The sequence below is a fragment of the Hippopotamus amphibius genome, chromosome 1 (assembly GCF_030028045.1).
Source record: "Hippopotamus amphibius kiboko isolate mHipAmp2 chromosome 1, mHipAmp2.hap2, whole genome shotgun sequence".
NCBI classification, from domain to species: Eukaryota; Metazoa; Chordata; class Mammalia; order Artiodactyla; family Hippopotamidae; genus Hippopotamus; species Hippopotamus amphibius.
Window position 1 is genome coordinate 33,316,230 of NC_080186.1, and position 141,520 is coordinate 33,457,749.

Sequence of the window (141,520 nt, forward strand, 5' to 3'; positions counted from 1 at the left end):
CAAATGTCCCCCATGCTCACCAGGAGCAGATCTCAAAATGTTCAGTTTGCTTACATGAAGCAGAGTAATTCCAGGGATGTTTCTGAAGGCCTTCATGATACCACTGTCCTCATTATAGGCGATGCAGGATCCCCTGCGCTGGATACGGTTTTTCATCTTGCCTTTGCCAGCTCTCATTCGCTGAGAAGGGTAGAACTTTTTGATATCATTCCAGGCCTTAAGTTTCTTCAGAAGCAAAACAGTCTCCTTGGTCTTCTTGTAGCCTTCAGCTTTATCTTCAACCACCAAAGGAAGTTCAGGAACTTCCTCTAGACGATGACCTTTAGACACGATCAGCGCTGGTAAGGCCGCGGCAGCCCGTGCAGAGCAGATGGCATAACGCGTCTACGTTGTATTCACTCTGTGGTGCCAATGTCGCCAGGTCTCAGTTAGTGCAAACATGCAGCCCCCATGACATATATTTCCCAAACCACCCAGGTTGGAACTGTGAGTCCCGCCACCTCAAACCCTGGGAATTCGAGCCACAGCTCTGCCAGTACCCCAAGACTCAGCACTGGTTTGATGACCTGCTAATTCACTGACAGCATAGGGCTGTCTGTTGTTTTTCCACAAGTTGGTGTGAACAAAGTTCACAATATCTCATTGAATGGGAGACCTGAACACAGCAGGCAAAGTGGCATTTTTGCCAGGTAACTGCCCCTTTTCGGAGTACACTGATATCAGAGGGTGAGCACACGCCATGGCATGGAGAGGAGAAGGCCATGCTGCTCTCAACCCAGCAGCTCCCACAGGAAAAGATGAACATTCTAGTATACATCTTTTGATGAACATATCTAGGCATTTCTTTGGGGTATATACCCAGAAGTGGAATTGCCAGTCCATTGCTTGCTTTGATTTCATTTTTCATCTTCAGCTGTCCTGATTCTTACTGAGGATAACCAAGGAGGCTTCTGGTTCCCTTTCCTGGATGAAGTCAGTGGCCCTCAGTTTCTCTCTGTGGCTGGGCCATGCCTGCCCTGCCCAGGTGCTGTGAGGCTTTAAGACCTTCTCAGGGGAGTAGGATAAGGTTGTGGGCCCTTTGACCTCCTGGCCCAGCTCCCAGCATTCCTGAGGCCAAAGGTATTTATCCCAGAGGAATGCCAATATTGAAGACCCAGCCCTAGCTGCCCCATGGGTCAGGTGCAGGAGCCGGGCAGTGGGTGAGCCTCGGGTCAGGGCTAGGCCAAGCAGGGGAAGGCTGGAAAGGACAGGGCACAGCCCAGACTCAGAGGCTCCTGGGCAGGGAGGCAGGAAGATCCTGAACCACTCTGGGCCCACGTGAGCCGGGGTCTGGCCTCCTTAGCACCTGCTTGCTCTTCTCTGGGTCTCTGTTGCCTCAACTGGGGATCTGAGTTACTTCCTCCCCAGAGTGAGGACCGAAGGAGATTGAAGATGCTTACCTGGAGCCGGTGGGCATTGTCAACCCATTTCACAGTCAATGAAACTGAAGCTCAAAGAGGTTGAGGGGCTTTCCTGAGTCACCAAGGATTTGAACCCAAGTCTGTTTGGCTGTAAAGCCTATACTCTTTCCACTTTACGACGCTGTCTGCCTGGGGGTTGACATGGTGTGATTTGAGGGGTGTAAGGAAGCCCAACCCCCAGAGTCAAGCTGTGTCTTCTCCAGTGCTTGAATTTCCACCATTAGGACTTGACTCCTCTGTGTTAAGTAATACCCTCTTCTGAAAGACGTAGGGATGCAAGATATGCCCCATCTAATGTTTTGTGTGCAAATGATTTCCTGGCAGAATCAGAGACCCGGAGGTGTGCTGAGATCCCTTCATTCACTTCCTCAGCCCCACCAGGGCCCTGTGCCCTGAATGGGAAACTGAGGCCCAGAGAGGCACAGAGTTGCTCAGATCCCTGTCTAGGACATTCCCCGGGCAGCCTCCCTGCTCTGCCAGGACCCAGGCCAGAGGGGCTGAGCAGGAGAGGGCCAGCCAGGGGCCCTGGGGTTTTCTAGCCAAGATCTGCCTTGGGGCCTGCCAGGGCATAGGTGTCCCGGGTCCATTTCTGCAGAAGGGAGGGAGGTGCGGGTGTGGTCTTGGGCACTAAGACAAGCCCTGATCCCGGCAGCGACTACACTCACACCCACCCCCTCTCTACCCTGGTGCATCTGCAGCCCCACACCCCAACCTGACACTGTGCACAGCACTGGAGCCGCAGCCAGGCTGGCCTCCCACCTGCCAGGACTGCTCCCACGGCCCTGGACCTCTGCTGAACCACTTCCGGCCCTGCGCATGTCTCAGTGCCTCTGAGGCAGAGGCCTCTTTGCAGTGAGGTCCTCTTGGCTTGCCAGGGACTCACAGCCCCCATGGCTGCTGCCCCTTGGTCTTGGGTTGGGGCCCTTGGAGAAGACCTGAACTAGGATTCGAGGGCATGGAGTTTATTATTTTCAAGGGGATTCCAGGAAGCAATAAAGGATATGGAAGAAAGACAGGAAGGGCAGCCAACACAGGCAAGTTAATGAGTAGCAGGTGGGAAATAGGGCTCAGCCCCACTGGGGACCTCCAGGAGGAGGTGTGGAACCAGCCACAGAGTTGCCCCACCCATGGCGTGAGGGAGCTGGGGTATCTATCCACCACCTCTGTTCTTTATGACCAAGGGCTGCTCCTGAGGGCCTCTTCCAAAGCCCCTGGGACAGAGCCACAGACTCCTGCTAAGTGTCAGGGAATGTGGGTGGGGCCTGTGAAGGAGAGAAGGAACCTGGGGGGAGAGCCTGGTGAAGGTGCTAAGTCAGGAGGGCTTGAGTCGCAGCTCTGCTGCTGATTCACCTTCTCTGAGGGTCAGTTTATGCATTTATAAAATGGGAATAAAAATACTGCTTACCTCCCAGGTGTGTGATGGCGATCGAGTGCATGGGTGATGCCGGCACTGGGTGGAGACTGATAAATGATGCTTTTCCTTCCCTTCTCCAGGGCAAGGGTCAGGCTGACTCACGCAGTCTCGGGGCACCCAACGACCTGCCATCCTGCTGTGTTTACCAAACTTTGCTACTCCCAGAGCCCTTCCCCCTCCCCCACCCTTATCTTCCATTTCTAAAATCAAATAGTGACTGATATCTAAACCATGCCAGGTTGGGGTAGGCTCTGGGGACCCAGAAGGCCCTAGCCTTCCTTACCTGGGAGTTCAGAGTCCAGCTGGGATGACAAATGCATGGCTGGGTGGTGACACGGGTGTGTTTTCACAGGTGGGTAGAAGTTTGTGGGTCAGGCCTGGGGCAAGGAGGCAGTGCAGGCTGAGAGAGAAGGGGAGGAGCTGGGGTGGGGGGATAGAAATTGTTCTGGGGGCAGGAAGGAGGTGGGCAGATGTCGGAGCTTATATTTTGAGGTTCCTTGAGAAACCCCAAGCAGGTATGATTATCCCTGAGTTACTGATGACGGAAGGGAGGCTGAGAGAGCCCTGCCTTGCCCAGGTGGTGTCAGAGGGGACGGTCTGACACCCTCATTCCCCCACTCCCACTCAAGCCAGAGTTGGGGCCATCTGGGCCCAGGCCAACATCCCCTTGGGTAGGGGTGGGAATGGAGGTCAGGGCTGGGCAGCCTTGGAAATGGAGGCAGGGGTTTTCTGCTCTGGCCCCTGCCTCCCCAGCCTTCCTAGCCCTGTGCGTACTTATCCACAACTGCCATCCCAGACTGGGATGGGAAATCCTTAACTTTCATGCTTCTTGTTTGGATTCCATCTGCATTTTGTATTATGATAGATCTATGTTTGTTCTTAAACTCAGTAAGGTTTATAATGACTCACTAATTACTAAAATAATTAATCTGCCTGTAATTAAAGCAATGGCGCTGTCCCTCTGTTGGTTCCTCAGTGTGTGTAGGGGAGAGATGTCCAGGCCGGGTGGGATGGGCCCTGGAGGAGATGTCATGGTTTGCAGACCTGAGGTGGCACCTCCTGGGGTGCGAATGCGCACTCGTGTGTGTTCACATCAGGAGAGAGTTACACGGCTATAGTCCCATACACAGCTCTGCCCACAGGCACACTGAAGCACCTCTAGATCCACACACGCGGATGCACTCCATCTACACCTACAGACACTCTATGCGTGTGTTTTGACACGTGCGCAGACACAAATGCACACATTAGCGTGTATGCTTGTGTCACTTGTGTGCTCACACACCCATGATCCCTAATCATGGGTTTGCACGCACATCATGCAGGCACACCCGCACCCCATGGAGGCACACGGATGTAGGCACATGTATGCCCACACACATCTAGGCAGTTACAACCAGGTGAAGACTTACATGCTCAGGGGCGCTCAGGCACACCTGATTGTATGTGTCGACGTGCACAGGAACGTGCACACATGTGGATCGGGTGTGGACACCCATCACATGCGACACAAACCTGAATGCCTGGACACAAGCAGAAGGATCCCCAGTCGGCACACAAGAACACATTGCACATGTTGCTGTGCCTGGTGTGCGTGTGCTCACACTCGGTCTCACATTAGGCAGGCAGGACCCCAGTGCGCCAAGCTCGCCACGCGGCGAAAAAGTCATAGGGAGGCAGCCTCCCTCCCCTGTCCCCAGCCTGCCAACTCCTAGGAGAAGCCATCCTTTCACCTTGGGAGTGACTCACGCACATGGCAAGTGTGGAGTCCCCAGAGGGAGCAGATTCTGCACCTACCCTGCAAGAGGGATTTCCCCAGCCTGGCAGCTGGGAGCCTGGAGCCAAGAAGGGATCTGCCACAGCAAGGCCTGGGCAGAGGCAAGACCAGGATCCAGTCTTTTCCAAAAGGCTAGCTCGGATCGCAGGCTGAGAGGGAAGCAGGATGCCCCAGGCTCCCCCTTTTTGAAACATTTGCAGGTTCAGGTGCCCAGTGTCCCCCACCACACGTGCTTTCCCATAATGATTCTGTCTCTGGGACAGCCCTGCTCAAAGGCACATCTGTTAGGGGAGGGTGGGGTCAGCTGAGGAAGAAGACAGGCCAGCTCCTCCTCCATGCTTAGCTCCCTGTGGGGCCAAGCCACTGGCAGGGATGAGAGGATGGGGGCTCATGCCAGCCTCAGAGGGACAGGCCTGCAGCCAAATAGGATCCTGGAGAGCAGCGCTGGAAGACCCTGAAGGGTCCTCTGCACCAGGAGACAGAGTGGGACATCAGAGCGTCTCCAGGCCCCTCACTCTCCTCAATCTGGGTGGCATCCTTTGCACAACAGATTCCTTGTGAAGCAGTGGTTTTCGCTATCAGAGCAGCAAACAATAAGAGATGGATAAAACCCAGTGCTGGGAGGCTGGTGAGGAAAAGGGCACTTGCGCCCAGTGGGGACAGGAGTGCAAACTGGAACCTCATTCTTGGCAGAATATTTAAAATACGCTTGTCTTTGGTCCAGCAATGTCACATCTAAATATCTGTTCTTTGAGGACAAGGATGTATAAACAAGGTGTTTACTGCAACATGTTTATGAAAACAATAAATGGAGGCCTTCCAAAAGGCATCAGTGGGTGAATGGTCAAGTAGCAACAGTCTGTCCATGCCAGGGACCACGTGGAGCTGCTAAAACTAAGATGGGGGTGGATCTCTGTGTACTCATCTAGAAAGACGCCTTTGAAATGAGAGAAGAGGCTGCAGAACGGGGAGACTTATGTCACCATTTATTATTTCAAACACCTCTGAAGTGTTAGAAAACATATATCTGAATCCATAGAAAAAGGCTACTTAACCCACTCTCAGAGTAGTTGCCTTGGAGAGGGAGGCCAGGAGAAGACTTTATTTTAGATGCTCCTATACCATTTTCATTTCTTTCCTTTGTAATTAAAAAAAAGAGAAAGTATTAAGATTTCTTATCTCATCATTTAATAGATGGAGACCCGAGGAGGCAGAGACCCATCCACATGGCCTCAACTGCAGCTCTGAACTTGACCTCACCCAGGGATCCTGGCTCAGCTGTCCAGCGGCAGGGACACGGGGCCAGCAGAGGAGCCATGGCTTCTGGGTGGAGAGATGGGCTCTGGGGTGCAGGCCAGAGACGTGCAGCAGAGGGAGCAGCTCCCCCCAGGTGTGGAGAGATGCCCTCATACCTGGGAGAACCACCCGTGTGCTGAGAGAGCAATTCTTTATCACGGGGTGTCTTGATACCTCTGTTCTAGCTTGGGGCCCTGCCTGGCAGACCCTGGCTCTGCCATCTTCAGAAATGCTCCTGAGAAAAGCGACCCTTTGCTAAGTGACTACGGGTGCCACCTCTGGTGCAGTTGCTGCCGGTGCTGACCTATACTATCTTCCTTTGACTGAGGAGGCAGTGAATCTCAGGGGTTGAGGCCATGGTATCTGCAGCCAGACTCCTGGGGCAAAGCCCACTGCTGCCTCTCACTAGCTAAGTGACCTGGTGTGAGTTACTTAACCTCTCTGGACCTCAGTGTTCTTGTCTACATGACGATACGAGAACATCTCCCCAGAGGGTCGCTGAGGGCTAACATAACAAGCTTAAACCAAAAAAGTGGAAACAATGCAGACAAATGGATAGACAAAATGTGGTCTGTGTCTACAAGGGAATATTATTCAGTCATGGAAAGGCATGAAGTACCAACACTTGCTCCAACATAGATGAACCTTGAAAACATCATGCTAAGTGAAAGAAGCCAGACACGAAAGGCCAGTTATTATATGATTCCACTGATATAAAATGTCCAGAATAGGCAAATCCATAGCGACAGAAAGTAGATTTGTAATTTGCAGGGGCCAGGGAAGTGGGATATGGGGAGTAACTGCTAACGGGTGAGGTATTTCTCTTCGGGGTGATGGAAATGTTCTGGAATTAGATAGTGGTGATGGTTGTATAACTGAATATATTAAAAAAAACACTGAATTGTACACTTTAAAGGAGTGAATTTTATGGGGTGTGAATTATGTCTCAATAAAAAATATGCAGCAAAAAAGAATTAGGAATGAATATAAAATTTATGTATAAATGTAGCACACAGTGTTTACTGCACTGGTGGGAGATGGGACAAACTTAAATATACACCTACAGAGTAACAAATGCATATGGTACAGCCTTATGCTATATAGCCATGAATAAAACCTTGTTTTGGAAAATTTTAAAAAATTAAATAAAGTACTTCGGACAGTGCCTGACACATGAAGTACCCATAATGTGAGCTGTTACTAATGAACTTCAGGACAAGCCTATAAGGTTGGTCCTCTTATCCCCTACAGTGGACGAGAAACAGGCTCAGAGAGGGGATGGGATGTGGCTGCACTGCTGTCTTTCTGGTCTCCTATAGGGGAAGGGCAGGGTCTTGGCTTCAGGCCAGTCTGGGTGCCCATCTTGTCCTGGGTCTGTCACTTTCTAGCTGGAGGGCCCTGGTCCAGCCCATCCCTGCACCACTCTGAGCCTCCCTTGGCCATGGTGCCCCCCTCCCCACCCCCCACTCTTCCATGGAGGGCAATAAGACCGCTAGGAGGAGTCTTTGAGAACATGCCACGCAGCTGGCAGTGTCATTATGATGCCACTGGGACCAAACCGGTGGAGACCCTGTAAGACAGGATCGCTTCCTCCAGCCCCACCTGCCTGGAGTAGTCAGTCTCACGTCTCTGAAGGTGACCTGTATACAGGCCAGGAGAGGAAGAGCCCCATGAGAAACCTCGGGAGGAGGCAATTCAAGCCGAGAACAGGGGTGTGGCATTTCTCCCCTCAGGTACTTACCCCATTCAGTATCCCAGGGCCTTTTTTAATTGACTGTCCTCAGGAGAGGCATCCCACCTCCTTGGGCCTTGATTTCCCCTGCTGAGCCAGCCCAGCGTGGTGGTTATGACAGCATGATCTTGGGGCCCGGACTGCCTGGGTCCAATTCCCGGCTTCCCTGCTTGTGCTTTCTGATTACAGGATCCTGGCCAGGGAAATTCACCCGTCTGAGCCTCAGCTTCCTCATCTGCAAAATGGAGATCATAATAGTACCCACCTCACTGGCCCTTGTAATGATTAGATGAGAAGTGAGTACAACAGGCTTCGCACAGGGCCTGGCACACTCTCAGCCCTTAAGGCCTGCTGGCTATCACTGTAACTATTATTGCATTATTTACTGTGAAGGGGCTGGAGGACACGTGCGTGCCTGGAAGCAAGGGGCTGGGCCCTGGGCCCCTGTCTCCCGGCTCTCAGCCTGCTGTCCCTGCGCGTACTGAGTGATAGACAGGCTGGGCCCGTGGCGTCCTGGCAGGCCTGTCCTGGCAGCTGCTCCTACAAGGCGAGGCCCTCTGAGCTTTGGAGAATTAATTAGGCCACATTCCTCTTCCAGGGTTCCTGGCGGGCCCGCACATGGCCCCCTTCCGAGCTGCTGAGGGCTCTTGGCTCAGGTCCCTGGCAGGCAGAGGCGAGGCCCACCCTGCTCTCCCCTGCGAGGGGCTGGGAGGGCCCCTTTGAGCTGGAAGCACTGGCCGGGGAGGTGGGAAGGGCCAAGGATAAGCCAACCTCCCAAGGCCAGATCCTGTCCTGGCTCTCTCCCCTGATGAACCGCCTTCGCTGGCTGCCCATCACTCAAGTTCAAATTCCTGGCACTGACTGCTGTTCCCAGCCTGGCCCTTGCCCATCAGGCTGGCTGCCTCTGTTTGGAGCCTTCCATGCTCCGGCCCTTTCCCTCATCCTAGCAGTGCCTGCAAACCCTACTCCTTCTCCAAACCCTCCCTGCCCTCCTCCCCTCTCCCTCCCGCACCAGCTGGAAGGGCAGCCTGTAACATACCCACGTCCTCTCCCTTCACTTTGCCCTTTTCTGTCTTCCCTGCCAGCCTGTGAGACCTCAAGGGCGGCAAGTGTGGTTTGATCCAAAGGCATGTTTCAGGCATGGTGATATCCTCCAGAGAGACCGTTGTCCGGGGCTGTGGTGGAGGTGGGGGAGGGGGTGGTGTCAGCTGCTGTGGATTTCCCTGCGGGTGGCCCCTCCCCCTGCCAGGCTCTCAGGAGGGCCCTGCCCATTCCTGCCTGCCTGCCTCCAGCCTCCCTCACGCCCCCTTCTTCTTTTGCTCCCTGAGAGCAGCTGAGATAGCTCCCTTCCCCGCAGAACCTTCGCCTCTGCTGTTCCCTCCACCTGGAATATTCTTATCCACCCTCCTCCTTCACTTGAGTGATTCCCTGGAGCTTGGCCTAGATGTCACCTCCTTCAGGAAGCCTGCCGGGCTCCCCCACCCCAGGGGCTACCTGTGGATCTACTTTCTTAGAGCAGCAGGACAGCATACAAGCTAAGAGTCTGAGATTTAAATCCCAGCTCAGCCACATATTAGCCGTGAGACTTTGGGCGAGTTACTTAACTTCTCAGTTATCTCTCCTCTAAAATGGGAATAATAATGATTGAACCTGCTGCGTAAGGTTGCTGTGAGGAACCAAGGAATTCAAGTGCAATGAGCGCTTAATGAGCTCTCAATAAATGTTTGCTATCACTTCTACCTTCATATTAACAGGGCTTTCTTTCTTTTTTTTTCTTTTTTATTGGGGTATAGTTGTTTTACAATGTTGTGTGAGTTTCTACTGTACAGCGAAGTGGAGTTCCCTGTGCTGTACAGCAGGTGTCTCATTAGTGATCTATTTTATACATATTAGTGTATATATGACAGTCCCAATCTCCCAATTCATCCCACCCGCCACTTTCCCCCCTTGGTGTCCATACATGTTTGTTCTCTATATCTGTGTCTCCACTTCTGCCTCGCAAACTGGTTCAGCATTACCCAGAGAAAACCGTAATTCAAAAAGACACATGCACCCCAATGTTCATTGCAGCACTGTTTACAATAGCCAGGTCACGGAAGCAGTCTAAATGTCCATCGATAGATGAATAGATAAAGAAGATGTGGTACATATACACAATGGAATATTACTTAGCCATAAAAAAGAACGAAATTGGGTCATCTGTAGAGACATGGATGGACCTAGAGACTGTCATACAGAGTGAAGTAAGTCAGAAAGAGAAAACAAATATAGTATATTAATGCATGTATGTGGAATCTAGGAAACAGGGTTTTCTTAAAGGGCTCTCCTCTTGGCCTGTGAGGGCAAGGGCTGTGGCTTTCTTGCTCACAAGAGTCTCTGAACGGTGATTGCTCATAATCATTGAATGCGTGGATGCCACATTCCAATGATCCATTGCCCTGATAGGCAAATGACTTTTCTCAACCGAAAACCCCGAGATTCAGAGAGAGAGTGAAAAAGCAAGAGCAAAACTAATTCCTTGGGCTTCTTTGCTGAGTGAAGGGGTGGAGGGAGAGGCAGCCCAGGGCAGGAAAGGGCCAGTGCACAGCCTGGATGCGTATCAGGCCACATGGCCCTGGACATGCAGCTGCACTCCCCTCTGCTTCCATGTGTGCCTGTGACCCGAATAAATCTGGGTCACCCTGTGCCCTCTTCTGGCCGATCTCTGCCTGGTGTTCCAGTCAAAAGGAACACGGATTTGACTCAGAAAGCCTTGACAAAACCCGTGAGTGTTTATGGAAAAGGCAGGAAAATCCAGACAAACTTTCTGAACCGTCGACGCCTTTCTTGCCAGGGTTCAATTTGATCTGGCAGCTGCTCTTCAGACGTTTTCCTCTGCTTCTTCCAAACTCTGCCTCACCTTCCCCCACGCTTCTGGGGTGCTGGCTGCCTGGAATGCGGTCTAGAAGCAGGCTCAGACTTTGGATGCCCGTGACCCTTGGCCCTGCAAACTTCTCATCTCGGGAGAGAGGTATGGCTGTCTGAGGGCTAGGGCAGGACCCCCTAAAGCTCGGGGCCCCAGCCAGGGGCCCTCATCTCCTGAGAATAAGGATCCAGGGGATCATGGTATCGTCTTGCCTTTACCTGCCTCCTGGGTCTCCTCTCCTCCCTTTAATCATCTGTCACTTAATCATTTGGGTCGCTGATCTTTGAACTCTGGCCAGGGCAGTGAATGCCTAATTCCCTGGGCCTCTGACACACCCTCAGCCTGCATTGCTCTGCCTGGCCTCCATCACACCTGCCGTCCGGGGGTTGCCCCACACAGCTGCCTAGCCTGGCTGTTGGCTGTTGCTTTGGGATTTCCTAGGAGGCAGGGTCATTTTGAATGGGATGCTGGGCCACCAGGGAGTGAGGGTCACCTGGCATCAGGCTCAGTGAGATCTGGGAGGTGTGCTGGGATCCTGGGCAGTGGTAGAAAGTAAGCGACTGGGCAGCTCCATCACACCAACTCTCACCACCCAGGATGGACCCCTAAGGGCTGGTAGTGACCTTCCTTCCCTGTCTTCTGTCTCCTCATTTGCTCTCGCCCTGTGAGGCCCTCTAGTGGCATTTTTCCAAAGTCCGGTTCTGACCAGGTCCCCAGGGCCCCCGAGAAAAAGTTCAGACTCCTTACTTTGGCCTCCAGGGTATTCTGGCTTCATCTCCTTCATCTCCTGCTGCTCTTTCCTCTCTCCACCCACCCCTGCCATGCTCTGGCCACCTGGGGTCCTCAGTGGGAAACGCCATCGCGCCTCCCGCTGCCAAACTTTTACCCTTCCTGTCTCCTTCGTCTGGGGCTCCCTCCTCATTTTCTTTCTATTGATTTGAGTCTTACTCTTCTTTGAGGCTATGGGAGTAGCATCTCAGTCCTGAGTCTTTCTCTGACCACTTCTCTGCACCCCAGCCAACCCCAATCTCCCCTCCCCTCAGGCCCTGCAGCTCTGTGCCTGTCCCACTTGTTACATCGTCACCACTGATGGCCTGACAAGCAGCCCCTGCCTCTTATCAGGCCCAGGGCTGAGCCTAGGACCATAACTTATCCATTTAGGGGTCACACAAGCTCTACAGGTGGAGACTATTGTTTTCCATTTTATAGATTAAAAAACTGAGGCTCAGAAAGAGAAATCTTTTTTCAATGTCATTCTACAGTGGTGATCCATGAATTCAATCAACAAATATTTATTAAATACGTACATACATACATATGTACTATAGACTCTGGGTTCAAATCTGATGCGGCCACTTACTTGCTGTGTGACCTTAAGCAAGTCAATTGCCTTCTCTGTGCATTAGTTTCCTCATCTGTAAAATGGGGATAATACAAGTACCTATGTCACAGGATTGTTGTGAGGATGAAGTGAGTTCATCTGGGTAAAGTGCCAGTGTAGAGGAGGAGTTCAATACGTGTCAACATGTTATTCTCCCATGAGGGGGTTGGGGCTGGCTTCATGGACAAGGCAGGCTTAAAGTAGTGTGTAAAGAATTATTTTTCAATAGCTGGCCCAGGCCACTGCCTGCCATTCCCAGCAGAAGCCAGCCAGGGGAAAAGGGAGCAGCTTGCTCGCAGAGGGATTTGGCAGCCATGGAGACTGTGGGTCTAGGCAGCTGCCAGTGGGGGTGGCCCTGGCTTCTGGCCGGCCCTGGGACTCGTGTGGGCAGCTTCTTGGGCCTTGGCATGATTGGCCAACTGGGTTCTACAGCCCTGGCTTCTTTGGTCAGAGAAGGGTTGAATGCCCCCAGGAGGGTCTGTTCCAAGCCCAAGGTGAGGGACAGAGACAGGCTGTGACTCCACCACAACACCCATCACCGGCTAGGAGGGCGGCACACAGTTTGGAATCACTCCCAGCCCGGCTCTCACTGGACAGGTCTGCTCCAGGCCTCAGGAGTGGCCCCTGGTTGGACAGGGCAACTAGAGCAGAAGTGGGTCCTGGCACCCTCATAGTCTTGGCTCCTTCTAAACATGCTTTGGGGAAAGGCCTGTCCTGATGGAAATGTAGGTCCTGGAACCCTGGATGTCAAAGTTGCAAATGGCTGATTAAAAAGAATGAAATAATGCCATTTTCAGCAACATGGATGGACGTGGAGATTATCATATCAAGTGAAGTAAGTCAGACAGAGAAAGACAAATATCATATGACATCGCTTATATGTGGAATCTAAAAAAAAATGATACAAATGAACTTATTTACAAAACGGAAACAGAGTCATAGACTTAGAAAACAAACTTATGATTACCAAGGGGGTAAGGTTGGAGGGTAGGGATAGATTGGGAATTTCGGATTGACATATACACACTCCACATTTAAAATAGACAATCAGTAAGGACCTACTTACTGTAAGGCACAACGAGCTCTGCTCAATATTCTATAATAACCTAAATGGGAAAAGAATTTGAAAAGACTAGATACATGTACATGTACAACTGAATCACTTTGCTGTACACCTGAAACTAACTCAACATTGTTAGTCAACTATATCCCAACATAAAATAAAATTTTTTTTAAAAAGCTGAAAATGGCTGTCCAGGCACACAATAGACAAAAGTCCAGAGAGGTGGGTTAGCAGCCAGAGCTGCCCAGTCAGGACACAGGGGCATGGAACTCAGGGCTCCAGCCACCTGTCCAGGCTCTTTTCTTCCCCTTCCTGTGTTCTCTTTACTTCCAAGCAGCCCCTTCCTGAGAGGTGCCTCCTACCCCTGCCTCAGCCAAGACAAAATACTAGAGTACCATTTCATTGTTTATTACAAACACAAGTTCACAGGTAAATAATTGAGAGTCTAAAAAAATACATTAAAATAAATAATCGGAATTTTCAAAGTTCTTAGAGCAAATAAGTTATATACAGACAGGTGAAGCAGAGCAGGCCCTTCTCACCAGGAGTGTCCCTAGGGTATGTGGGTACAAGGACTCTGGGGAGGGAGAGCTGGAGGGGACAGACGGGGCCCAGCGGGGACTTCAGTCCTGGGTAGACCCTTCCAGCCTCCAGGGCTGGCCTAGGTGTGAGTGTCCATCAGTGCACATCGTTCCTGGTTTGCAGCCACCAGACGGGACACCTCTTGGAATGCAGCCTCCAGGTTAGTGCACTTCCCACGCTGTTTCTCTGGGCAGGGCTGTGGGGCCGGAACCAGTGTGGGAGGCCACCCTGCAGCCTGGGGACTGATGGCATTCCCGGGCAATGTGAGGGCATGGAGCTCTCTTGAGGGAGGCCCCCTCTCCAGGGCGAGGAGGCCAGAGCTTGTGCCAACTCCAGCAGGCAGGTTTCCTGGCCCAGGAAACAGGTGGAGGGTCTCCCAATCCTGGGATGCCCCTCTCCTCCTGGCTCCACACAGGTTTCCTTCCCAAAGTTCCTTCAGCTTCCAGAGCTATCTCTTCCTCCACTTGGATTGTGTGGACCTGGGCTCCCTCACTGCCTTCTGCTGTTGCCTAGCAAAGCGGATCTTGGCTGCAGAAATGTCCCTGGAATCGAGAAAGGTCAGTTGAGCATCTCAGGAGATACAGATCACTCCAGAGTTCCCTGTGAGAGGCAGCAGGTGTAGGGGATGGACCCCTTACTCACAGCCAAGGGGTCAGAGGGCAGCCACAGCTGACCCTGAAAACAAGGTCTGAACGTCAAGGAGAGGCCAGACCAGCTTAGAATCTTCTCTGCCCATAAGGAGCTTTGACAAAACTGATGTTCAACATCAAGTACCACCAGAGTGACTGGACAGCCAAGAGTAGCCCCGTGGACCTCCCCTGACTGCCTTCCCACTTCTGCACCTCTGTCCATGCTGCTCCTTCCAGGCTGTTTTCCTTTTGCTCACTCAAACTCCACCTCCTAAAATTCCCGTTCTTCAAGGTCCAGCTCAAGGTGGTCCAACCCAGATACGTATGGGTCCTCACTGCCCTTTGAACCTGGCTGAGACCCTGGTGGGGACTCTCGCATCATCCAAGTGGCCTCATCCTGGCTCAAGGCGTTCTAGACTGGGAGCTGGGAGGCTGGCTTTGGTTCCCAGCTATGGGTACTTGGGCAGGGGTCTCAACCTCTCTGAACCCCTTTCTTGGTCTGTAAAATAAAAACAGGGCTGGACTGGCGTGAGGCTGAGTACAGGTTGGCAAAGCAAGCTCTTTGCTGCTTACTAAGTGCCAAGCATTTGCAAAGTCCTATCTTGAATTTTTTCATCCTTAGACAGTGCCTTAGTATATCCTGGGTCCTGTCTCTCCCACCACCCTGCCTTTTCTCCTGTGTTTCTGCCTCCCAAAAGACATGGGAGCCCCTGAGGGGCCAGGCCACACCCCGGCACGGGCCAGTCCTGAGGAGCCCTCAGGGACAGAGGTGGGCATGGCCAGACCTCCAGAGCTCCCTCAGGCCAGGCCCTGTTTGAGGCTCTTCATGTGTATCAATGTGTCTGACCTGCAACAAGCCCATTAGGTGGACGCACTGTTGTCCCTGCCTCACAGGTAGGAACCGGAAGAACAGAGAAGTTAAGTGACAAGATCAAGGCCACAAAGCTTGTCTGTGGTATGGCTGGGGCTTAAGTCAGGAAGTTCTGGCTCAGAAGCTTCTCCTTTAGCCACCCTGCTGCATGGCTGGCTGTGGGGTTTCTGTCCTCAAGTCGTTTTGGTTGGACAAATATTCATGGGCATCTCCTGGGTGCCACGCCTAGATTGGAACCATACTGAGGCCGCCAGGGAGGCAATCCAGTCTCAGACACTGGGAGGGAGCCAGGCCGGGTAGGTGCCCCTCTGGACCCCAGCATGTGGGAGATGCTTGATTCAGACACAGCCTGAATGAACACCTGTGGACCTTCCAGAGTCACAAGCCCTCCAACCCTCTATGAAAGTCCACGTCCAGGCCTGGTGGTAACAAAGAGCACGGTGGTGAAGAGCACAGGCTCCGGAGTCAGCCAGGTGGCACAGCCTGCTGTGTGACCTCGGGCAAACACCTGCACCTCTCTGAGCTTCTGTTGGTTGCCCCATGGGGACCCAATCCTGCCTCATATGGAGAAGAAGGGAAATGTGCAAGGCATACAGAAGGCGCTCAGTCAGTGCAGGCGCCCCTCACCTCAGCCGCTGGAGGAGCTCTCCGGCTGTGGCCCGTGTCTTGCCAGCCTGGAACACAGCTGCAGCGGGCCCGCTGCCTGGGACTGCCACAGCTTCAGTCCTGAATGAACAGCATTAGGGCCCAAGTGAGGGGCTGTCCAGGGCCCCAAGGCCACCTGGTGGCAGGCCCGGCCCAGCCCCACTCCACCGACCCGCCCTCAGGAGCAGATCCATTTCCACCCTGTGCACCTGGCATCCTTCCTTTCCCAGGTGGGGTGGCGACCGAGGAAAACTGAGCTACCGGGAATGTGTTCTTAGCCTCCGAAAGAAGGCAGCTGGGTGGCCGGCCTTCCCGGAATCCAGCCACCTGCAGCTGAGCCGGGCCCTTTGCAGGGGAAACTGAGGCAGGGGTGGAGCCACAGCTGGAGTCTCAGGGGAGGAGTTTCTCGTAAACTGTCATGGGAACGGGAGGCTGGGGACCGTGAAGACAGTTTCTGTTTTCCCAAATGCTCCACGTGGAGGAGGGAAGGAATAAAGTCTCCCACCCCTTTTATAGATGGGAAAACTGAGCCCCAGAGAGTGCAGAGACTTGGCAAAGGCCCTCCCAGCAGCTCTGTGGCAACTCTGGGATGGTGCTGTGGCCTCCCAACTCCAGATGTTACTTCTCCACCGAGAAGGCTCCAAAGTTCCCTGAGCCTCAGGTCCGAACCCAAAGCCCAGTGGACAAGGCTGAAGGCCCAGCTCTCCATCTGACTAGCTGTGTGGCCTGGCAGGACAAGTCCTGTCCCCTCTCTGGGCCTGAGCGGCCTCAGCCGCCACTTAGGGAGAATCCCTCCTGCCCAGGAGTGGGGACGTAATGTTCTCAGAAGCCCCCAGAGGTGGGCAGTGATGAGGGGGTACTCAGGGGCGACTGGTTTCCCGCAGGAAGGGATGCTGCCTGACACCCCAGGGCAGCCTCTGGGCCCCTTGGCCCCTGCTCCCCCCTGCCCCCCTCTTAGCTGCTCTGCTCCTCTGCTGGCCTCCCAGACACCCTGCCCTCCAGGGCAGATCCAGGCTGGCCACCGCCCCTCGTCCCTGCAGGCTGGGTGCCCGCTTACCAGGGCCTTCGAAGGCAGAAGGTGGCACAGGTGGGGTCCCCGGTGCTGTAGCATTCACAGCGCCCTGGCAGAGAGCGGCGCCGGCGTCTTGGCGGGTTTCCCAGGCCGTAAGGAGCTGTCTGTCTGTGGGCGGGCAGCCAGCAAGGTAGCGGTGAAGGGTGCAGAGAGAGACGGGGAGGGAGGATTAGATAAACCAGGACCACTGGCAAGCCGGGACGGTCCACACTGCACACTGCGATGGCCACCCCTGCCACCAGGGTGGCAGCGAAAGCAACCAGCTCCGGACCTCAGGAAGTACCACCGCAGGCTCCTCCTTAGGTGCCAGGTAGCCCAGGGCAAGACCCTTCCCCTCTCTGGGCCCCTGCTCCCCTCCAGCTAGCTCCATCCTGCTCAGTAAGGCTCTCAGCATGGGGAGGGGGCGGTGGAAGCTGTCCTCCCTGCCCCTCCCCCCCCCAGACAGGAACTTGAGCTGATGGAGCCAAGCTGGTCCCCCTGTTCTCAAAGAAGACCCTCGGCTTGTCCGGGAGGAGGGGAGGAAATGCCATCTCACAGAAGTAAACACATAGGTTCACGGCTAAGCTGCCCCTCCCTGGTCACCACTTGCCTGGAAGGGTGACAAATGTTTCTTAGAGTTTTTTGTTTTTTTTTTGTGGCACACGGGCTTAGTTGCTCCGCGGCATGTGGGATCTTCCTGGAGCTGGGATCGAACCCGTGACCTCTGCATTGGCAGGCGGATTCTTAACCACTGCGCCACCTAGGAAGCCCTTTCTTAGAGTTTTGACTTAAAAATGGTGAGTGTGCATGGCGTGCTTGTGTGTGTGTGTGTGTACACGTGTGTGTGAGATCAGCTGAGATCGATTTCAGATTCAGTCTGGCTGAGGCGGGCCAGGGGCAGGGCAGGGCCCTCTGGCCGGTTGAACCAGCATCTTGGATGCCAGAGCTAATTTTAGACGATGTGGTTGGAGCTGTAAAGACTCCAGGTAGACCCAGCACGCAGGGACTGGCAGGGTTCCCGCCCTGAGCCAGTGTTTGGATGAGGATTAGCTCCACACACGCTTACGTGCCGGGCTTCTCTTGTCTTTTGCAATTTGGGGAAGGAAAAAAAAAAAAACACAAACACACAGGGAAACTTCAACTTGAAGTATGCAGTGGCCCGGAGGCAGTGCGGGTGCAGACAGAACAGACAGCCCTGGGCCCCCACCTCGGCTCTGCCCGGTGACACGGGGCAGCTATCTCATCTGTCATTTGGGGACAACGGCAGTACCTGCCTCATGGGGAGGATGGGGCGGGGGGCTCGTGAGATGATAGTGCACAAGCAGTGCTTGGCACGGGGCCTGGTGCAATCAAGACATGGGCGCTGTCATGAATCGTGTTATTCTTAGAAGATTACGCAGAGGCAGCATGGCAGAGCTGCTGTGAGCTCTGGCATCCGCAGACCTAGGATGGAGCCTCCACCTCCCACTTACTCCTTCCTGTGTGATCTTGGGAGAGGCACCTAACCTCTCTGAGCCTCAGTACACTGACCTGGAAAATGCAGCCAACACTTTCTTACCAGGCTATTGTGAGGATTCTCACGAGACAGCTCTCTGTATTGCTCAGGTAGTCCCCACGTGGAAGTTGAAACAATAGCTGATTGCTATTGCTATTCGCCCTACACCCCCAGGGAGAGCTGTAGTGTGCCAGAGGTACCCTGGCATGCCAGCACTCCCCACCCCTGCCCCCTGCAGCCCCACTTGGATCCCCACAGTAGCTCACCCGGGAGTGTTCACCCAGATGATGTCCAGGTGGCAAAAGTAGACGCACTCCTTGTCGAGCCAGGAGCTGCAGGAGCAACGGCGAGGCCGCAGGTGGGAGCCTCGGGCACGGGGCAAGGGCGCTGGCTGCTCTGGGGTGCGGGTGGCAGCGGCTTGGCTCTTGCCTGCATGCACAGGAGGGAGAGAGAGGTGGAGAGGTGGGTCAGGGTGCCTGGCACAGCTGGGATGGGGGACCCGCTGGGCTCCTCCTCTTGCATAATCGAGGAAGTTGGCATTCTCACTGCTCAGGAGCTACGGGCCAGCCCGGGGAAGCCCCAGCAGCTCTGAGTGGGAAGGGCCAGTGGCTGCCCTGGGACCGCGGCACCTCTGATCTCACAGCCCCCTGCAGCCACCGTGCTGCCGAACTCCTGCCCCGGTGTGCCCCCAGCTGGCTCGGAGGGCACAGCAGCCCTGGGGGAGAGAGAGACAAAGAAACCCAGGGGCTGCTGCAGCAGCCGAGGCTGGGGGCTCACCTTCGTGCAGGGCCACGAGCAGGGCTAGGGCGATGGAGCACCAGGCAGTGGGCACAGCGACCATGGTGGTGGCGGAGTGCGCAGGCTGGGCCGGAGCAGGAAGCGCGCCTGTTGCCGGCGTCCTGCAGCCAAGCTGAGCCGATAGCTCATTGCCTTGGTGCCCCGACTGCCTCTTATAACACCAGGCACGGCCCCGCCCCTGCCTGTCCAGCCCTGCCCCGCTGCACCAGGTGGGCCGGGAGCCAGGGACACCGCCTCCTCCCAGGGCGCCTGGCCCGCCCCAGCCTCCGCAGTGTGGGGGACGGGAGGGGGGAGGAAAGGGGGAAGGGAAGGCCCCTGCTCCACCCTCCGAGCCTGGAGCACCTCCCGGAGTCCTGAGGCTCCCATGCCGCCGCCACGGACCCCTCCCGGTCCCACTGGACCTCCTCAAGTCATCGCCCAAGTGCCCTGAGCCCCTCCCCCACTCCCCGTGGCTGCTCCACAGGTCTTGCCCCAGAGCTCAGAGTTTGGAGGGAGAGGTCCCATGAGCAAAACCCTCCCTTTCCTTGGAGGACACCTTGCCTTCCTGCCTGCCTCCTGCCAACCAGGTGGAGGGTGTCCCTTCTGCTGTGTGGGAGGTGAAAGACCTGCTCAAGGCTGCGTGGCCTTGGGCGAGTCAGAGCCCTCTCTGGGCCTGCTTTCCCCAGTGAAGAACACAGCTCACCCCTGACCTCTGGCCAGCCTGGAGCGGCCTCCCCACCGCCCCCGAAGCATCCTTCTTCCCTTCTTCCCCATCCCCCACCCCCACCCTAGGGCCTGGGAACAGGAATTCTGGCCCCCTCCAGAACCTGTTCAGCTGAGCAGCCACAGCCAAGGACATCTCTCCTGGGCCTCAGTTTCCTTGTTTGCAAAGCAAAGCCAAAATGCTGGGTTCTTAACCTGTTTGGCTTCCAGACTCCCTTGGTACTAAGAAGGGGCCTTCAGAACCCTCTCCAGAGAAATGGCCTGTGGGCACACACACCAAGTGCCTCTTGGAAGGCCTCCCGTCTTGGACATGACAGGATGTCTTGGCTCACCTCTGTGATTTTCTGCAAAAAGGCAACACAGTGGAGGGGCTTCCTGGGGGTCAGCATTCTGCTCCTGTCCCCCCCACCCGGCTGGTTCAGAGTCCACCCTTCTCAGGGACCCTGTCTCCAGGCACAAGAGGAAAGGCCCTCTCATTTCTCGGAGCTCCCAGAACCTGTGCTCTCATGCCTGACTCACGACATTGGGCTTATCTCCTCAACAATCTGGAGGTCCAGCACTCTGCTGAGCGCGTGCTCTCAGAGGGAGGGGGCGACGAGTGCATATAGGCCTGGATCTGAACTGCGGAAGTTCAGGAACCCAGGCTGCCCGAGTTTTAGTTGCTGTGTTCAGCTGCGCGTTTATCATTAGACATTTAGGAAGGGAGAAAGAGATGGCCAGGAAGAAACAGGCAGTTTTGTTTCTTCCCAGGGCGTATGCGTGTGTGTACACATGTATGTATGTGACCCTGGGCATACACACATGTGTACACACAGGGCAGAATGGAGCAGAGAAGGGAGACACCTGTCAGCACCCCCTTCCTTCCCCCAGGTTGGCTCAGGCCACAGTGGAAGCAGAAACAAACATTTTTAAGCACCTACTGTGTGCTCAGGGCACTACCAACCCCTCTCCTTCACAGATACAGGATGCCGCTGCTCTCATCTGGGTACCAGCTCCACTGCTGCCCAGGCGACAATGGAGACTCCCACAGGAACCTGGCCCGGCCAAGGTCACATAGCTGGTGGACGCAGAGCTGGCATCGGAACTTGCGTCTTGGTCTCTCCAGTAAACCACGGTGACTCCCCATCCAGTGCTCACGCCCTCCCCCGCGTGGTGCCTCTCTAAGAATTTAGAAGAGTATTTCTGGAATGAGGTGAGCAATTCTCTCAGTCATTTCTATGAGCCTCTGAGAGAATATAAATATGGAATTAAGCAAGGTTAGGGTTGGGGTGGGGGGGAGAGAGGATTCAAACTACTGATCCGTGAAGAGAAGACAGAGGCAAAGCAGGTCAGCGGGGAGAAGGGGGCAGTCAGGGAGGGGGAGAAAATAAACAGGGAGGCTGATAAAGACAGGTAGGGAGAGAGAGCAAGGACAAGGAAGCAGAGCGTATCGAGAAAGAAAGAACTCGGATTTGAGAGAGTAAAAGAGAAAGACCATCGGAGTGAGAGCGAAGGTTCTAACGTGTCTAATCTTTACACAAATGCAAAGTGCCTGCTCAGGACAATAGGCAACGAGAGGCTCCGAGTCTGGGAAACATAATAGAAGAATTAAACGGACCAGGAGACAGGATCGCTCTCCGGTGTGAAAGGAGGATGACGACAGGGCAGGGGCCACCGCCCGGCCTCGCAGGGTCAGCTTGGGAAGCTGTGCCCGACTCCAGTTTCCCCCCGCCCCTGCCCTCAGCTCCAGCCAGGCAAGCAGGACTCCTGTGAAATGGAGAGGCCGGACCTGGGAACCTGAGCGAGCCCAGGTCTTAGGGGGTGAGAGCATTCCGGGAACAGCGCTACCCCACTGGCGAGAGTTCGTTTCCAGGGAGAGAAAATTAAGCTGAATTAAACATAGCCAGCCCCAGCCCCCTAGGTCTCTTCGCCTGGGTCCACCTCTCCGCCTCCTGGCTCCCCTGGCTGCACGGACCCCCTACCCCCGTGCCTCAATTCCACCTGGCCCCGCTACCCGCCTGGTCTGGTAAAGGCTGCAGGTGGAGGGGCAGTGATTCACAGAAGGTCACCCTGTCAGAAGTAGGAGAGAGTTGTTTTGCACACAGCATTATTTGCTCCACTTCTGCTTGGCACCAGCCTAATCCAAGAGGGAGAGATTTGTGGGGAGGGCAGGCTGGCAGAAGAGGTGTATTTCTGGGTGAGGAAATATACCTGCTAGGAACTGCCCTCTGCAAATCCTCTCTGGTCTTCAATTCCATTTGGCAGATGAGATAACTGAGGTCCAAGAGGAGGAGCAACTTGCTCAAGACAGTGATGGGCTGGACAGGTGCTCTCAGCTACTAATCCAACCCCACCCTTTCCTGCACACTAGTGAAGCTCCCAGGGGTCCAAGCTGAGCCCAAGACCCTGGATCCCTTTGAGACGGGCTGTCAAGAAGGATCCCACTGGTAGGAAGGCGGGGGTACTGGGGTGGACCCAGTGCCCTGTGGACCCCAAAGCTCCCTCAATCACCCCTGCACTAGTAGTAAATTTGGTCCCGTTGAATAGCTGTCCAGCTGTGTGGGACGGAGGATGCACAGAAGTGAGCATTAAACGTCCTTGTGCTGATGTCCAACAGGGCAGGAAAGGGCTCGAGCAGGTGCCTGGTGTTGCAGGAGTGGCAAGCTTGGCCCCAGCTTTGCTCTTCATGCTGTGTGGCCTTGGGCAAGTCCTATCCCTTCCCTGGCTTCCCTGGACAGCTTTCCTCCCTTCCCATTGACCGCGAGGGGCACTCTCAGCTCTGACAACCTACGACAGGCAGAACAAACCTGCCCTGAGTTCCCAGCTCCCCAAATGCAAGCCCTGTAGACTCTGTGACTGCATCACTACTGCTCTTACTCCCAGCTGGGAACCCTCCGCTCTTCCACTTTTCTGGAAAACCAGTCACTTCCCTGTTGCCACCTGGCCCCATCAGGTTTCAGAAGGTTCTGTTTGCAGCTCCAATGGAAGGGACACAGAGTCTCATTTGCAGGTACATGTGATGCTTAGCAGAACGAGCAGCTGGCAGATGGGTCTGGCCAGGGGGAGATGTCTGGACCCTGCAGGGAATGGGCACCTGGGGAGGGTTTGGCCCCAGAGTCAGCCTGTGTTGGGGATAGAGGGACGGAGGGGGGTTAGAGATTCCCATCATGACTGTCCCCAAGTTATGGCCCCATGGCTGCATCAGGACTGCCCCCACTCAAGCCTGGGGCCACGCAGCCTCAGGGCCTCTTTCTGGTGGGTGGTCTGGGCCTCCTGCCATCAGCCACAGCTCACCCTGAGCCAGCTGGGCCTGCTACCACCCACGGCATTGTCCCCACGCTGCGTCTCTGCAAGGGAAGCCTTGGCCCTGAGGGGTCAGCTCCCCTGGTCTCCGTGGCTTCCCTCAGAGGACATCCCCTTCCTAATTCTACTCCTCCCTCCAGCTCAGCCCATTGGAAAGATTTATAGGTCCCACATAAAGTACTTTTAAAGGAATAATTCATGTGCCCTCTCTGTTATTAACCTAAGGGTAATCAGAACAGGGTCTGCTGGAATTTCAGCCAAAACCAGGCAGTATTAAGTCAAGGCACCCTTGTCAAGAGGCATGTGAGTTCTGCCGGACTTTTTGAAATAAGAAAACCAACCCAGGGACTCAGCATCCAGGATGGAAATCTCTGGTCTTGAAGTTTTGGAGGTACCTTCAAAAAGCTAAAGGGCCTGATTCCCCACTGAGGCACCTGTGCATTGGGGGAGCATTTAATACAGTCCAGGCTCTGTGCTAGCTGATCTACATACCTTATCTCCATTAATTGTTGTAACATACCTAAGGGGTGGGGACTACAATTGGTTCCTATTTTATAAGTGAGGAAACGGAGGCTCATGCTTTGTCCAATGGTAGACAGCTAGGAAGTGGCCGGGCCAAGGCTGGAAGGCAGCTCTGCGTAACTCCAAAGCCCTAACACTGAGGCTTGTATGCCCCGTTCGCTGAGCCTGTTCTGATCACCCTTAGATTCATAACAAACAGAATACATGAATGGTTCCTTTGAAAGTACAGTCCAGGGACTTCCCTGGTGGCACAGTGGTTAAGAATCTGCCTGCCAATGCAGGGGACACAGGTTCGATCCCTGGTCCAGGAAGATCCCACATGCTGCGGAGCAACTAAGCCCATGCGCCACAACTAGTGAGCCTGAGTTCTAGAGCCCGTGAGCCACAACTCCTGAGCCCGCATGCCACAACTACTGAAACTTGGATGCCTAGAGCCTGTGCTCTGCAACAAGAAAAGCCACCACAACGAGAAGCCCTCATACCACAACCGAGAGTAGCCCCCACAACTAGAGAAAGCCCATGCGCAGCAACAAAGACCCAACACAGCCAATAAAAAAAATAATTTAAGAAAATTAAAAAAATAAAAGTACAGTCCATGGGGAGCCCTCTGGCAGCAACTCTTCTCCAGAGGTCACCTTTCTGCTCCAGGCAGAGTCCTGTGCAGCCTAGGGAAGTGGGAAGCCCAGGAACAGACCTGCATCTATAAGGGGATGTCACTCCCACAGTTAAAACACAGCATGTTGCCTATGCCTCCGAGGCCAGTGGCTGAGGCCTGGTCACAGCTCTTAGGCAGGCGTGGGCCGTCCATACCTATTCCACCGGTACCCACAACAGACCTGGGAGGCAGGCTGGGCTCACGACTCTCACTTGACAGATGAGGTCTTTCCAGATAAGATTGTCACTTTGCACATAAAGAAGTGACTTACTCTGGGCCACACAATGAACAAGAGGCAGGGTTAGAACTTTTTCCCTTCTACTCATCTGCTATGGGACCAACAGCCTGTACCACACACTCAATGTTCCTCCCACCCGTTCACCTACTCACCCATCCATCTATCCAGGCATCCATCTGTTCAACCTCCCCTGCTCACATCCACCATCCATCCTTCTATCATCCTTCCTTCTATCGATCCACTCATTTATCCATTATCTAACCTTTTATCCATCCTTCCGTCCATACACCTACACAACCAGTCTCCCATGCATCCATCCTCTTTCGTGACAGATGTGGTGAGAGAGATTAGAAAGGTCAAAGAGATTTGAAGGGCATGTTAAGCTCATTCTGGAAACATCTGGTTACTTCCTTGGGAGAGGTGTCTCCCCACTGAGCCCATGAGCTCACTGAGACACAGTCTTCTCTGGAATCCCCACCCCAGGGCCTAGCACACAGGCTTGAGCACGTGGTCCATGCCCAGTGCTGGAGTGAACGTACAAGGTTACTTTATCTCACCAGATAAATCCTGCTCTTGCAGAGGCATCCCTTCTGATGAAGAAGATTTAGGTCCCTTTTCCTGCCTGATACCATCTTCAAAATGCTCTAAAGACGAAGACTTGACATAAGCTTTAAGAGAAAAAGAGAGGCAGCCAGAGAGGGAAAGGCCCTTGGCCTATACCTGGACGAGGAAACGGAGGTCCGGGGAGGAGGAATAGCCCACCAGAGGTCACCTGGCCCGGCCTGGATCCTGGAAACCCAGAATGCCTGGACTCTTCTCTCTGAGGCCTAGGCCCCTGCACTTGGAGGGGCTGGAGCCCCACTCTTCTCCATCCATCCCCACCAGCCAGGACATGCAGCTGATCGTTTTTTCAGAGTCACACCCACCCTGTTGCCTAGAACCCGTATTTTCCAGGGCACACCCAGCACCCCACCAGGAGGCTGTCTTCCCTCTGGGAAGGGGTGAGCCACCAGGTGGCAGGGCCACACTGAAATACAGCATTTTGTTCATCATTTAAATGTCAGCTAAATATAAGTGCCTCATGCCTCTGTCATGAGGCTGGTGAGGACCGGGGTTCCCGCTGTGATTCTCGGCCGACATTCCTGAGCAGAGGTGTGCCTGGGATACCTCCTCGCCTAAAGGCCTCCCAGCTCCTGGGAATTCTGAACCCAGGAGGGCTCTGGCTGGCAGGAGGGCAGCCAGGAGCTGAAGCTGCTGCCTGCCGCGGGCTCAGGGCGTGGGAGTGAGTCAGGGGCCAGCCCACCCCTGGAATCTCTGATGCTCGGCGGCTCTGGCTGCTGGCTTCAAAGCCCCATGACTCAGGCTCCAGCCTCCCCCTCTTCCCGCTGTGGACAAGTGCCCAGCACTGTGTCAGGCCAGACAGAGTGCGGGGCAGGGGCACCCTGTCTGTGCTCTGGTTTTGTTGCTCGCCAACCACGTGACCAAGGGCATACCACTGTTCAGTCTTCCCAGGTGTCAGAGGCCACAGCCATCAGAGGCATCTAAGAAGAAACATCCTACCTCACAGCTGCTGGGAGGCTTTGCGGCAGAGCCCATGGGAGATCAGCACATTGCCTGGCACAGGGGGTTCTGTGCGCCAGCCTCTGCCCTACCTTCCTCAGCCCGGGCTGCAGGGTGTGTGGGGGCCTCTTGGTGTGGACACACTCCTGGAAAGGAGTGGTGTGTGCATGTGTGTGTTGGGGGGTTGTTAGTAGAAATTGTACCCCAGATGCACCCGAGTGGCCATTTCACTGCCCTGAGTCACACAGTCCCTCCAAGCACCTGAGGGCAGCCTGGCTTGCTCTGCTCACCCACGTTTGCTTTGACACACCACACGATGCCACACCAGACACTAGGTGTGTTGAGATTTGGGTCAATGCTGCCTTCCTATGAAAACCAGGCTTCTGCAGCCAGGGCCTGGCCTGGCATCAGGGTGCAGCTTCTTGTTAAGTCCAAATGCCCACCTTGGTATCAGGCCTGCTTGGGATCTGACTTGGAGCTATCTTGCCTTCCTTTTCACATCATTGCTGACCTGGGTGCCCATGGCTTTGGCCTACCAGCCCACGGGGCTTGTCCCTAGATATGCTGCACACTTTCTTGCCTCCCTGCCTCTGTGAAAGGTGGGGCCTCCTTCCATTCTTACTTGATTTATTCTGCCCATCACAAATGTTGCCTCCCCCAGGAAGCCTTCCCAACTCCATCCAAGAAATGAAATCTAACTCATCTTTGAATGCCCACATTATTCTCATCTATAGCCCCCTCTGGCTAGGCCTTATCTTGTGCCTCGGAGGGCAAGCTAGTGGCTAAGGGCTCTGATTCTGGTGTCAGGCCTGCTTCTCATTGCCTGTGTCCTTTCCTCCTTCTTTGAGCCCCTATTTCCTCATCTGTAAAATGGGTATAATCACAGTACCACAGCTTTGTAAGGATTAAATGAGGAAGCGCTCCATCAGTGGTAGCCATCATCATTACTGACTACAACCAATTACAGAGCTTGTCACACTCTTGCTCTCACTTCATCCTTACAGCATAAACCTTCCAGGCATGTCAATGAGTCCATTTTCAGATGCAACTTCAGACTCTGAGAAGTTAGAGAGCTTGTAATGGTTGGGGTTCAAATCCAGATCTGCCTGACCCCGGAGTCAGTGCTATTTCTATTCCCCTGGCCCTTCACTACGTGACCTCCCCCAGCATTTGTCCCCTGCTTCAGATCACACACTCAATAGATACCCGTTGAATTGAAAATGAGGGGGTCAGAGAAGATTTTCCTGGGTCCATTCTTCCTCTACTGCCCGCAGCCCAGACTTGCCAGGTCCGCGCAGCTTGGGGAGCTGCCTCTTGAGCATAGCAGGAGCAGATAAAGACAAAGCCTTCCTGGACTGTTGGCTGCACAGCTCAGTTTCCTGCCATGCATTCCAAGGAAAACACTGATAGCAGGTGGGACTCTGTTACCAAATGAGTTTGGGAAACTGGGTTTCCGGCAGGGCCTCTGAGAGCCTCCAGTGCACAGATGAGCTCTGTGGATCTCCCAGAGTGCTCTCTGAGACTGGGACGTGAGGGCATCCCCAGTCCAGGGAGGCAGCTCCCAAGCTGGGAGGAGGGGGACGTGGAGCTGCAGGCTTGGGCTCAGCTTCTGGCTGGGTGGCTGTAGACAAGCATCAGACGAGATGATGCTTATCTGAGCATCATCTGCATCCTCCATGAAATGAGTCACTTCTTGGGTGCCCTGGAGACTGTGAAGTATGAGGTCAGCTGCAGCCAGAAAGACCTCTTCAGAGAGCCTTCTGGACCCACTGAGGGACGCTGGGTGCTCAGCCTGCAGAGGGGACTCTGGAGCTTTCGAACCTGAGGAGTCCTTCCCTGATGCTATTCCATCATCAAAGGAAGAGCCAGACTATCTCTCTCCCCATCATTCATTAAAACCATCCTGGGATGACTAAGTGCCTGGCACTTTAAGAATTCATTACAGCTACTGTTCAGCTCTGCCTGCATTCTTCAACACTCTCCTGGCATTGGGATACCATGTGGAATCTTCATGGGATGCAGCCAATTACTGTGGCCCTCCTTCTTCAGATGGGGAAAATGAGGTGTCTCGTGAGAGGTCACCCATGTAGCAAGGAAAGAGCTGGGATTTGAACCCAAGTCATTCTGAGCCCTTGGCCTGAGCTCTCAATCTCAATTCTAGGTTTTCCTGTCAGGGCCAGAGAGTCCCCAAAAGCAGGGCCTGGGGGTCGACCTCAGGGCCCGAGTCTGAGGGCAGCAGGAAAGCCTGGCATCCCTCAACCTGGCTCCTGAGCTGTAGGCAGCAGAACCCTGGGAGCGTGGGGGAGGGGAGTTTACGCAGTAAGCATTGTGCCAGGTGGTGAGGTGAGCGGGTGACTCAGGGTGGGAGGCCCTGAGCAGGTGGGCAGGCAGTGGGAGCAGCAGGCCAGGCCAGACCGTTGCTGGAGTTCCCTAGAGGAGGAGGTTTGGGGAAGGCAGGGCTGAGTCACAGCAGCGAGATCCGACAGGGAGCTGGGATGGCCCAATGACCTCACGCTTTCATCTGAGCCTGGCTAGGAGCCTCAGGCCCAGGCGGGCAGGACAGGCGCACCTCCTCTTTGGCTACCCATAGCCAGGGGTTGTCTGTGAGACCAGAGGGCCTCCCTGCAGGCTCCCTGAGGCCTGGTGTTGCTGGAACCCTGAACCCCTGCCAGACTGGGAAAGCAGCTGGTAGAGGGCACAGAGCAGAGGTATGGGAGACTGAGTCTCACTCCACGGCTGTGCTGTGTGACCTGGGCCAAGCAATTCCACCTCTCTGGGCTCTGTCTTCCTCCTCTGTCTTTTATTCATGTGAGGCTCTCATAAGCTGGTGATTGTTGTCCAAGCCCTGGCACAGAGCTGGCGTCCTAGGGTGTGGGGAGGGAGGGACGGAGGCAGCCATCACCAGCCAGGAGCCCACAAGAGAATGGAGGATCGAGGCAGATGGGCCCCGATGACCCTGGCTGCAGAGCCACACGCCAGTGTCCTGGCTATTGGCTGTGAGGCCTTGGGTGAGGGCCTTCTGATCTCTGGGCCTCAGTTTCCTCTTGTGTCTAATAAAAATGGTAACCCTAGACTCTCAGGAGGATGCTGGGAGCTCCCATCACCACCTTGGGCCAGGAACCAGGGAGGAAAAGAGCAGAAGCCTTTCCTCTGGGGCCCAGAAGCAGTGGGGGGTGGGGGGTGGGGGTGGGGGGGTCCCCCCACCACGGCTGCCTGGAAGACACGCCCGAGAGCCTCGTGAGGCCACTGCCTGCCCCCTACACGGAACTCCCCAAGGCTGGTCCAGAGAGGGAGAGGGCTGCCAAGGTCACACAGAAGTCAGCTGAATGGATCCACCATCCAAGGGGAGGGGGCCTTTATCTCCTCAGATAAAAAGGCCCTAAATGGGCCTGGAAGGCCTTGCGGCTTCAGATTTGGGTGACGCCTGGAGGTGGGAGGTGGGAGGTGAAGCCAGCGCTGGGCTGGCTCAGGCTGACCATAAAGCAACCACTTCTCCCAGTGCCTCCTCAGCCTGAGTCAGCCCGGGGCTGTGGCTGCTTCTGAGTTCATCGCCTGCCTGCCCGCCTGCCGCCCAGCCTCGGAACCCAGGCCCCAGGCACAAGGCAGGTCCGTAACAACGACTTGGTGATAATGACAGCTGTGTGGGGAGCTGTGCCCGTGTGCCAAGCATTCTCTCAGCCTTCATTCATTTGATCTTCCAAACAGGCCTGGGAAGCAGACAGGGGAGCGTCTGGGAGTGAGGTTCAGAGAAGCTGTATAAGCTGCCCAAGGTCACACAGCCAGGAGCAAAAGAGAAGGGTCTTCAGGCCCCAAGGCTGTGCCCTCTGCCATCATGCAGGAGACACGCTGAGCCTGCTGCACCAGACCTGGGCTGGGTCTATGGGTCTCTGGCCCAGCTGGGATTTGGGGAAAGGGGCCCTGAAGGCATTTCCCTGGAATAGGGACCTAGAAGCATCTGTGATGAAGGCCCTGGGCCTAAGGGCAGTGTGTGCTCTATATCTGGCTTTGCATTGGCCAAAAGGGAAGGACAGGCAAGGAGCTACAGGACCCCGGAGGGAGTGAGTCCCTGCCTCTGCCTGGAGGGTCAGGACAGCTTTCCAGCATGAGAGACATCTGAGCTAGGCTATGAAGGCAGAGAAAGCATTCCAGGCAAAGGGAATGGCATGGGGAAAGCCTAGGAGGCCTGAAAGAGCATGGCATGTCCTAGGAGCTGGAGCGAACAGTGTCAGGGACTCAGGGATGAGAGGAGCTTGGAGGCCAGCCTATAGGCCTTGCACGCCCAGCCGAAGCTGACGTCATCCTGAGTTCAAAGTGGAGTCAGCTCCCATCTGTGCTGTGGTGGCCCAGGCCTACTGGGACCCAAACCAGTCCTGGCTTGAGGGGGGACTTCTTTCTAGGGCCTTCCCGGGACTATCAGACAAGCCCCAGGCTGGGGAACACCACAGCCTGGGGAAGAGCTGCCCAGTCTATTTCGGCAGCCTGATAGCAAAGCCACCTGGTGGCCACCTCCTTCCTGCAAACTCAGGGCAGACCCCTGACCCCGACATCCCACAGCTCCCAAGCGCTCCACCTCCTCTGAAACCAGGTCACAGTGGGGATAGAGGCCAGGCTGACAGAGGGATCATGGGCAGGGACCCTCCCACTGCCTCACTTTCCCAAGGGGAACAGGGACCTCCATGCTCCCCAGCCTGCTGGGCTCCCTGAGGAGGCCCATCCCAGTATGGCCTGGCCTGGCTGATGACCCCAGGCGTAGCTCGGCTCCTCTCTGTACTTTGCTGTTGGCCCAGATGATCACAGGCACCGGTGGTTTGTTGGAAGGCCTGTTGCACCAAATCTGCGTTTTTTTCCATAGATCGCTCGGACTTCACTTGTAATTTCCTCGACAACCCATTGAGGGCGCCCTTCCGCAGGCACCCAGTTTACAGGTGAGGGAATGGCGGTTTAGCCGGGTAAAGTGAGGCATCTGGTGTCACCCAGCAAGAGGCAGGGGGCGGGGAGGACACCCGCTGCGCGCCAGCCACTGCGATCTGCGATTCAGCATGCAGGGGTATGTGCAGATTCCGGAGCCTTACAGTTCAGGTTCAAATCCTAGCTCTGCGGCTCACGAGCAGCTAACCTGAGTAAATCAGTGTCCGTGCCTCAGTTTCCCTACCTGTAACATGGTGAGGATAACAGTAGCTCCTCAGAGGGTCGGTGTAAGAATTCGGGGAGATAAGTCGTATCAGGTGCCTGCACCCGCGCCTGGCGCATCCGCGTTTGGTAAATGGGGACACTGAGGCTCAAAGACAAGCTGTGCCCTCCGGCCGGGATTCACCCCCAGCCTGACACCTGAGCCCACCCCCGCGCGGTGGCCCCGCTGCCTGACTGTTCCCGGCCCTCGCGGGGACCGGCGGGGGTCCCCGCTGCCTTTCGCGCTCCCGCTGGTTTCGGGAAATCCTCGGGCAGGGGGCCCCCGGTGAGCGCGGAGCCGGTGAGTGAGCAGGGGACCTGCAGCGGCCGCGCTCGGCCCGCCCTCGCTTCCCGACCAATTTTGGACAAAGCGGCAGCGGCGGCGCGCTGCGTGCCGCGGTGAGTCAGCGCGCAGGAATGCGCAGGACGCTTTGTTCCAGGCTCTGCCAATGAACGTGCCGGGGCCGGGGCGCGGCCTGACATCACCGAGCAGCGGGCAGCGCCGCCACGTGCCGCCTGGGGCCCGGGTCTCAGCTCCCCCGCTGAGGACCCCAGGAAACCTCAAGGAGGCTGGTCCCCTCTCCAGGTCTCAGCGGCTCCTGCTTTAAGAGGTCCTGGCAGCCCAAGTGCTTTGTGTGGGTCACAGGGCAACAATCGCTGCCCTGGAGGCGGAAGGGGGCTGCCCTGGAAGGGCCAGTGGTTGGAACCAAAGAGGTGGCTTAGCCACAACAGGACCCTAAGGCTGCCCTGGGGACACGATTTGGGGCCGGGCCGTGCTCTACATGATGTGGGAGAAGGCAGCAGGGCAGGAGGCCTCCAAGCCCAGCCACCTGCTTGCTGTGTGTTTCTCCTAAGTTACTGCCTATCTCTGGGCCTGAGTCTGTCCAGCTGACAAGTGGGATGACACGGGCTGTCTTGCTTTTGCCCAGAGTCCTGTGGTGGGTAATGAGGTCTCCAGTTTAGATGTGCTTTGGAAAGCAGTGCAGGAGCCTTGAAGAACCTTTGGAAATCACAGGTGGTTACAGTGAGGCCTTTTGTATGCCAGGCCATGCTTTGATGTTTCTAAGAGCGAAGCCATCTAATGATGAGAACACCCCTGAGTGGTAGACATTGCAGGCTGAAGAACTGGAGGCTCAGAGGAGCAAAGTACTGCAGAGCAGGTAGGAACCCAGGGCTGTGTGACTCGGCCCCCCTTCTTTCTGAGAGTGTGGACTCTTCCTGGGCTGGAGGGCAGGTCTGGTTCCCTAGGCTTGCAGGGGCTGCCGACGCAGCCAGCCCTGGCGAGTGTAGCATGAAGTCTCGAGGCTATCTGTCTGGTAGTGTCCCCAGAAGGAGCAGTGGTGATGGGAGTCAGAATCCTTCAGCCCTGTGTGGCCTTGGGCATGTCACTTGCCTCCTGGTCCTCCCATGACTTCACGGTCATTTTCCCATTTAGCTCCCCTAAGGAAGTAAACGGCCAAGTGTGTGAATAGAACCCGCAGGGGCCCAGCAGGTGGCCAAGGGGGTGTAGGAGGGTCCCCAGATGGATTTTTTCATGCACTGACTCCCTTCCTTCTTCCTTTATCCCTGAGGTCCTGGACACCAGGGCGTAGCCTGTGCCTCCCCGACAGTCCCATCCAGCAAATAGAGCTGTAGTGTGGGGGTCCTGGTTGGCCTGGGGGCCTTTCACAGGAAGCCACGAGCATCAGCTCTGGCCTCAGAGACTCAGCAATTGGTCAGGTCCTCGTTGGGGCCCTCGCTAGCCCCTCCCCCGCTCAGTCTCTTCTGGAACTCTTTGTCTTCTGTCCCTCTTAGGCCATGTTTTCTATACGGAGAAGATGGAGGATGACCTCTCGCTTCTCCAGGACTGAACTTACCAAGGCCACATCCCCACCTTGCCTGCCCTCTCTTGGAACCCTGACATGGCCCCCACCCAGCTTCAGCTGGTCCTCAGGGATGGGTGCTGGCAGAAGAGGCCAAAACCCCCAGATGGCCCCTTCCTCCCGCCCCACCTCCCCCGCCACTCCCACGTAGCTGTGACCTGGGGAAGGCTGATGCTGCAGAGGCCCAGGGAGCCCTCTCTGCCACCTGGGCCAGAGATCCTTGCATTTGGGACAGTGGCTTTCATGCTGCCAGCTGTGTTTAGGCCTCACTTGCAAACTGCTCCACCAGGGTGTGAGATGTGCCCTGAGGCAGAGGCCACACGGCACAGTGGTTAGACACTGGTGTCTGGAGTCAGCCAGCTCTGGGACCTGGGTAGGTTACGCCACCTCTGCTCCTTAGATTCCACATCTGTAAATGGGCGCAGGGCCCATTTTGTAAGCATTCAGGGAGTTGGAAGTTGCCAGTGCCTTACATAACACACAGCGGCTGCTGAGTCAGCATGAAGCCTCCCTGAAGAGTTCTAGTAACTTCCACATTGTCTCCGTCAGCTCTGACTTGTGTCAGTGAAAACACTCCTCCTCCTATCGATCTCAGTGGTCATAGATTCTTCTGGGTCCCCAGTGAGGAAGAGCCCTGGTATGGCTGCTCACAGCTCAGAGCAGTCCACTGCAGCCCAGAGACACAGTGCCCTGCCATGCAGCAAGCTGTGCAGGTAGAAACTGCTTGCTGCCTCTGGTGGAGGACGGTGGTCTGTGTGACACTTTGGCCTCCAAGTCCCATAGGCTGAGGACACGGGGTGATGAGAGAGGAGACTGGAGTGAGCCGGTGTCTGCACGTGCCTCCCCCTCCACCCTGACACACTTCCTGGCACCCTGAGGCCCCGCCTCGGCCTGGCACGCCTGGCCGGATTCCTGCCCGTGTGGTTTCCCCTGGGCCTCTCCCTCACGTCCGCTGGCATCGCGTCCCCAGCTGTCTGCATTCCTCTGGCGTGAAGACGGCCACCTCAGGGCCAGGCCCAGCTGGGATACCCCTGACTGTGGGAGCGTGCGTGCTGGTGAGATGTGCAGGGACACACCTGCGGGCACCTGTCTCTCTGGGCTCGTGCATAGCTGTGCCCTGTGCGTCCATATGTGCATGCGTGTGTGTGTGCATGGACACCTGTGTGGACATGCATGACTGCACGAGGGGCGCAGGGACCCATGGGCAGGGACCTGAGCTCGTGTCCAATGAAGGGGGTGGTGCATGTTTCCCATACCCCAGGACCCTCGCATGTGTGAGGGTCCTGCACCGAGAGGTGGCCTCTCCTGGGCCAAGCTCATAGTCACTGAAAGAAGCCAGAGGAAACAAGAGAAGGGGCTCAGGATGAGTTCAAGCGTGGAGAGTCCATTCGCCTGCCTGAGTTGCGTGTTTCCCACATGTTCCCCTATTTAACCCTCACACCAATCCCAGGAGGGATAAAAGTGGGACTTGAGGCTTGGAGAGGGCCAGTCACTTGCCCAAGGTCACGCAGCCTGGAAGTGGTGGAGCCAGTGTTCAGATCCATGTCCGCCTGACTCTTGAAGCTTTCAGGCCGGGCAGGGAGGGCAGGGAGCTTCTGCAGGGGCCACAGCACAGAAGAGGCCAGTGCTCTGTGTGGCTCAGAGCCGGACTGTTCCCTTGGAGGGTGGGAGACTTCGAGCTGTACATCCAGGCCTCTGATACCTGGTCCTCCACCTGCTCCAGCTGGGTATATCATAATAAACATGCATGGAGTAGTTGCTCTGTGCCAGGCCCTGGGTAAGTGCTTTACACTAATCTCATCTCATTTAATCCTCACCAACACTCTGGGAGGCCGGTGCTATTACTAAGCTATTCTTATTATACCGTACGTAAATAATACTGTGTATAATATTTATATCATAATATAGAATAATAATTCTTATTATTCTCATATTAGAGATGAGGAAACTGCAGCACCAATGTGTTAAGTAACTTGCCCCAAGTCTCCTAGCTGAAAATGGCAGAGCAGGGATGTAAGCCCATGCAGTCTGGCTCCAGACTCCCAGTGCCCAAGCCCTACACATGCCGCTTGGGCTCAAGTGCTTCTCCTGGTGCTTGAGACCCCAGCCTCATCCCCTTTCCCCTGGGTGGTCTCCAACTTGATCCTACATGCAAGCTCAAGGAAGTTGAGGGCTGGGGATACCAGGTCCCCATCTCACAGATGGGGAAACTGAGTCTGGGCTGCTGTAGTGCCTGGGCTTCAAAAGTTGACTCCTGATGCCAGGTGCAGACCTAGTTTCACCCACTCCCAACTTACTGTGGGGTTGAGGCAACGGCCCTACTCTCTCTGGGCCTCAGTTTCTACCCTGCTCCCACAGAGCAGGTAGGAAAGGCTGTCCCAGAATTTGCAGGTAGGGAGTCCTGGGAGCAGGTGGGGCAGGCCTGGCAGCAGGCACCGAGTGGGCAGGCAGGTGAAGGTGAGACTGGGCCAGGGCTGAAGTCGAGGCTCAGAGCCGGTTTTCCCAGGCTGCGTCTGAGTAATCCTGTGTCTATATTTATCTCCTCCTTTCTTGGGTGAGCAAACAGAACCCGATGCCAGCCTGGCCTGCCACCGCTCCCCCCGGGCCGGCACGTTTCCCTCACCTGCCGGGTGGCCCTGGGGAGTACCGCAGTCTTGGCCCTGAACTCAGCTTGGCCCACGTAGGACACACAGGATGCTTGAACCCAGTGGCTTCCGTGACAAACCTAATTGTCAGTGGTGGCCTGGGAAACTCTACAGGGGCCGCTGCACACGTGCACAGCTGTGAGCGTGGCCTGGGCAATGGCGGTGCATTGGGGGCCTGGGAAAAGCCCTACCCCCCTCAGGAGCAAAGGACTTTCTTATTTTGGACAATGACTTTCGCTCCTCCATTCACACTTTGGTCTAAATGGAAGCCCCCTGTCCCTGTCCTTCCAGGATCTGAAATTCCTAAAGGAGGAATTCCGCATGGTACGGAGGTCTAGAGTCAGACCACCCTGGGGTTGAATCCTGGCACCCTGACCTTGGGCAAGTAACCTCTCTGTGACTTGGTTTTCTTGCTTGTCAAGTAGGGCCAATAGTTTCCACTCCCCAGGGATCCTGTGAGCATAAAGTCAGAGGCGTTATGAGCTGACAAATGGGAGGGACTTTGCTGGGCAGGGGCTGCCTGTCCCCACCTGCTTCCACATCCCAGGCCCAGACCGGCAGCAGTGAGAGTAGATCAACCAAAGGCCCACAAGGGGACCTATACGTACCTGACTCTCACAACATGCACTTAGTAATGGACCCCCCAGTTCCAAGAGGTGCATGCATACTTAGACCCAGGATGGATTAGGTGAGTTGGGGCTTGGACCCTGGAAAGACCCCAGAAGAGACCAGATACTCGCTCTGCTGAGATCCTCCCTAGAGGTGAATGGGGAAGGAGAAGTGGTCAGTCAGGCCGAAGGGATGATGGGAACAGAAGGTCATCTTATCGAGAGATGGCTCAGCCTGGACCAGATCTGGGCTCCGTTGCCCCTGACCCCAGCTGGGATCCCCATGGCTGACTAGGTCTTTGCCCCAATTCTGGCCTCTGCCCTGGCAGCACTACCTTCCTGACCTTGGGGAGCCCTGGGCCTGGTGCACGTGCACCACAGCCCTGCCTGCTCCCAGGTTGGATTAGGCAGAGTCCGAGGACGTGCCGGGCTGGCAGGCTCACGGGTGGGGCGGGTGCCGGCGCTGGGGCTGCCCTGTGCTGGCTTGGGACTGGGCCGCAGCAAAGCCTTGTATGGCTCTGGCAGAGAAGCTCAGCGGCAGCGCCCATTGGCTGGGCTGGCGCTCCCAGCCAGGGCGGCCCGGGCCCCAAACCACAGTAACCAGAGCCTCCGGGAGCTGGTGGATTAGCATGGCCGCCTGCCCGCCCGCCTGCCCGCCACCAGGGCTGCTCTTTTCCTTTCCTAAAAAGGCAGAGCCGGGCAGGTGAACGCGGGCCTGGGGTAGAGGAGGGGTGGGCGGAGAGGTGCAGGTGGCTCTGCTGAGGGTGCGGGAATCCTAGCTCTGGCCTTGGGCCAAGCTCTTCCCGGCTCTGGACATCAATTTTCCCGTTTATAAAAGAGGGAGGTTCGTAGCTGTGTCTCCTTAAAGTGGCTGAGGCTATGATGGGATTGGGGCATGTGTCTGCTGGGGTCCCCCAACCCAGGTTTGAGGACGACTAGGTCGCCACACGGCCCAGATTCTCTTTCCGTAGGAAACCAACCACTTCCTGAATGTGGGGGCCCGGTTCTGTCTCCGCCCTGCCCCTTACATCCATGACCTTGCGAGCAGCATCACCCACCTGAGCCCCAATCTGAGCGCCACCTCTGCAGAGTGATGAGGTGATACGTCTGTCCCTGGCCCAGGGGCTTCTGAGCCGATGGCCGTGACGAGCCCTGTGCGGTGCAGCCCCTCCACTCCCTCCTCAGGTGCGCCCATCCTCGCCTGACTTCCTGCTTCCTGTTTCTTTCTGCTCATGCGCGTCTCAGACAGGCCTGCCTTCTGAGCCCATCCTGCCGCAATGGGTCCCCCCCTGGGAGACGCCAGCACTGAGCGTGGTCTCCAGGTCCGGAGCCCAGAGAGGGTCCGGGCCTAGGGAGAGGGCCCAACCCTGGATGGGGCACAGCAGGGCTTGGCTCAGGCCTCGGCAGCAACAGGCAGCAGCCCAAGCCTTCCTGAGGCTCTGGGTCAGGTGTAACTTGGGTCGGTGGCCCGGCCACTTGCCAGGGTATGATCGTGGGCCCTACTCTTCTTCTGTGAAGTGGGGGTATGTGTCCCAGCCTGTCTCACTCCAAAAGGGAAACTGCTTTGTGAACTCTGGAGCGGCCGTGGGAGGCCTGGTGTGAGTGAGTGGTGGGCCTTGGGCCCTGTAGCAGGCTGGAGAGTCTGGTTCTTCAGAGAATCCATGTGCCCTTTCCATGCTCTCAAGCACTGGAATCCCAGCCCTGGTGTCTGCTAGTCCATCCTTGCGCCTTCAGCCTCAGACACGGGGACCCACCTGGCTTACCAGATGGCATTGCTGAGAAGCCAGGCAGCTGCTGGGAAGAAGCCCCGGCCCGGGCCCACCTTGTCTCCCTGGTGCCTGGGCAGAAGGGCGTGAAGAGTCTGAGATCGAGGGCTCCCCTGGGGCCACAGCGCAGGGTGGAGAAAGAGGGAGGAACTTGAGGTTCCTGGAGATGCTACATTGGAGTCAGACTAGAGTCAATCCTCACATTGCCTCTAACTAGCCCTGCACGTCTGGCTGATGGGGGCCCTTTGGAACTTCTGTTTTCTTCTCTAAAAATGGGGACCATAACTCTCACCTCCCTGGGCTGTTGTGAGGACTGCAAATAGGGCTTGTAAATGCTGAACGCAGGGTCTGCTCATACTCTGCTCTTCTTCTTCTGGGCCTGTTTGGGATTCCACTTTCCACTGGTCTCAACTGAGACCCGGGCTCTCCCCAAGCACTTGCTCCCAGGCAGCTGCTCCTCGTCTTCCACATCCCATGATTCTGATGCCAGCTGCCGTCTTCGCTTCCAGGCCTCCTTCCACGCTGTTATTTTTTTCACTCCCTGTAGAAACCCAGCCAGCACCTTTGAGGCCGATGCCATCAGGCCCTGCCCCTCCCCTGGCCCATGGCTGACATCTGCTCAGCTCTTAGGCACTTCTGACACTGAAAAGTCCTAGCCTCGTGTGATTGTCATTAGTGCTGTATACATATACTCTCTTCTACAAGGTACAGCCATGTGACTTGCTTTGGCCAATGAAACATGAAAGGAGGAATGTTTGTAGAGCATTTAGTTGCCAATGCAGTGTTTCACATCTGTCTCCTTTTTTCTACTTCTGAGGCCACAGGAGCACAGGATAAAGCCTCCATCAGCCCAGGTCTCCAAGTGACAAGTATGATCCAGTTCTACTGCTGACCCACATCAGACACAAGGCAGAAGGGAAAGCCTCAGCTTTCATTGTTTTCAGCTCCAGAGTTCCTGGGTTGCTTGTTTCTGCAGCGTGACAGCCCCTATCCTGACTGATACAGATTAACTCACAGCCTGGCTCTCCAGCCCAGCCCTGCAATCATCAGAGATGACTGCACAGGCCACTTGCACGACCCACTTGGCATCCTGGATGCTCGCTTCCCAGCCTCTTCATCTCCAGTTGTGTCTTTCCTTGCAGCTCAGCACCCACACCTGTGGTCCACACAACCTTCATCCACAACTGTCCCATCTCTGGAATAATGAGCTAAGGCAACTCCCGACCTCTTCTTCTCTGTTCTCATCCAAATCCCCAGTCACTTGACCACTGGACTTTCTCTGTGGAAGCCACCCCTGTTTGCTTCCTTGTCGGCCCGTGAATTCGGGGGTCCATAACTTCACCTCTTCACTGGCCAATTCTCTTGCCTCCTGTACCCCACTCCTTTTGACCCGTGGCCAGACAAAACCCCCACCTGGAATGAATCTACCTGGCCACCTTCTCCATGCCCTCAGCATGGCCTCTGAGCACTGCTGGACAAACCACACATTGAGCAGGACAGCCTTCTCTTTCCCTGGCAGACTTTCTTCCACTCCCCTCAAAGGCCATTCACACCTTCTCAAGCATCCAGCCTTCCCCCACCTGCAGCTTCCTCCTCGTCTCTCAGCAGGTGACCTCACTCCACTGCACACAGAAAATTCCTTGGCAGGAATGCTCTCAACTTCCTGTCACTGTTATCACTTGCACCTCTTCCCTCAGGTCACACTGGGAGAGGTGTCTGCATCTCCACCTCATCAAGCAGGCTGTGGTCATCTCACCTGCTCCTTCCCGTCTCCTTCCCACACTCACATCTTTCTTCCCTGGACCCCATGCCCCCTCCAGCTGCTGTCCCAGCTGTCCCCTGCCCTCCACCCCAGGCCCCGGGGAGGGTGTCTGGATCTGTTGTGCCCACTTCCCTCATCTCCACACTCTGCAGCCACCACTTCTGCCTCCACCACTCTTTCAACACTCGGCAGTGTCTACAAAGGGCCTCCCGCTGGCCAGGCGCTGGGCTAGGCCTACTTTTCCCCGCGTCAGCAATGATCCGCCTGCTGCTGAAACAAGAAGGCCCTCTTAGGTTCTCAGTGCCAAACTTGTGGGCACCATTTTACCCTGACGACCCTTCTTGATTGTCCATCTACCTCTTCGTCTGCTCCTGCTGACGGCTCCACCCCCCCACCCCCACCCCTGCCCCAGGCCCTCAGGAGTTTTCCAGGACAGGTCTCCAGGTGACTCAGACTCACTCTGGTCTAGAGCTTTGTTCTCTCCTGTAGCAGCACTTGTGGCCACTGTGATTGAATAATTAATGATGTCATTATTTGCCTAAGGATGGCCTCTCCTGTTAGAGTGTAAGCTCTTTGAGGGCAGGACTGTCTGTTTTGCTCACTGTTGAATTCAGTGATTAGTCCCTCACTGGCGCTCAGCAAGTCATTGTTGAATACAAAAGGTGGGGACCTATGCCTGTCTTTTTCATCCTTGAAACCCCAGCACCCTGTGCAAGGCCTACTCAGAGGATATTTGTCAAAGGCTCTGTTCTGTGTTCAAGGTTCTGCTTGCCATGCTATATACACTGTCTCAGCTAATCCTCGCAACAACCCTCCACTTTACAGATTAGGAAACAGAAGCCCAGAGAGGTTGTGTGACTTGCCTAATGTCACACAGGCAGTAAATAACTATGTCATGATCCGATTCTAGGTCTTGCCTTGTAGTGAGTTTGAATGGTGACCCCTCAAAATTATGTCCATCTTAACCCTTGGAGCCTGTGAGTGTGACCTTATTTAGAAAAGGGGTTTTTGCAGATGTAATTAAGTTAAAGATCTCAAGATGAGATCATACTGAATTAGGGTGGGCCCCAAATCCAGTGATGAGTGTCCTTAGAAGAGACACACAGAGAAGGCAGCAAGACAAAGGCAGAGGCAGAGATGAGCGTGACGTGGTTATGAAACAAAGGCCAAAGATGTCCTGCAGCCACCAGAAGCTAGGAGAGAGGCATAGAACGGATGCTCCCTCAGAGCCTCCGGAAGGAATCAGCACCTTGATTTCAGACTTTTGTCCTCTGGAAATGTGAGAGAATGAATTTCTGCTGTTTTAAGCCACCTAGTTTGTTAATTTGTTACGGCAGCTCTAGGAAATGAATATAGACCCCAAACCACACGGCGATGTACCTGTACCTCCTGCCAAGCCTGGAAGGGACGGGCCCCTTGAATTCCAGGCTGTGTGACTGTGGCCTGCTCACTTGCCTTCTCTGGTCCTGATTTCTCTGCTGCAAAAGAAGCACTTGGGACACCAAGTGTCCCTCTATTCTACAACCCTAAGAAAAACCATGAGCCATGCAAGCAGGCCTCTGTTGGGATTTTCAAATTTATTCCAACGTGCTGTTTTTTTTAAAAAATATCCTCAGGCTGAACACTCAGCCAGAGCTGTAATAAAGGCAATTATTATACTTGTAAAAACTTCTCATTCACAGTACAGATGTAATTTACAACAAAGGTCACACACATCAATACTGAGCAGTTTTTTCCTTTTGTACATCGGACTCTGTGCTTTAGACCTGCAGGATTTTTTGTTGAGTTTTTTTTTCTTTTGCACTGATATATACCATACCGACATTGCAAGATGCAAGTGGAGAAACTGGAGTTTAAATAAAATTACAGGCAAAACTACCCCATCCCAGTGCAGTTGCTGTACATATCTACAGTACGGTTTTTGGAATGTATTGCCATTTAAGATCATAGAAACTCTCTACAGACAATTTCACATACAGAATACATACACCTTTTAGAAAAAAAAAGGCAAATTTTTATCTTACAGAGAGCATGTATCTTACATTTGCCTACACATTTCTTTTTTCTGTTTCTTTTCTCTTCCTTTTTTAACACTAGGTTTAGTAAAGTGATCATAAGTGCCGAAGCGGTTTTCCAATGGAAAGCGGACGGAATTTGCGACGCAGAAGCAGAATTGGTGGAACAGGTCTTTGGGAACTTTCTCCCCTTGGTCAGTGCTGCAGATCTGTCTCCAAGGATGGCTGCCCGGGCAGGACTTTTGCTTTAAAGAAGATTTGTCTGGAGAAAGGACTAGAGAGCAATTCAGCTTAGTTATCTTTCTTGTTCCTATTCAAAAGGGCTGGGTGAGGATGGAGCAGGGGCAGAGGGGTCCGGACACTAATCCTTTCAGACTTTTTTCGAGGAGGGACTGCTGGGTCTGGAAGTTGGAGGTGATGGAGATGGGAAAGTGGGCGGTTCACTGCTGTCAGCCTCCTGGAGGGTCTCAGTGGTTGGGGCCATGTGGGAGCAGGGAGTAGCCTTGTAAAGGGTGCCTCGGAGAGGAACAGGGTTACTACCCAAAATGACCCTGAGCTTGCTGAGGGTGAGGGGCATCCTGGAGAGTAGGCCTAGGGGCTGGGTGGCTTGGAATCCCCAAGGTAAGGGCTGGCTCTGAAATCTCAGCAAGTTTGTCCCCATCCTCCAACCCTGCCAACACCCGAGGACCAGAGCGGGCCTGTACCAAGGAATGGGCAGCCGCTCATTTCAGTAGAGCACATGACAGGTGTCCATGCCAACAAATGAACACTGCTTTCTCTACCATGTCCCTTAACAGGGACCATACGGTCACAGGCAAGCTGGAAATGCGCAAGTGGTTGGGAGCAGGGCAGGGAGTCCTGGGGTGGGGGTGGGGGGAGGGCGTGGATGAGGGTCTTTTCCACATTATGAGGGTGTGCATGTGGGCTTGGAGCTCTGTGCTTGGAGGAGTGGGAATAGAGTCTGGCAGAGGGGCTTAGAGCCATGCCCAGTGACACACGGCCCAGACTGGTGGCGTCCATTCCATTTCTCTGGGCACGTGTGTGGAGCAGCAGCTCTTTGGCCAGATTGCTTGCACACTGTGTCTCTGTCATTGAGAAATGGGTCTCCAGTGACTCCCGGCCCCCTCCCCCCCACCCCGTCCCCCCCTCCCCCCCACCCCGTCCCCTCTGCCTGTGCCTGGGAGCCTGAGTGGCTGTGAGGACTCTCTTCTGGGACACCAGCCATGACTAGGTCTCCAGGAAGGAAACCCTGGCGGCTGGGCTGTCTGAGTACAGGGGGAACGATGCCTAGGAGAGCTGGGGTGCAGGGCTGGGGGGAGGAGCCTGGCCACCCCCAAGATCAGGGGCTCGTCTAGCAGAGCTCCGTCTGCTGCTTTGTAGGTCTGGGGCTGGAAGATCTTGCCCAGGAAGATTTCAAGCCTGGGTGGAAGCAATGCCCTCTATTCAGCTCCCAGGCTTCAGTGTTTGAAGTCTGGGCTGGAAGGCGTGGGTGAGGAAAGCCCTGGCCTCCGGCCTAGGCCGTGACTGGGGCCCAGACTCCTTCCCACTTCCTGCCAGACCTGACCAGTGCCAGTACAGCCAAGGCTGGGCTTGTTGGCCTTCTTCCAGCGGGGCCGAGAGCCCCAGACTCTGGATCAGGCAGCCAGGAAGTGTTGGCTAACCTCACCCCCTGCACCCTGGAGCCCAGCAGACACCCAGGGAGGACTTTCCCTATTGTCCTCTTTTTGTCTTAGCCAAAGGGAAATGAACTAGGTGGTCTGGCTGGAGGCTGACCTGTGGCTGGTTTGTCCTGGCAGCAGAGGCCAAGCAGGGAAAGGTCCTGAACTGGCAGAAGAGGGAATTATGCCTGAGGGCGGGGAGCTCACAGAAGTGCCCCAGCCCCCTGCACCTTATGGTGTGCTGACTAAACAACAGCTCAGAAGCCCCCTATGGCCACAGGATTCACGCAGCCTGGCTGAGGAATGGGGACTGGCCAAGGAGGTCCCTGCTCTGCGGCATTAGCACCTAGCCTGGCTGGGCCATGACTGTGGTCCCTGTGCTTTCTCCCCCTGGTAGAAACTAAAGAAAATAATTTCTGGAGGTTGGGGAAAACCCCATCGGTCCCAGGGTTGGGTAAACATGCTAGAGTTCAAGTTCCATATTTCAACTTGGGATTTTAATTTCTAGTCATGTTAACTTTTTCATTCATTCTTTTCTTTTCTTTTCTTTTCTTTTCTTTTATATTTTATTTTTTTAAAGAAAGCAGACTTTTGCCCCAGGAAATACAGGGCAGCTTCTTGAAGGAGGAAATGGGATGAGGAAGGAGGCACTAGCTATTACTGATTGCTTTGGAGAAGAATTTAAACGACCTTGGATAATAGGAGGCTAGGGGAAATATCGAACACCATTCTCTTTCTAGATTTATATATATATATATATTTAATTTTATTTTTAAAAAGAGATTTAAGCCAACCAATAGGAGGCCTGGGCAGTTCCCACCCGTCATGGTATTGGGTACTTCCTAGGGGTTGTGGAGGCCTGACAGTGTGTGGGATGGGAATGGGGGACCAGTCCTGCTGCAAAGAGGTCCAGAAATGGGTCCTTGCAAACTTCCAGTGCCGAGCACTGGAAAAGCCCAGCCATGGAGGAAATAGGGCCCTTTGTACCCCAGGGACCAAATGTGAAATGAAGCCCAAGCCTGGCCTCAGGAATGGCAAGGCAACGCACCTTGGATCTTGACCCCCAGGGGTTGGGCCCTATCACTTCAGCCTTGTGGGTAGTTTCTAGAACAAGGACGGCAGCCAATGGCTGGGGCCCTGAGAGCAAGGCCGAGGTCAGGTGCTCAGGAACCAGGAGATGGATGGTCAAGGCTCCTTTCCCAGCGCAGAGGTCGAGAGTGGGATGCAGAGTGGAGGTGCTGGGGTGAGGGGCAGGGGGATGTGTCTACCAGTCAAATGCAACGATGGGATCACGATTCAGGCCACCTGGGAGTCTGGGAGCCCTGAGGAGCCAACCAGCTCTTACTTTCTACCTGCTCCAAATAGTCTGTGTTGAAATCCTAGGAAAGAGAAAGTGGGAGTTTCCTGGGCCTGCCCATGGAGTCTCCCTGCCTGTCCCTCTGACTCGGGCCACTAGCCCTTCTGCTGGCAGCCGGGGAGGCCACTAGCTGTGGTGGGAAAAAGCAGCAATAAATAGGAATCATAAACATCTGTACATAGGAGTGCTTGCTTTTACATTTAATTATATATTTTTTAAAGTTTCTTTTTTTTTCTCTCTACTTCAGTGCATCCCCTTTCTCTTAGCAACTGACCACCTCTTGCCAGCCTTGCGGGGAGGCTGCTGACCACAGTGGAGCAGGGCGAGGCCCCACCTAAATATTCACAGCCTCAGACTCCTCGTGGGGCTTTTTATGTGTGTGTGTGTTGTCTGTTTCTTTTCAAGCAACAGAAGGTCATAGAAAAAGGCACAGGTAACTGCATACATGGTGGGAAGATAAGACAGATGAGGGCTGAGCAGAAGCTGCTTGGACAGATCAACAGATGGGACAGGGAGCCCGTGACAGCAAGATGATCCGAGGAAGTCGGCTGGAAACGTCTGTTGCCAAAGACCGGAATCCAGATGCTGAAGCGGTCGGGGAGAGGCTAGGTGCTCCGGGGCCCTCGGTCCTCGGGCTGGTGTGGAGGTGCCCCGGGCCCCCCACTTCCCGAGGGCTCAGGGGAGCCCTGACTGGTCCTGGGTTCCCCAGAGAGGTTCCTCCTCCGGGCTGGGAAGCGAGCAGAGGCCTCGGCCAGGCAGCCCGCGGAGCTGCTGCGGTCCAGCGGCGGGGTGGCAGGGGCCGCGGGGTCGGCCAGGGCGTGCGGCGACTCCAGGCGGGGGCTGCGGGACCCTGCCCGGCGGCCCTGCGGTGGCCGGGGCGAGGCCTCGGGCGGGGCGCGGGGGCTGGGCGTGGGCGTGGGCTCTGCGGGCCCCTCGGCCACGTGGGGCTCCCGGTCAGGAGGTCGGCCCAGGCCCCCACTCGTCCGGCCCCTCTCCTCGGGGTGGTCCCTGGCCTCCAGCTCCGAGGAGAGTGTGAATTTGGAGACTTTGGCCACCGGGGACACGGAGGCCGATGAGCTCCCGGTGGGACTCCAGCGGCCTCGCTCCTGGGCCTCCCGGGCCCCCGTCAGGTCGCTGCCGCCCCCCGAGAAGCCGCTGAGCCAGGCCGCGCGGGGCCCCGGCAGCAGGGTGGGGTGGGCCCCCGGTCGGGCCTGCACCATCTGGATCCCGCCGATGGGAATCAGGGGGCACGGGGCGCGGACCGAGTGCTGGGAGTGCAGAGGCAGGTGGCTGAAGACGTTCTCCTCTGTCCGGGCTGGGGTGTGGCCGTGGAAGTCGTGGGGGGCGGAGAAGGGTCGGGAGAAGAGAGGATGAGAAGGGCCAGGTGAGCGGGAGGGACCTGGCGACTCGGCCTTCTGCTGGGGTCAGAAAATAAGACAGAGTAAGGCGTGGGTTACGTGCTGGGCACAGGGAGACCCCGAGGCCTAGCGTGAGGAGGGGACTCGCTGAGGTCCCAGAGCAAGTTCCGGCCTAGCTGGGCCAGAACCGAGTCCCAACCCCTGCCTACGGCGTTGCCCCGTGTGGGTGCCCTCTCTGGAATGGGCCGTCCCCAGCCCGACAGTGACGGTAGGCACACTCACGACCCAAGGTGCCCACGCCTCCGGCCAGCGTGTCTGTCTTTGGAGGATGGGGCTGCTCTGTTGGCCCCCGTGTGCTTGGCCTTCTGTCTTGGTTCTGCTGCTTCTCTTGTTCCTCAAATGGTACTGACCCAACTTTACCCTTGCACATGAGTTCCCACTCTAGGCTCTTGACCTTCTCCCACCACCAGGAATTTTAACATGACCTCAAAATTAAAAGTCACGTTAAGATTCCTAGATGGTGCTCCCCCTGGAGCTTGAATCTCTGAGTGATGGCGCTGATGTGGCTGGTGGTGAGCGGCGGTGTTGGGTCGTGACACTCTGGGGACAGGAAGGGTGTTGGGAGGGGAAAGGTACGTTCATGATGATAACAGTATCGGTGCTGGGGGTCATGACAGTGGTGGTGACAGGGATGGACGGTGATGGTGACATCAGTGATCAAGCGGGTGGGGTGGCGGTAACGGCGGCTGGAGTTAATGACGGCGGATGGCACGGATGACGTGACGGGGACGGTGCTGATGCTGTGACAGGGATGTTGGTGGCTGTGGTGACTCTGAGGGTGCCGGTGGCAGTGATGTTGAGATGTGATGATTTTGGTTGAGCTCTGCCATCTGTTGGGATGGGGGTGGGGTGGGGGTGGGGCGGGAGGACGTGGCACACGTATGTACACCCACACCCAAGGCCACACCGCTCACAAGTGGTAGAACCTGGATCTCATCCCGGGCAGTCCAGCTCCGGAGTCCATGCTCTGCTGCTTCTGATGCTAAACTAACTGGTTTCAGGCACCCAGCACAGGAGTGCCTGGCGTAGGAGGTGCCCGATACACGTCTGCTAAGTTACTGGTAACCGCGGAGCTGGCAGGTGCAGCTGCAGGTGTGAGCCCGCAGGGAGGTGTGAGCTTGCAGCCCCTACCCACCGGCGAGAAGTGGCCCAGCCACTCTGGGGACAGGAACTCACCCACGTGGAGGTGCAGGTCTCCGCTGGGCTTCTGCCGAGAAGCGTGTGAGGTAGAGGCGCGGGCAGGTAGAGAGCCCGTGGGGCCAGCCCTGAGCCTGGGCCGCGCTCGCCCGCCAAGGGGCTGCCCGGCCCTGCCAAGGCCCACTTCCCTGGCAGCGCTGACCGTGGCGATGACTCGGCCTGGCCTGGAGACCATCTCCTGGTGGGCGAGTGTCTGGGGGGGCCTGGTGGGTCTGCAGCGCCCTCGTGTTCGGGGAGCAGGTGCGCTCCAGGGGACAGTTCCCTTCCCAGGGGGTGGAGGGTGAGAGGAGACAGCTCGAGTCTTGGAGACCCACGGGGGAGGGGGCCCGTCTGGGAGCCGGGCGGGCTCGGGGCTGAGGCCGGTGGCTCCCGGGCCGGTGAGTGTCGCTGGGGAGACGCGTCGCTTTTGGTTAGGGAGTGTTTTTGGGCGAGCGGTGGGCGGCTGCCTGCTTCTTTGCTCGGGGACCACGGCCTTCTTGGGGACACGGCCTTGGAGCTCAGGGCCGAGCCTGTGTCCTTCTCCACGGGGCCTGGTGGGGCAGGTCCCAGCTGGGGCAGGCACAGGGTGCTTTGGCTGGACGTGGAGCAGCTGCCCGCTGCCAAGCGCTCAGCTTCTGAGGCTGAGCTGCCCCACATGGCCTGGTTGTCAGAGGTTGCATCTGGGGGCTGAGGCCCCTGAGCAGGTGAGGAGTCTGCCGGCAGCGTGGCTGGCAGGCCAGGTGGGGGTGCCTCCGAGGACGGGCCTGATGGCTCGTCCTGGCTCTCCTCCTCGTCCTCATCCTCCTCTTCGTCCAGGTCCGAGTCTGAGTCCGAGTCGTCCAGGTCTGAAAACTGGTGTTCTGCCACGGCCTCTGCGCCCTCTCGCCCTTCCGAGTCCTGGAACGGGTCATCACTGGTTCCTGAGGGGCAGACACAGGACACCCGAGGTCACAGCCGGCCCCATGCTGCTCTGCTCTCAGCCCTAGAGTCCCAGTCTGCAAACCGGGCCAGACAGCCAAGGCAATGGCACAAGATGGTTGAAAGGCTGGGAACACTTTGTAAATAATCACGGCAAAAATCGCCTTGTATCTACCATGTGCCAGGCTCAGTTCTAGGGTCTGCATATATGTTAATTCACTTAGTGCTCAAATAATCCCGCCAGGTTGGCACTATTCTTATCTTCATGTGACAGATAGGGAACCGAGGTGAGAGAGTTTAATCACTTGCCCAAGGAAGGTAAGTAGTAGGGCTGGGTTTGAAACGTAGCAAACAAGACAGGCCTTTTCTTTCTTCCCTCCCTCCCTCCCTCCCTTTCCTTCCTTCCTTCCTTCCTCCCTCCCTCCCTCCCTCCCTCCCTTCCTTCCTTCCTTCCTTCCTTCCTCCCTCCCTCCCTTCCTCCCTCTCTCCCTCCCTCCCTCCCTTCCTTTCCTTCCTTCCTCCCTCCCTCCCTTCCTCCCTCTCTCCCTCCCTCCCTCCCTTCCTTTCCTTCCTTCCTTCTTTCTTCCTTCCTTCTTTCTTTCTTTCTTTTTTTGGTTAGTATGTCAGTGCTGGCTCCACTATGAGCAAGTTAAGTCACCCCGCTGTGCCTCTATCTCTTCCTTTGTCAAATGAATGTGATAGTCTCACCTCACAGGGTTTGCTAGGAGGAAGACACACATGCCCGGCACACAGCGAGGGCTCATATACAAGGGTGACTCAAAATTTATCCACGCTCTGGCTGTAGTTTTAACAGGAGTTTTAATACAATTGGAGTGTGAGTAATTTTTGACTCACCCTCATAATTATGTCAGTGTATAGTCTTCATACATTCATGAAGAAATCTATTATTCTGAGACCCGGCAGCCATGCTGGCCGATCCAGCAGCACTGGGCATGGTCAGTTCACATGCATCTCTGTCACTGTGACCAGGCTGCTGCTGGCTGGTACAGTGGCATCCAACAGGTGGCAGGCCCTGGCCTCGGTGGGGGGTTTGGCTCAGCTCGCCACAGGCTGGCGGCAGAGCAGGGCATCATCCTAGCCACTCTTCTCCGCAGAAGGTGCTGCCCTTGCAGAGCCCCTGGTGCTCCCAGCTGGGGGTAATGGAGCTCTGAAATACCAGTCTCCTGGTCTGGCTCCCTGTGGGGCAGCACAAGCAGCTGGGTCACCTCTAATAGGATGCAGGTCTAGTTTGGGCATCTCTGAAATGACCAGGACTCCAGGGAGAGCTCTGCTAACATCCAGCCCACCTGGCAGACTCCGGAGAGTTTGGGTCTTGCTGGTCCAACACGAAGCTCACACCCGCACCCACTTGACTACTGACCAAGAGAGCTGGACACACAAGCTGACTCAGGCCACTGGTGCAACCAGGCTTCTGGACCCCACCATGCCGAGCTGCCCTGGGACTAGAAACCCCAGCATCTGTGCTTCCACACAGCTCAACACACAGCAGCAAGATGCATGCAGTGGAGGACAGATGGCATTCAAGAGGCTGCAGGTCAAAAACTATGGGGTGGAGCTGGAGCTGGCAGGTGAAGGGAAGGCCAAGGGACCAAGGGCATGGCCTCCTGGCAGCTGGGAGCAGAACAGGGAGAAAGCGGAAGGGACTGGGTACTGGGAAGGGAGTAGGGATGGTGAGGGAGGTGCAAAACACACCTTGAAGTTTTGCCCCAGGCATTTACTTTCACGCCTAAGACTTCAGTGGAGCCCACCTCAGCCCCAGGAGGTCACCTAGCCTCATTTACCTGTGGAGAAATCCAGGCCCTCAGTGGGCGAGTACTTCCCCAAGATCACCCGGAGAGTAGTGGCTGAGTCAGGACCAAGGTTTACAACCCCTGCATTTTGACACTGCCAATTTAAAAGTCTTTCTGTGCATTGAGAAGCAGGAAACGGTCTGGGTTTGAACCTCAGTTCCACCCTTTCCTTGCTGTGTAATGTTGAATAATTAACTTTTCCTCTCTGTGTTCCGTTTCCTTGTCTGTAAAATGGGGGTAAGACTAATAAAAGACACCTCATGAAGCTGTTGGGAGGATTGTGGGGGTCTGTTACCTAATAAGTACCCAATAAACATTAGCTATTCTCATCCCAAGTACCCCACAACCTCATCAGACAGGCCGCATTCAGAGCATCTCATCTTGCAGTTGAAGCACACAGGGGTAGTGCTACCAGTCAGGGAGTCAGGACCAGTGACTCCTGATATTCAGTGGGAAGAATCCTAAAGGCCCTCTTTACAGCTGAGGGAGTTGAGAGGCAGAGAGGGCTGGTGCTCTAGGCTCCCAGCAGGAGTGATGGAAGCCAAGGGTACCCTGCCCAGCACAGGGTTCGCCAGGCCCCCTACATCTGGGCTCCTTCAGGGCTCTATGGGATGCCCCAGCCGGATGGCCCATTCCCCATGCCCCTCATGGTCAAGGCTCCACAAAGCTCCGCCTCTCTGGGGCCTGGGACCAGGTGGAATGAAGCGCGCCGGGGCGCTGAGGGGATCTGGCCACACGGTGGCGCTGGTACTCAACCTCCTCACCCTCAGGGGCGGGGCTGCGGCGCCGCACAGGCCACCCGGAGGCAGTCGTCCCTAAGCTGTGCTTCCCACCGCCACTTCCAGTCTAACAGAGAAGCTCCTCCCCGAATCTTCCTCATCGCGGGCAGTGGCAACTCCATCCTTTTAGTTTCTTAGGCCATAAACCTCGGAGTCATCCTTGGCTCTTTTTTACCTTCATGTCTCCCCCATCCCCAATACGTCAGCAAACCCCATCAGCTCTATTTGCAGAATGTATGCAGAATCCGACCACATCTCCCCGCCTCCCTCAGCTCCGCCCCCCCCCCCCCCCCAGTCCAACACGTGCTCAGCCTGCATCACTGCCTCCAGCCGCGCCCCTACCGGCCAACCTCTGCATACAGTCAAGGAATGTCAGAGGGCCGGTGCTCCACCAGGCGGCCAAGTCCATCCCTTGACCTTCACAGCCCCAGCTCTCTGACTTCATCTCCCCGCACTGTGGCCCTCAGGGTCTCTGCACCTGCTGTTCCTTCTGCAGGGAGAGCCCTTGTCCAGTCCCCACCTGGCTTTCTGACCCCTCACCTCATGTTTTCTACTCCCACCACCCGAAGAGAGAGGCCACTCCCCACCCTTCTCAGCCCCTCAAGGCTGTTCTGCTTCATACTCGAGTCTTGCCCTATTCCACATTTGTTCATTGTCCGGCTGCCCCCTAGAATGCAGGCGTCCCGAGGACAGGAACTGGGTTTCATTCATTGCAGAACCTCTAGTATCCAGAACAGGGCTTGAAACAGGGCTGGTGTTCAGTAATTATTTCTAGAATGAATGCATTGATTTTATCCTCAAATAAGATCATCCTTCCAGGTCTCAATGGGAAGATGAAGCTGGGAGAGGGGCAAGGACAGCTCGGGGTCCCTCAGTGGACCCCCAGTGTGGTGCCAGTTGAAACCCCCTGCCTCCCACCCAGGGAGGGCTCCGGGCTTGGGTGCAGCTCCCCCGTCCAGCCCACCGGGCACTGGAGTGGCATGGAGCTAGTGGTTTTGTCTGACCTCAGGCAACTGCCTCTACCTGTTTGAGCTTTACTAAATGTCTTCAACTTAAAATGGGGCAACATGTTTCTACCACAGTTATGAGGACTCAATGAGACATCTGTAAATGGCCTGTTGTACTTTCTTGATAAGTATGGGAACCCCACATCCTCATTTTGGGGGGTACAGCCCCAAGTTCACTGTGTTCAGTTCAATACACGTGATGTATTTCACCTAAAAGGAAATACCTAACTCTTTTTTAAGACTGCAGATACATTCCCAAATCAAAACAAACAAGACACAGACACACACACACACACACACACACACACACACACACACACACACACCTCTCTTTGTCACACTGTAATTCTTGATTCTGACTTTAGGGAATCTGCTCCAAGGTTTGCCCAGTGCAGGAAGAACACCTCTGGCAGCTCACCTACCCGCCAAAGCCCCTCTGGCCTCCTTCCTAGATGCTGAGACTGGGCAGGACCCAGCCAGACACACTGCCTTGGACTCACCTTCCCCTCTGCCTTATCTTCTCAGAAACTGGCTCTCATATGGCTCTAATCTTGCGGACGGGGGACTGAGGTCAGAGTGCAGTGCTGGGATGCGGGATGGGATTGGGAGGTGACATGGGGCTGTCAGGTCTGTCTGAAAATCTCTAGTTCTGAAAGGCCCGGGCGTCAGGCCCATGCCAAGTGTGTGTCGGTGTTGAGTGTGAGTGTGGAGCGTATAAGAGTATGCACCTCACAGCATCACTGTGAGGATGTGCCAAGATAATCATGGCATGTGTCTAGAGCAGGCCTGACCCAGAGTGGGTGCTCAGTCAATGTGGACTCCAAGTACTCATGTATTAATGTATTCCCCATACATTCACTGAGCGCCCACGGGGCGCCGGCGGCTCCACCTGCACCGCAGAGCCTAATGCACCACAGCTACAGCTCCTAGCACGTGCTGTAAGTGTGAGGAGGAGGCGGGCAGTCGTTCTGTGCCTTTAACATTTATCTCCCTGTAGTTGAGAAAACTGGAGGAGAGGGCACGGAAGACGGAGAGGAGGGGGAGCAGAGGAGAGGAGGACAGAGAGGAAGAGGAGGGCGAGGGGGACGGAGGATGAGGGGGAGGTGGGGAGGAGGGAGAAGGGGCAGGACGGAGCTGGCCATTCATTACCTTCTTCGGCTTCCAGCTCCTCCAGCACCCCCGTCTCTTGGCACTTTTTGCTGTGGGCCTTCGACTTCATATGTTTAGTCAGATTCCCTGGAAAGGAACGAGAACAGACTCAGGTTCAGCTGGAGGGCAGAGGGCCAGGGTGGCGCCTGGCTGGCAGGTGCCGGGACATCCGTCCGCCCAGGTGCTCAGGTGGGATGTGCAGCCACAGCCACCGTGCAGGACGATACAGAGCAGCTGGCGTAGGGTGGGCGAGGGGCTGTGAGGGGACAAAGGGTATCATGAGGACGTGAGATGCTGGTTAAAAAAACAAACAAAAAAAATTAAAAGACAAGTCATGTACAACAAGTTTTTCCTGCCTTTGATTGAACTCTGGGCCCAGGAGCAGGTGACACTCATCAAACAGGATTAGTGGTCACCTCAGGACCAGGACGAGAGTGGGGCTCCCGTTCACCAGCACGCGGGTGGGTACTGAGGATGCCCTTCGGGCCGAGGACACTGCTGGGGTAGCCCACAGGGAGAATCTTGGGGTTTGGGAAGGGGAACCAGGACAGAGCTACTGTTAGAAATGGAGAGAGGGCAGAAGGTGTAGAGAAGTCTTCCAGACAGGGACCTGGGGCCACAAGGCTGGAGCCCAAGCTTTGACTTCCTTAGAGAGTCATGCCCTCTTCCTGGGCCTCCAAGGTCACTGCCACGCAGACACAGCCAGGGGTGGTGGTGCAAACCACCACCGAGCAAAGGCTCTGCCCTCCCTGTGCCTACAAAGCCCTGGGGGGGGTGGGGGGTGGGGGTGGCTGACTGTCCGCAGTGGGCTGAAGAGCAGAGGCAGCCACTCTGTGGAATCAGGGGAAAGATAGTGACACCAATTCTCCCGCACATGTGCACTGCTCTTCACAGGCCACAAAGCCCTGTGGGAAGGAGCGCTCTACATAGGAGCACCAGAGGACCCCCAGCCTGCCCCAGAAGGATGCAAGCCACATGTCTCAGGATGTTCCTTTGGGCTTAGCAACTACCTCCAAACTGTGATGTGCTCACGGTTGCTCTGCAGATTGCTGTATTTCCATACGATAGTTCATATAACAAATTATAAATTCCTTGAGTCAGGTGCTCTAATCTTTATCAGTTAGCAAGTTTGAACAGATGGATGGAAGAGAGAAGAATGGACTCTGGGAGCAGATGCATAGAGATTGGTGGATGGAGGGATGGATGGATGGATGGATGGATAACTGGGTAAGAGGAAATAGGGAGGGAGGAACAGGAAGGAGATGGACAGATGGATGGGATACTGGATGAGTAGATAAGCAGATGGATAGACAGATGGAGGATAAAAATAAATGGAAAGATAGATGGAAATGGATCAATAAACATACGAGAGGATGGAGAATGGGAGAGGAGGCGACATGGGTGAGTGGGAGAATGGCTGGTTGGATGGATGGATGGATGGATGGATGGAGCACACAGAAGTGCACGGGAGGACAAACAGACAGGAGGATAAAAGAATGGGCAGGTGGATGGAAACAAGGATTGGTGGGAGGACAAATGGGAGAAGTGGAGGAACAGAAAAGATGGGAAAATAAATGGATAGGAAGACAAACTATTCAGATGAAAGGATGGGAGAAATGGATAAACGGGAGGATAGATGGGTGACTTGGGAGAAAGAGCCCATAGATGAACCAAAGGGTGTTTTTCAATCATTCTGAGAATTTTAAGGAACCTTAGGGTTTTGCTGAGAAGATAATGGGAACCTTAAGCTGAGATTCCCTGAGGTGTGCAGGTTGAGGGCAGCAGGAATGGAGAGAACCTGTTACTTTCCTCTTTTCTCCCTTAGTCCTAGTCTGTAACTCCATCCTTCCCAACTCAAATTTTCCTCCTTTAACTAGACAGAAACTTGAATCTTCTACCCCTGGCTGAATGGGGAGCAGAACCATAACTTCCAGAGTCACCCCAGGGCCGGAGGGTCCCCAGTGTCCCCTGTCCAACATCATGGGCCTCTGCCCTCGCTGTCGTGAGCAGGCAAAGCCTGAGCAGCACGTCAAGGGGTGGTAAAGGCAACTGGGGTCTTCCATGGGCCAGAGAAACTGAATGTCCCCCGAGGTTCTGAGACCAGCCCGCCATCCCCTGACCGCTTCGGACCCCAGGGGACGATGCACACCGCTCCTCCTGGCTATGACATTATTCTCGTACACGTTCTGCCTGGAAGGTTCGGGTCTTACTCAGCCAAGTTAGATGCTGAGCACGTGATGGGTGCATAACAACTGTGAGTGGGAAAGGAACCTCACAGACCGTGGAAGTCCCCCCCACCAGGCCCAGGGTCCTCCTGCGTCTGTTTCCAACTCCCGGCCCTAGTCGATGATGCCATTAGACGAGATTAGCAGGTGTCAGGATGCTGGGGGGGGGGGGGGGGGCTCCCTTTCACCAACATGCTGAACCAACCAGTCAAAACCACACTGCTGGCTAGTGCAGAGCCGCGCATGGAACCAGGTCTCGGGACTCCAGAGACCAGAACCAGAATGTGTAGGAGCTTGATGGCCTTGGGTCGCGTCTGGGCCCTGCCACTTGCTAGTTGTGTGCTCTTTACCTTTTGAGCCCTAGTTTCTGCTACTGTAAAGTAATACCTGCCTCTCGGGGATGCTGGGAGGAGCTGGTGAGGACACACGTGTAGAGCGGCAGCAGAGCCTGCCTGTCAGAGAGCAGATGCCCACTGTATGGAATCTCCTTTTTTCCCATACTGTGTGTTCCCCTCTCCCCCCAAATCAATCACTCTTTATTGAGCACCTGGGGAGACTGCCACAGCTGCACTGGGTGTGGAGGCGAGAGATGCTGAGATGATGTTTGTGATGTAAATGGCTTTGCCAGCCGGTCTGGGCTCAGGAAGCCCCAGGAGAGGACACCAGGCAGCCCCTGGACTCCAGCTTCTCCTCTGTCCCTGCCCCCAGTGGCTTCAGGGAGGAGCTGGGAGTCTGAGCGGCTGCCGCGATAGGCCATGGGGTTACAGGAGCGGATGTGCAGCCCTGAGCGTTATCCGGCGCCTTCCTCGATTTCCCCTCCCTGGGCCTGTCTCCTCTGTGAATTGAGGGAGGTGTGCCAAATGGTCACAGGTGTCCTTTTTGGCCTGGATGCCATTTCCTCATCATGGGTCAGGGCCTCGGCCTGCCAAGCAGAGTTCACAGCTTCTCACCATCGTCCCAGCCCCCCACCAAAAACCAACAGTCCTGGAACGAAGGAGGAAAGGCAAGCGAGTGGAAAATGTTGGCCATCGGGAACAGAGGCGGACCCTCCACCGAGGGCATCAGCCGATGACCCTGTCTGCCCCATTTGGCTTTGGGCTTTGACCAACCACCCTCCCTCGGCCCCTGAGGCCTGCCCCAAACTGCCAGCTCTGTCTCCAGGCAATCGGCGCAAGGGCCTAGACCCAGCACAGCCACTCTGCTGGCCTCTGGGAAACTTCTGAGAAGAGGACCCAGGACCCAAGACCCCCGACCCCCATAGGGACATTCCAGTGGGCCTTTCCCGACCCCACCCACTGAGACAACCCCTGGCTAGCGCCCAGGGGCCGGAGCTGCCGCCACAACGTCTAACACAGAGACGGAGACACAGACAGGCAGACAGAGACGGACAGGAAGGGCTCGCCAGCGGGGTGTAGCCAGGCGGTGGTGACGGAGGGCCCTGAGGACCACCTGACCCAGCCTCATCTCTCACGCAGCCTGCCTGAGCCCGAGCCGAGGATGAGGGGAGGGAGGAGCTGGAGGCAGCTGGATGGAGGCAGGAGCCCTGAGAGGAGGGGGCCTTTGGTTTCTGGGCTGATGGCTGAAGAGTCCATGACTCCAGGGGGAAATGGGAGCTGCAGTGTTCTGCGGCTTCCCTCACTCCCCGCTTCGTGCAGAGCGAGCCCAGAGCAACCTGGCTCTGCTTCCACCCGCCGCCACCTACACTCACCCCTCTCTGAGTCTCAGAGGTTGAGATTCCACTATTTCAGATGAGCTTGCTGCTCTTTCTCTGGAAGGTGTCATCTTCCAGAAGCCTCTAGGAGCATCTGCTTAGAGCTCAGCACTCCCCATCACAGGGTGAGGGCAAACTCTCCTGGGAGGGGCCTTCAGGGCGCCACCTAAGGCCCCACCCCCAGGCTTCACCCCCAGGGTTCCACCCCCAAAGCTCCACCCTCAGGGCCCTCAGAGGGCTTGCAGACTCTTCACTCAGGTTAAACGCTCTGGACCCTCCAGGGCTCTGTGCTGGCTCAGAGGGACCCAGGAAGGGACTGCAGACAACTCGGCAGTGTGGCTTCCAATGCAGGAATCTCCCGGAAAAGGGGTGTTCCTGCCAGAGACCCAGGCCTCTCTCAGACCTGGCAGAAAAAAACCAGGCCTTTGCTGTCAATAAAGTCAGAGGGAATTGAATAGGGATTGCTCTGGGAGACTGCCCTGGCAGGGAACTCAGCCCGAAGGGTCTTTCCAGTCTCAAGTGGCAGGATGATGGCTCCCGGAGGCAGTGGGCAGCTCTGCAATGGCCCCGGGCTGGGAGGCACTCTCAGGACTGGGCTCCTCACACTGAGAACAGAGTGGGGTGGTCCCCTGGACACGCCCTGGGAATAGGGCCAGCAGTTGTGATCCACTCTGGAGGCCACCTGGTTGGCCACCTGATTTTGCCACTCCTTTCAGACAGGGGGGCAACTGCTCACAGAGAGGAAGGTGGTGGGGTGATGCCCAGGAGGCAGGGGTCCTGGCATGTAGTTACAGCTCCAGCTCTGACAGTCATTTCTGTTTTGGGGGGCCCATTTTCTTCACCTTCAAGGAGGGCTGAGACAAAAAGATTTTGGCGTTCAAAGACCGTAATTTGAACTTCTGGTGCATTATTCCCATCCTTCTCCTCCATAAAGTCCCAACTGGCCACCTAAGGTCAGAGGAAGAGGGGTGGTAGGGGTCGTGTGGGGGACAGAGCCCACGACCAGGGCTGAGGCATGCTAGGTGAGGTGCCCTGCACATGGTGGGGCTCCAGGCCCATCAGTCCTCTCCGGGCGCCCTTTGGGATGTGGTTGATGAGACACCAAGAAAGAAGAGGGTCAGGGCAAGGAAGGAGGTTGGTCATCTCTATTCAAACCCAAATCTTGGAGGGAAAGTTTGAGCTCCACTTGAGAATGATGGTGAAAGGGCAGAGGAGGGCAGGCTAACAGGGTCAGGAGATCAGAGAAGGGCACCCAGTCAGAGAGGGGGCTGTGAGCGAGGGGATGAGATAAACTGCTCTCTGACCTAGCACCGAGAGAACGGAAGGGGCCAACAAGAGGAGGAGGAAGTAAGGAAGGCTCGAAGACCCGGAGGGGCCCTCCTCAAAGCCGCTGCCTGACATCTCTTCCTAGGAGCAGCTTTACCAACAAAAGGAGGGTCAACAGGCGTCAAAATCGAACCCACTCTAGAGTTCCATCTACTGAGAAACCACGTGGCTCTGGTGGGGGCTGGCGTGGAGGCCCCCAATTGGCCCAAAGCAGAAGGCAGGACCCTCGTGCTCAAACCCTGAGCCAGGAATCTGCAAAGCACAAGAGGCTGAAGCCACCAGGGCTCCGAGAGCCCCAGGCCTTCCTCTGAGGCACTTCGGTCTGCTCAGCTACCAGAAAAGAAGAAGCGGGTTTCGATGCCTTTCCTGCCTGCCCTGCAGGAGCCGCAAGTGGAAGGAGCAGAGGAGAGCTTAGTCCGAGTCTCATGGACTCAGCCTCACTGGTCCAAACCAGGGTCCTGGGTGGCTGCAGCGGCCCCAGCCGCCCCCATCACCCATCACAGCACTCTGGATGTGCACCCTCACTGGCCAGTCTTCCTTCCTCTCACAGGTAACTGCCAGAGCCTGAGCTGAGCCTGCTGTGCACTGTGGCAGGGCAGGAATGACAGGGCTGCCGGTCGGGGGGTGGGAGAGCCCGGCCCTGTGCTAAGAGCCGTAGAGAAGCTGGACGGAGCAGCAACATGATCTGAGAGGTGAGGTGGGGTGGAGGCAGGGGCAAAGTCTGGCATGAGAAGTGACCATGCGAGTGTGTTAAGTGGCTTGGGGTGGAATGGATTTCCAAACTCAAGAGTGGCGGTGACCAGTGTGGATGCTGGAACTCATCAGGTCGGTGGATCAAGGGCTAAGGAAACATGCGAAAGGAAGGGGTGATGAGATCAAATACAAAACCAGGCACTGTGCGCGAGAGTGCCACCGCCTGGCCGTAACGGGAATTGCGTGGGTGGAGGGTGGAGGGGCCGCTGTGAGAGCCAAGAGGACGCGGTGGGGGGGCGCCACGGCCCAGTCTGGAGCGGGCTGCTCTGTCACCGGGGAGCCCAGGAATCGGGGGTGCCCAGGCCCCAGGCAGAGAGGTCCGGGCCCCGGGGCTCTGCGCTGGGGCTCCCAGAGGGGAGCTCCCTGCAGCAGGCAGGGCCAGTGCCCCGCTGACCGTCTCTTACCTTTGGTTTTAAAAGCAAAGTGACAGTGCTTGCACACATAGGGCCGGACGTCAGTGTGGGTGCGGATGTGTTTCTTCAGCATGCTGGGCTTCTTGCAGCGAATTCCACACTCCTCACAAACATATTTCCCTCGGCCGCGGCCTCGCACATATACATACTCTTCGTTTGATTTGTACCTATGAGCAACAGGCGTCATGGTAAAGGAACAAAAAAGGAGGAGACGAGGCAGGTTCCCACCTCAGGAGACGCACGCGCTTCCTGGCCGCATCCAGCCCTCAGGGGCGCTGGCGGAGGAGGACGCGGAGCAGAGAGAACCACGGGTGGGGGGATCCGCCATGGACCCCTGCACCTGCCCTGCCCTCAGACAGGGGGGCCGCCCCCTCCTCTCCCTGGGAGGCAGCGGACCCTGGCGCTCCCTGCCGGGAGGGAAGCCACAGGTGCACAGAGGGCCTCTGGTCCAGATCCAGCCTCGGCACCGGCCCCTGCTCCCAAAGAGCAGCCGCTCCGGGCCATCGCGTAACAGAGTAAAACAGATAACGGCCACAGCTCCGGCAGCCGCCACTGACCAAGTGCTCACTCTGTGCCGGGCACTTTGCCCGAATTCAATCACAATCTCCACGAAGAGCCCTTAAGAGCCTGAGGCTCCCATAGCCAGAGAGGGACAGAACAGAGGGACAGACCTGCCTCAAAGCCTGTCCATCCCCCACGAGGGGCAACAAGCACTAAACCAGTCTGCTGGGGGGCCACTCAGCTGCGCGTGGGAGGGGAGGGACAGGGGCACCATCACTTCCCTGTCCTCAGAGTCTGGAAACCAGGGGCCTTGCGCTCTCTCCCCCGTCCCATCTCCAGCCGAGCCGGAAGCTCTTAGGACCTAGATTCCAACCACCTGGCCTCTCACAAGGCCTCCAGGGATCACTTGGGGTCACGGCGGGACGTGCCAACAACTTTCAGGAGCCTCCTGGGGCGGCCGGCCCACCTGCTGGGCCTCAGGGCCACTGCGCTCTTGACCCTGAATCAGAATGCCCTGATTTCCACTTAGAAGGAACCCACGTGCCCCACAGGCTCACTTGATACCTTCCTCATCAAAATGCCATGTTGGGCTAATGCTATAGACGTGCGAGTGTCTTGACAGGGACAGGAAGGCTGCGAAGGGGCCCAGGGAGGGGATCCTGGAGTAATTCCAGGAGAAGAGCTTTCTGACTCGTGAGGCCTGAGGGTCCAATGGCCCAGGTGTCTTGGGTGCCAACTCCTGTGCCAGGGGTGATGTATGGGGTGAGTGTGAGCATGAGCAGGCCTCCTGCTGGGTGTTGGAGGCAGACTCTGCAGAAACAGAGGCCACACCCCTCCCCAGGGGGCTGGAGGGAGGGGAGGAGTTGACGGTGGCTGGGACTCAGTCCTGCTCCGCTGGGGCCATCGCCTCATCCTAGAGGATGGCACAAGGATGGGCTTGCAGGAGGGGCTTTGCAGAAGGGAGCCAGCAGGCAGAGGCACAGCGATCACCAACACACACTCACACTCACACACACTCACATACACACATGCCACTTCCACTCGGCCCTGCTCGGCAGGTCCGTGGCAGCCCCTCCCCTCCTACTTCCAACCGTGATGGCGCCTTCGGGGTCCCCCTTCCTTCACGCCCTCCCACCCAGGCCCACAGCCGCCCTGACCTCTACCACATGTGGGCTTCCTGAAGTTGCCCTTCAAGTCAGCTCAGAAGCAGGCAGAATCCATCTATCTCGCCTGTTCTCAGGCCCTTCATTCTCCCTCCATAGTGAGCTTAAAGGACTCTGCTTGAGTCTCCAAGGGCGGGGCTTTGACTTGGGGGTGGCGTGGGGAAGCAGGTACACAGCCCTGGACGCCACTTTGTCACACTCCATGGAAGGGGCACAAGCTGCTGGGGAGCACAAGGGAGGAGCCTGGGCTGGGAGGGGCTGGGGAAAATGCTGAGAGATGGAGGCAGGAAGGGAGGACTCCAGGCAGGGACCACAGAAGCAAAGGCATGGGTGCTAAGAGGCCTGGAGTGTTTGGTGGGCAGGACAGGCTGGGTCTCCATTGGCCTTGAATGCCATGCTAAGAAGCTGAGACTTGATCAAAGTTTTAGTAAAGATAAACAAAGTCTCAAGAGAAGATGCTTCCTTGGCACCAAGGGGAATGGTCTGCAGGAGGAGAGATAGAGTCTGGGTATAAGGCACGTGTTCTAGGACAGGGATTCGAGGCCTTACGGGTACAGAATCCACAGGCCTTGGTGGCCGTCTGGATGATGCAGGGGCCACCATCAAGGAGTAAGAAAGATAGAAAGATTTCAACTTGGCCAGCTCAAGTGGTACTATCTGCAGGCTTAGAGGGAAGTGATACAGGACTCTCGTCCTTAACTGATGAGTGTGAGACACTTGTGAGAGGGAGTTGAAGAAATGTGCAGTACACAGGTGGAAATCCATGGGACTCAGGGCTGGACATGTAGATTTGTGAGGAGCGAGGTGACCACTCAAGAGAGTTTGAAAATAGGAAGAGGAAGTGAGAGGGCCTGGGAGGCACCCAAATGTAAGGGTGGGTAGAAAGATGGCACCAAAAGCCACCCCCAAGCAGAGATCTCCTGGTAGGGAACCAGGAAAGTATATGATTTGGGAGCCAGAGAAAAGAGGTGAGAGGAGGAGGCAGCCAGCAGGGTCCAGGTCATGGAGATCAGGAAGAGGGTGGCCGCTTTGGGGTCCCAGGACTTGAAGAGGGCAGTCCTGGTAGGCTGGCCTGGAGCCTGTGACTTCTCTGCTTCTCAAAGGCCAGTACTGGGGTTGTACAGCTTTGTGGTTCCCAAACAGTCAAGTTCAGGGACAGGTGTGGAGTAGCTGTCCCGTGTGGGCTGCACCCTCTTCCCACTGGAGGCCACCTCCTCCTTCATGCCCAGCTCAGGGTCAGCCCCTCCATCCTGTGCAAGACCCCTCCCTATAAAGTCCCGCTACTTCCCCAGCAACTTCAGGCCTCCCCCTTCCGACACATTGTACCACCACGGACGCAAGCTCAGTTCTCTCGGTACCAACCAACCCCAAAGTCCCCCTGGACCTCAGCCCTCTCCAGCAACTGCCCTGTCTGCTTCCGTTCTCAGCCAGAGTCTGGAAAGGGCTGTCACACTGGTACTCATGCCTTCTCACTGCCTCAGCCCAGCTCTCCGGCTGTCTGTTCCTGCCAACGTCACAGGCTGTCAAATTCAAGTGACAGTGGCTTCATCCTGTCAGTCCTGTCGCCTGCCTTCCAAAGGCAACTGTTGGCTTGGTAACTGGGTCTCCTCGGCAAGCTCATTCTTTGCCCTCACCTCCCATGCTGGTCCTCCCCAGGTGCCAACCTGCACTCTTCTCCCTTCACACCTTCCCCCAGGTGAGCTCTCCTGCACATGCCTGGCCTTGCACCTGGATGTTGGTGGCTCCCCTATCTCTTTCCCCAGCTCTGACCCCTCTTCTCTACATGCAACTGCCCCCTCATCATCTCTCTGGTGGTCTTCAGGCATCTCACATCCCATGTGCCCAGAACCATGTTTCCATGTCCCCTCACCTGCACTACCACCTCCTGGGTCCCCGCATCAGTAAATGGCACACACAGCCGGTGGTGGCCAGGCCAGCATCCTTGGTGCCTCCACGTCCTTCAGTCTTCATGGTCGATCCACCACCACGCGCCGTCAGTGCCACATCCCGCATATGCTCCAAGGAGGCCCACCTCCTAGTCGCCACCAGCCCAGGCCACCATCCCCGCTGCTACCCTGCTGCATCCTTTCTTCACAAAACATCCAGAGGGGGACTTCCTAGGTTGCGCAGCAGTTAAGAATCCACCTGCCAATGCAGGGGACACGGGTTCGATCCCTGCTCCGGGAAGATCCCACATGCCATGGAGCAACTAAGCCTGTGCACCACAACTATTGAGCCCATGTGCTGCAACTACTGAAGCCCATGTGCCTAGAGCCTGAGCTCTGCAACAAGAGAAGCCACCACAACGAGGAACCCGCGCACCACAAGGAAGAGTAGTCCCCACTCACCGAGACTATAGAAAGCCCGTGCACAGCAACAGAGACCCAATGCAGCCAATAAATAAATAAATAAATAAATTTATAAAACAAAATAAAACAAAACATCCAGAGGGGGCTCTCCCCAAATACATCTGGTCCTGCCACTCCTCCCAGCCCAGGGGCCCATTCAATGCTCCTCCCATTGTTCTCAGGATAAAGCCCTGCCTCTCACTCAGCAGGAGCAGAAGGCCCAGGGTAGGCCCAGCCACCTCTCCAGCTCTTCTCTTAACTGCATTTCCTCATCAACCACACTGAAGGTCATCCAGTGCCTCTGAGTCCCTTTCCTCTGGCCTTCCGCCTCCTCCGCCACCCCCCGTCCACCACCCGTTACTGACTGACCAGCTGCTCTCTCCTTCAGGGCTTTGCCAAAAGACCCCCTCCTTCAGAGTCCTCTCCAAAACCCCTGGGCCTGGGGGGGGGTCCCGGAAGGGGGGTCCTGGGGGGGTCCCACCCACTCCTCCTTCATGGCATCGGTCAAGCTGTGTGTACTGTGCGGCCTCTCAGAATGTGGTCCCCATTAGCCCCATGGAGGGGGCACGTCTGCCTCACTCACCAGTGCATCCCCAGGGCCTAGCACAGCGCCTGATATCCAGCAAGTGCTCGGTACTCATCTCTGCACAGACAAAAGCCAAGCCAAGGCCTTCTCTCCTCGTGTCTGCTAGAGACTCTCAGCTGAGACGCTCCCACTCCACAAGTCCCTGAGCACACACACGTTCAAGCTGCCACTGTGGGCTCCCCATAGATGCGACACACAGCCAGTAGCTCCGTAACCATGGTGGACTGGCTGGCTGAACACTCCCCACTTCCTGGTAGGAACCACTCTCTTCATAGGGTAGAGGTCAGCATGAGACCTGGGTCTGGGTTCTGGCTCCTGTGTGAACTTGTTGGGTGATCTCGGGTAAGTCACTTCCCCTCCCTTGGAAATAGTCACACTTTAACCTTAGCTATACCAGTCACCGCCACATGCCTGACATCATTCAGTCCTCCCATCAGCCCTCTGCCATCGTCCCCATTTTATAGGAACATGAACTAAGGCCCAAAGAGTTCAAGTGATGTGGCTGAGATCACACCATCAGTGATCTTTCCACTTAGCCCCGTCCCTGCACAGATGCTACACGAATGCTTTTAGGTGATGCTAACCAAGTTTCCTTAGCACCTTCCTTTTCGGGGATTCTCAGGGGCCTGTAACACCACAGACAGATGAGAACGGCATCACTCTTCCCACAGCCCTTCCTGAAAGGCTGCCAGCTCTGGGTGGGACCAAGGGTGTTGACAGCTGCAGAAAAATGCCCTGCAAAGAGCCAGGGAAGGAAGCCAGAAAAGCATGGTAGGGCCCCCAGGGGCATGGTCCTGCCTCCCACGTCTGATGGCCCCTCCACCCTCCACCCAAGGCGGCCCTGTGGAGGCCTGTACCACAGGCTGCCCTTCACCCCGGGAGGAAGTGCCCATCCAGCCCCCTGCCTGTTCCGAGCCTGCAAGACAGTTCACCACCTGGGTACAGCTGACTCACGGCTCTCTGAGCCCCACCACCTGCCTGTCTTCTGCTGCTCTGACAACCCAGGGATGTCAGCCAGTCTGGAAAATGTTTGGTTTTGTTCTTAAAAAAAAAAAAGAAAAGGAAAAAAAAGAGCTGTTTCTGTGGGATTCCAGACATCTTAGTTAAAGGGACCTTGAGCTTGACCGCCTGAGGTCCAGGGCTGTGAGGGCCTGAGGTCACGCAGCATCAGGGGTCCCTTGCCTGGAAGCAGCTTTCTGTTCCACTGCCTTGGGTCAGGAGGTGAGTGAGACTGCCAGGAGGGGTGTGGAGCTGCCAGAATCTTCTGGATCTGTTTTCATTCTTATGCTGCAGCTCAAAGACTCACGGACTCAAAGGAAAAGAAAAAGACTCTTGCACAACCCCTTCATCAGGAGGCTCTTATTATTTTCATCTAACAGAGAAGGAAACAGAAACAGAGGTTGTGTGTCTTGCCCAAAGGCACAAGGCAGCTAGAAAGTGGTGAAGCAGGGACTGGAATCCAGGTCTGACCCCAGTGCTCTTACGCATGACACAGTCTGATCTCCTGCCTTCAGCAGCTGCTTCTCCATTCCTGCAACTGGAGATGCTGAGCTGGTTGACTCTGATCATTCAGTACGTGACTCCCTGGGCTGTGGCTCTAGACTCTTCGCAGGCATTTCTGAAAGCTGAAGCTTCCACCAAGCACTTGGGAACGCAGCGCACAACTCCCAAAGGAGGTGGCATATCCCTCTGCTCCAGATTCCAGAAGAGGGGATGTGGTGGAAATTAAGTGGCATTTTAGGCATGATGATGGGTGAGTTGTTGTTCTTGGACTCTGCATATAATGAAGACTCAGCAATGAAGATGCTCTGTGAGGTAGTGAGCTCCCCATCACTAGTGCTATTCACCCAGAGGCCAGGTTGGGAGGACACTGGAGCAGGAGGGAATGAGTGGTTCTGGCAGCTCAGTAATAGAGGCAGCTTTCAGTGGATTAGCTTGTTTACTCCTGTAACAATGCTGTAAAATGGATATATTTATGCTCTAAATATTCCATATTTATCCAATAAATATAAATAGATATATTCATTCCTGACCAAATGGAGGCTCAGGGAACTAGATGGGGGTTGGTTGTGAGCTGGCCACATGACTGAGAGAAACAGGAGGTATAAGGAGTGGGGAGTGGTCAGGATTGCAGTGAGCTGGAAGGCAGGGCACAGTCCCTCTAAAGGGACAGTGGCTACACCTTTTCAGACAAGTGTTGTATGAGGCTGTCAGATCTTCCAGGTTGTCAAGAAAATCACAAATCCAGATTTAAAAAAAATTAATAATATTAGCATACACTTATACAGCTCTTACTGGGTGCCAGCCACTATTTTAAATGCTTTGCATACCTTTCCTCATTTAAACCACAAGGCAGCCCTATGACACAGGGATTCTAATCATCTCCATTTACACATAAGAAAATGGAGTCACAGAGAGGTTAAGTAACCTGCTAGAGGTCACACAGCCCGTAAGTTAACAGGGTCAGAATTTGAAATCCGGTCACATGTTCAGAGTTCAGGCTCTTAATTGCTATGAAATTCTAAGACTTAAAATATCCTTTTTTAAAAAACACAGTTTAAGGCGAATAAAATAGGAGAAGCAGAAATAGCCAAGACCTAAACTTCTGGCTCAAAGTAATTTCCCCAAGGTCATGCGGCTAGTAGACGCCTGTCTGACCTTCAAACCCATGACTTCTTTTTCCACCAAGCTTCATTTTTCTCTTAAATGAGGGGATAAATTCAATGACCTCCAAGTGACCTTCCTAATCTGAGCCCCTAGGAGTCTGTTCTGCATAGTATACTACTGACATTTTCATATGTCATTAATTTTATCATAAAACTCTCACTGCTCCTCCCAATTTGGATATTTTAAAGTCTTGTCAAATTTCTGATTTTATTATGATCTTGTTGCCAAATATGCTTTCTCCCAGGGGCATACAGCGTAGGTACAGTCATGCAAAGCAAGAGGAAGGTGCAATGAGAAACGTGCACACTGTTGTCCGGAGGCTCACTTTTGCAGGCAGCCTGTGTCCCGAGGGTCGCTGGCCCCCAAGAGGTCCGGCCACAGTGAGCCCGCCAGCTTCACCGCGGTGATGCACTGCCCTCCGGGTGAAGCTCAAAAAGGAAGGGACGTCTGTGGAAGAGGATCAAGTGCCTGGTGGCCCTGAGCTGTGTATCGGCTAAAAATATTGAGTTGCCAAGAGGTCGGGAACACACCCCTTGGTGACAAATGTACCGGGGAGGCTGAGCTGTGGGTCATGGGGGAAGTTCACACAGGGTTCTGGAGCCCAAGTGGGGGAAGAAGCAAGGGCGGGAGGAAAGAGGACACAGATTCGAGAGGTCAGGGCTGCCGGACAGAGGCAGGAGGGGAGAGCAGATCAAGGAGCCTTCTTTCACACCGTCCACAATGGCTCCCACCACAGAGGCCAGCCCTTGTCCGTTTGGCAGGCTTCCATTTGTGCCATTTCCTCGCTCTTCCTGGTCTGAGTTTTCATCCTGAGGGGAACATCAGCAAACGGCAACAGCTGCCCAGGAGACAGCCGCTCAGGGGTCTGACGCCCAGCCCGGGTCTAAGGAGAGGAGCTGACTTTTATTCTAGAGAAACCGATACGATAAGTTGAGACGCTGCGCAGTGAGTGACCAAGCACAGAAGCCTAAGAACCACCAAGCAGGCACCCAGCCTGGGCTGAAGCCAGCTCAGGTCCAAAGAATGCAGCCAAGGCCCTGTTTCCGACCAGACGGCGAGATTAGGGAGGGTGGCAGGATGCCAGAAACTGGGCCTGTCATGGTCAGAGAAGTGAAACTCCCAACGGGGAGGGGGCTTCTTAAAGGCGCCCATGACACGAGGGGGTGCTCCAGCCTTCAGCAGGCCCTGACCCGCAGGGTCACGCACAATGACTCTCGCGCCGTGCTTGGGATTCCTAGAGGGGGAGGCTAAACCCCAGGGTTCTGGGCCCTCACGTCCCTCACCGCGCTGAGCTGTTTTTCAGAATAGGTATCTATGTAAACCGAACTTTGTAAAAAAAGAGTTCTGTGAATTTAAAATCAATTTGAAAATTACTGTTAAAGTATATCCATGCCCCAAAGGACCCTAAAACCTCCGACTTCCTGGGGCGGGGTGGGGGGGGGAGGTGGGGGCAGAGGCCTTGTGCATCCTCTGATGTGGTCATTCTCACGGCAGACCATCCACACCCTTCCGTCTACCTCTGGCACCTGGGGACCGACGGCGTCCCAGGCAGCACCTTCCACCTCTGGGCAGCTCTCCCCCTGTTAAGCTAAAGTTGTTGAACTTCTGTAGTCCGAGCTCTTTTTAGTGAAACCCCTCTTGCACATGACACTCCCCAAAGGCTACTGCTCTACCCCAGGTCCCTCGGCTCCAGGCCTCAAACAGGTGCACTCAAGATGGAGTCCAGATTCCTGCCCAGACTGTCCCAACCCCTCCAGGTTGTGCTTCTTAAGATGGGGAGGCCAAGAGCACCCAGAGGCCGCCCACTGCGGCTGGAGCCAGCCCGGCCTGATACGGGACTATGGTCGGCTAGTTCTCCCAGCTTCACGTCCTTGTTCCCTAGACAGGAAACAGGCTCAGAATGGGGGAAGTGACCAGATCCTGGAGATTGAATGCATGTCTTATTCTTTACTGAAAAAAAAAAAAAAAACCCACTAAAAAGAAAGTCCACCAGGGTCAGAGGTGTTTCTTTTATCATGGAAAAAGAAATAGCTAGCATTTGTGGAGTGTTGACTCTTTGGTAGGCGTGTGTTACAGGAATTATATGGTGGAAGCCTTAGCATGATTCTATATGGAGATTCTATATGGCAAGAAGCAGGAATGGAGGCTGGCTTAGAAAAACCTCAGGGTGGCCAGTGCAAAAGCCTGACCTGTGTCTTGTGAGCAGAAGGGGATGGGGAAGGTGTTCAGTTACAGGCCTGCTCTGGAAGCACCCCTCCAGGGCTGTGTGCAACAGCAGCTTGAGGAGACCCTGACTGAGGCCATCTGTAGTAGCAGGTGACGAAATACGTGCAGACACTGGGTGCCCCTTCAATGCCTGTGGGCCAATGGCTGGGAGCTGCTGTGCCACCACGCCCTGGGGAACCTCAGTGTTTCCTCAATGCTCAGAGATATATGCGCCTTGATTTGCAAATGAGATGAGAAAAGGCTGTCAACCATATTAAATTCCCACAATAAATGCAAGGCGTCATCTCTGTGCCGGGGAATGGCTGTGAGTGATGCCGGTGGCAAGCCTTTCCCGAACACCTGAAGGCACGGGGGTGGCAGCTGTGAGGCACATCAGACCCTCTCTCGGGAAGGGGCTGGCGGGCATCACTGGCTGCTTCAGCCTGCAGCACACACAAGGGGGCTGTGTGTTCACGCCCCAGCCTTACAGCCTCAACTCTTACAGAAGGCAGGGGAGGCCACGGTGGCAGGCACCTACTTGGCCCTTGCTCTGAGCAGATCTGCTCCCCACCAGCTGGGCGTAGAAGAGAAACTGGAAAATCTGCCCACAGATACCTCAGGTGCAGCCACTGGCAGCCTCCTGGGAGGAAGCTCTGTCCACAAACAGAACCAAGACAGGGAGAAAGACCTGGACTCATTTTAAAAAAGAATTTTCCAATCCCAGAGCTACAAACCTGGGGCAAAGCAAACTTGGGTGGTAGTGAGCTCCCCACCATGGACCGTGTGCAAGCACAGACTAAATGACCTCTCAGGTTTGGGGCAAAATACCAATAGATTCCTATGCTAGGAGGGAGGCTGGACTTGAGGTCCGGTGCCTCTAGGTGGAATCTAAATGGACACAGCACATACCCTGGTGGTCCAGCCACAAAGAGCCTGCAGGTGGAGAGGGTGAGAAAACAGGAAGGAAGGATGTGGTCATAGCTCAGAGGGCAAAAGGACCTGTCTGAAGTTGCGCAGCTATGGCGCGGTGAAGTTGGGACCCACCTGCTCCGTTTGGGATGCTGCAGAGTGCCGGGGTTAGGCATGGGCTTGAGGGGTTGGGGGGGTCAGACTGCCGGGGTTCAAATCCTGCCTCATCCCTACCAGCTGTGTGACCCCGAGTGTGCTCCTGCCCCACGGCAGGGGTGCTGTTGCTGACCCAGGGCAGCTCGCTGTGGCTGCAGCCACGGTATGGCTTTATTATTACACCTCTTGGCTACTATTCCAAGGCTGAGCCCCCTAGCTGTGTGACCCTGGGCAGCTTACTTAACCTCTTCATGCCTCAGTTTCTTCATCTGTAAAATGGGGATAATGTCCTATTTCTTGACCTGGGGGGTAAATGGACATAATTATAGGGGTGTATTCATTTTGTAATGGCGCATAGACTGTACTCATGACTTGGACTGTTTCTTTTGTGTATATGGTCTGCTGCAATGTAAAAATTACTGAAAAGTAATAGTATATACTCACAGGATAATTGTGAAGTTAATTTTGTTAGTCTAGGTTATGTGCTTAGAATAGTGCCTAGCATGTAGCAGGGGCTCAATCAATACTCACTCTCTAGCACTTTGCCTTGAGAGCACTCATCACAGTTAGATTTATTCTTCAACAATGTAAGGAAAGCCAAATGCCCCAGTTTTGGATAGACCAAGGAGAAGCCATGGTTTGTTGCTAAGACGCTGGTCCATCCCTGGTTTATTTGGATCAGCCGATAGAGGAAGCAGTGGGATGGGGATTCCCCCAGTCTCCTCCTCCTCCCCAGCCATGGCCAGGTTTGCAGAGGAATCCTGAACATACTGATGAGGATGCTGAAGCCCGTGGAAACCCTCTGAGACCACAGCCAAGGGGATGAGAGTGAGGACTAAATTCCAGGGATGAAGATGGAATTTCTGACTCAGAACATGAAGCATCCCAGCATGCACACGTGGATACTGAATACATGGCTGAAGGCAGCATCCCTTCTTCCTATGACATGTGATCCACAGGACAGGGAGCTTGTACCACTCATACTCCAGTGGTCCATGCGAGACAACTTTTGAAATGGAAATCAGTACAATAAAGGATCAAGGCCCAATAAAGAAAATGCAGGGGCAATGAAAGCCTCAGTGAAGTTAACCAAACTGTCAGATTTATATCAGGATGACAGACTTGCAAGATGGGGAACAGCTTTAGAAGAAATTCCAAGTTCAAGAATAAAGAGATTTGGTTATTTGCATTTGGAAAACAGGAAACAAGACTTCCCTGCAGGGCTGGTAGACTGGACCATATGAGCTTTACGTTTACAGGTAGCCTTTTGTCAACCCATCACCTTAAGTGACTGACCAAAGCTGCAGCCCAGTTAGTGTCCTCACCATTGGAATGTGGGGTTGAGGTCATAGCGCAGCCACAAGCAGGAACGGTCCTTGGACGACTTGAGCTCCTGCCAGCTGATCATATCTCATTGTCCCTTCAGTTAAAAGCTTTGAATGCTTTGGACAGTTGTTAGCATGACAGAAGGGATGGACACTTTGCAGAGAGGGAGGCAGGGTGAGAGATGTGGCTGTCGAAAGCTTCCAGAGCTCATACCTTTAGATCAGACTGTTGCCACCGCTGGCTCGGTTATCCTTCAGAAATGCCATGTCTATGAAATCTTGCCAGAGATTAAAAGATGTGCTGACCGCTCAGCAGAGAACACTTCGTCTGTCCCCAGCGCAGTGAAGCTGACCATGACCCGGCGCTGGACATGAGAAAGCAAACCCAGAGTATGAAAGTGAGGTGCTGGCTACCAGGGACATGGCCCTTTTGGAATCATCTAATGTCAAGGGCAAGTCGAAGCTTCTGAACTTCCTTGGAGACATTGTTCATGGACTGGGAGCTACCCTTCACACAGCGGGCCATCTCCTGGGTGGCCTTTGTCATGCTCTGCCCTCCTCAGGCCCCTCACAGCCTTCACCTTTGGGAGCCGGTTTCCTTGCTTCTGTTAATTCCAGTGCTCATCCTGGCGCTGCAAGTCTCAAAAGATTACAGCTTCCAACACGGCCTCAAAAGGGTCTGCCTGAGTAGGAAGCAACACCCTCGTTGGTCAGAGCTCCATGTCACCTTCGTGATCGGGTCTCCAGTCTGACAGAGCCACCAGTGATGCCTTTGCCTCTGGCTACTGGACTCAACACAACCGTTCAGCCCTTTTCTGCACTGGACACAGCAGTAATGATAATATGAACCAAACATCTCTGATTTTGCAGCACTTACTGGACTTCTTCCTAATTACAGGACCTCATTTATTCCTTACTAGAAATCAGTGAGGTGGGTAATGGCATTCCTCTTTTTCAGATGAGGAAACGGAGGCTCAGAGGTGAAGTAACTTGCCTGAGGTCACACAGCCGGCGAGCAGGAAAGGACGGGCACCAAGCCCGCAAGGCTCCTCTCTGGATTACACACCCTTCTGGCTCTCGAGCTGGAGGAGATGCTGCTGATGGGAGGAAGGATAGAGGGAGGGGGAGAGGATGCCTCCCCCCGCCAACTCCATCTTTCCCCACGGGCCCTGGGGAAGCACCACCACCATCATCATCTCTCTCCACAAGCATTCAGTGGGGTCCACTCAGGGCCTGGCCATGGGCATCTGGAAGGGCAGGAACAGGGTTCAGCTGGGGTTTGCCACGCAGATGGCTGAGTCAGAGGATGTAGAAAGCAGGGTCCCCAGTTAGTGGCAGGGGGCCATGAAGGAAAGAACACAGGATTGGAGCCACAGAGGTCTGGGTTTGAATCCCTGCTCTGTTCCTCACTACCTGAGGTCAAGTTCCTTTGCCTCTCTGAGCCTCAACCCCCTCATCTGGAGAACGGGTGTGTGTGTGTGTGTGTGTGTGTGTGTGTGTGTGTGTGTGTGTACGCATAAATACTATTAGGCAGGGGGTGATGAGGATTAGGAATTCTATTTGTGAAGTGCTTAGTGCTGAGTTCTGTACCTGGGGCACAGCAGGCCCTCAACAGACAGTGGCTGCTGTGACTACGGGCGGGGGGCGGGGGGTAGGTTGGTGGAAGGGTAGGGGGGTGGCGGGGGAGGGGCAGCAGGGCAAGGGGACCGCCAGATGGGACAGGGCTCAGTTCAGGGGGCCACGTGTTGCATCTCAATCAGTGGTCACCAGAGGTCAGTAGTTGCCTAAGGTCCCCCCTCAAATGTACACAGGCCTTGAAAGCAGAGGCAGGAGTACGACGGCCAGAGACTCCTGTCTCCAAAGCAGGGCTGGGACTGACGGGACCGAACGCCTCACGGAAAACCACTCCATCCCCACACACCTCCCCGCACCAGGCCCGGTGCCAGTAGAGAACTGAGTCAGCACACCGTGTCTCCAGAAAGCCCGAGGGCAGCTCTCCAGCAGCGCTGGCCCCGCCCGGCCAGAGCATCGCTTACAACCACTATCGACAGCATGTGAAGCGCCTTTCAGAGCAAGCGTTGGCAAGAAGGCAACCCTGTGGCTAAAATGAAGACCAGATGAGATGCAGAATCAGCTCAGAGTGGCTGAACGAGAAGAGAGCCTGCTAAGGTTTCCTGCCGATCTCCTCGGTGTTTGCTGAGAGTGGAGGCAGATACCACGTGTCCGCCAGCCTCCCGACTTCACAACAGCCTGGGAGGCAGAGACAGCTGTCCCTGCTCCACATGGAGAAACTGAGCCCAGAGACGCACAGAGACGTGCCCTCAGCCACACAGCTAGTACGTGACACCACAGCATGCCAAAGCTCGTTCTGATTGGCCCACTGTCTACATTTTAAAATTTACATGTTGAAACCATACATGCATTTTATGAAATGGACTTCCTCTAACGCTGGCCATCAGGGGAAACATCTGTCTGTCTGAACCAAACAGAAAATAATAAATGTCAAGATGAAGTGAGATAACGGGTCCAGGGGCTTCGGAAGGAGAGGCGATGTCTGGCAGGCAGCGGCAGGGTAAGGGAAGGTCTGGGAGGCTCCAGGGAATGGAGACATTTGACCTGGGCTCTAAGGACTATGGGGATTTGGAGCTGAAGAGGAGAGGTTCCTCCAGGTGGAGGGAAGAGCAAGAGCAAAGGAGCAGAGGCAGAGAAGCCTGGGATGTACGGAGGGTTGTGCTGGGGCAGAGAGAGGAGCCTAGGGAGATGCTCTGGGGCCTCATCAACCACGGGGTGCTTTGGAGAGACCTGGGGAGCCAGTAAAGGCTCTTTCTGAGCCAGGCTTTAGGGCCAACTGTCTGATGGAGTTACAGGAATAACCAGGCTTTGGGGATTTAAAAATAGCCCCAAATGCATGGAGTGTTTACAATTTATAGTTATTATTTTCATTTGTGCATTCCCATGTTATCGTCGAAAAAAATGAGATGAATGATATAGCTTCTTCCACTTGATGGAAAAGGGACAGAGGGCCTTCCCCATCCCCCACCAACACCTGTGACCCTATCCCAGGTCCCTCCCTAGCCCACCCATCTCTCTTTTCCTCTCACTACCACCCCTTCCCGCTCCAGACTCGCCAGCACCCCAATCCTCCAGCCTTGGGCCAGTTTGTCCGTCCAGGACAATCTTCCCTCCCCTGACCTCTGCCTGTGTTAACTGCCCCTCATCTTCAGGCTCAGCTCACCGCTGTGTCCTCAGAGGTGCTTCCTGAGCACCGCCCAGCCCTCCTGGTCAACGGCCGCACATGCAAAGCCGGCCAGGAGGTGCCAGAAGCGGAGCTGCGGGACTCACCAACCTGCTGTTTTGGATCGTTCAGACCTCAGAACAGCCCTTGGCTGTGTCACCAGTACTCTCCTCACTTTGCTGATGAGAAAGGGAGGCACAGAGGGGCTGAGCAACCTGCCCCGTCACACAGCCAGCAGGGATGGAGCGAGGACTCAACTCAGGGGGGCCAGCCCCAGAGGCCACGCTCCTGAGCCCCACTCATCCCTGCCTCTGCGCTGCGCTGCCAGCTTCCCTCCAGGCACGCTGGACTCCATCTCCAGACACACGCTGGTTCCAAGCTGCTGGGGCGGTACGTTCGAGGCTACCTTCTCACTTCATTCTCACCTCAATCCCGGGAGGTGGCACTCCTGTCACCCTCCAGGTGAGGAGCAGCTGCACGGGTGGGCTACCTTGCCCCAGATCACACAGCCCATCATAGCAGAGCCAGAGCAGCCCCCAGGTCTGTCAGACTCCAGGCGCAGTGATCTTCCCCTAGCCCGCAGAAGACAACCCAGGCCAGCGTGCCCAGCCTCCCTCCCGGTTACCGCCACTCCGGACCCACCGGAAGTGATCTTCCCATGAATTGCATTAAGGCCTGCAGTGATGCTCCCCGGAGCCATGTTTTGACAGCCACACTAGGGACCCATGTCTTGGGCCCTCCAGGCACCTGAGCTCAGAGACAGGCGTGGCTGAGCAGAAGCCTGAGGTTCCTGCCCCACAGAAGCCCCATCCCAAGGGCTCACAGTCACTAAATCGTAGGTTTCACATGCTGGTTACAACCTCCTCACACACATGAAAATAAAACGTGACAAATGGAATAAGGAGCATTTGTGCAAGTGCCGCCTGAAATCACCCCGACAGTTTGCAAAACAGCCTACGGGAGGCTCTCGCCCGGGTAGCTGCAAGCACGATGCTCGCGCCGTGAAGCAGGCTGAGGCGGTGGGGAGCCATGGGCCCGGGAGCCCAGGGCGGGGACGAGACACATGAGGGATTCCTGGGAGGATGGAGACAACCTTCCCAGCATGGTGTGCGTGCGAGCACCCTGATTCCTCAAGAGGAGAGGCCCAGACCCAAGCGGGGTGCTGAGAGGGTGCCCCACGGGGGACGGCCAGGCCTGTGTGCAGAGCCTGCTCCTTACTTCTTCCTGCGGGAACCCAGTGCTCGACACCCATCCAAGCGTCTCATGGTTGTCCCAGGGAGAGAGGAGAGGAGGCCGGGCCCCTGCCAGGGCCAGTCCAACGCCTGGGGAGCCCAGCTGGCTGCTTTTAGTGTGTTGTCCTCACTGGGAGGGTCCTTTCTGGCACACTGGGCAGAGGAGACTCAAGGAAGTGGGGGAAGGGTGGGGACTCTTTGGTGAGGATTTGAGCAAGCGCGACGGATGCCCTGTCCTGCTCGACCCCAGGCAAAGCCTACAGCAGCCTCTCCCTCACCTCAGGTAAGGGCTAGCTGACTAAAGCCACCCTGGCCCCTAGAAGGGGGAAGGAAGAGAGCCTGGACCAGCATGGGGACATCCGCGGGTCGCTGCTGGGCCCTTTCCTGCAGCAACAAGACCTCACGGGCACCCTGCTGGAGCCCAGGTGGGGCACGGCCCCCTACCAGGTATGAATCCACAGCACGGCTGCCTCCTTCAGCCCTAGCCCGAGCCCCTGGGTCACTGCTCAGCCTGTGGCTGGCTCCCCAGAGGACACTTTTTTCCCCTGGCCTAGACCCACCCAGGCCACCACCTCCACCCTGCTCCACGGGCTCCTCCCTCCTCACTCCTGATCGAGGAGGAGGAGGAGGAGGAGGAGGAGGCCACAAGTCCCCAGCTGCCCTCCTCATGGGAAGGGTTTACCACTTTATGGTGAAACCAGAGCTGACAGATGGCAGCCCTTAGGAGGTTACAAAGCTCAGGGAAATCATAGTTTGGAGTCTGGGCCTGAGCTCCTGAGCTAAACAGTCCCAGAAACTTCCAAGAGATGGGTTTGAGGCAGCCCGGCTGCTAGATCTGCTGACACTTTGAAAGTCTATGGAAACTGGTCTCCTCCTCTTTGCTAGGGGATGGCTTCCCTTCCTCCCGAATCAGCCAGTGCCCAACCTGCCCCTGCCCCGGGGGAACACACTTTCTTTCCTGGCCCCTAAAGGTCTGGCCCCAGCTGAACAGCACAGCCTGCAGACAAGCCTCCCTACCCTGGGGCCCCACCGGCCGCCTCCACTCCTTGCCGCCTTCCCTGGGGAGGTGCCCTGACTGCTCCAGGATCCGGTCCCCGGAAGCTGGCCTGGCCCCTGGCTGGCTGCCTCCTGGCCCTAGTCTGCCAGCCACACTTGCCAGCGGGTTACAAGGCCTCGCTCACAGCCTGGCTTCTCCCTGGCTGCCTTAGGTTCCCTTCGGCTCCTGTGTCCATCCTGTCTGCTGCCGCCATGTTCCTGGGAGCCTGCCTGCCTGGCACGCCTGCCCCCTGCTGCCCGGGCTCCAGCGCAATCTGCCTTCTACTGGACGCTGTGCTCCAGGACACACCTCCCCAAACTCTCCCGCCAGCTGGGCTGTCCTTCTTTGGTCTGCAAGCCACCCATGGAGACAGATGACGCCGTGCACAGAACAGATCCAAAATTCTGCTTCAAGTTCAGGCCCTGCTTTTTCGTTGGTCTGATGCCTTTCGTGTCCTCCCTTGGCCTTGGCTGACACCACTTGTTTAGAGATCTGCCCAGCCTCTGCCCTTTTAAACTCTTTCCTCAATTCCTGGCTTTCCTGGTCTCCTTTCTTCGGAGCCAAACTGGTTCTCTCTCTTTTTTTATTTTAAGTTTTTATTCTGAAACAATCACACACATACAGAGAGTTGAAAGTATAGTAAAAAAAAAAAATCTTTTTTCCTGAACTGTTTCAGAGCACGTTGCCAACCCCATGAACCATCACCCCTGAATTCTCCACGGTGTGTGGCTTCCATCGAAGGCTACTCAGACCTCTCTGCCTGGTTAGGCTCTAACTCCCCATGCAGGGTCCACCCCCTGAGGGGATGCCCTTCTTAACCTGCTTGGGGGACCGCCCTCCTGAACCCAAGGGATCCTCTGGAGTTGAACATCTCTTTTCATGGGAGCTGAAAGTGCTTCAGAATCCCAGCCAAATCAGGTCAGTCAGCCACAATGTCACCTCCCTGCCATCATCACAGCCACAGTGACATGGCGTAGGTCCTATACCCTCATACACATCACACAACCCCACAGCCTCCCTCCCGCCTGTTAGCATGTGTTGAGTGAAGGCCAAGAGGCTGGCTTCTATTATTCCTATGCGGTGCTATTGCCTCCCTGGGCCATGGTTTCCTCGTTGGCAAAGTGAGGAATTTGGATCAAATGATTTCTAGGGATCTTTTCATAATAATGATAACAGTGGACTTTTATTAAGTGCTTATTATTCATCAAGCACGGTAAATTCTTTACATGTAGCATCTTAGTTACGCCTCCTAGGAGCTCTTTGAGATATAATTACTGTTATCTTCTCCATCCTATAGATGAGGAAACTGAGGCACAGAACAATTACATAACTCCATAACTCACTTACGATCAGCCAGTTGCTGAGATAGAGCCAGGATTCCTGTGCGGGTGGTTTGGCTTCAGTGTTTACACTCTGCTACAATGTGCTTGCAGAAGGGGGAGACACCAGTTGACCCTTCACTTGGAGAGGCAATCACGTAAGCAAATGTTGGTCATTCACGGCAGAGTAAGAGGTCAAACACTGTGCCGGGTACGTTACACACAAACATTGTTGTTTCCTTTAAACCTCAACAACTTTGATCAACAGGCTATTATTATTCCCATTTTTCAGATGAGAAACCTGAGCCATAGAGAGGTTAAGGGGCTTTCTAATCAGTGGCAAAAGTCAGGATTTGAACCCAGGTCTGGCTGATGACCAAGCTGTGCTCTTGTCATCACATCCTGCTGAGGAACTGAGATATGAGCTCTGCTCGGAGGGCGGGAGTGAAGGATGCCACTCATCCCCTCTGATTGGCAGCTGGTGGGATGGAACGGGCCAGGCCCTGGGTGGCTCTTTCATGTGTCCGATTCTATGTAACATTCACAACAGCACCAGGAGGCACCTCCACCTCCAGAGGGGCACCGAAGAGCACGTTTGAAGGCACCCAGGTGGGCAGGTGCAGGTGGGATGTGGCCCCTGGAGGGTATCAGTGTCTCCTGGGGCTAGGCCTTCACCAGGTGGGCAGCAAGGAGCAGCTGATGCTTGCGGGGGACCAACCACAGCAGGGATCCCCCCTCCAAGAGACCAAGAGACTCCAGACCAACTCTCTCCTCACTTTTTTAAGCTCCTCATTTCTCTACCGGGTCCTAAGATTGGTATGTCTTTTGCCTCCCTTATCTCCTCACCTGTGTGTGTCCAGGCAAGTAATACCCAACACCCAACTCTGAGTTCTGAGAGGAAACTCTTCCTAACAGAAGTCTCATCTCAGGCTGGGGCGCACTGCTAAGGGTTCCTGCCCAGGAAGGGGCACCCTGTAGATGAGCTTGGCTTAGGTTCTCGGACCTTTAGAGAAGGCAGCTTCTATGAGGGAGAGACAAGGGCTTGCAACAGCCCACAGAGGTCCCTTGCCCAGACCCTTCCCTGTAAACTGTCTCTGGGCAACACCTTCCTCAAGTGCTGTGTGCAGGGCTGAAATAGCTCATCGACTGACAAGAGCAGGAAAGATCCCACACATCACATCACAAGAGCCAGAATGGCTCACGCAAGCCACGTGGCGATCATTCATGCTACAGATGAGAAATCCAGGTTCACAAAGAGCAAAGGCCTGCCCAAGGCCTCCGAGCTAGTAAAGGCCATCAGGATGCAGCACCCAGCCCTGGACTCCAAGACCCAAGCCCTTTCCCACACCCTCCAATTAGCAATGGAGAGACTGCGATCCAGAGAGGAAACATGATTTGCCCAAAGTCTCCAGCTCCAGAACTCACCCCTCTTACCTCCCTCCTTGTAGGAGCCCTCACTTCAAACAACACCCAAAGATGGAAAGGGTAAAGTTTCCTGTGATTTGCAGCTAATAAAATTCAGGTGGACCCATGTTCAACCCCAGTGTTAGACTCTCCATCTGCCCAAACCATGCATTATTTTTCTTTTTTGATCTCAGTTTTATTGTCCATAGTTCAACCTCCAACTCTCACCCTCCTGATGTGATGGCCACACACGGCCATCAGAGACACAGCCTGGCTCCCACCTTCAGCAGCTCTCTACTGCCCAGGGAGAAAGATCACCTGAGCCTGGGGAAGATCACAGTTATGCTGGTGGAGGGAAGAGGGTGGGAGGAAAGGAAGATGGAAGGAAGAAAAGAACAGGGAAGGAGGAAGGAAGCAAAGAAGCAAGTGGCCCCTTTGCTGAGCACTTCCTGTATGCCAGGCCTGGGAAAACAGCCTGTAGTATCTCACCATCCAGTTCTCACAAGGAACCTGTAAAGCAGACACCACTGTCACTACATTAGGGACTGGCCAGTAATTGCTGGAGGCGGGCCTAGAATCTGATTCTGTCTCAGTCCAATGCCCAAAGACTTTCCAGGCTTTCTAGAACACTGGCACTTTCCCCTATGCTCCTCTGAGTCCTAGAAGTTCAGGAAGGTGCCACAGGGGCCCCAGGTACCTATAGGGGAGGCCAAGAGGGTGACCTTCCCTGAAGAGTTCTTTGGAAGAATGAGTTCCGTGTTTAAAACATATTTAAAAATGACCCTATTAGTAGTCTGTTATTAAAGATGGTGGGGAAACATTCTTTATTTCCCTTTCCCTTCCCTTCCCTTCCCTTCCCTTCCCTTCCCTTCCCTTCCCTTCCCTTCCCTTCCCTTTCCTTCCCTTCCCTTCCCTTTCTCTCTCTCTCTCTCTCTCTCTCTCTCTCTCTCTCTGGCATAATAAACCGACAAAGAAGAGAAGAGCAGGAGAGGAGACTGACAATACAATTGTGGAAGCTGGAAAGATGGATGGATGAAAAAGACTTTGCAGACTCAAAACAACGGAATCGAAGTTGACAGCAGGGAATGTGAGAACCAACCCAACTTACACCACAGGACCCCTCAAGGACTCTGGAGGTGGGATGGGGGGAACCAAGGTGAGGATGACTAGAGGAAAGTCTGGTTAGAAGCAGTCAGACCCCTAACCCTTCCTCAAATCCAGCAGCCAGGAGACCACCCCTTAGAAAGCCTGGAGGTTTATTCTCTGCAAAGGGTGAGATGGAAGGCCTTTGAGGGGGACATCAAGCCAGGTGAGGGCAGGACAGGGGAATCACAAATGAAGGGATGGAGTGAATGCATCACTGGAGACGGAGACTCCTCTCCCCACCCCCTCCCACCTGTTCCATTTTTGTGGCTCCCAGACTATGGGAAATGAACCCCGTCATCTTTAGGTGGGAGACTGGAGTCTTTGCCCAAGAAGAAAGACCTAAGACTCTGCCACTGCAGCCTCCCTGGTGGAACAGCCCAGATGGACAGTCATGGGGAAGCCTCACTCTCACACCCAATGCCCAGCTGTCTGTGGTGTGAAGACACCAGAGGTTATCAGACGCCTGAGAGAAGAGACTAAACAAACACAAGGATGAAGGGAAACTGAGAGAAACAGAAACCAAGTGGAAAAGAACACTAAAAACAAAACAAAACCAATGACTATTAATAGCCTCCAAGAGAGAAGATAGTGAAATCAATCAAATAAGAATAGGATACTATTAAAAGGAATATTCCAGGGAGGGTGGGGTGGGAAGCACTCTTAAAAATTAAAAATGTGATAGCAGAAATGAAAACATGAGTGGCTGGAAGACAGAATGGAGAGAAGTACCCAGAAAGTAAAGCAAAAATATGAATAGATGGGGATCCTGACAGAGAGGTGTGAAAATTAGAGGAACAAGCCAGGAGGTCCAACACCTGAAAAATGGGAGTTCCAAAGAGAGGAGAGAGAACAACAGAGAGGAAACAATTCAAGACGATTCCCTAAAGCGGAAGTTCCTGACTCGCCGGATGGAAAGAGTCGCTGAGTGATGACAACTGCTCCACACAGAGATCCAAGCCTGTGAAGTGTCACAGCTCTAAGGAGGAAGAGAAGACCTCAGACAGCTGCAGGGAACAGAACAGGAATCAGAATGGATCTGGAACTCTTGAGAACAACCGGGAAGCTTGAGGACCAGGGAGCAATGCTTTCGAAACTCTGAAAGGAAATGACTTTCAACCCAGAATCTGACACTTCAGTCAACTGAGGAACTGAATAAAGACCTTCCCAGTATTCTCAGTCATGTGAAGCATCAAAAAAGCTCACCACTCATGGGTCCTTTCTCAAGAAGACCACGCTGAAGGACGGTCTCTGTGAAAATGTGGAAGTAAATGGGGGAAAAGGAGGATGTAAGTCTGTGAGCAGAGTCAACATAGGAGGCAAGAGACTCTCCAGGGCAAGGGTGAAGGGACCTCCCGGTGGCAGCTGTGCCCCTGGCAGAGGGAGCAGCCCGTGTGGCCTGGAGCCGGCTGGACCCCTCAGAGAGGGACTGTGTCAGCAAGATGAGTTTACAGAGGACCCACTGCATCTGCATGTCTTCAGGGGAGAGTTAGTGAGGTGAGAATTTGGGTGTTGAATTAGCAATAAGTATATAGAAAACTAATGAAGTTAACACAGATACAATCTTTATTCCTAGAGAAAATAGAAGTCACATAGGAAAGCAAAAGTAACCACAGTTCATTGCAATGACTTACTGTGAATTATAAAAGGTACAATGAGAGGATGGGGGACGAGGGGCATATGTGGACCCGGGAAAAGCTATTGAGTCACTAGCTAATACCTAAGCTGAAAAGCCCAGTAGTAGCAACGCAGGCACATTACTCAGAGCTATGGAGGTCAACCAAGAGAATGAGCTAAAAGAGATGAAAGTTATTGCTTCTAGGGGTGGGGGTGGGGGCAGGGCAGAAACTGTGGGGTAAAGAAGGGTACTGCTGTTTTCCGTAACAAAATTTACAGAAGTCTTTGGCTCTTTCAACTCTGCGCATGTGCAATTTTGATAAAAATAAACACTGAAAGAAAGAGAGAGAGTGTGTGTCACTGTTTGCCAAGAGGCTGCTTTGCCCGCAGGGGAGTACGGGAGAAGCCAGCTTCCTCCTGGGTGCCCGGCCTGACTCCCTGGGGCAGGAAGGAGACTGGGACTCAGGCCGATGTGGTCCAGGCCCCGGGGATGCCTGGTCCTCGCGGCAGCCTTCAGGGGCCACCACATGCTGGCATGGGGACTCCACTTCCCGCAACCGCTTCCTCAGGCTGAGTCCCTTGCTGCCTTAGACCCCCTACAGCAACCAGGGGAAACGTCTGCTTGAGAAATGGATTCTCCTTTAAATTTTAATAGGATGCATTTAGGTTTTCCCTGACAGTCCTCAGGGCTCCGGGGACTCTGGCCCCAGCACACTCAGACACTCAGTCTGCCCTGTGATCAATATGTCTTTTTTTTTTTTTTTTAAACTGTTGGTGACTTGAGTTTCCTAGTGACATAATCAGCTTTCTCTATGGCCTGCAGCGAGTGTTCCCTGGGAAGTCCTTTCAGTGCTCAGGAGAAATATGCTAGGCCAGTACACAGAGGTGATCTAACTAGACTATTTAATATCTAAGATATTTATTTGGAGCTTAATCTTTACAAAGGAATAACTTTTCTAAGAGTCTAAGTGGTTTCCTAGGAACAGACATTTCCTGCTTTTGTTTTCAAAGCAGCCATTCACAAATCTACTGTCGGGAATGTAGGTGGCCAGGAACAGTGAGAAGAGGTCTGCAGAGGGGCTGAGAGAACCCTCCCCTCTTGCCCCGCCCAAGCCATACGTTCTACCTGCGGCGCACCACCATGTGCCTTTTCTCCTGTTACTCCAGGAGAAGCACCCCCTCCTCACCAGCGCTCGGCCCCACCCCTCACACCTCCTCTAGGACTCTGCCTGCACTCTGCCCCTTCTCTCCCGGCATCATCACCTGTGCCTCCCCACCACACCCCGTGGCAGCCCACCCCCTGTCAATCATTCTGAACAGCACAAACACACTGAGGATCTCTCTGTGTAAACACCTGCCTGCTCACACTCACACTCACACTCGTCCAGGTCCCACCCCTCACCACCCTCTCTCATCCTCCTTCCCTCCACAGCCAGCCTTTTTGGGAAGGTTTACACGTGCTGCCTTCAAGACTCCATCTCTCCAAACAGCTCCCATCAAGGTCACCACTGACCCCCATGTGGCCACATCCCATGACACTTGCCTGGCCTCCCCGTCCTGGGTCTCTAAGCGGCCCTCAGCACAGCTGACCTTGAGCTCCCTCTGCCCTTGGTTTCCAGGACTTCTCACTCTGCTGGGTCTCCTCTACTCCTCTGGCTTTTCCTTCTCAGACTCTTGCAGCTTCCTCTCTACCTGCCCTCTGACTGCTGACATATCCCAGTCTCAGTCCCGGATGTTCTATTCTTTTCTCTCCTCTCCATCTCCCCAGTGACCCCATCCAGTCCCATCCTCCTAAACAGTATCTATGCATTGACAAACGCATATCCCAAATGTGTATTTCCTGTCCTCTGAAGCCCAGGCTCACATATCCAATTGCTACATGCCTCCCCGAACACTTGGATGTCTGACTGGCATCTCAAAGGGAACACGTCCACCAAGCTTTGCTCTCCCCTTCCCTAAACCCCTTTCTTACTCTCCAGCCCATCCCTGCCCATCTCGGTAAGTGGCAGCACCGCCCATCCAGCTGTTACTCAAGCCAGAAACATGGCAGTCATCCTTCATTCCAAGCTTCTCGTCCTCATCCTTCGTATTCAATTCACCAGAAGTCCTCTAGCTCCACACCCTCTCCAGTGCTGTCTCCCTGGTCTGAGCCACCGGATGTTGCACCTGGACTCTGCAATACCCTGCTCTCCCCTGCCCTCACAGCCACCTCCCCCCCTCCCCCCCAAAGCCCAGCTCATATTCCCTAGGAGAGATGGGACAACAGGATTTGGGGGAAACAGAAAGAGAACAAAACCCAGTGTGGGCGCATGTGATGGGGGTTGGACAATTCACTCCCAGCCCACTGGAGCCACACTCAGAGCCGCACATCTATACTTCCAGGGCGAAGCCTGAGAATTAGAGAGAGATCAAGGCACTGAGTCAGGAAGAAGACAGGGGCCTGGCAGCCTGGACTCACCCAGGAAGGACAGCAGCCTCTATCCAGATTTGAGTGCCCAAGAACACTCCTCTCCGGCCCCCAGGACACAAGGGATCTGCTCAGAGCAGGCACTGGCTTGGGAGCTGGCAGCCTGTGAATCAGCCCTTTCTGGAATCACCTTTCATTTTTACCTGTAACACTTGGAGGGCAGGTCAGCAAGCAAATGACCTTGGCTCCCAGCTCCAGGTGCTTGCCCCATAGCTGAGGCCACCTGACTTCACCTTCCCAGACCAAGCCTGACTCCAGGTTGGTGGGTTGGTCCTGGCCAGCCTGGTTCATCCCTGACCCTGTCCTCGCTCCTTCCTGAGACCCAGAGCCTCCACCCTGCTCACGGATTCTAAGAGCTGCTGAGTTCACGGAGCCAGACCCTCACCTGAGGTCTCAGGTAAAGAGAGATTCCTTCATTTAATAACATTCTCTAGCACCGCAGGGCCCCATTTTCAGCACTGGGGATACGGCAACAAAGAGAGCACAATTCCTGTCCTCTCACAGGGTATACATTCTGGTGGAGGCAACAGAAACAAACTAGTGACTGTCTGGGGAAAAATAATGCAGGGAAGGGAAGGCGGACAAGAAATGCTAGAGGAGGGGACACATTGGAGGGTGGCCTGGGAAGGCTTTAGCAAAGGGTGACTGAAGGAAGTAAGGGAGCTGTGGGACTCTGGAAAAGCGTTCAAGGCAGCGGGCGCAGCAAGTGCAAAGGCCCTGAGGCAGAAGCATGTCTGACAAAGAGAGCCTTGGCTGGAACACTGGAAACAAGGGGTAGAGGGGCAGGCAGAGGTCAGGGAGGACCTGGGGCCAGCACACGCAGGCCACTCGAGGGCTGTGGAGCGTGCAGAGTGGGAGTGACAGGGTCTGCTGATTGCCAGGCTAAGAATACACTGTAGTGGGTAAGAGTGGAAGCAGGAGATTATAGCAGGAGGTTGTGATAACCCGGATGAAACTCGGCAGTGCTTTGACCTGAGAGGTGGGAAAAATGGGCAGATTCTGGATACAGTTTCACAGGTGGAGTTGACAGCATTTGTTAATGGAGGTGAGACAGAGCCATTTTAGGCCTGAAGATCTGGAAAAATGAAGTTGCCTGTGCCAAGTCTGAACAAATGATTTTGCTTCTTTCTTTCAAAAGATAACCTTTTTTCCTTTGCCCACTCAAAAGACTCTCAAAAAGGCACTCAGCAAATGAGCGGTGATGCACACACTTTCTCTGCCTATGTTTACATTTCACAACCTTTATGTTACCAACCCTTCGGTAACACACGTTTTTTGTTCCAGTTTGGATTTTTAGAGTGGTTTATCTGAGGAGTTTATTCTTTACATCTATCTGAAAAGCTAAAACTTACCATTATTTAGTTAATTCCTAATTTAATCATTTTGTTCCCCAATAAATATACAGAGATAACAAATAACTCATCAACATCCTTAGTGTGGAGTTCACAGCAAGATAAGTCTACACAGAGTAGAGGGACTTCCCTGGTGGTCCAGTGGTTAAGACTCTGCACTCCCAATGCAGGGGGCCTGGGTTCCATCCCTGGTCAGGGAACGAGATCCCACATGCGTGCTACAACTAAGAGTTCACATGACACAACTAAGGAGGCTGCAAGCTGCAACTAAGGAGCCCACCTGCCTGCTGCAACTAAGACCCAGCACAACCAAATAAACAAATAAATATTTTAAAAAAAGAAATGTAGACAGAGTAGAAATTTAGAAATTAGGATAGAAAATATGCTTGGTTTCAGAGTCCAAGAAGAAATGGGTTTGTGAAAAATTATTAGAAAAGAAAACAAACTTTAAACTTTTAAAAATTAAAACTATTATCTCCAAGCTACATTTCATAAACACACACACACACACACACGCATGCACTTTAAATAATATAGGTACACCATAATCAATATACATCATATATACTGCATGAACTCTTAAACCTCAATAAAAATAAATTCAGCTATTTAGAAATGAAAATATGTGAGGTGGGAAAGCACACCTGTTAAAAATATAACTCCTTCAAGTGGAACGATACTGAAATAAGCAAACTTTCAAAATAATTTCTTTAACAAATATAACAAAAGCCCCATGAGTCACAGTGGTTCTTCAGCATCTGCTGTGCTGTGTTCTAAGGATGAGTTTGCTGGACGCCCAGGTGACCATCACATAGATGGCTGAGCTCTGACACGGAGCTCCGGGGAGAAGTCTAGCTGGAGATGCGAGTCTGGGAAGCATCAGCCTATAGACGGTGTATAGAGCCACCTTGGGGGTGAGTTTACACAGAGAAAAGGGGAGGCCCAGGGGCTGAGCTCTGGGGGCCCGAATGTTTAGAGATCAGTAGATGGTGAGAAATCACCAAAGATGATGAGAAAATGCTGCTGGCAAAGGAAGAGGAGGGTCAAGAAAGATGCATCCCTGGAAACCAGTGGACAAAGTGTTTCAAGGAGAGGGGAGGGGTCACCTGCGTCAAATGCTGCTGGCAGGTCAGCAAAGAATAGAAGTGAGAACTGACCACGGACTTCTGCAGGGTGGAGGTCACCACTGACCTTGCTAAGTGTAGCTTTCCAGGTGTGATTAGTCCAGAGGCCCACCGGCATGCGTCTGAGAGAGGATGGGAGGGAAGACAGGAGGTGAGCAAGGGCAGTCATCACCTTCTGGAGTTTTTCTTTTACAGGGAAGCAGAAAAATCTGGCGGTAAAAGCCCTTTAGTCAAATAAATGTTTTTAAGGTGGGAAACTTTAAGTTTGGATGTGCTCTAATGAATGTGCCAGGAGAGAGGCAGTGGCTGGAGGGATGTATTGGGCGCTACTGGGGGAGCCGGGAAGAGATGGGATTCAGTGCCTTCGACAGGAACCCAGACGATCTTCCCTCAGTTCGGCAGCTGAGTCCTGCCGTTGGTGGTGGCAGGGTCTGGCATGGACTCCTTCTATTAAAAGCCTGAAGGGCTCAGGGGGCAGCCCCAAGCCTGTGAGTCACCCTGCCCAGCCTCACTGGCCCAGCCCACAGCTAGGCTTCTGTCCCTGCCCTGCATTCCAGTTCCAAGTTGAGGCTGGGCTGCCCCTCTAAACCCAGCCTCCACCCCCCTTGCCCCCTGCCTATGGCCAGCTTTCTAAGGACCCCCTACCCCGGCTGGGCCTTGCCTCCATGGTCTCACCCTCTGATCTCATCCTCCCCTTCAGGCCTAAGCACCGACCCACTCCCCATCCCCTGACCCCCATCTGGGCCTGGATGACCACTTTTGGCACCTGGGTAGTTTCAATCAATTCCAGCCTCTTCCTCCACACCAGCCCTTTGGGCTGAGCTCTCAGCTTTCCTCGCAACAAGTGAACTTGAGTTTGGACAACAAAGGCATTACCCTCAAGGAACCATATAATTTTGTACGTATGAAAACAACATTCTCGTAACAAAGGAGCCCTTCTAAAACAACCAAGGCACATGCAGAGGTGCTGGGTGAGAAAGCCAATGCACTCCTGATGGGCATTCCCAGAGACTGCCTAGAAGATGCAGGCTGTGTTTGGGTGTAGAAGGGATGGGGAATACAGGGAGGGGGCTGTGCGCCAGAAATCAATGCAATAAATAGGAACCGATGTATGGTGTGGATAAAGCATGGCTCTAGCACCCAAGCCAAGGGGAGACTTGGGGGGAGACAGGAATGGATTTCAGCACCGGTGTTATTCCAGAAGGAATGCAGAGAACTAGGGAGTATGGAGGGATCTGAGAGGTTAGTTAGAGCAGAGGGTTGAGTACTGCCCTTGGAAGTACTAGGATTTAGCAATGGGCAGAGCCCAGCAGGCATAGAAGGCAAAGCACAACGGGGGCGGGTGAGACTGTAGGGCCAGGAAGACCAGGTTGAGTTTCAACCAGATCGTACAGGTAAGGTGGCCACAGAAGGCTCTGGAGCAGAGGTGTGACACAGGTAGAACCATGATCAAAGACACCCAACAGCACCAACATGGGGGCCTGGATCGGGGGAGCAGAGCCGTGGCACAGGGACTGCTCAGAGACTACCTCTGAGTCATGGACCACTTGGTGTGGACACCAGAATTTGGGGACTAATTGGAAGGGGGAGGGTTGGGGGAGAAGAAGGTGTCCAAGATGACACAAAGGTTTTGAGTGTGAAGGGCTGGGTGCATCATCTGGGCTCTGGATGTGGAAGGAGATGTTGTTGGTGGCAATTGGAGGGCTTGGTCCGCACATGCTGAGTTAGAGGTGCCCTAGTCTCCCAGGCAGAGGTGCCCATGGGACATCAGAAGCAATGGTCTATAATTCATGAGTGAGGTCCTAGCTGGAGACTCAGGTTTAGCATCCTTGGCACAGTGACAAGGTTTGAAGCCAAGGGGGTGGACGCCGTCAACAAGGGAGACCACTCAAGGCCAGAAGAAACCTGTCCAACTGACCAGGTGCATGAATCACCTCTACACCCAGACTGCCGACCGACCCGCCTTTCCTCTCCACCTGGCCCAGTCTCACGCACCCTCCAGGCCTAGGCCACCCCCTCCAGGAAGCCCTCTCTGGCTACTCTGGCCCTAGGGGTCCCTGCCTGCTGTGAGCATCTCAACACTGGCGGTCTACAGCTTAGCACCGGGCCTCGTGCTGCCCCTGAACCAGTCTTCTTGAGAGCAGAACCACGGTTTACCCCCTTGGCTCCAGGCATCTTCTGGCACAGAGCACCCATAAGGCACTGAATAAATAGCTCCTCCTGGATGGATTGAGTAATCGATCACCTGCTGGGTTGGAGGTCAACAGGTAGAGTAAGGAGACTAGTGATGAGAAGACTCCTGACTGTTGGACTCATCCAGCATCTACTCTTGCTGTCTGGCCTCTTGACTCATGGCCATGAGTTAGATCTATATGGATCAACCTGGCTACATCTCAGAACATCACAGAGTGAAAACAAGTTGCAGGTGTCTGGTAAACCCTCTGGAGTAGTCAGTGCTGCCTACCAAAGAGCCCTGGTCCTCCCCCGCGCACGGCAGGGCAGAGTTTCCCCACTCTCAAGGAGCTGGGTGAGGCTTGTGGTTTGCTCTGGCCGATGAGATGGGAGCAGGAGCTTCTGGGTGGAAGCCTGAAGAGCCAGTGCACAAGGCACCAGTGTCCCTTCTTCCCCTCTTGGCCTCGCTTGTCCTGGATGTCTGAGTGATGCCCAGGAACAGAACTCCATTGCAGACCCTTGTCAAACAGGTACTAGAGTGAAATATAAATACTTGCTGTGTTAAAAAAAAAAAAAAAGAAAGAAAGAAAGAAAGGAGGGAGGGAAGGCAGGAAAAAAGGAAAAAATGGGCCTAAGGCAAAGCCCTGATAACCTCAGGTAGGTTTGCCTGAAGGGTCTATTCAGTGTTTCTGGGTGGGGGCACCCTTGGCACTTTGGATGGGACAAGTGGTTCTGTGGTTGGTGATAGAATGGTCGCGTAGCCAGCCCTGTCCATGAAATGCCAGAGGTGCCCCCAGTGCTGTGACAACTCCAAACTCTCCCATTTGCAAACACTCCTGGGGGGCTGACACCAGCCCCCAGAGAACCATAAATGTCAAGGGGTCACCAGAAGCGAGGGTGCAAGGCACAGCAGGGTGTCCAGACGGGACAGCGGGGCTGAGGGAGATGATGACCTGACAGGCAGCATTGCGTAACCCCTTCCCCACCAAAGCGCTCAGATTAGATGTGACAAGTAGAGAGAGCGAGGGTGATGTTCTTCACGGCCCACAGACAGAGTGAGATTATCCTGGAGGGGATAAAAGTGATGGACACAATAGTGACAAAATGCCCCTGTGCCCATTTGTCAGTACCGTGAACTGCGGCCTCTACGTGGGGCAGCACAGGATCCCTCGACAATCCACCAAGTATGTAACCAGCCCCTTTAACAGAGCAGCACAGAGCTGGAGAGGCGAGGGACTGTCTGAGTGGCACAGGTAAGTGGGAGAGCTCCTCTGGGGCAGGGATGCCGGACCTGGAGAGAAAGGGAGATTCTGAACAGGGCAGGCAGGACTAAGTGATGACCTCGATGGAACGGTGGGGGTGGGTTAGAGTGGGGACCCCTGCCCAGGCTGTAGAAAGAGGAGAAGGGGACTCAGGTGTGGCCTTCACCTTGCAGCTGAAGGTAGACCATGTGGCAGAGACTCCGGCGGCTGGAGCCGTGAACTAACTGGGGTGGGGCAAGGCTCTTGCCAACTGCCCTTCTGGGGCTCAGGCTTTCCGGGAGGAATGAGGGCAGCAGGGAGCTGCCTCGGGGAATCAGGTCGCCAGTCTGGGGATGGTTGCCTCTTAGGGCAGAAGCAAACCCCTTCCTGCATGGTCAGTAATACTCAGCCACCCCCTGGGGCCCCACAGACGGTCCTTAAAACTGCGGGGAGAAGGCAGTGACCAAGGCGCCAATCCCAGGATGAAGTCTTAAGTGGCCTTTGGAGGACTTGATGATGTGAGAACACGGAGACACACGGGGGCGCTCTAACCAAAATAGCAGAAGAGGAAACCCGTCCGTCCCCAGATGGAAAGAGGGTTAGTGTTTCAAAAAACCTCTGGTCTAGTGTTTCTCAATGGAGCAGTTACTGGAACTCTGGGCAAGATATTTCTCCCTTAGAGGGATGTGTCCCTGCCACTGCAGGATGTTTGCCATCCCTGACACCCCCCATCACTATGACAACCCAATCTCCAAGTTCAGTTTCCAAACACTCTCTCTCCTGAGAGCCACTGCTGGTCAGTACCACGGGAGGATGTCCACTGGTGGCCTTGGGGAGTTGGGGAGCGTCTGCTCTCCCAACCCTACAAAGGAATCCGGCACCTCCCACTTTGACCTTGTAAGTTAGGCACCTGCAGGTGCTGGAGGACTGTCGGCCCCAATGACGTTCCGTGTTGGCTGGAGTTCAAGGGGACCATCCTCCTTGGGAGGCAGGTTTTTCTCTGTGCTGTTATCCCTCAGGACTGGGTAGGACGAGGGCTGCACTGGTCACACTGGACACACAGACACAGGACCCTGAGACAGACACCACGGGACCTGCGTACAGACACCCACGTCCCTGGGAGCACACACGTGGTCACACAGAACACAGCTCGCAAAACACTTCCACAAAGCAGGTCTGAAACCCGGCGGGCTGCTGGGGCCGGGAGAGCCCCACAGTTGAGAGTTCTGAGACGTTTCAGTCATTAGGTTTACAAAGACAAAGCACCAAAGGTGAAAAACCAGGGCTATTATTCTAAATGTTTACCAACCAGTGAGTCCTGGACCCTGGCCAGTCAGAACAGAGACCGCTGTACACAGCCAGTGCAAGAAGTGTGATATCAGCCCTGAAAACAGCCCTGTTGGCAGAGCTCGAGTCCCCCTGTGGGACACCAGGCCCGCTTAGGAAGCACAGAGGTGACTTTTAGGGAACATACACCAAGGTAAGGACAGGACCTGGGAGAATCACTATCAACCCCAATGCGGGCTCTAGGAGCCTGGCCAGCACCTGAGGAAAGAGGGGCCGGGGGAAGACGCAGACGGCGCCAGTCCCCAGCACCTACCCGGCGTCCCCCACCAAGGGCCCGCTGTTTTTAACAGAGGTGGCTGGCGAGTTCCACAAAGATAGCACTCCTGGAAGGTCGGAAGCCCTGGGCTCCTGTGGGCAAAGCCCTGCCCACGGAGACGCTCACCACCTCTGAACACAGACGGCACCACCCCCAGCCCGCAGGCAGGCGGCGAGCTCTTACTCCACGGGAAGCGGACAGTGCAAACCAAACGCGATTCTTACCCTCCTTCGAAGATTTTGATCCTCGCAGGCTCCCCTCTCTTGGAGGCAGGAGCATCCTCCTCCGGCTTCCCTCGCTTCTCCTCTTCCTTCTCCACTCTAGCTATCTCTTTCTGGCCTTCCGGGGAAACCAGCGAAGGGAGGTGAACCTGGCCCGCCGCAGGGACGACAAAATCACGGCTGGTTAACGGGTGGTCATGGAAGGATGCCTTCAGTGGCGTCACACGCCTACCCTTCATCGTGGTTCACTTCATCCTCCCTCCGCCCGGTGAAGAGGTGCTATCAGCCCCACTTTACAGAAGCAGGGAACCGGGTCCCCAGAGAGGTGAAGTCAGAACGGGGACTCTGACCAGGGCTTTCTCAGGGGACGACCAGGCCTTCCCACGAGAGCTGTGTTTTGCTCTCTTTTTCACACTAGTCTAGGGGCTTCTGGGGACAGGTCCTCATCATGGTCTCCTCGGTCACACCAGCCTCAGAGAAGGCCTGTGAGGAATGTTGAATTACATAAATGAAGACGCCACCTTTGGAGATTAACTGGCCCAATTCTCTTTTATAGATCAGAAAGTCAAGGTCAGGCAGCAAGTTAAGGGCATTACTGGGAGAAAATGCAGGTCTCCTGAAGGCCCTGACCAATGGAAAAACTCCCCCACCAGAGCCAGACACAGAGAGGCTGTGCCGCCCACTCATGGGCATGTGCCTGGGGCGTGTGCATCTCAGAGAACCTGTTCTCTTCAAGAGCTATGGGCCTCGGGGGCGAGAACTGGCTGGATAACATGTCCCCTAGAGCCTGTGGTGGCAGGGCTGGGTGCACCCTTTAATAGGGAGCAGCGATGCTGGGCTGGGGGCTGGGACCAGCAGTGAGATTCTTATCCTACTCCACGCCACTGTCATTAAGGTCATGAGGATCTGTACTATTTACAGCCGATAGGAGGAGCAATTGTGTCTCCCGGTGCTGGGACAATCTAAGGACAGACGTCCCCATGACAGTCAACACATCTGCCCCTACAAGGATGGGCTGGGGCTGAGCAGAAAGGTAGCTGGTTGGGAATCAGGGGATCTGAGTTCTAGAACTGTGTAGGCCACTGCATGCTGAGCCACCCTTGGGTGGATTACTTCACCTCTCTGGGCCTCAGAGTCTGAGGGGATTAGACCATCGTGGAGATTCATTCCAGGGTCAACTTCTATGACTCAGTGACCCCTGCCCCCAGCAATCTCTTTACAATTGGAGATGGGGAGTGGAAACCATGTGAGGGTATGGACTGCTGCTTTGGCAGAAGGCAGCTGATTTTATGCAAAACCTGTGGATTTCCAGAGCATGCTGTTTTCACTTCCATCTCAGCCTGCCATCTGGGCCACCCATGGAATGACCAAGAGGCCTCCTCCAGCTGAGATGTCAGGGCCAAGCTAGAGGAGGCTGGTTTTGGTGGCAGGAGCCACTGTATCAGGAAACACTGTTGGAATTGAGCAGGGGATCAGGGATGCACTTTAGCTTGTAATGATAATAATGTGAGTAACTACAGTCAATGATGATCAAGTGCCAATGTGCCAACCACTGTTCTAAACACACTTTGCATATTTTAACTCATTTAATTGTCTCTACAGTCCTATGAACTAAGTATTATCACGGTCTCTATCTTATAGATGAGGAATCCAAGGCACAGAGAGGTTAAGTAATTGGCCTGAAGTCAATTAGTAAGTGAAATTAGTAAGTGAAATTGTGGGATTCGAATTTGGGCACCGAAGCCCTTGTTCTTAATCTCTTTGCAATAGTGCATGTGGTTGTCAAAATGATCCCCAAAGAGAAAAAAGGAAGGAGAAGTCTAGGGAATGAAATGTGGCTGCAAAGTGAACTCTTGTATATGGTTTGGTTTCTCTAGGGCTTAAACATGAAAAAAAAATGATGTGACCAAACTTAAACCTGATTGGGTGGCCTAGACCTGAGCAAAGATGGTTAGGAAGAGCTTTGAAATGCTGATATAGCCCAAAGGGCCTTTTCAGAGCTACTAACAGGGAATGGAAGCTGTAGGATGACAAATGTCAGGTCAGTATAATAGGGATCTTTCTTAAAGCATGGTCCAAAGATGGGTTGGGTTGTACTAAGAGGTGGTGAGCGCCCCATCCCTGGAGATATGCAAGTAGAGACCAGAAAGAGGTGCAATTGTAGAAAGGCATCAAGCAGTGGGCCATGCAGTTACATTAACAGACCAGACTGGTAAGCTTCTGGTAGGAAACATGCCAGTGAATCAAATGGAATATTCCAGGAAAAAGCTTGCAGGGTTCAGCTCATTTTAGGAAAGCAGCATCTTAAACAAATGAGCCAAATCCAGTTGAGCCAAATTAACTCTTCATTTTTTCTTAAATCGTCTTTCAGCGTTCAGTCATTAAAACAGAGGAGCAGTTGTCAGAGGAGCAGGTGTCACCAGTCTGAAGCAATCTTGGAATTTTGATCATCCAAAGGGCTTTGGAGTGAGATCTAGTTTTGAATTCAGGCCATTTACTGTGTGTGGGGCCTTGTGCAAGTTACCTGACTTCTTTATGCTTTGGTCTCTTTATCCATCAAATAGTGATACAGAACCCTGTTAAGGTGGTTGTGAGGATAAAAGTAATGTTGAGCACAGTACCCAGCACATAGTAGGTGCACAACAAGTTCTAAGTATGAATATAATTACAACAGCATCTTGGGAGTAGCCAGAGCCAGTAAGGGACACTGGAGAGAAAATTAGTTATGATGTTTATGGTAAAAGTGGAAATCTCAAAAGGCTGTCTGTAGACTGACAAAGATATTTAGAGGATAAATTTAGGAAACAGTTTGGTGAAGAATATGCAGCTAGGCTAAGGACAAATTCAATGCACAAAAGTCACTCAATAAAAGAGGAGGATACAAATACAGGAGAAGTTATTGAATACAGTTTTGTTCATTTATCTACAATAGGAATTTAGTTTAGGGGATTTGTTTGGTCAAAGGATCTGGTCTGAAGACACGTTAATGAACATCTTTAAGTTTGCAGCCACTTTTAAGGTTTTCTTTCCTCAAATAATTGAAAGAAGAAAAATGGACTTTCTGGAGTCAGACAGATCTGGGTTCAAATTCTAGGCTTGTCAAATATTTTCCAGGTGACCTGGACCTCTCTCACCCTCTGACCCTCAGTTCTCTCATCCACAGGATGGAGATGGTACTGGTACCTCACAGGTGGAGATGAGCATCAACTGGATTCAAGGGCCCAGAACAACGCCTGGCACAGTGAGGCTGCTCAACCAATAAGACCAATTGTTATTCCACAAATATCAAGTCAGCATAGCACATCATGACCTGAATCCATATGCTGGCCTTGTCAGGGTATGGAGGTGTCACTGGTCTGAAGCAAACTTGGAACTGCCAAATGTCAATCTTCCTGAACTTGCAGGGATCTGTTCATTTTATGCCTCCTGATGCAGCCTCAAGTCAGAGGCAATGGAGGAGTAAACACGAGCCCTTAGTTGGGGCTGTGCACTACCACCAGCATAGATGAGTCAAGCTGTGACACTGCCACTGGTAAGGAGGGATATACTGCAACCAAGCTCTATTTGCTCTCCTACTCACAGAAAAGAAAGAAGGAATATTTCAGGAGTCATTTGTGTCAAATTCTAGACTCTCTGAAAATGGGAAGATTTCAATAGCACCAGAGAACAGAAATAGTAGATGTGGAGAATAAGAAAAGCAGGAAAAGACTAACCAGATAAGGGAGAAATATATGTTGGAGTGGCCTAAAATTCTCAAACTGCTGCAGGCATTCCCATCCGTAAGATTTTCCAACTCAGTCTTTTGGCTGAGATTGTGTCTTTGATTTTTCAATAGAAGCTAATGGGAAAGTGGATCAGTTTAAAGCTCACTTTATTGAAAAGTATCTAGTCCAATGATATGAGGGACACTGATAAAGACATCCAATAAATAAGGTGATCAGTCACAGCTGATAGAGAGGAAATCTGCCCACTCAGTTAGCTCTCATTTTGCAAATGACACTTGAAGAGAATGTGGCTTTAAAAGCTCAGCAAAGCCTTTTAAATTCAGTGGGGAGAAGAAAAACAAGGCTGAACTCACCTCTGTCATGCGGGGCTTGCGGGAGCTGGATGGCACAAGCCTTCCCGTCTCAGGATGCGGAGCTGTGGCCATGGTGTATGTCTCTTTGCTCACCTTCTGCTTAGACCTCAGGAGGGACAAAGCAGCTTTAGTGGAAACCCCCGGAAGGTTGGGGTTGTACAAACTTATGCACCAACCAGCGTAAACAGAGGACCTCCTATCTGCATGCTGGATGTGATTTGGCTTAATGTAGTTTAAATAGCACCAACTGACATTAGTGGTCGTGTGGAGGCTGGGGAACTGCAGTACCTTCTTTGAGTCCGTACCTTCTTGCAACTTGGCTGGTCTGGGGGACGTTTCTGACAGAGGCTGTGAGCTGGGAGGCGCCAGTGGAGGGAGGTCAGGTTGTTCCTTGGAATCTTCTTTCTTCACACTCAGTGGGAGCAACCCTCTTCGGTGAGATTTACCAGATGGCTGGGCATATTCCTTCAAAGCCTCTGAGCCCGGGGCTGTCACATGGGGCAATGAGGGCTGAGGAAGGGGAGGAATTTCCTTTGGGTCGGATGGATCTGAGGACAGGCTGGACAGTGTTTCTAGCTCCCTTCTTCCCTGGCCCTGGCTGCCCAAGTGGGACTTCTCTGGTCTCTTGCTATCCTCAGTGTTGCTGAGCACCACACTGCACGGTTTCACCAGCTCGAGTTTTTCATCTGCCTTGGAAGCCTCCTCTTCCTTCACTCTTTTTTGCTGCTGGGTTTCCATGGTAAGTTCAAGGCTGCCAGCTGGTGAAAGGACACGTTTGCTTCCTCCCACTGTTGATGAACTCCCCTCCAGGCTCAAGACACTCTCTGATGATAGGGAAGTGCCTTTTCTATCAGGTAACGTCACAGGCACTCTCAGGTATGGAGTCGGGAAACCTCTGCTCTGCTCTTCACTTACCCCGGCCGGTCTGGGCCCGAACTCGTACACATCTGCCCCACACACAGACGGCCCCTTGCATGAGGGCTCCTCAAACTTGGGAAGAGCCATAGTTGCTGAGCTGCCTTGGGACTGGGTGACCAGGATCTGGGAGAGAGTGGTGTACATGGCGCTCCCGTAGGATGGCGTGTTGGTCTGGATGCGAACGGGCACAACCAGAGACACCATGCTGTCTGGACAGGTGGGCAGGGCCAGTGGGGGGGCTGATGTGGGTGCTGAGCAGCTGGGTTGGGGAGCCATGGGGGGCAGCTGGATGTCACTGCTGTATTCTGTACTTGGGGAGAGGCCAGGGGTTCCTGTTGCCAGTGTGGCTGGACTGGTTTTGACCTGGGGTACACGGCTTTCCACATCACCAGGGAGCTGAAGGGTGAACTGGGATTGCAGAGGCAGGAAAAACCCAGAAGAAAGTGCTGAGGAGGCAGGGTAAGGCATGGGGAGAAATGAAGGGGGCTGCCGGAAGGGGATGTTGGCTGGGTGAGGCATGAGCTGCGGGAGGTGGAGTTGGCCTGGGTGCAGAACAGTAGGTTGGAGAGGAAATGGGGGGGCTTGAAATAAGGAGGGAGGAAGTGGCGGCATGGAGTATGGTGTGGAGAGCAGGCTGGACATGGCCTGGGTGGAGAAGAACTCCGAAGACTGCCCTGGCTCATGGTGTAGGAGGTGCTGGAAGGAGAAAAGGGAGACAGGAGGGGGCAGGTACGGTTTCTCCTGCAAGGGGAGCTGGGCAATGGGGTGGTGGAACACCTGCAATGCTTCTGTGTAGGGTGGAGTGGCCCCCAGCGTGGGTCTGTCCTGCGCCGGGCTCTTGCCTGCGGGGTGCCCGCTGTGCGAGGTGGCTGCAGAGGAAATGGGGGGCAATGCGCTTTTGGCTGAAGATTTACTGGATGAGGGCTTTGGTTCCTCACTCTCCTGTCTTCCCTTGGGAGTGGCCTCTGGCTCGGTGTCAGGAGGCCTGCTCAGAGAGGCCTGTCTCACCAAAAAGCATTTTCTTCTCTCTGGTGGGGCTACTGAGGCCGCTGGGGCCGCTGGAGCCACTGGGGCTGGTGCAGAAGGGCCTGTCAAGGACAAGCTGCCGTAGTCGAAGGATTTGCTACGTGTCTCGGTCATGTGGGTGGAGTGGGAAACATTGGGGCTCTGCTCTGAGGCGGACCTCCGCATCTCGCGGGCGTGCGGGTGGTGGCTGGGGACAGTCAGCATGTGGGTGCCCAAGGGCTTGGGGCGTGTGTCAGACGAGGGCCCGGCGGTTTCGGCTTTTCCATGGTCATCCCTCTCGAAGGAGGCGGAGCGGCTGGACCCGCTCAGAGAGACGCTGCTCTCCTGGCTCGGGCTGCGAGACAGAGGCACGGAGGACTCGAAGCTGGACTCCCCTGATGACTGGGCCATCTCCGCCAGGCGCAGTCTCTTCTTCTTGGGTGGCAGCTTCTCAGCTGGGAGCTGGGCAAGCGTCTGGCTGCGCTGGGGCCACTGGAACTCCTCTGTCTTCTCGGGCTCCTTAGGGGGTGGCTCCGGCTCTGTGTCTGGCTGGTCGGGCTCCTCAGTCACCAGGATCTCAGGAACCTGAATGTTGGGCTGACGGACCAACCTGGGCTGCAGGGAGTGAGCTGAGCGTCCCTGCGGGGCAGGTGGGGGTGATGAGAATGGGACCGCAGACTTGTCTTCCCCTTCCAAGCCGCTGGGCTGCTCCAGAGAGTCAGATTTCTCGAAGGAACTGGTGTGCTGGATGACAGAAATTTCTTTGGACGTGGTTCTCCTCTCCTTCCCTGATTCTGAACTGGACCCTGACTTGGGAGTCCTTGGCTGGAAGCCCTTGGATCCCTCCAGGGAGGGGACTGACTTATTCGGCTCTGCTGGTGACTTGGTGGATTCCAAGGGAAGGTTCCGAGCAGCCTCGGATGGCCCGGGGCTGCCAAATTGACTCTTTGTGGACTCAAAGGCGGGCGGCTCCTCCTCGTCCCCGAGGCTCTTCTCTTTCCTCCTCTTCCTCAGTGGAGTGAGCTCCAAGGTGGTCCCCAGTTTGTAATGCATCATCTGGGACCAGGGCTCATGCTCGGCCTGACTCTTTTCGGCTTCCGGAGACACGTGAGCACCTGTGGTGACCGGCTTTGCCATCTGAAGCTCCGAGCAGTAGTACTTTTTATGGGCTTCATAATTGTCCCTTTTCTTGTACCGAGCACCACATATGTTACATTCATAGATCACCCCTTTCATTTTCAAACCCTTCTTGGTCTTTTTGGTGAGGTCGCTTTCCCTGGGTTCCGGTTCATCTGCAAGTTTGGAGGCTGCCTCTTTGCTGCTGGGCCCCGCCTCCTCGGAACTGTACTCCCCGCCCAAGGGTAGTTCGATGGCCGGCTGGCGCTTGAGCATCCGGGGGTGGGAGGTAAACAGTTGACTGCTGCGGCTCAGGGCTTCCGAGTCGGCGACGTGGTCGTCGAAGGAGTAGCTGCCTCGGAAGGTGTGGTGGGGGGTACTGAGGGTGCAGGTGGCAGAAGGCATTGAGTGGCTTCTCAGCAGAGGCACAGGGGGAGTGGTGCTGGGCGGGTGCTGGAGGCTCAGCAGTGATTGTTCGGGCTTCGTTTTCTCACCGTGGGAGGCCAGGGGCTCCCGGTAGAGGCTGGATTTGGGCGACTCCATGCTGCTCCGCCGAGACAGCGAGCTCCTTCTGGGCTTCACGCTGTCTATCTCGCTGGTGTCCACCACGGCCTCGTTGATGGTGATGAGCTTGGTGATGTGCTCGATCACCTGCGTCCGGGGCACGGACAGAGGCACCAGGCTGGGCTTGTCTTCGGTGGAGAGGGGCAGGAGGGGCTGCGTGGAGGTGGCCGTCAGCATGGCGGTCCGCTGCCCAATGCGCCCGCACTTGCCGAAGATGATCTCGGCGTAGGACCTGGCGTTGGTGTTTGGGGGGCTGACCTGCTGCTCAGCGCTCTCGGAGCGCGAGAAATACCCAGATTCGGTGCTCCCTTTGCTGCCCGGGCTCAGGAATGCCTGCTCATCAATCACCTTCTTCCTCTCGCTCAAGCGGAGGGCCAGCTTCTGCTTTATCGTGTGGGTGTCCTCGGGTTTATGGCTCAGGGGGTGTTCGGATGAGGGTTCCACAAAGGGACCGGGGTCCTCGAGCGACGGGGCTGAGCTGGACTGGGACAGGGAACAGCGTTCATGGCTGGAACCCTGGCTCCCAGAGCTGTACAAACTGCTGGACAGAAGGGGGTGCTTGGGCCTTGGGGAAAGCTCTGTGGGGTGAGTGGACGTCGTGCCCGTTTCCTCTTCTGAATCTGTGCTCTCCCCTTCCGTGGGCTCTTCAAACTCTTCCCCAGGGATCCTCTCCATCTCCAGCCCCGGGGGGTACATTTCACCGCCCATTCCCGAGGCCAGGCCAGCTTTGATGCGGTGGGCGTGGGACTTCCTGTGCTTGTAGAGGTTACTCTTGGTCTTGAAGGAGAAGCCACAGGGGCCGCAGGGGTAGGGCCTCTCACCTGTGTGCGAGCGGATGTGTTTCTGGAGCACGCTGGGCTTGGCACAGGGGCGGCTGCAGTACTGGCATATGTACTTGCCCGGCTTCTGTGGTTTCCTTTCCTTCTTGTGTGCCTCTTCTGTGGGCTTCAAGGAGACCTGTGAGGAACGGGGCACAAAGACTTTGGGGATGCCAGGCAGGTCCTCAGGGGGAATGATGGAAGCATGGGAAGGGAGGAGTTGGCTCTGAGGATGGAGCCCAGGGGTCACGAAAGAGCCTGAGGGTCCGGGTCTCATGGGGTCGACCAGCTGCCATGTGGACCCCTCCAGGAGATGCTCGGGTTTGCCGGGCGACATGAATGCTGGTGTCAGAGGGTGTTGCGGAAGCTGGGAGATGTGGACCGAGGCTTCGATGGAGGACCTCTTGGGGGGCTTCTGCGGCTGGCCTGTCTTCTCCTGAGAGCCTTCCCTAAGAACGGACGAGGGGCCCGGGAAGGGCTGTGGGGCTAGGAGCTCTTGGAGGGGGCCCTCTTGGGTGGCGGCCGTGCTGCTGCCTGGGTACGGGGCGCTGGATGAGACACTGGTCTGAACGGCCTCTCCTTTGGTCAGCCTTTTCCGGGGACTTCCCTCAGTCTTCTTGGTGCCCTTGACACTTTGTTCAGGATCCATGACCTCCACGGGACTTCAGATGCTATTCAGGGAGGGTTGGGGCAGGCGGCATTTATGAGTAATCCAAGCGTCCCAGGGAGGCGTCTGGCTTGGGCCACATTGGTCAAAAGCTACGGAAGCCAAACCCAAGGCGGTTCTGGAGTTTTTTTGCAAGTGTCACTGGCTGCAAGTGGACTCAGAGCAGGTCATCAGGGCCCAGACTATGCACATCGGTGAGGCATGGCCCTCTACTTCGCAGACAGAAAACGCACCAGCACTTTCTGCCTGAATGTCTGTTGTGGAAACGTCATGAAGGATGTCAATGTCGCCATTGTATTGTTTCAGTTGGCAGTGGCAAGTGGCCCCCCACAAGTCCCCTGTGTGCTATGCGAACCGTTGACGGCTGGAGACGGCTGTGTGTACGGCCCAGGCATCCCCGGTCCCCGCACGAGAGAAGCTGCGTTAGATGCTGCAGGCAGCTCTGTCCTGCCTCTTCTCCCCTTTCTTCCTGCGTTGGAGATGAATGGCCGCGGAGGGGAATTCACGCTCTTCTGCGTGACAAGAGCACACACACAGAAATACACACAGAAACAGAAGAGAAGACAGAGTTACTGCGACTCATCCACAGCTCGGGCAGCTCCGACTCTGTGAGACCCAGTGAGATCCCTAAAGATTAACCAGGGAGACCCACCTGAACCCACAGCCCCGGGCTCTGTGCCTTGGAGCACTGCCAGTTCCCTCCGTCGTCTGCATTCCCAGTGGTGCTGGCGACTCTAAAAGCCCACTGTGGTTCTGAGGACTGTGGCTGTGTGGGATGTTGGCAGCAGGAGGCAGGGCCAGCTCTGGGAACCTCAGGGCACTTGGGGATGGGAGGCTTGGGCTCCATTCTCTGCTCAGAGAGTGACTCCGAGTGGGTTTCAGCTCCCTAAGCCTCAGTTGCCTCATCTATGCAATGGGATAACAGTAATTCCTGCCTCAACTGCATCTTGGGCAGCAGTGGGGTCCAACATGAGAATGGACATGGATGCCACTAGATGAATGCCGACTGGTCCCATGGCTGGTGCAAGAGTTGGGGCCGGTGGGCTATTTGGAGATAAGCTTTCTAAGAGGGAGACTGTTCTCAGGTTAGTACTTCTCGCTGGCTCTGGGTTCTGAAGGTGTCCAGGAAGGGCATCATTCATGGCTTTGCTAAACCTTGCTAACCCACCTCCCAAACCCATGTTTCATAGAAAAGCTAAAACCACTGCACCGGCCTGTGGGAGCGCACAGTCTAACACAGTGTGACCACCAGATCCAGCAAGCAATAGCCGGAGGGTCATTCTAGAAGGTTCCTCCAGCTTTTCAGCCTTTCCTTGTCCAGTCACTGCCCCAGGGATACCTTGGAAGTGGTTGAGAATGGGGGTCCTTGCCAAACTGAGGGGCAAAGCTGGTCACAGCAAAGCTCCAAGTGTGTGTGCCCTACCAGGGCTAGCTGAAAGTTGGGCAGCCTCAGCTTCCTGGCCTCCAAGGGTATTGCAGAGCCCTTCTCCCCAGGAGCATGGTCAGAATTTCAAAGCTGGAAATCACTGTGAACTTTGTCTTGCCAGCCACCTTACTTTCCAGTGGAGGAAACTAAGCACTGCAGAGGCAGGGTTGCCTGCTAAGGTCCTATGCTCCTAAGAGGCAGGGCCAGCACTTGAACCCAGGCTCCCCACGACCAGATTTTATTCCTCAGCCACCTCGCAGGTGTCTGTCCCCTGGGTGACGGTCTGGGGGAGTGACCCGTGTCTCTGCGGCCTTCCTCCTTCTCCTGTAGGTGTGCTCTGCCCCTGGCATCCTGACCTCAGTCTCCCTTCATGACCTCACCTTTATTTTCATTGGGCGTTTGCTGATGCGTCTGGAAAAGTTTCCTTTTTCTACTTTCACAGAGTGCTCAGAAAGTTAATAAGTCTGAAAGACTCAAATAATTGTTGCTAAAGTGGCACGACCTTGGACATAGTGACATGCCATGAAAGGGCAGGTAGTTCAATAATTAATTAAAAATTATATTTTATAAATTTATTCCTTTTTTGTTTCTTTTCCATCTTGGTTCTATAAAGACTTCAATGTAAGTATAACAAAATTCTATAAATATTTTTAAAAGAATGACAAGCTATAAATAAATATAAGAAAATTATAAATAAGAATAACAAATCAGAACAAAGGAAAATGTAAATAAAGCAGGAGGTCAGGATTACTGGGATGGAAAGAACACTGGTATAACAATCATAACAGCTTGCTTCTATAGTTCAGTTATATACTTATATCTGAGCTTCCTGGCAGCCAAGGAGAAAAGGGAGATGTCCATTACAGAGTCCTTATAACCAGAGAGGAAGAAATATGTAAGTTCCTTGTAGGAAGCAAAGGATTACTTGAAAAGAACTTTTTCATGTGGTACTTCAGACAGGGGCAGTGAATGATGCATGAGATCACCTGTGTCTTCAAATGACATCCCTCTAGGAAATGAAGTGATTGATTTTTGTCAATGGACAGTCACAACTCAGCAAAGGCTATTCTTTGAGCAGTCAAAGGCCTCCTTTGACTCAGGCAGAGCACCCTCCCCAAGCAGGACGAATGTGGGTAAGGCAGGGAAATCTCATTTCATCATATTACAGTCGACAGGGTGGCCATGTAATATATCATCCAAACTAAGACACTTTCAAGAGCGAAAGAGGTACAACTAGCAATTATGGAGAGCAACAGGAAGAAACCAGGGTTGTTACAGACAAATCAGAACAGATGGTTACCTCACGATCAACATTTACCTTGGGACCCAAACCAGGCACAAGTGTTGACTCTGGGGGTCTGATATAAACTTTTGATGGATGAAATGACACCATGGTCTCCTAAGGGTTCCCAGAGACTGGTTGTCTAGTCTCATCCCCTCACTTGACGGATGAGAAGACTGAGGCCTAGAAGGATGATGTAATTTTCCCTGAAAACTGCACAGTGATGGTAGCTGAGGCAGACCACCCTGTGCCTCCTGCCCCTGGCCAGGGCTCGCCCCCACCTCAGTGAATAAATGCCCCCTAGGACCTCTGTGGCATAATGGGCACCACAGTCCATGGCTCCCTGTTCTGTGGAGGGACTGGCTTGGCCCCATAGGATGCAGCTATATCCCTGTTATGGAGCATCAGGGGATGTCCAGAGGCTCAGCATCAAGGGGGCCTTTCGACTTATGTCCTAACTTTCCTGTGGCTGCTGGACAGGAGAAACGGGGAGAAGACTGAGGCTGGGGAGTCCATCCTGGTGGCATCACCCCAGGCCCTGCTTATCCAAGCTAGTGTGGGCAGAAGTGCCGAGTCATGGAAAAGTCAGACAAGGTAGCTGGCATCTGCAGTGTAGACGGAGAACTGTGCTCCAGGCTTCTCTGTGACTCCTGGGCTTGGCTGTACCTGTGGCGGGTGGGGGAAGGGGAGGCCCCTGGGTGCTGTGTATGGATAATAAAGGGTTGACTCTACTTACTATTTCTATTGACCCTTTCGTGCAAGGATCTCAAAGCACCCCCAAAATACCAGCTAGTGGTAAGCTTTGCTTCCTCTGACGGATGGAAAGGACCCTCTGCACGACTGGGTGGCGAATGAGCAGCCTGGGTGACGGTCAGTTGGCCAAGGAGAACCCTACAGTGTTGAGTCCTATGGTTCTCCCTTCACCAAGACACAGGTTCTCCAGGGCCAGGTGGGGAAGTGCCCAGAGGCTAGGGTTTGGAGCAATTCCCAGGCCAGGTAGGAGGGGTGGGGTGGATGAGGGAGACAGTCAGGTGGCTGTTGTGTCATCAGGTGACTCCCTGGGCTTGCACCACATGCCTGGGGTCAGCATCCAGGCTGCACCTGTGTGCCAGGCCTGGGGTTCTTCCCGAGAGGGCCCTCCTGCCAGCACCCTCTGGGGCAGGAGCAGCCAGGGCACATCAGAACCACTGGCGACCCGGATGGAGTGGGTCAGTGAGGCCTGAGAGCTGAAAGGCCCACACCTTCGTTCTGTACCGTGGGCACCTGAGCTGCAGGGGGCAATGACTAGCCTAGGGCACACAGGTCCTTGGACTCCTGGGCCAGTGCTCCCTGCTGCCCTGCTCCACACCTCACGACAGGTCAGAGGTCCTTAACACAAGAGGCAATGGGAGGGTGCAGTGGGACTGGGCGCAGACCTGGGGCAAACTTACCAGGACTAAGAAGGTTTCAGCCTTGAAAAGGATTACAATTCACACTGGCATCAACACTCGTTTACTTAACTCTTTAACTCCTTTAAAAGGCCCGTTTTCTATCACTGTGACCAAGTGATACTAAGGAAATGGCTCTTTTCTACCTTCTGTGCTTCTGAGGGTATGTGTAAAATATAAGCTTGAAATAACATAGGAAAAAGCTGCCTCTGCAGAGAACTGGTGAGAACACCTGTAAAAGACACCAGTGACATGAGGTCAGAGGTAGAGGGTTACCTTTACAGGGCCCAGGAGTTGGGCCAACAGGGCCCCGAGCCTCAGGCCAGAGGAAGGATGGACGTCCTCTGCTGCTGGTGGCTGAATGGCCATGGGGTCCACGTTGCCTGCCACTGAGGCCACAGCCTTCAGAGCTCTGGCTTAGAAACCAACTTAGAACCAAGAAGAGAAACTGAGTTTCAAGAGTCAGTTGGCTAACATATCAGACAGTTCAGCTCCCACTTTCGGAAGCTTCCATAGTTTTAGCTATTATGACAGGCCAACAAGAAAGAGAGCAGGGTGCTGGGGCTGGAGCCACGAAGCCCTCAGGGGAGCGGGAGGTGAGGGAGGAGCCAAAAGGGCTGAGGCGAGGGGGATGAAGCTCTGAAACCAAACTGGAAAGCAATTCTGTATCCAAGGTTCAGGGACAACATAGGCGTAGCCCAGAATGGACTCCCCAGGGGGCTCTACCAAGGGGGAGGTGGGGATGGGCTCTACCCGGTGGTCAATTCCACCAGTCCTGGCAGGAGGCCAGCTTGAATGTGCATGGGCTGAAGACTAGGGAGCTTGTGTCACCAGTCAAGTTAGAAAAGACTGAGGCAAGACAGGGACAGGGGCCTGATGTTAGGTCAATCTACCCCTGACTTGGGGCATAAAGTTCTTATAATTTAGTTACACATATGCATGCATGCATTCATCACAATATGCCAACATCTGGTCAAAATTTTACCGACCATAAATAATAAAACATACTGATGTTAAAAACACCAGGAAAGTATGCCTTCCACTTATTTTCAAAAGCTGAAACCCACCACAGAAGGCCACAGGCTGGACGGGAGGCAAACAGTGTTTTCATTTAAGGACCCAACATAAAACCAGTGCCTCTTCTGAGAATCTTTGTGTGTGACACTGTGTGTGTGTGTGTGTGTGTGTGTGTGTGTGTGTGTGTGTGTATACAAGATAGGGCAGAATTCTTTCACTGCAAAGAAAAGTAAAAGTGGCTGGGAGCTCAGATGGTGGCAAGAGAGGGTGAATGTGAAGATGTGGGTCTGAAGACTAATGGGAGAGTTTGTCAGACAGCTGCTGAAGGAAGTCTGGACAGAGAGTGGCTAAGGCCAATGGTGGGGCTCTGGCTGGGAGTGTGGAACGTGATGGAGACTGAAAATGTCTCCCACTAGTTGCTCCCCTTTCTTTTAGTAATTGAAGCCCCAGAGCATCAGCTGGGTCTGTGGTCACCCAGCTAGACTGTATCTACCAGCCTCCCTTGCAGCTAGTTTTGGCCAACAGATATAGCTCATAGATTATGGCCAAAAAGAAAGGTGTCTTCCCTCCACATCCTCATTTTCTCAGGAAGGAACATGGAAGTAGCGGTGGTGGTGAGACAACTCTGACCACACGGATGGGGACCTGACCTCAAGGGATGGTGTGAGACAAGAGAGAAGGACACCATCTAGCTCGTCTTAAGCCATAGCTACTTGGTCTCTTTTAGAGCAGTGGAACAAACACACTAACTCGCACAGGGATTGCAGTGCAATATTGGTCCTGGGGAGTCTAATAAGAGCTTGAGAGAGCCCAGGCCTGGGGACACTGGGACACAGGGAAGTGCAGCAACACGGGCTGGGGTCCAGGCCTAAAGGACATGATGGGCTCCTGCTGAGGTGCAGGCGTCCAGTCACCAAGCCCACACATGCAGCAACACAGCATGTGATTCCAAAGGCAGCTTTGCAACTCAGCTTGTGTTTGAATCCTGGCTTCTCCACCTCCTAACTGGAAATTTTGGGAAGCTCTCTAAGCCTCAGTCTCCCCATCTATAAAATGGGGATAATAAAAGTACCATGAGTGGCTTGAATTGAGTTAATTCATATGCAACGCTTAGCATGTTACCTCCTGGAATTGTAGTAAACAGTCAAGAAATAATGGCCATCACTGTGATCAGGGAAAGTCTTTCTGTTTGAGGGGCTGCCCAGGCCTTGTGGAAAGAGTGCTGGCCTGGGCGCCAATCCTGGCTCTGCTGCTTTTAGGCCACAGACTGTTGTGAGCACTCAATGTGACTATCACGTATAGAAAGTACATGCACACCTCATTTAACTGTGTTTTACTGCACTTTGCAGATGATGTATTTTTTACAAATTGGAGATTTGTGACAACACTGCATCGAGCAAGTCTACCAGCGCCATTTTCCCAGCAGCATTTGCTCACTTCCTGTCTATGTGTCAGGAAGACACAAAGACACATTTTATTATTCTTACATTTGTTATGATGATCTGTGACCAGTGATCTTTTATGTTACTACTGCAATTGTTTCGTGGCTCATTGAACCACACCCGTATAAGATGATAAATGCTGTGTGTGTTCATTCTGACTGTCTCCACAGACTGTTCCCCATCTCTCTCCCTCTCTTTGGGCCTCCTGATTCCCTGAGACATGACAATATTGAAATTAGGACAATTAATAACTCTATAGTAGCCTCTAAGTGTTAAAGTGACAGGAATAGTTACACATCTCTCACTTTAAATAAAAAGGTAGAAATGATCAAGCTTAGTGAGGAAGGCATGTGGAAAGCTAAAACATGTCAAAAGCTAGGCTTCTTGTGCCAAACAGTTAGCCAAGTTGTGACTGCAAAGGAAAAATTCTTGAAGGAAATTAAAAGAGCTGTTCCAGTGAAAACATGAATAAGAAAGTGAAACAGCCTATTGCTAATAAGAAGAAAGTCTGAGTGGTCTGGATAGAAGATAAAACCAGCGATAATGTTTCCTTAAACTAAAGCCTAATCCAGAGCAAGGCCCTAACTCTCTTCAATTCTATGAAGGCTGAGAGAGGTGACGAAGCTGCAGAAGAAAAGTCTGAAGCTAGCAGAGGTTGGTTCATGGGATCTAAGAAAAGAAGCCATCTCCATAACCTCAAAGTGCAAGGTGAAGCAGCAAGTGCTGATGTAGAAGCTGCAGCAAGTTATCCAGAAGATCTAGCTAAGATAACTCATTGTGATGGAGACACTAAACAACAGATGTTCAATGTAGATGAGACAGGCTCATTTGGAAGAAGATGCTGTCTAGGACTTTCATAGCTGAAGAGGAGAAGTCAATGTCTGGCTTCAAAGCTTCAAAGGACAGGCTGACTCTCTTTTAGGGGCTAATGCAGCTGGTGACTTCAAGTTCAAGCCATTGCTCATTCACCCATTCTGAAAAACTTAGAGTTCTTAAGGATTATCTTTGTCTGTGCTCTATAAATGGAACAACAAAGCTTAGATGACAGCACGTTTGTTTACAACACAGTTTGCTGAATATTTTAAGCCCAGTTTTGAGACCTACTTCTCAGAAAAAAAGATTCCTTCCAAACTATTATTGCTCATTGACAGTGCACCTGATCACCCAAGAGCTCTGATGGAGATGTACAAGATTTATGTTGTTTTCATGCCCACTAACACAGCATCCATTCTCCAGCCCATGGGTCAAGGAGTAATTTCAACTTTAAAGTCTTATTATTTAAGAAATACATCTCATAAGGCTATAGCTGCCATAGACAGTGATTTCACTGATAGATCTGGGCAATGTAAATTGAAAACCTTCTGGAGAGGGTTCACCATTCTAATGCCATTTAAGAACATGTGTGATTCATGGGAAGAGGTCAAAGTATCAACATTAATAGGAGTTTGGAAGAAATTGATCCCAACCCTCATGGATGACTTTGAGAGGTTTAAGACTTCAGTGGAGGAAGTACCTGCAGAAGTGGTAGAAATAGCAAGAGAACTAGAATTTAAAGTGGAGCCTGAAGATGTGACTGAATTGCTGCAACCTCATGATAAAACTTTAGCAGATGAGGAGTTGCTTCCTAGGGGTGAGTAAAGAGAGTGGTTTCTTGAGATGGAATCTACTCCTGGTGAAGATTTTGTGAAGGCTGTTGAAACAACAACAAAAGATTTAGAATGTTACATATTTAGAATATTACATTTAGTTGATAAAGCAGCAGCAGGGTTTGAGAGGATTGATTCCGATTTTCAGGCTACAGAGAAATCGTTCATGAAAGGAAGCAGTCAATTAATGCAACAAACTGCATTGTTGTCTTATTTTAATAAATTGCCACAGACACCCCCAGCCTTCATCAACCACCACCCTGCTCAGTCAGCAACCATCGACATCAAGGCAAGACCCTTCACCAGCAAAAAGATTATGACTCACTAAAGGCTCAGAAGAGGGTTAGCATTTTTTAGCAGTGAAGTATTTTTTAATTAAGGTATGTATATTGTTTTCTTTAGACATAATGCTATTTCATACTTAGTAGACTACAGTATAGTGTAAACATAACTTTTACATGCACCAGGAAACTGATACACTTGTGTGACTCACTTTACTGTGGTGGTCTGGAATCAAACCCACAACATCTTCAGGGTATGCCTGTACTTGGCACACAGCTGATGCTCAAGAAATGAGAGCAGATGTTGAATCTGAAGGTCAAAGCAGGGCTTCCAAAGAAGCCAACATAATGCTGAACCACCCAGCTAGTGGTACAGCCTTTCTAAGTCTCCCAGACAAGAGATGCATTGGTTCCCAAGTTGGGCAGGGCCAAGTGGTTCCAGCAGTAGGGACAAGGTAGTGACAGGTCTTGTGGACCTGACTTTGTGGGACACTTTTCATACTGAATGCTTTGTACCAACCCGGGGCTCAATCTAGAGCTAAAGATACTCATGGATTAAGTCAGTGCAATCTTGGCACACAGCTTTCCCAGATTGGCTGGTCCATCTCCCTGCATTCATGAAAGCTGCACTAGATGGTTCTCCTACTGAGGCTGGAGAGTTTGGAGCCTCCTGTGTACCTCTTGGTCAACTGGGTTCCTGTGAAATGATGACTGGTCAGTGAGGCGCAGGGCAGGGCACTTTCAGAAGGGCCTGAATCATGGCCTCCATTACGGCCAAATGGATGAACTGCATGACCATATCCTGTCCTCAAATGCACAGCACTTTGTACCCATCATCTTCATTTGCTTCTGGGAGGCAACTGAGGCCCAGAGGAGAGGCACAACCCACCCATAGAGAGCCAGTTAGGAAGTGTTCAGGCCAAACTGAAGAAAATTCCTGAGTCCTCCAATTCTCTGTTTGGGGCCATTTCCCCTGAATGGCAGGGACTGCCTGACTCTGATTCAGCTTCCTTGGGAGCCCCCCAGGGGCAGACAGATCTGGGCTTCAGGTAGGATGGCAAGTAGGGCACCTGAAGAGAGCCATGGGGCAGGACACCTGGCCTCACCATAGCTGGACTACCTCCCAATGTTTCTCAGGGTCTGTGTGTTTCCTCCAGTAAGGGCAAAGAAAGAGGCCTGGAGTCACTCTGCCTGCCATGGGACCCAGTTACCTGTAGCAGGAAGCCCCTCAACATTTTCTTGCTTTGTCTGCCTGCTAGTGGTCACCCGAACTCCCTGGTTCCTGGTCCCTTCCATCTTCAAAGCCAGCAGTGGCTGGCCACATCTTTCTCACACTGACTCATTCCAACACTGACTGCCCTGCCCCTCTTTCACCTGTAAGGGCTCTTGTGATTATGTTTGGCCCCACCTGGATAATCTAGAATAATCTCCCCACCTCCACATCCTTGATTTAATCACATCTACAAAGTTCCTTTTGTCCTGAAAGGCAACATATTCACAGGTTCCAGGGATTAGGATGTGGACATGTTTGGGAATCATTACTCTGCTTACCTCAGTGATAACTTATTATTTTTTAAATCTGTATTTCTTATTCTCTAGTGAGGCTTAGAACTTTGCATGAGCTTATTAAACAATTATTTCACTCAGGTAATTTTTTTCATATCCTTTGCTTATGTTTCTAATGAATTATGTATTTATTTGTTTATGCAAACTCTTTCAATACTGGGGATGGTAATCCTTTCTATATGAACTGCAAATATTTATCCCTATTAATCATTAGTCTTTAACTTTGCTGAATAGAAAAATTTTATTTCTACATGGTCAAATACATCATCAATCTTTCCTTTTATGACTTTTAGGTTTCGTGTCCAAGATTATTTTTTAGAATGTCACCCACTTTTCTTCTAGTCCTTTTATGATTTATTTTTTTCTTCCCTCTTTCTGTCCCTCCACCCCTCTGTTCCTCTGTTCCTCCCTTCATGCTTCCCTCCCTCCCTTCCTTTTCATTTCTATCTTGGCTCGACCTGGCATTTATTTTTGTGTAAGGAGTGAGGTAGAGATAAAGCTTGGAACTTTTTCAATATAGCTAGCCAGTTGTCCTAACATCATTATTGAATAATCTACCCTCACTCCACTGAACTGTTCTGGGGCATCTTCTAAAAGCACAGGTTCTAGCCCCACCCAGATCCATTGAAACAGAATCTCTGGGGAAAGGGCCTCAGGATCTATATTTTTACAAAACTCCTTTTGTAAAAATCTCACATAGACGTTTATACAGCCCAGTATTTGGGGAAACTGATGAAACTCCTCTAATGGCCTCCTGTAACTAATCACTTTACCTCTAGGTCGCCAACATTCCTCTGCCTCATCCCATTTATTGTGGAAAGTGAAATCTCTTCAACTGCCAACTTCACCAGGCCTCTCCCTCTGTCAAGAACTCTGCACAACAGAAGTAGGGAGCTGAAGGACTCGTGAGGGAGCCGGGGAGATTTGAGGGAGTCTGGTGTTCCAGGTGAATGAGAAGAAAGGGGTTGGTGGAGGGTTTGGTGCTAGAGTCGGAAGGTTTGCAAATGCTAACACATTCCTGTGTGAGGCACATCACCCTTTGTCAGTTACTGTGAATATGTGTATTTTAAGCAATAAGATTCAGCTGGTCAGACTTTTCTGGGCAGTCTGGGTGACGCATTTCCTGTGCTATGATTGTTCTGAAGACGGAACAATCGTTAGTGGCTCTAACCACTGTGAGAAGCCCAAATAAAATCGATCTCCGCACCCCCCCCCCCCAAAAAAAAAGAACTTTCATTAGCTCCAAACTGCAGGGAGATGCAGCCAATGGTGTTTCAGCCTCATCACAATCAGGCCCCACCCAGCCCGCCCAGCCTACTCTCTCCACCTGCACTTTCACTTTGCATCAACTCTAACCCACACGCTCTTGACCTCTCTGCTTGAACAGACTGCTGTTCCCGAGGGAACAGGCAGAGAAACGAGTCTGGAGGCTGATTTCACAGAGGAGTCAGGGAATGCTCCCTGAAAGAACATGGACTATGAACTAGGCCTTGAAAAATGGGGAAAATGTCAATGGTTAGACTTGAAAGAAAAGGATTCTAGTCTACAAGGGAGGTACAACATGCACAGAGCTCAGGCATCTGGAATGTGGTCACAGAGAATGTTGAGTTTGCTGCCTCTTTCCCCTCCAGGGCTTTTGGACTCCCAAGCCCCATGTATAGGCAGGGGCCCCATGTCACGCTGAGGGTGGGGTGGTTCAGGGCGTGGGCAGAAGTTTTCACAAGTTCCCTCCCAGGTCCTACAATGACAAGAAAAGGCCCCAAACTTTGAAGGCTCAGTTCTGCCAAACAGATCTCCCAACTGAGCTGGGGTCAGTACTGACCCTCAGGAAGCAGGTAGAAGGCACAGTCTGGTCCTATCGGGTGCCCAGGGGTGTGCTGCTGGGCTGGATCAGGCTTCCAGGGCGACCAGCCCCTCGCACTCTCTGGCCTGGATTCACTCGTGGAAAAAAGGCACCAAATAGGCTCTGATGGGTTGTCTACGCTGGGAAGAAGTTTCCCACTTGTCCAGCAGGTCAGACAGTGCAGCTTCTCTGAGAAGCCTGAGACGTCTGCCTTGGGTCAGACCTGTGGCTTAACCACTCATCAGCATCTTCCCAGGAAACCTGTCTCTCCCTGGACTGGGCAGAGACTGGGCCTTATTTACCTTTGCATTTCAGTGCCAGGCACTGGACCCAGCACTGAGTAAAATATTAAAAATATTTTAAAAATACTTAAATGAGCATCTACTGTGTGCCCAAACTATACTAAACATCAACATGTTGATCTTCACACAGGTCCCCTTTTGAAAGAACTGAGGCTAAGAGGTAAAGCTAAGTGCTTCAGATGGTACAAGAAAGGGCAGAGATAGGATGTGAACCCTGAGTTCAGGCCACTGCCTGGAAAACCCCCAAGAGCGCTGACCTCGGTCAGAAGGGCCCAGGTGGATTCTGCCTTCCTTCCCAGCACCCCAACTCCTCCAGAAAGTCTTCCCAGTTAACCACAGCCATCCCCACATGCACCAAAGTCTCCTCCCCATGTGAAATCACTCTGCATGACCTTGTTAACCCCAGGGCTGAGTTTCTTGATAAATGCTTTTTATCAACAATGAACGGTAGATTATTCACTGTCTGGGCAGCTTCCAAATCATTTCCCTTGCAGGATTGTCTCTGTGTTTCCTACTTTCCCTCCTCCTCTTCCCTTCCAACCCCAAGACCCAGACAAGGCTTGGAATTTGTACACGCTGGTTGAAAAGCAAATTCTATTCATAGCAAAGAGAAACCTAAATAATCCTGGGTGAGTTATACCTGGCTGGTGTTTGTCTTCTTGTTAGAAAGCCCAGGAATCGAGTTGGCGTTCACATCAAAGGGGAGGCACCGTCTCCCGAGACATCCCCAGGAGAGTAGGGACAGGTTTTATAGTCAAGACCAAACAATAATGCAGCCAGAACTCCACTCTGCCAGACCCGAGGAGGCCCAGACTTAGCCCTGATTATTTGTGGTTGTGATATGTAATGCAAAGGTGGTCCTAACCAATGCCCTGTTTCTAGACCAAATAACTGAACTCTTAGTATGTGTCAGCACCGTTCTTAGTGCTTTACACAATAACTCTATCAGGCAGGGACCATTATCACCCGCATTTTACAGATAAGGAAACTGAGGCACAAAATCACAAAGCTGGTAATGGCAGAACAGAACTAAACTTGGGCCATCGGGTGACCTCTGCTGCGGAGACCCTCAAGGCAGCTGGGGCCATGCCAGCCTCGCAGACAGGACTCAGATATGAATCACAGTCCTAACACTTTGGGTAACCAAATACTGTTCCTAGCAGCCTTCCTTCTTATCCTGTGGACTGGCCTTGTGAAGAGCTCTTTTTACCCCCTTTCACCTAAAAAGGTATCTATTGTGTTTAAGTCTTGTTCCTGCTGAGACTGAAAATGAACTGAGATCAGGAACTGTAGCCTGAACTCAACAAGGACCCAGTGAAACCCAGATGCTTGTAGTTAATTAATTTATGAAGTCATCCATTGTTATAAATCTGGTTATCTATCTACCCACCTATCTCGTTATTTATTTATAACCACCTTGTCTGGTAGGATTAAAAGAGGCTTCTGGACACCTGTGAGAACTTGGTGAGCATCTGAACTTAACTAGACCTGCTTATCTTAAATGGTCCAGGAAGTATTTGTGGGTGAAAGAGCCTAAGGGAGAACAAAGCCTGAAATGAAAGCTGGCGCAGTCTTGTCTTCCGGTCATTCGCATTCTGCCAGTTGCTCATTGATGCTGCCCAAGAAATACCTGCACTCCATGTATGTCCCAGTGGCCTGCTCTCTCATCAGTGTCCAGCAGGTCTAGCTGTTCCTTTGATGTCATTTTGTTTCTACACAAATGTCCATGGTAGAAAAGGCACACATACCTACAAGCTTCCTGGGTAGTTAAGGTCCTTTGGTCCACCCTGAAGGGTAATACATAGGACACACTATGACACACATGCACACACATTATAGAATAAACTCTATAAGGACAGATGACTGGAAAGACTGGGTGACATACAAGGTGGATTCCAAAGTGGACAATGACAAAAGTAGTGACTACTTACGGTCTCCACCATTCTTGCCCATGTGGCAAGATGGCTATCACTGTACTAGTAATGATACAGCAGTTATAATGATTGCTTTGTAACTCATTTCTTCATTTATTCACTCAGTCTGCAAGTCTTACATGGCTCTTCTCATGCCAGGCCAGTAATATGAAAACAGACATAAATTACTGACCTTACTATAAAGCTACAGTAATCAAGAGAGTGTGGTATCAATACAAGAGAGAGAACAGCAACAACAAAAAACAATGGAAACAATAGAGTAAGAAAATAGACCCCCACATATACAGTCCACCTGATTTATGGCTAAGGTGTGATTGCATTTGCTGGGGGAAATGTTAGTCTTTTCAATAAATTGTACTGATGCAATTGGACATCCATATGGGAAAAAATGAACCCTGGCTACAGCATATACAAAAATTAATGTGAAAAAAGAATTAAGGTGAAAAGTCTGAATACAAAAGATTAAACAATAAAGTTTGTAGAAGAAAACACAAGAACATATCTTCATGAACTTGGAGTCAACAAAGATTTCTTACACAGTTCACAAAAAGCAAAATTACACGATCATAAAGGAAAGAACTAATAGATTGGCTTCATTAAAATGAAAAACTTCTGCTCATCAAAAGATAACAATAATAGGGACTTCCCTGATGGCGCAGTGGTTAAGAATTCGCCTGCCAATACAGGGGACATGGGTTTGAGCCCTGGACTGGGAAGATTCCACATGCTGCGGAGTAACTAAGCCCATGCACTCACCACAACTACTGAGCCTGCACTATAGAGCCCTCAAGCCACAACTATTGATCCCATGTGCCATAACTACTGAAGCCCATGTGCCTAGAGCCAGTGCTCCACAACAAGAGAAGACCCCGCAGTGAGAAGCCTATGCACCACAATGAAGAGTAGCTCCCACTTGCTGCAACTGGAGAAAGCCCATGTGAAGCAATGAAAACCCAACTCAGCAATAAATAAATAAATAAATAAATAAACAAATTTAGAAAAAAAAAGATAACAATGATAGAATAAAAAGACAGACCACAGACTGGGAGAAGATATTTGCAACACATATTCAACAAAGGACTCATCCAGAATATAAAAAAATTTCTAAAAATGAATTTTAAGAAGGCACACAACCCAATTAAAAATGGTCAAAGTTAAAAGGAATCAAAGATCTAAGCATAAGAGTAAAACTATAAAACTCCTAGAAGAAAACAAGGGAAAAGCTTCATGATGTTGGACTTAGCAATGATTTCTTGGATATGAGACTAAAGCACAGGCAAGCAATGTAAAAACAGATACGCTGGACTTCATCAAAATTTAAAATTTTTGTGTACCAAAGGACACAATCCACAGAGTGAAAAGGCAGTCTGCAGAATGGGAGAAAATATTTGCAAATCATATATGTGACAAGGGGTTATATCCAGAATATATAAAGAACTCCTACAACTCAAGAACAAAAACCAAACAACCAGATTAAAAAAGGAGCAAAAGACTTGAATTTCTCCGAAGAAGATAAACAAATGGCCAACAAGCACATGAAAAGATGCTTAACATCACTAATCATATGGGAAATGCAAATCAAAACTATGAGATACTACCTCACACACATTAGAAGGGCTACTACAATTATAAATAAAAACAAACCCAGAAAATAACAAGTATTGGCAAGGATGTAGAGAAACTGGTATCCTTATGTACCACTGGTGGGAATCCAAAATGGTGCAATCTCTACAGAAAACAGTATGGTGGTTCCTCAAAAAAATTTAAAATAGAATTACCATATTTTCCAGCAATTCCACTTCTGGGTGTATACTCCAAAGAACTGAAGCAGAATTTCAGAGAGATATTTGTACACCCATGTCCAAAGCAGCATTATTCACAGAAGCCCAAAGGTAGAAATAATCCCAGGTGTCCACTGATGAATGAATGGATGAACAAAATATGGTATATACATGCATAGAACATTATCCAGTCTTAAAAAGGAAGGAAATTTTGACACATGCTACAATATGAACCCCAAGGACATTATGCTAAGTGAAATAAACCAGTCACAAAAAGACAAATACTATACAATTCCACTTATACAAAGTACCTAGAAGAGTCAAATTCACATAGACAGAAAGAATGGTGGTTATCAGGGGCTGGCAGGGGGATGGGAATGGAGATTTGTTGTTTAATGAGTATAGAGTTTCAGTTTTGCAAGAAGAAAAGAGTTCTGGGGATTCATGGGTATTTCACAACCATGTGAAAATAATACCACTGAACTTAAAAAAGGTTAAGTTGGTAAATTTTATGTAATGTGTATTTTACCACAATTTTGTTAAAATGGCAAAAGATTTGAACAGGTCCTTTAAAAAAGAGGTTATCTAAATTGTCAACAAGCATATGAAAAGATGTTCAACACCGTTACTCATTAATACAAATTAAATCCACCGCACATTCACCAGAATGGCTAACAGGAAACAAACGAAATGATACCAAATGTCGGCAAGCGTGGAGCAACTGGAACTCTTCTTGCACATTGTTGGTGAGAAGGTAAACAGACACAACCATCCGGGCACCTGATCACCAAAATGTTCAACGCCAAACACACCAATCCCATGACCTAAAAATTGCGCTTCTAAGAATATTTCCTATAGGAACGCATATATATGTCTGCCAAAAAATGCAAACAAAAACGTTCATAGTAGCTTCATGTTATGAAACAGCAAAAAACTGGAAGCAACCCAAATGCTGACAACAAATAGTACAGATAAATAAATTGTGGTATATTCATACAAGGATTATCACACTGTAATTAAAAAGGACAAAGCACTGCTACAAAAATACAGATGGATCTCACAGATAAAATAATAAGCGAAGGCGTTCAGACACAATAGACTATATACTGTATGATTCTATTTAATTAAAGCGTAAGAACAGGCAAAACGAATTATTGTATTAGAAATCAGAATAGTGGTTAGCTCTGGTAGGGCAGGTAGGTATTCACTAGGAAGCAGTATGTAGGGGTTTCTGGGGTGATAGACATGTTCTACATATTGATTTGGTTACATACATATAACATGAGTGTGTACATGTAAAAACTATTTCAGTTCTAAACTTCTGATATGTGTTCAGAATCATGTGCATGCAAAGCCCCAATTTAAAAAAAGACGTGGACTTTGCACTCGAAAACACAAAGCCTATGAGAAGAGGGACACAAACAAAAATAGATTATAAGGTGTGGTGGATGCCATGATAGAAAGAGGTTCTGAGTACAGGCTGGGGGTGGGGAGGAAGGGCTCATGGTAGGGGAGGCTTTAGAGAAGGTACACAGGGCTCTGAGGGATTCACCAAGCAGAAGAGGGGACTCGTGTGAGCAAAGGCAGGATGATGCTGGGGGAAACGCTGAGTGTGTGAGAAGGTGGCTCAGTGTGGTTACAGGGTCAGGGGTGTAGAGCACAGTGGTGGGAGATGAAGCTGAGGATATGAATCAAGTCAGTCTTCAGATCTGTTTATTTAAATGAGCTCCCCATAAACATTTGTTGAGTGAATGAATGAGCCTTCCTGCAGTCATGGTACATCTGATGCCTGGAGTCACATGTTTGCATGGCAACTCGTACTGATGAGATATGGCCCCAGGGTGGTTGTGGGGCCCGTTTCTTCTAAAATTGTTAATTTCCCCTAAGTTCAATATCTTCCAGGCCCCAGAATTAGAAACTATCCTCACTCAGTTATGGTACTGACTCTGCTATGAATGCTGAGGGACTTTTTTTGTTTTTTGGTGTTTATCCTCCACCCCAACTTCCTTCCACACCATCCTGCCATTTTTAATAATTACATATTTCTGGTTGTTCTGGCAGTTGCCTTTAACATCTTCCAATAATATACTTAAATTGTTACTTCCTGGTCTGTCAACTTTAGACAATATCTATTCATTTCTATGAACAATGAAGAAACTCGTGCACAATCCCACCTTTCCATCTCCTTTTTCTGTCCACCTTTAAATTCCTGTTAGTTATACATTTATTATTCTTACATTGTTGAGTTTCACAACATTCACATTCTCTTCTATACTATAATTGTCTGTCTATAGGTTAATTCTAATAATTGAAGCTAAGAAGCAATATGATTGTAGAGAGATCATTTTCTGGGGAACCACTTAGTATGAATAGACCCAAGAGAAAGAAATGTAATTCCACGTGACTAAGACTTTGTCACAAGAAGAAAAATCTTCCACAAGTTAAGAACCAAGCAACCCTCCTACACAGTATTTACAGCTTCTTTCACTCCTTGAATCCCATGTCATCATCCTTTTGGATTCCTTTTTTGATTGATAGAAGTAATTCCAGCTTTTTTTCTTTCAGAAATATGGATGACTGAGTGATAAACTTTCTGGACTCTTACACATAAAAAGCCTTTATTTTGCTTTCAGAGTTTGAGGAGATAGAATTTTTAGTTCGAAATGCTTGTCTTCTAGAATTCTGAAAGCACTAGTCCACACTCCTTGGGCATCTTCTGTTACTGATGAGAAATTCTGATGTAAGTTTTGATTCTCTCTGGAAGCTTTTTGTTTTTTTATCCTTGATATTCTGAAATGTCAACACAACTGAATGTCTAAATGTTCTTTTTCACTGATTCCTGTCCTGAATTCAGTGTGATTTTTCAATTTTGAAATCTGTTCATGCTTCTTCAACCCAGGGAGATTTTCTTGTGTTACATCTTTGACTATTTCTACCCCTCCCTCTTCCTCTGCCATTGTCTGTCATCTCTGCTTCCAGATCTCCTATTTGGTGGATACTGGTCTATCCACCAACTTTTTCTCCTTGACATTTTGCTCTGCATTCTGGGATATTTTCTTAGTTTGATCTTCTAGATTACCAATTTGGTATTCCTCCATATTCATTTGTGTTACTCAGTTCACCCATACTGCATTTTTTTAGGAGTCATATTTTAAATTTTCAATAATTATTTCCTTTTCTCTGATTGCTCCATCTTCATAGCAACTGATTCCTTTCTTGAATGAGATAATCTCTCAATTATTGCTAAGGATACTAATGATAATTTATTTTAGGGTCCTCTTACATTTGAACTTTCTGTTTCCTTTGGAGTGAGCTCTTCTTTTTTTTCCATTTTAGGCCTTCTTTTTCTGCTATTGGGTTTTCTTCTAATGTTTGGTGACCCCAGTTGTCCATACATATTTATAAATGAAAAACTATGTTGTGAAGATAGTATACATGTTAGGATACAGGTTCTAGCTCCTGTAACAAGGACCCAACTCTAAGAGTGGCTTAGACAAGAGAGAAGTTTACTTCTGTCTTATATAACAGTCTGAGTGTGAGTGGCTGTGGGCTAATAATGTGGCTTCACAGTTCAGGTTTCTTTGATCTTTCTCTTCTGTGACCTATAGCATTTGCCTTCCATCTTCTATGTCCACACCCTAGTCGGTGGGAAAGAGACAAGGGAGGGCAAGCCTGGGACTGTACTTGTGATTTGGGTTCACACGAGCCACAGAGCTATACCTAGCTGCAAGGAAGCCTAGCAAATGTAGTCTTCAGCTGGGTGGCCATGTACTCTGCTAAAATCTCCATCACTACAGAAGAAGAGAAAAAGGATACTGGTGAAACAATGAAGTGGATAGGGCTTCCTGTGAGGTCTTCAGCCTATTTTTCTGACAGGTGTGCCCTTGAACGTGATGGTGGAATCATGAACCCATCCTATTTAGGGTTCTTTATAAAGCAGTAAAGCATTATGATGGCAAGGCTCCCTGTAAGGACTCTGGAGAAGAAGCCAGCCAGTGGACTCCTGCAATTGCCAAAAGAAGGGCTTCACCCCATGCTGGGCATAGTGATATCCTTCATCCCAAGGCAGAGCTGCCACACGTCCCTGCTTGTCCCTGACCCTGACACTGAGTCCGCTGGGGAGGTCTGGAACTCCCTCTGCTGGCCTCCTCTCTCAGATCCCGGCTCCATTACTTTCCTTAGAGAACATTTCTTGGGATTTCGTCTGTCATTGGCTGCCCGTCTCTGCATGTAGAAAGTGAGAGGGGTTGCACTGGATTTGCTCTTCTGAAAAGCTCTTCCAGGGACTCTGCAACCCTGGCAGCCCATTTCTGTTCTTTGTTTTGTAGGCTCTCGGCTTAACCTATGCTTGGTTTCTCTGGGATAAAAATCACTCAGGCTTCTGAAACCTTGGCTGTAGGGTCTTCTGCTTTGATTTCTCTATGTATGCAATCTCATGGGCTTCCTATCTTCCTACAACTTATCAAAATTTTTGGTTCATGGATGGTCTTCTACCTTGTTTTCCAATATTATGATGTCATCCTTTCAAAAATGGCTTTCTTTGTCATCTAATAATTTCCAGGGAACATGTGGAGGTGGACACTTGTGCTGCAGCTGTTAGGAAATCTTCAGGTTGTGACTCACTGGCAGAGAGGCCAATGGCCATTCTAGGAGACTGACCCACCAAGGGAAGATGGGCCTGTCCAACTGAGGGCCCTACAGTGTCCACTCTCACAGAGAGACATTCAGTTCTCTCAACTCCAGCCCACCACTGAGGCTCCATGAAGGGCAGGAAGAGTGGGTCCTGCTCACCTGGGCAGCCTGGTGATCCACCAGGCAGCAGGCAGTGACCTGACTGTCTGAGAGGCCTGCAAGCCCCGGCCTGGGCACCGGGCATGCTCTTTTGCCTTCTCTCAGATTCTGGGGAGGTAGCTGATTAGCCAACCCCCTGTACCTGGCCACCCAATGTCACCCAGGAGCTGAGAGCCATGGAGCTGTCTACACTAAGTGTGCTGGGGGAAGGGCACCCAAAGGCTGCTTCTAGTCCATAGTTTTTCTCCTTCTCAAGACCCTTTAGGCTCCCCACATGGTTCTGGCTCCAGGGTGTGGCTTTAAAGGCCTTTTCAGTGGGCTCCTTCCTGCATCTCCAATCTCTTCTCTTCCTTCTCCCTCCAATCTGTGTGTTCTGGCCACAGGGAGCTGAAGTGTTCTCAGAACACACACCGTTCCCATCAACCCAAACACCCTGTCCCTCCTAGACATGTGGCAAACTCCTCAACGTCCTCCCAACCCACCTGTGATGGTACCTTGGCTGGGCCAGGGTACTCAGATGTATGGTCCAACATTGTTCTAGATGCAGGTAATTTTTAGATGAGATTAACCTTTAAAGCTGTAGATTTTGAGTAAAGCAGATTATTCCCCATTATGTGGATGAGCCTCATCTAGTCAGCTGAAGGTTCTAAAGATGGACCCCAACCCAGCAAGAAGGAGCTCTGCCAGCAGGCGGCCTCAGGACACCAACTGCAACTCGCCTGGGTCTGCAGCCTCCCAGCCCACCCTTCAGGTTTGGGACTTGCCAAGCCTCCACAAATGTGTGAGTTGATTTCTTAAAACAAATCTCTCTGTATATATATATTTAAGTCCTGTTGGTCCTGTTTCTCTGGAGAGGCCTAATGCATCAGCCCAGGTACCAAAGCCTCCAGCAAGCTTTCTGTGACCCTCTCGCATTATCAAGCACTTCTGTACATCTCACACCATGTTGTAATTTATTTGTTTATGGGCTTTTCTCCCTCTAAGAGACAGACTTCTTTTAGGCCAAGAGCCTCTCTCATTCACCATTATATCCCTAGCACCTAGCGCAGTGGCAGGCTCACAAATAAATGGTGCTTAATAACTAATGTTGGCCAAAGAGTGGGTGAATTTGTGAGAACAAGAGAGGTTCAAGGCAGGTGGGCTAGGGGAATCTTACTGGATAAAGTGATCCGGTCAGATTTTTGAAAGAGACCCTGTAAGCTGGGCCAGAGAGGTACAAGATAACTAGTTCCCAAAAACTAGGCTCACAGCCCTCCTCCTAAATACAGGTCACCGAGGGGGCCTCTGTGAGTTTAACCTAGGGGAGGACCCCGTGTGCCAGCATACAACCAGCCCAGCTTCTTGGGCCCCAGGGAGCTGGGTTTAATTTAATACTCACTGAATTCTAACCTCAATTTCTTGTTAGGAAGTCCCACTTTGGGTCTTGATCTGGGTCTTCCTTTTTTGGTGACAACTGGACACTTTGGGGACACTATTGTGTCCTTGAGGGGTGCAATTCTCAGCCTTCTCTAACCCCCACCCCCTAGATCTCTCATGCTCTGTCCTCACCAAGCAAGAAGACATAGTCAGGTATAATTTTCTGAGACTGCATTACAGAAAAAAAAATAAAAATTAAAAAAATAAAGCTCTTGCAATCCACACATCCCTTTCTGCATCCAAACCAGATAATTTTGAAAATTCCACCTGGCAGAAGGTCATGAGCTGGGGGTGTAGGGCAGGAGGTGAATCCTTTGGGATTCAGGGCTCTGTGTTTCCCGAAGCTCTAAGCACAGGTCGTTGGTTGCCCAGTGAATCAGGCACAAACCAATGAGTGAATGAATAGAATAGACAGACGCTAAATTGAGTGGATTATAACATCCTCCAAGTTCCTCCTTGTAAACCAAGCTCAGGCCAAGAGCACTTAACTCAGGAAAAAGAAAAAGAGCCAGAAGAAAAGATAAGCTGGAGACTGATAAAGGGATCGGTGGTTTAAGAAAGATGAATCTGATTTTGTGGCAAAGAGACAAACTGGGAATCAACTGGGATAACTTCTAGGCTGCTGACTGAGCACTGACTGTGCGCCAGGCCCTCTGCTTAGCATTTGAAACACACAGCCCCAGGAGGTAGGTAATGTCTCTAAGTCCATTCGACGGATGAGGCAAGTAAGGCACACAAGGTCACGTGACTTGCCCAGGGACACACATTCAATAAAGGGTAGGCTGGGAGTGGCTCCCATGTGTGTGCTCGGCTTGCAGCCACCTCCCCATATAACCTCCACGCACGGCACCAGCACATTTAATTAAGGAAATAAGGGGAAGATGGAGTTTTCTCAAGGCGTGAATTTTGCTCAGGCCTGGGGATCTAGGGACTTGGCTTCGCCCCCTCCTCTCTGCGCTACTTGAGCAAGTCGTCCCCAATCCGTGCTGCTTGTTTCCATATTTGAAAAAGAGTGTATTGACCATAGTTGGGCTCTGGGGACCTTATCCACCTGACATTCTGGATGCTCCTGCTCCCTAGCCTGGGTCTACCAGCTGCTCTGAAGCCCGCTCCCCCAGAAGGCCTACGTCCGGGCCTCGATGAGCCCTCTGACGTGGCCTGTATGGATACAGACCAGCCCCTTTCTGGACATGCCAGGCTTCTTCTACAGTACCTGAGCCTCCTGCTGGTGTGAGGAAGCACACCCCCCACCTCTCCAGCTTCCCAACCCCCTGCTCCCGCTCCCTCTCACCTGTGCCCCACTCCCCCCCACGCTTTCTGCCTCCTGGCCAGGGTTCAAGCCCCTCCCTCAGCCCCGCTGCCCGGTCCCCCTTCTTCCCTTTTTTCGTCCATCCAAAGCCTACTTGTCAATGCTGTCAGCTCCTCCCTGGGGCTCCTCCAGTGTCCCAGACAGAACCAATGTCCCCTTCCTCTGGCTGTGCTTGCCCCTCTATTTCAGACCATCACAATGATATGAACAATGCCACTTTGTATGGGTGCCATGATTACAGCTCAGGAAAGGCTTTTATAGTCACCCTCTCATCTAATTTTACCAGGTTCTTCCTTGCAGAGACAACCTACTATTTATGCTCCCTTTCCCCCCTTAGACTGTAAACACAAGATCTGAACATCACCTCACAATGGAAAAGTTCCTCAAAACTGCCCTCTGGTTAGGGCCTCATCATCTCATTTTGCAGATGAGGAGACAGAGGCTCAGTGAGGCTGTAGGACTCCCCAGACCACCGGGCCGGAACATAACCAGGCAGGAGCCACAGCCCAGGCCTCTCATTCTCAGACCGGTGCTTCTCAAGGGTACCTTGCTCCCTGATCTGCATTCAGGGTCTGACTCTCTGTTCCTGCCCCATCCTTAGCCTGACAAATATGGTATCCTGAACTTAGGAACCATGAGCAGTGTGTCGATGTGAAAAATTAATTCATCAGGGCCTACAGTCACCTTCCTAAGTGGCCCCCTCCAGAGCTCTATGACGCCAGCCCCACCCCAACCCTTCATTGTTTTTTTTTTTTTTAAATCTGTATTGGAGTACAGTTGCTTTACAATGTTGTGTTAGTTTCTATTGTTCAGCAAAGTGAATCAGCTCTACACATACATATATCCACTCTTTTTTGGATTCCCTCCCCATTTAGGTCACCACAGAGCACTGAGTAGAGTTCCCTGTGCTATAAGGTAGGTTCTCATTAGTTATCTATTTTATACATAGTATCAATAGTGTATATATGTCAATCCCAGCCTCCCAATTCATTCCCCCCTCTTCCCCCTTGGTATCCATACATTTGTTCTCTACATCTGTGTCTCTATTTCTGCTTTGTAAATAAGAGCATCTATACCAATTTTTTCAGATCCCTCACACATGCAGTAATATATGATATTTGTTTTTCTCTTTCTGACTTACTTCACTCTGTATGACAGTCTCTAGGTCCATCCACATCCCTACAAATGACCCAATTTTGTTCCTGTTTATGGCCGAGTAATATTCCATTGTATATATGTACCACATCTTCTTTATCCATTCCTCTGCTGATAGACATTTAGGTTGTTTCCATGTCCTGGCTATAGTGAACACTGAGGTGCGTGTGACTTTTTGAATTACGGTTTTCTCTGGGAAAAGCTGCTCAACATCACTAATTATTAGAGAAATGCAAATCAAAACTACAATGAGATATCACCTCATACTGGTTAGAATGGCCACCATCACAAAATCTACAAACAATAAATGATGGAGAGGGTGTGGAGAAAAGGGAACCCTCTTGCACTGTTGCCGGGAACATAATGATACAGCCGCTATGGAGAACAGTATGGAGGTTCCTTAAAAAAACTAAAAACAGAACTACTATGTGACCCAGCAACACCACTACTGGGCATATATCCAGAGAAAACCATAATTCAAAAAGATACATCTTTGTACCTGAGAAGATGGGCAGGACCTTGAGAGCCTTAAATCCTGGCCCCTTTTTCCCTCACCCAGAAACTCAGGAGACCCAATGGCGTTTCTTGTTTATCATGTAGAAATGGGGCAGCCTCTGCTGGTTGTTGTCCCCATGAGTCTGGCAGGATTAATATAGTGCCCCCTCCTAGGGTGCGGGCCAGGAGGCTCTGCGGCACCTACAAGGGGGAACTACAGGGATGCCCAGGGGAGGGAGTGGTGGAAGACAGCCAGGACCGCTGGCTGCTGAGTCACCTCCCTGGATGCCAGGCGAGGCAGAGCCCTGCTCATTGGCATGCAGGGACTCCCCACTCCCTTCCCAAGAACTCTAAATCCTTCTAACTGCCACAAGCCTCTTCAAATGGGTTTCCTATGGATTTTGGCCCACGTGAGTGATTTCTCTTTCCCAAACAGGATCACGGCCCTGGCTCCCTGCCCAGGTCACTCATAGCTCCCCTCTCCTGGGGCAAAGACCACTGCCATCTTTGATTGCTTACTATTATGTGCTGGGCTCAAGACAGTTTCTACGGTACCCCTCACTGGACTGATAGTTTCACACGTTTCACAGCTACAGATTTTAGCAGAGCTGTTTGGTTTTTGTTCTTGTTTTAAGATTTTTTTTTTTTTTTGATGTGGACCATTTTTAAAGTCTTTATTGAATTTGTTACAATATTGCTTCTGTTTTATGCTTTGGCCTTCTGGCCATGAGGCGTGCGGGACCCCAGCTCCCTGACCAGGGATTGAACCTGCACTCCCTGCATTGGAAGGCAAAGGCGAAGTCTGAACCACTGGACTGCCAGGGAAGTCCCCAGAGCTGTGTTTTAATCCCCTTGATGTTCTCCAGGGCCTGCCCCATGGTAGGCACTCATGGGTGTCTGTGAGTGAAAGAATGAATGAGTGAATGAATGAATGAATGAAGTTATAATCGTGGAAAACCTTAGCTAATGGAGAGTTTACAGAAGATGCCTTGATTCCTCTCTGGAAAAGGGGGTGTATTCATTTTCAAGACTAGAGACTATATTAATCTATTAATAAATAGAATTTTCTAAACTTTGAGTGTCTCTCTCATGAACATAAGTTTTTGGAACCTGCTCTATTAGACGGTATTTAGTATAATTCACATACCACACATTTCACCCTTTTAAATGTACAATTGAGTGGTTTTTAGTATGTTAATGAGACTGTGCAGCCATCATTATGTGATTCCAGAACATTTCCATCATTCCAAAAAAGAAACCCCCTACCCCTTAGCAGTCAACCCACATTCCCCTCCCCTCCAGTCCCTGGCAACGGTTAATTTATCTACTTTCTGTCTCTACGAATTTGCTTATTCTGAACATTTCATATAAATGGAACCATACAATATGTGGTCTTTTATGTCTGGCTTCTTTCACTTAGCATAATGTTTTGAGTCATTTGCTTTAAAAATATTAGTATTTCATGGCGCTTCTAAGAGCACCCTGGCCCCCAGAGGTTCTGAGGCCATAATGCCAGGGAGATCATGCAGTTTGAAGCAGGCACTTGAGCCATCAGGACAGCATCGGGTCTGGCAACAGATGTACGGGACTGGCAGCGCAGGAGTCAGACGGGAGATGTTGTCACAGTCTGGACAGTCTGGGGCCAGCCGGAGAACCAGTTGGTAGGAATGAATCCCACAGGGGTACTGAGAGCCCTGCAGTGTACTCAGGAATGCCCAAGGGAACAGCTGCTTACAAAACCGATTTTCTGGTGGGGAGAGAGGGGTGCCCAGCCCTGAGTCTGGAGAGAGAGTCCCCTTTCTGAGGTGGCCTCAAAGCTCAACTCCTGGAGGTGTGAGACCCCAGGGCTTGGCTGGTTCAGATCTAGGGGTGCAGAACCGACAGTGGCCACCGTCTCTGCAGAACCCAGGCATGAGCCGGGAAGCAGCGCCTCCTGGCAGGAAATCCCAACAAGCTAAGTAGAGCCAAGAATGCTTTGGTCTTAAGCAGTTGGTACCAGAATTGATTAACTAATTAATTAGTTAATTTCCTTTTATTTTTTCAATTTTAACTTGCTTTATTCCACAGAGGGCCTGAGGTGGTTTGTACAACAAAATCGGAGCTTGAGTTAAAAATGATGCATTGACCCAGGGGAGTCGGAAGACGTAAGGTCCAGAGCAGAAGGGGCAGAAGAACATGGCTAAGTAGCTTAGCAGCCCCACGTGGTGGCTCTGTTTGGGCTCTGGGTTCAGGGTATGGGTTCAGTTTACTTCCTGGCAGTAAAAGAAGGAAGGACAACACGGTTAGTTGTACCTTCTCGGTGTCCTGACGATAAGCACAGCAGTTTCTCAGAAAAAGCACAGCTCTTCTTGGCACTAAGACCTGAAGGGAATTTCTCTCGTGCTATTTCAAAGAGGGAGCCATCCATGAAGCCATTCCTCCAATACTTCTTGGGCTGCAATGTGCCAGCTCCGGGCTGGCTCTGCTGGCCTCTGAAGGTGCCAGGTGGGCCCCACCCTTTACATCCTTAGCTCTTGTTTGGGAAACATGGTGCCATTTGGTGACCACCATGCCACGTTTTGCCAGAAACACATACCATCTGTACTGTTATTTATATAACATTTTAATTTACATTGACTTGAATTTGACTTGTTAAAACATAGCCCCATCTTAGCAATAGGGATCATGGGTGTAACTGCCAACTGTAGGTTTTTATTGAACTGTTTTAATAGTAATAAATTACTCTTAAAATAAGGGATTTCACCCATGTTCCCCTAAAACCACCTCATGTTCTACCAGTGGTTTGTGCCCTGCACAAAAGCGACCCCCCCCCATCTTGCTTCGGATGTGCTGGGGTGTGCCCCACTTTCATGAACAGCACAGTTCCCCCTCACCCCCTCCACCTGCCAGAGTGATGGAGCGGGTCCCTGGGCAGACATGGTTAGGCTCCCCCATCACACCCCATAATTGTAGGGCAGGAAGGGCCCTTGAATATCATCCAGTTCAAAGTCCATGTGTGACAGACTGACACTCGGGGTCCAGGGAGCAGAAGAGACTTGCCCCTAATCACAAGGCTGGTGACAGGGCAGGTGTCAGGACTTCTTTCAGCCTCGCCTTTGTCATTGCCCCAGAGAGACAGGTGACCACCTACATAACCAAAGCCTGTCGCTCCCCGAAGGCCTCTAATAGAGGGACCAGGGTCTCACCCAATGCACGGCAAGCCCCATGAGGGTGGGAACCTTGTCTGTTTTGTTCTCCAGGGAGAATCAGCACCCAGCACTCTGCCTGGCACATGGTAGGTGCTCAGAGGACAACCCTGAGATGTTCACAGCAAGGTCCGGACAATGGTTATCCTTGGGCCGGGGAGGACGGGAGGGACCTGCCATTGTGGAGGGCCCCACCGATGGGCACCACATTGGAGCAATGAGCATTTTCACAAAACCAAGCCTCCAACAATGTCCTTGCTCCTCATCTGTGAAAATGACAAGTCTTTCTTTCTTGGCAAATATATTTAGTGAACAACAGAGTATTTGGCTGGGTCAAATGCCAGGCAAGGATGAATACTGAGATTGCCAAGATGGGCCCGCAAAGTCTCAGAGTCTCAGGGTTGGAAGGGACCTTCGAGGGCACTGTGCACGCTGCCGTCCACGACTCAAGCCTCCCTTAGGGACTGCTCTCAGGAGGCCACTCAAGACCTGGGGCAGCCTCAACTGCTCTTCTTTTTTGTGCAAAGTGGGGGGTGGGGGTGGGGGAAGCATTTTTTATTTTTGTAAAAATGGAATCACCCTTCTGCGTACCTTGCTTTCCTCACAGACAATCTTTCTAGGTCAAAGGCCAACATTTTTGGAACAGTTCCCATATACCAGGCACCTGTATCAAGCCTATAGGGAAGGCACTATTATAATTCCTACTTCACTGAAGAGGAAACTGAAAAAAAATAAGAATTAAAAAAAAAGAGGAGACTGATGGTCAGAGAGTCATGTAACACAGTTTGTGGGATCTGGATCTGAACCCTGGCAGTCTGCCTCCAGCCTCTGTGTTCCTAACCATTGCACTTCACTGCCTTTCTAAACAGAGACAGGGTCTGTCTGTCTGTCTGTCTGTCTCTCTCTTTTTTTTTTTTGGCCTCACCGCACAGCTTGGCTTATGAGATCTTAGTCCCTCAACCAGGGATTGAACCTGGGCCCTCGGCAGTGAAACAGTGAACGTGTGGGGTCCTAACCACTAGACAGACAGGGAATTCCCTCTTCTTTTTCAATAGCTGAATGAGGGGCCATGGTTTGAATATAACACCTTCAAACTTTCCCTACTGTTGAGTTTCATATTTTTTCTAATTTTTTGCAACTGGAGTTTTGCCGTAAATACCCTTTGTACACATATCTTTACGGACTGGTGCTGTTGTTCCACGGGCTGGATTCCCAGAAGTGGGACCATGGGTCAAAGGGTATGTGTGTTTTGGGCTGGAATATTATGGGGCCTATTGTTCCAGGCGTCTTCCTAAGGACGAGTCGTGCAATTTTCACTCACTGGTTTTGATTTTTGTCCCGAGGACCCCACAGAACACCTCTGACCCCTCTTCTCCAGGATGACCCCTGGGATGGTTAATGACGGTCCTCTTTCCTCCAGTTTCCCCAAATGTCCCTCTGACCGCATGGCTGGGTGTTCCCTACAGCTGGTCCAGATACCTCTTCAAGCGCAGCATGCTCTGGGGTGACCTCCTCCCCACTGAAGTACACAGGCACAGAGGGGCAGCATCTTTGCTGGTGCCAACGGGCAGGAGGAGAGATCCAAGTTGGTAGGGTTCACAGTTCTAATCTTCAGTTCCCCCCAATCACACACATGCCTTCCTGAGAAAGAGGCCCTTTGTGAAATATTAAAGAACAGACGAATTCTACCCCCACCCAACGAGAAAATGGACTCATTCTTCACTTAGAGAAAATGCCAATAATTTTGGAGCCGGACAGACCTTCACGCATCTTCCAGCTCAATGCCTTATTTTACAAAAGAGCCCTGGAGGGCAATGACCAACCCAGGTTCACACGTGGGGTGTGTGACAGCATTTCTCTGAGCCGGGAGCAGGGTCACTGGGGGGCACTTTTCTCTAGCTTCTCCGCCTGCTGGTTCCTAGGAACCGTCTTACTAGAAAGGCGTAGTGTAAATATTTTGCTAAGCAGCCAAGAGAGGAAACTTACCCAGGCTGAGCTGCCCTGCGCTGGGTGCTGGCCATGGACACAATGCTCAATGAGGGCCATTCTCTAGGAAGGGAGGGCTGTTTGTTCCGCTGCAGGATGGTGCCAGAGCCCGGAGCCACCAGGCTTGCCACTCTGGCTGCCACACAGAAGAGTCTCCTTGCGCTCAGCAGACTCTGCGGTTATGCAATGCCGGGCCAGGAGGTTAACTCTCCCCGGACAGCAGCCAAGCCTTGTTCCTTCCTGCCTGAGTATATCCATCTGAAAAGGCTCAAAATTGAGGGCCTCAGTGTTTGCAGAAAGTGCTCAGGCCCTGAACCTGCTGGTTTATTCCAAAGGGAGTAGTGTGCCCATCCCTGTAGCCCTGGCATCCTGCTCCCGAGGTCCCGGGCCCCGGCCACGGTGTCTGCTCTCTGCTCCTCAGTAACTCTCATGGGCCTTGCGACCGTGCCTCCTAGTCTGTGCTCCTGCCATTCCTCCTGCCTGGCATGCTCCTCTCCCTTTTCTTTCTCTTTCAGTTGTGTCTGGTCTTAGACCCCTTTTTAAAGCACAAGTGCCACCCCACATCCTCAAAGCCTTCCCTAACCACCGCAGCCACCAGTGACCTAAGCTAAAGTGGTGAGTTTTCTTTTTCTTTTTTCTTTTTTCATTGATGTATGGTTGATTTACAATGTTGTGTTAATTTCTGCTGTACAGCAAAGTGACTCAGTTAAACACACATATATATATTTTTATATTCTTTTCCATTACAGTTTATCCCAGGATATTGAATATTGTTCCCTGTGCTATACAGTAGGCCCTGGTTGTTTATCCACTGAAGTGGTGAGTTTTCAAGCCAGAAGAGATCGGCAAAGTTATTGATCCAACTGCCCCACTTTCCAATGAGAGAACTGAGGCTTAGAGAGGCTGACTAGCCTGAGAGCAGAGTGAGCACACCTGAGCACCAGCAGGGCTCTCCTCCCTGCTCTCTTTCTCTCACACTACACATCCCATCTGCTGGTGGATCATGTTGGCTCTACCTTCAGACTGTACCCAGGATCCGGCCGTTTTCCACAGCCGCCACCCTGGTCTTCGACACCATCACCTCCTGGTGCCGGCACCAGCCTCCCATGCTGCCCTGGCTTCCTGCAATGTGGTCTCCACACACAGCCGGTGGCCTTTCCAGAACATCTGGCAGACCAAGCCACTCCAGGGCTTGGACCTCCAGTGGCTTCTCAACTATCTGCACACACTCGCCCTCTGCTATCACCTCTCCATCCTTGGTTCCTCCTCTGCTCCCACTCCCGCCATTCTAGCCACGCTGGTCTCCGTGCTGTTCCCACCTGGCAGGATCCCGCCTCTGCCTGGAACACTCTTCCCCAGGTGCCCCAGGGCTCACTCCCTCACCCCTTAGGTCTTTGCTCAAATGCCGCCTCTCAGGCGGGCCCGCCCTAGCTTCCTGATTCCTTTCCTTTCCTGATGTCATCTTGTCACCTACTACATTCTTTTAAGTAAAAGATAATATCTTTATATTTATTTTATAGATAATATATTCATATCTTTAATATCTCACAAAAGTGTGTGATACAGTGACAACATATTCATCTACTTTCCACTACTAGAGGGTAACTGCAAGAGGCAGGCATTTGTGTTCTCGTCACCTAATGTGGTGTGTGGCACCTTCTGTCCAGGCAGCGCTGATTTGAAGGATGATCTATCCATTTGAGGATGGATGATGGTGCTGTCGGTCCTGGTGTCACTGTGACATAGTGTGTGTGTGCGTGTGTGTGTGTGTGTGTGTGTGTGTTACGAGTGGGGAAAAGGGACAAGTTGGTGGCACCTGCAGGATCAACAAAAGAAGAGACTCTGAAGGCTCCAGGGAGGCCAGCTGGGAGGCTGCCCAGATGCTGTATTTTTAGGGTCTTATGGGGGAAACACCCTGACACCTGGGCCTCAGTGCCTCCCTGGCCCGGCCCAGGCAGAGCCGATGCAGAATGCCTCATTCACAGAGGCAGCCACACAGAGGCTGCCCAGATGGGGCTGTGAGGACCCAGGCATGGCTGGCTCCTCCCTGCTTTCAGGCAACTTGAATTTGCAAGTCCAGGAATCTCTGTTTTTTTAAAGCTCTCCAGTGGGTGCCTTGCAGGCCCCCCTGTGTCTGGGGCCTCAGCTGAGATCCTGTGCACGGAGCATTGTTCCCAAAAATGAATATCTACTGAGTGAATCAGGAGAGAGGTGGAAGGGAAGGGAGAAGGTGAGGCACAGGAGAGGAAGGCAAAGGCTCCAAGCAACAGAGGGAGCCCCAGGAAGCATGCCAGCCAGAACCGGGCAGGGACAAAACAGCAGGGCTTGTCCCGACAGGCGGGACAGGCGGGCCCAGGATCCGCTTGCGCGCTCGCCCACACCTGCAGCTCCGCTGGCCCAGAGCAGAAATCCCAAGCAAACAGAAACTCGTGATTTCGATTTTATTGGGATTGACATTTTTATTTACCTATGGCACAATTTCTTTGAGGTTGGCTGGTTTTATTCTAAAGAGGGGCCCAAGCTGAGTTCCCCGGGTGACTGGCTGTTGAAATCTCTCTTTTCTCCGTCTCCTCCGGTCCATCCCGATGCCACTCCTGGTCCTCTGAGCACGTCTTCTCTGACTCTTTCACCGGAACATTTTTTCCTGGATGCCTGTGCTCATGCCTCAGGCTTTGGTGCTCAATCCCCTACCTGTCTCTCTCTGCATTTCTCACCTTGTCTTGCTAGTAGCTTCCACAGCTGCACACACCACCTGCCTTGTCCCCGGAACTCCCCAACCCCGCCTTTCCAGCTGCCAACTTCTTGGCTTGGCCATCCTGCTGGCCTCTCAGATTCAATATGCTTAGCACCAAACTCATCTTTTCTCCTCCTCTGTCTCTGATACCACTATTCTCCTAAACCTTCAGGCTTGCAACATCAGAGCTATCTCAGAACTACCTCTACTATCCTCTGCCCTCATAATCATCCATCCATCCATCCACCCCACCCATTCCCTCATTTGTTCAACACTTGCTGACCAAGTACCAGTGTGCACCAGGCTGTGCTGGGCACTGGGACAGTCACCATGCCTGTTCCTCCTTCCTCTGTGGAACCTCCAGGACCACCCCAGGCCCTGTTCCAGAACTAGTCAGGCCCATATCTGCAAGTAATTAGTAGTGTGACCTTGGGCAAGTCACTTGCCATGTCTGACCTTGGGTGTCCTCGTCTCCTTTAGGAGAGGATCGAGCATCTCTACCTCAGCTCTCCCCAGCCTGGCTGCGATGTCCGCAGGTGACATCAGTCTGAAGGATAATTCGTGGTCATCACCCCCAACCACGTGGCAGCCTCTTTCAGACCATGGCCTTGACTCCCTGCAGCTCCTAGCCTCCAGGCTGAGACAGAGCCTCAGAAGCTGCATTTTAAAGAAATACCCCAGGCATTTCTCTTGGAGCGGAGCAGCTGTGAATCATGCTTAGAGAAATTTTGCCCCGCAGGATAAAGTCCAAACTCCCTCACCACCCACCCAACCCCGGATCAGACCCTCACCCAATTGGTCTGTCCATTCATCACCCTGAACCCAGAACTGAGTCTGCTCTTCTCTTGCCATTTCCCCAGCACACAGAAAGCCTTCCTGACCTCTCTCTCTCTGATAGTCTTTTTTCCACTGTGTAAGGTCTGACTCAACGCCTCTCCTTCCTCTGACTTGTTATTGGTACCCCGACAAATCCATGCACTCTCGTTTCCTGCCTGGGTTGCCGGCTGGCTTTTCATCAGTTCACATCGTAGCTTCCTAACCAGCCTATAAGCTCCCCGAGGGCAACCGTCTGTCTCACAGATCTTTGAGTTCAATCACAAATGCTTACTGAGAATCGACAAAGCCTGAAACATGCACCACAGTGTCATAGGAAGGAGGAAGGCAGAATTCCTGCCTGGGGACATCCTCTCTAACAGTAAAGATAGAGAAGAAGTAAAGATAGGGGACCACAGAATCCCAGAGCAAAGGTTCCTAATGCCATGGGGGAGGGGCACACAGGAGGCAGAGGAGGAAAGTCCAGAAGGAACGTGCAAAGGATTAAAGTGTGAGGAGTTCCATGGGAGCCAGGGAGGAGGAGGAAGGGGGATGGAGGTGACGGGAATGGCTGGACTGAGAATGCTGAGCTAAGGAGTTGGACTCGTCCTGTAGGTCAGAGGTTGGCTAATCCAGCCCGCTGCCTGTTTTTCGTCCAGGAAGTTTTACTGGAATATAGACACGCCTGTTCTTCTACACACTGTCCATGGCCGCTTTCACGGAACAACAGTGGAGGTGAGTAGGTACAAGAGACTGTATGACCAGCAAAGCTTAAAAGATTTACAACAGGCCATTTCGAGAAAAAGTTTCGCGGATCCCAGCCACAGGCGCTGAAAGCTACGGGTGGGTTTTAAGCAAGAGACGACATGGTCAGATTGGCGCTTTATCTTTCTATTATTCTGGGCCAACACAGGGATGGGCTGGAGCAGACAAGCTGGCAGGTAGGGAAGATGGTTGGGAAGCTGCTATAACTAACTGTTTAGGTGGGGGATGGATATCACAACTGCTATTGTTGATTAAGTGATTTATTATGAGTTGCTGCATGCCCGCCTTGGGCCATGCCCTTCACACGTACTCTCTCATTGAATCTGCACAGCCACCGCAGGTAGTATTGTTATCCCCATCTTACAGATGAGGCACAGAGAAGGGAAGCAGCTTGCCCAAGGTCACACAGCTGGTAAGCAGCGGAGCCAGGATGCAAAGGGCCAAGCTCAAGGTCTCCGGGGTCGAGCCTGTTTGCCTGTGGACGGATCCCTTCAAGCTTCTCTGGGAATTCACAGAACACACATCTACCCTGAGTCGAGTCAGGCAGGAAGTGGGAGGCAGGCGCGTGGCTATTTTGGAAAAGCGACACGAAAAACCACGAAACTTCCTACCTGTCCCGTTTTGCTCCCATCCGTCCTCGGAAACAAGGCTGCCCCTCTCTTAGATGAAAAGGTGTTTCTCCCCACACAGTGGCTCTGCCGCTGGTGGTGGGAGGGAGCACTAAGCTTAGCACACGTTTGCTATTTTTAAAGGGCTATATAAACAAACAGGGCTATGTAAATAAGAAAAAAAATGAGGTCATCCTTTTAAAAATCTAAAAATGTCCTTTTTCTATGGGGTGAGCGCAAAACCTCAGAAAGGACTCTTGCTTTTTTATCCCCGAGAGGCCTTCTCCAGCCCACAGCCTCCCGAAGCCGCCAGCCTGCCCCTCCCTTCCTTGCACCCACCGGGGGAAGGCAGGGGGCCTGGGAGCCGGGACTCCTGGGTTTTATTCCTGGCTGTGTGGGCTTTGCCTCGAATGCCCAGTGCCAATGCCCAAGCCCAGTCATCACCTCCTTGGGGCCTTGACATCCGTCCCCATCCAGGTCACTCACAAGCGCTGCCCACGCTCATGTGTCCTCCTTCCGCATAAACTGGCCTGGCGTGCTGACCCGGAGGACCCCTCTCCCTCTCCCCTGCCCCCCTGCCTTGCCTGGACCTGCTGAGTGGCCTCAAAGGTCCTTGGCATGACGATTAGAAGCAATCTGTATGCGCCTTCCACACTCTCCGCCACCATTTCTTTGAGCCTATTTTAATCTTCTGGACCTCTTCTTCCAAGCCTATGGCTGGAAGTTGTTAGAGCCTCCCCAAAGAGCTGTGTTCAAGTCACCAATTGTTAGGAGACACCTCCAGCTTCAGGAGGAGCCCCTGGGGCTTCTCTGTGTTTCCCAAGTTCTTTTTCCACTGTTGACCACTCCTCCCCCACCCCCAACCCTCTCCTCCGTGGACAGCATCACTTCACTTCTCTCCTCCACCATCTTTCACTTCTTCCTCCTCTGCCTCCCAACCCCAGCTCTCAGCATCCTTGGTTCCTCCCTTATCTTTCAGCACAGAAATGAGAACCACCAACATTTGCTGAAAGGGTGTTTTTCAAATAGTGTTCTGCAGAGGTGTTTCAGAGGTTCTTCAAATGCCATGTGAGGATTTTATCCTAAAAATATAGCTTGACTCCTATTAAAACTATTATGGAAAACGGACCTGCACCTCCAAACATGTTCTATGGCACGTTGTTTAACACGGAGTCAAGCCAACAGGGTGCGGCCAGCTGAACGTGGTTTGTGCAGACCTTGGACTAAGGCCTGGCTGGATCTTGAACGTCAGCATTGAGCTGCGTCTTCCACTAGAAAGACTGGAGATTCTTACTGGGCATCTTTATGGTGTTGTTTTTAAGATTCAGGACTATACACACTTCTGTAAAGCCACGCAAACAAGTCCATGCTAAAGCTTTCAGTGGCATGAGAATACGTTACATGCATCAGCATGAAGATGTCACACATGATTGTGTGCTTCCTGAGTGTTGTAATAAGAAGGAATCCAAGAAAATGTCTGACACTGTTAGTGATGCAAACCAGAATATTCCCTCCTCTTCCTCCCTAAATGTCTACATAATACTGAACTGGAGACCATCCTGGGCTGCAAGGTCAGCTGTGAGAAAGCTGTTACCAATTCACATTGGCTTATTTAGAATTTTCTTAATATCATGCAACCAAGCCAGACAAAACAAAAATGACAAAGTAATCTTGGATGTTAGAGCTGATATACTGAAACAACGATCATCTAGAACAGAGACTGGCAAACTTCTATACGGGGCCAATTAGTAAATATTTTCGGTTTTGTGGGACAGACAGTCTCCGTCACAACTACTCAACTCTGCCATGAGAGTGGCAAAGAGGCCATAGATAAAGTTTAAATGAATTGCAGGGCGGTGCTCCAATAAAATTTCATTTACAAAAATCAGGCAGCAGCCTGGGTTAGGCCCATGGGCTGGAGTTTGCTGATGCCTGATCTAGACCCTGAGCTTTCAATGTTTTTATGCATCAAAGCTGAGTCATTGCTCTGTTAATGGATTTCTCATAATAGACAGATGTTAAAAATTTGAACTTAGAAAATAAATGTGTGTTCATAAACTACCACTTTCCCTTGGTGTTCCGTGCAGGATTTGACTTTTTAAAATGGTTTCTAAAACTATAAAAGTTTGCAAACTACAAGCAGGAAGCTATGCTGCTGAGAAAATGCTTTCATGCCCATTTTCAAATCAGATTCATCCTCTAATTGCTTATTCAAAAATCACATTTACTCTGGAGAGAGCCCTAGTCCAGGCCTGCACTAAAGGCGAGGGGCCATGACTCCACAATTCCTTGCCCTCAAAGAGTTCCCACATACCTGTTCCCAAGCCTCAAATGGTGTTAATGGGCCCCCCTGGCACGGGGGATTCTGCAAAGCCACCGAAGGCTGGCACGCAGCTGGCTTCTACCTGGCAACCCTGCCTGCCTGGGCCTGAGTCCTCCACCTCCCTCAGATGCCATAGAGTCCAGCCTTCCCACTGGTGGCTGGGGGAAGCCACGCCAGCAGTGGGCCTTGAGCACCTGGACACTCCAGAAGCACTGAGTCAGCACCCTGTTAATCACATATGTTTGTACTCCCCAGAGGGAGCACGGGAAGGGGTGGGGGCCAGATTTCTCCCTGGAACTGACAGCTCATTTCCCTCTGGGCCAGTCCCATCCCCTACAGAGTCTTCCATGCAGCTGCCAGGGCCCCCGTGGACAAAAAAGAGAGTTTGAGAGTGAAGTAGGGAAGCGCAAGTGCCAGGTCTGGGGAGGATCCCCCATCTGCCGTCCCCATGACAGCGTCCCCATATCTCTGCTGGCAACCTGCAGACGTTGCTATTGCCAGCTTAGTTCAAGTATCTATTGCACACCTAGCTAAATAAATCCTGACCCTGCCCTGAGACTGGTAGTGGAGGAGGCCATGTACAGCTAACCGTGATATGTGCAGAAGGAGACAAATACTAAATCGAGGTACCATGAGGTATCCTGGGATGCCGAGGAAGGTGGATTATGGTGCTTTCGTATTATGGTGCTACTGATTTCTATTAAAATGTAGACATTCTTGGGGCAGGAGTCATCCCTGAAGCTGTTATTGCCTTTCTTCAGGAAGCATCTTAGCGGAGAAGAAAGCACTGGGTCTTTTGTAGCCGGAGGCTCTGCTCCTTGTTAGCTGTGTGACTGTCTTTAAATTACTGGACCTCTCTGCGTTCAGTTTCCTTATCTGTACAAAAGAGGCAATAGAACCAGCCTCGTTGTGGTTTCTGCAGGACTCAGTCTTGACTGCAAAGTGGCAGGCCCCACATGCAGCATCAGCCCCTGAACTTCACCATGTCTCTCTTAGGAACTCATGCACTGGGGCTGGACGGCAGAGCCTGACAGACGTGTGACAGTGCCGCGGCGAGGAGGGCGGAGTGGCGGCCGACCTACCTCATGAGTCAGAGGGCTGCTCACGTTGGGGAGCCCTTGCTAGGTGTCTGGCAACATCTTGGGGCCCTCGCCTGTATCTCCCCAGCAGCCCTGTGAAGCAAGGGCCACAACTTTCCCATTATCCAAGCAAGAAAGATGAGGCAGAGAGATGAAGCAACCTGCTCCCCAAAGCAGTAAATGCTGGAGCTGGGATTTGAACTTGGGAAGATTCAGAGCCTCCACTGTTAAGTACCACATCAAACATCCCCGCAAATTGAGGCTCAAACGCCGAGTCATTCTTCCTCAGAGTCCAGGAGATGATTCTTTCACCTCTGCTGGAGAACCCTGATCACGGCCTGGGTCTAAGGGGTCCACATGGTGTGGCCGAGCTGCGGGCAGAGGCCCGGGCCCAGCCAACCCACAGTTCAGATAGCTACAGAGATGCTGTCTCTGAGGGCTGCCCTCCTCTCTGTAAGTGAGAACACTCGTGCTTGGAGGAAGGGAATGAGCACAGCTCACGGGACACCAGGCTGGGAAGCACCCACTGGGACTCACAGCCAAGCCCAAAGGTGCAAACATGGGACAAGCATCTCCAGAGGCCCCAGAAAGAGGCTTCAGAGCATCCAAACCTTGGCTGTATCTGAATAAAAATTCAGATGCCTGTGTCCCCAGCCCCTAAGAGCCTAATTCAGAGAGCATGCCTGGCTGTGCCAACAAATCTTTTTTTTTCAACCCAGCCACTCTCTCCCTCCCTCTCCAACTCTCTGGGTGATTCTGATGCACTCCACAGCCAGACAAAACATCCAAAGACAAATTCCTGACCCAAAGAGCTTCTAACACTACACACCTCACCTGAACCACAGCCTGAACTTCTAACCTGAAACCACAACTCATACCTGAAGAGCTAAAAACAAGTTAAATGGACATATATATAGCCATGCTGGGGCCCCTTCCCAGGCCCATTCAGTCAGTCTCTCTGGAGGTGGGGCCCTGCTCTTGGAATTTTTTAAAACTCCAAGTGATTCTAATATGCAGCCTGGGCTGAGAACCCAACATCCTTTCATTTCTTCGCATCAGGAGGGCCCTGAAAGATGTTACTCCATTTTCAATACCTGCTGTGACCCTCTGACTAGGGAGGGTGTGGCAGGGCCTCT

At 52.6% G+C, this 141,520-nt stretch overlaps 2 protein-coding genes and 1 pseudogene across 3 annotated transcripts; all 3 read right to left on the bottom strand.

The window, feature by feature from the left end:
- The window catches only part of LOC130856840 (60S ribosomal protein L4-like), a 1,305-nt pseudogene extending 528 nt beyond the window's left edge, over positions 1-777 (bottom strand).
- Positions 778-13,460: 12,683 nt separating this feature from the next.
- EDN2 (endothelin 2) lies at positions 13,461-19,205 on the bottom strand. Its single transcript, XM_057749989.1, has 5 exons — positions 19,079-19,205; positions 18,568-18,730; positions 16,813-16,935; positions 15,738-15,836; positions 13,461-14,152 (listed from the first exon to the last, which is right to left on the bottom strand). Exons 1-5 carry the CDS (start codon positions 19,140-19,142, stop codon positions 14,059-14,061), a joined length of 543 nt encoding a protein of 180 aa, XP_057605972.1. The 5' UTR covers positions 19,143-19,205; the 3' UTR covers positions 13,461-14,058.
- Positions 19,206-44,183: 24,978 nt separating this feature from the next.
- On the bottom strand, positions 44,184-101,760 carry HIVEP3 (HIVEP zinc finger 3). 2 transcript variants are annotated; one of them, XM_057744697.1, is made up of 6 exons: positions 96,691-101,760; positions 92,616-92,761; positions 59,578-59,753; positions 53,159-53,245; positions 47,495-48,414; positions 44,184-46,315 (listed from the first exon to the last, which is right to left on the bottom strand). In XM_057744697.1, exons 1-6 carry the CDS (start codon positions 101,758-101,760, stop codon positions 45,506-45,508), a joined length of 7,209 nt encoding a protein of 2,402 aa, XP_057600680.1. In that variant the 3' UTR covers positions 44,184-45,505. The 2 variants fall into 2 exon arrangements, with proteins under 2 accessions (XP_057600680.1, XP_057600669.1); XM_057744686.1 differs by having other exon boundaries at positions 44,184-46,318.
- Positions 101,761-141,520: the final 39,760 nt, after the last annotated feature.

What these genes read in the sequence shown, in the direction of transcription:
- EDN2 (XM_057749989.1), bottom strand. Translation starts at nt 19,142, where the DNA reads ATGGTCGCTGTGCCCACTGCCTGGTGCTCCATCGCCCTAGCCCTGCTC. An exon ending in GCTCGTGGCCCTGCACGAAG is followed by an intron (nt 18,731 to 19,078) that starts GTGAGCCCCCAG and finishes CTGTGCATGCAG; the next exon opens with GCAAGAGCCAAGCCGCTGCC. An exon ending in TTCTGCCTTCGAAGGCCCTG is followed by an intron (nt 15,837 to 16,812) that starts GTAAGCGGGCAC and finishes CTGTTCATTCAG; the next exon opens with GACTGAAGCTGTGGCAGTCC.
- HIVEP3 (XM_057744686.1), bottom strand. Translation starts at nt 101,760, where the DNA reads ATGGATCCTGAACAAAGTGTCAAGGGCACCAAGAAGACTGAGGGAAGT. An exon ending in CTTTGCTTTTAAAACCAAAG is followed by an intron (nt 53,246 to 59,577) that starts GTAAGAGACGGT and finishes GTTCCTTTCCAG; the next exon opens with GGAATCTGACTAAACATATG. An exon ending in AGACCTGCACCTCCACGTGG is followed by an intron (nt 46,319 to 47,494) that starts GTGAGTTCCTGT and finishes TTCTGACCCCAG; the next exon opens with CAGAAGGCCGAGTCGCCAGG.